At 37.8% G+C, this 144,179-nt stretch overlaps 4 protein-coding genes across 17 annotated transcripts; 2 read left to right on the forward strand and 2 right to left on the reverse strand.

Moving 5' to 3' along the window:
* Positions 1 to 6,318: 6,318 nt before the first annotated feature.
* Positions 6,319 to 42,815, reverse strand: mfsd14bl.L (major facilitator superfamily domain containing 14B like L homeolog). The gene is made up of 12 exons (XM_018259227.2): positions 42,117 to 42,815; positions 29,688 to 29,783; positions 28,598 to 28,660; positions 20,419 to 20,546; positions 18,754 to 18,868; positions 17,781 to 17,999; positions 17,542 to 17,655; positions 16,885 to 16,956; positions 15,873 to 15,985; positions 14,243 to 14,340; positions 11,132 to 11,289; positions 6,319 to 10,421 (listed from the first exon to the last, which is right to left on the reverse strand). Exons 1-12 carry the CDS (start codon positions 42,189 to 42,191, stop codon positions 10,206 to 10,208), a joined length of 1,467 nt encoding a protein of 488 aa, XP_018114716.1. The 5' UTR covers positions 42,192 to 42,815; the 3' UTR covers positions 6,319 to 10,205.
* A 1,880-nt stretch (positions 42,816 to 44,695) lies between these two features.
* LOC108714819 lies at positions 44,696 to 89,984 on the forward strand. Its single transcript, XM_041584676.1, has 20 exons — positions 44,696 to 44,844; positions 47,102 to 47,399; positions 50,461 to 50,537; positions 52,187 to 52,259; positions 53,363 to 53,405; positions 55,675 to 55,753; positions 56,829 to 56,917; positions 59,121 to 59,267; positions 61,928 to 61,979; positions 64,233 to 64,333; positions 65,878 to 65,963; positions 69,543 to 69,624; positions 70,625 to 70,710; positions 71,603 to 71,690; positions 72,534 to 72,582; positions 76,191 to 76,275; positions 81,692 to 81,792; positions 87,515 to 87,599; positions 88,407 to 88,511; positions 89,478 to 89,984. Exons 1-20 carry the CDS (start codon positions 44,696 to 44,698, stop codon positions 89,580 to 89,582), a joined length of 1,980 nt encoding a protein of 659 aa, XP_041440610.1. The 3' UTR covers positions 89,583 to 89,984.
* A 12,665-nt stretch (positions 89,985 to 102,649) lies between these two features.
* On the reverse strand, positions 102,650 to 123,646 carry spin1.L (spindlin 1 L homeolog). 13 transcript variants are annotated; one of them, XM_041582898.1, is made up of 8 exons: positions 123,305 to 123,587; positions 121,904 to 121,954; positions 113,617 to 113,695; positions 112,349 to 112,571; positions 111,323 to 111,371; positions 106,322 to 106,575; positions 104,930 to 105,163; positions 102,650 to 103,854 (listed from the first exon to the last, which is right to left on the reverse strand). In XM_041582898.1, exons 4-8 carry the CDS (start codon positions 112,398 to 112,400, stop codon positions 103,655 to 103,657), a joined length of 789 nt encoding a protein of 262 aa, XP_041438832.1. In that variant the 5' UTR covers positions 112,401 to 112,571; positions 113,617 to 113,695; positions 121,904 to 121,954; positions 123,305 to 123,587; the 3' UTR covers positions 102,650 to 103,654.
* Positions 123,647 to 133,420: 9,774 nt separating this feature from the next.
* Positions 133,421 to 140,189, forward strand: nxnl2.L (nucleoredoxin like 2 L homeolog). Of its 2 annotated transcripts, XM_041579983.1 has the most exons (4): positions 133,421 to 134,458; positions 136,822 to 136,906; positions 137,207 to 137,243; positions 139,470 to 139,555. In XM_041579983.1, the coding sequence occupies exons 1-2, from the start codon at positions 134,160 to 134,162 to the stop codon at positions 136,901 to 136,903; spliced, it is 381 nt and encodes a 126-aa protein (XP_041435917.1). In that variant the 5' UTR covers positions 133,421 to 134,159; the 3' UTR covers positions 136,904 to 136,906; positions 137,207 to 137,243; positions 139,470 to 139,555.
* The last annotated feature ends 3,990 nt before the right edge of the window (positions 140,190 to 144,179 follow it).

Here is a 144,179-nt window from a genome sequence, read left to right on the forward strand (position 1 = left end):
GTAGTACGGGTATTCAAATCGGTTTAATGTGGATTATATTGATTATAGAGCATGCAAGGGGATTCATTTACCTTGATTTATCTTGGCACCTTCTATGCAGCAAGGCAAAAATATGTTTAATTAAATAAAATCACTCTGCTAATGTCATATTATTATTATCACATGATGCAAAGGTTTGTTTTCACTAGATATGTTTGTGCAGAATATCTGGATTAGGGATGTCCAGGTTGACAAATTGTCAACCTGCACCGACCCTAATTATACAAAAAAGTTTGTCCTGTAGTACAAAGTAACTCACCAAATCAAGGAAGAGGCCCAGGTGTATTGCCCTGAGCCTTCAGCAAAGGCAGCGGTTTAAGGGCTCTTACAGACAAGCGTTTTTACCTGCGCTCCCCTGCGTTCCGTTTTTCTGCGTTTAACCGTAGGGGAGCGCAGGAATAGACGCATTACATTTTTTCCAATGGGGCTGTACTCACACAGGCATGTGTAGGGGCCGAACGCAGGAAAAATGCAGCATGTTGCGTCTCAACCTGCGTTCGGCGCCTACACGCGCCTGTGTGAGTACAGCCCCATTGGAAAAAATGTAATGCGTCTATTCCTGCGCTCCCCTGCGGCTGAACGCAGAAAAACGGAACGCAGGGGAGCGCAGGTAAAAACGCTTGTCTGTAAGAGCCCTAAACCAGAATTTTGTAGAGCAGGCACCCAAATAAAGGCAATCTTCCACCAGGCAGTAGATATAGGTAAAATTATTTATATGTCACATGACTTAGTTGGCCAGCTTAAATATATTGCAATAGATGGACAAACAATCCCTGTTTTGTTTAAAGGGTAAGGCATTACAGGTATTGAACCAGTTATCAAGAATGTTTGGAATAATGGATAATGGACCTTTCCGTAATTTGGATCTCTTTTTTTACTAGAAAATAATGTAAACATTAAATAAACCCAATAGGCTGGTTTTGCGACCAATAAGGATGACTTATATTTTTGTTTGGATAAAGTACAAGGTACAGTTTTATTATTACAGAGAAAAGGGAAATTTTTAAAAATATGGATTATTCAGATGGGAGACAGCCTTTCTGTGATTCAGAGCTTTCTGGATAATGGGTTTCTGGATAACAGATCCCATACCTGTAATACGTTGAATGCAGAGAACCGCTTGTATTTGTCTTTATGAATTTTGTGACTGCTTCATTGCAACCCCGCTTAATTGTTTAAAAATTTATGGTGAGCACAACTTTCCCTTGTTTGTTATTGATGAGACCATTGGCCAGGTTGGAAACACAGATTGAATGTCAAACATACCAGTGAGGCTCTGGTCCAATTACTTAACATCCAATCAAAGAATTGGATAATATGGGTGGCCTATATGAATTTTTTATTTCCTTCCTGCCTCCTAGAGGGAAAGCTGTATTAAACCACAGGTCCCCAGTGCTGCCTAGGGACTATTGAAAAAAATAACATAAATAATTATACTCTGTATAGACCACGTGGGTTGTTTCAGAGAAGAACTCCTTGCAGCAGAGGCATATCTACAGAGGAAGCAGACCCAGGAGTGCCTAGAAGTGCAGAGGGCCTAGTAAAGCCATAACCAATGAGCAATTTCAAAATATCATAGTAGAATAAGTCAATTTACCAATGCTTTGGGGCCCTAAATTGAATTTGCTGTGGGGCCCAGTAACACCTAGTTACAGCACTGCCCTGCACATGTTTCCCTAAAAGATGATGGACCCAGAGGTGATCTAAGGAACATCAGCTCACAGCAGCAGCGAAGCAGAAAGGCCAGACAGAATGGTCACTGCAGCACTACAATATATTAGTCAGCAGGTAAGCTAGCAGATAAAGCCACAAGAGTTCGTACAAGGCAGGAGTAGTTTTGAGAGGTACTGTAGGCCAGTTTAAAAAGCTACTGCAGGTGCAGACAATGAGCAGGTCACAAACATCACTTTAACAGGTCCTTTCCCTGGTGCTGACTTTTCTGCACATACTGTACCTGTTGATGTCTCCATCAAATCTTTGATATCAGGGGGGGCTTTTAAACTGTCCAGAAATGTGGAGTCAGGCATGGGTTGGGAAATTCTTGACCTGTGCCTCACTTGTATATAAAGACATTGACAAATTTGTCCTACAGCAAGGACATATAAGTAGTTATATTTGAACCAGAACTGGAGAAGTGTACTATAGGAATCTTCTGCTTTTTAGCATCCCAAAATGTTTTGTATTCACCAGAACAGGGAGCCTGATGACCATTCCCATACTAGGGTTGGCCCCATTTTTATATGGACTATACCAGTCAGGGCAGGTATGCAAGGGGCAAATTGTACCTTAAATTGGTGGAGCCATCAAGGAGGTGGAGTTGTTCTGTCAAGTGTAGAATGGGGCAGATATGGAGAAATCAAACTCCCCATAAACACCAAAGATGGCAGGTGCTGTACTGGAGGACCCACGCCTGCCACAGGTCATAACCATGTATCGAAAAGAATTTGAATTGTAGAATTGGGAAGGCATTGGGGGAGTATGAGAGCCAGAAAGCAGGGAAAAGAACAGATTAGCGGTAGACTGACTAGTTATTACAAATGTACTGTTAAGGACATTGCCATTAAATTTATAATACTGGCCCCGGCTGGTATTGTACTGGCTAGGCTGGTGAAATATCTGCCAGGTAGAAAACCCTAGTCCATACCTATACAGGCTACACATTAAGGGCTCTTACTCACTGGCGTTTTGACCTGCGCTCCCCTGCGTTCCGTTTTTTGGCGTTCAGCCGCAGAGGAGCGCAGGAATAGACGCAAGTCATTATTTCAAATGGGGCTGTACTCACTCAGGCGCGTGTAGGCGCCGAACGCAGGAAAAATGCAGCATGTTGCGTCTGAACCTGCGTTCGGTGCCTACACGCGCCTGAGTGAGTACAGCACCATTTGAAATAATGACTTGCATCTATTCCTGCGCTCCCCTGCGGCTGAACGCCAAAAAACGGAACGCAGGGGAGCGCAGGTCAAAACGGCAGTGAGTAAGAGCCCTAATAGGCAGTGAGTAGAGAGGGAGACAGGTTCCCTTTAAACCTAGGTGCAGGGCTCAGTTACTGCTATTCCAGGAACTATTTTAATCCTTTACGCATGACTTTAATCCACAAACAAGAAACTTAAGACCATTACTGAATAAAAACCTAGGCAACAACAAATAGTTACAATGCGAATTGTGGAAGATTATGCATTGCTAAAGCAGAACAATACGGTCAATATATTTGTATAACCAATAGGAGGAATATGTTTTACATGTCAGAGAGCAGAAAATCCTCAAGCACAGAACAGAAAGAGGGATAGCAGAAAATTCAAGTGGAGTGATTTCTCATTACTAGATTACTATACAGTATATATAGGGAAGCTGGTGGAACAGAAGCCAGATCTTTGTTATTAACACTGTGGTTCCACTGTTTTTAGACACTAGAGGGCAGATCTGTAAAAGTAAACAGGCATTACTGCTATGGAGACTTTGTACTGTATTTCACAGCCACTGTCTGACAGCACTGCAGTTTGTATTGAAATAGTTCACCTATAATTATTGAAAAGAATGTGCTTGCTGGTGTGTATAATGGCCAGGGATAATAAGACCTGTTGTGAAAATGGTCATGTGGTAAATGTGAAGACAAACATTTTAGTGCATTCAGAAACATTAACTTGCAGATTTAATAACAAGCATTAGGTTCTATACAATAAATAGTCATAGCCACCTCTGGACCAGACCGTAGCTTTAGGCTTTCTCTTAGCGCCATGTGCCAATAGGAGCATTGAACTTGCGTCTAAAGAATCAGACAGACGTGGGACTCTTACACAGAACACAGGAAATTACACAAACGAGACCTGGAAAACGTTCAGTGTAATTTCATCTGAAAAATGCTGGCGTCTTTTACATTTTACAGGGTGATAGGCTGCAAAAGATCGTAATTTTTTCTGGGGTAACCGGCTTCCCCCTACATTTCCTAACATATGGCACATAAACTATACACTGGGCTCATGTGTAGGGCAATATAACAACTCTATTTTCTTTTATTAAGGTTTCCCGGGCTTGTGTAATGTAATGTATTTGCTGCAACATATACGTCCATTGAAATTTAACTTCGGTGCCCTGGACGCAACCTCGGATTTTTATGAATTAGCGTTGTCCTGGCGAATCTACGACTGGCGAAGTGTTGCGTTGTCATCGAAGCCGTCGCAATTTCGGAGGTAAGTAAATTTGCCCCCTAATAGGAATCTTTTATGGGATATATAGCGAGCACTTCATTGTTTAGAAAAACTGATGTTCTGGCTGGATCCCTGGCCTTTTCACAAAAAGTGAAAACCATGCATTTGTTAGGAAATTCCCAGAATGTAAGGAAAGTGACATCATAGAATTAAGCTCCGCGCCCAAGAGAGAAAAACAAACATAGGAAAAAGAATAAAGCAGAAACAAATGACAGATCATCCAACACCTAGACTAAGAAATAAAACCTGCAAAGCCTAAGTGCAGAATTCATGCAAAAGATATTTATTTAAGTTTAGTATTACATAAAAAAAAAGATACACCTTTCTGCGTAGTTTACTGCTTATAAACAAAATCTGCTCTGCATGCACAGTGGTTAGACTGTTTCAAGGGTAGGTTCTTGTTTATCCGCAGGCCAAGAATCAGCCTGGTGTGTCATTAGTCTAATGGTTAGGACACTTGTACAGTGTAAAGATCTAGGCAGGTAATGATAGGTAAGAGACATTAATCCCGTTCTATAAATATAAGTAAATAATGTCTGTCTCTACATTATAATGTACAAGTGTATAATTGCATTACATTTGGATACCCTTATATGTTAAGTGTTGTAGTTGTACCCATCAAAAAGTATCACATGGATCCAGTCTATGATTCAAGTCATGTGCTAATGGGTACCCTGCTGACATGACTAATTGATCTACAAATTAGGGCTCTTACTGACGAGTGGTTGAAGCTGCGTTCCGTTTTTCAGCGTTCAGCCGCAGGGGAGCGCAGGAATAGACACATTTAGCTTTTTCCAATGAGGCTGTACTCACACAGGCGCATGTAGGCGCCGAACGCAGGTTGAGACGCAACATGCTGCATTTTTCCTGCGTTCGGCGCCTACACGCGCCTGTGTGAGTACAGCCTCATTGAAAAAAGCTAAATGCGTCTATTCCTGCGCTGCCCTGCGGCTGAACGCTGAAAAATGGAATGCAGGGGAGCGCAGCTTCAACCGCTCGTCAGTAAGAGCCCTTAGACTGCAGCCAGGCATATTTATTTAGACAAAATGTGAGTGCCTACATGAAATCACTGCTATCCATCTGACACAAAGTTATTTCAAGGATTTTGCTGCACCTGCACCGAGCCCAAAACGCTAGTAATCATCCCATTTACTTTGAAGGAGAATCACCTGCAAGCACCAGGTGCAGTCAAGCGAAGGCACTTAATGCTTGAAAAAGTTCCAATATTTTACCTCCGGTGATTCCGGTTTGCTGAAAAATTCCAATAGGAAAGTGCAACGTGTATCGCTGTCCTTACGGGTCAGAGAATTCCAACCACAATGGCGAAATAACATTTTAATAATACCTGAAACTAAGATTTGTGTCACTACAGGAGTTTGAGCCTTTGGAAAATTGAATAAGCAACAAATATAAATAAGCTTAGTAGGGATGCACAGAATTCGGCCCTTTTCAGCAGGATTTGGATGTGGCCGAATCCAAAAAAAATCACGTGACTTTTTGTCAGACAAATACGTTTTTTACTCTCTTTCCACTTTCCCTAATTTATATATGTTCAGATTAAGGTTCGGTATTCTGTCAAATCTTTTACAAAGGATTTGGCCGAATCCTAAACCAGGGGATGCACCGAATCCAGGATTTGGTTTGGGAATCCTTCTGCCTGGCCGAACAAAATCTAAATTTGCATATGCATATTAGGGACGGGACCAAAATCATGTGACTTTGTCACAACAAGGAAGTGAAAAATATTTTCCCCTTCCCACCCCTAATTTGCTTATGCAAATTAGGATTCCGTTTGGTATTCAGCGAATCTCTAGCAAAGGATTCAGCAAAAATCCATAATAGTGGATTTGGTGTATTCCTACCTCACTTTAAACAATATGTAAGTTTAATAAACAATAGACAGAAGAGAAAACTACAGTAATGAGAAGTGGGTATAAAAGTATTTATATTTGGGGTCCTGTTCAGTCACACATCATACAGAATGGCCGTCAGACACACATCTGATCCAAGAATCTCTCAAACAAACGTTCCACGAGTTATTCAGTGTGCCGAGATATGATGAAAAGACACAAATGAGTATAATTTGACCATTTATTATGCTTTATGAAGTCTGTTAACATAAAAACCAGATGCAAATTACAAAATGTATGTTATTTCTGCTGAGGGTATAACATTTTCAAAATATATATATTAAGAAAAAGAAAATCCTTTTCTGTCATAGATAATCCTTTATATAAAAGCAGTATATTTTCAGTCAAGAATCTTGTTACAATTATAAATACAAGATATACACAGCCTTTCTTTGAGGAAAAGTAAGTTTCTTACAAATATCTACATATAAAACATTAAAAGCGGTGCTCAGTTAACAGCTGGCTTTTAATGATTTATGTCTACACCAGAAAAATACATGTATGTCTGGTTTTTTTTTTCTTTTTTCAGAATTTTGCTCAGTGATTAATGGTTTAGAGCGGAAAAATAAAATTGAAAATCATTTAACAAGAATAATATAGCACTGAAAATGGCTAACTTGCACTCCTGGTATTGTTAGGCAGTAACTTGCGGCACTGCTCACCAGCTCTACTTGTCAGAGAGATTCTCTGAGCTGAAGTGGCACAGCAGTTGGAGCACTGAAGTTTGCCTAAACCCCATTCTATCACAATCTGCACAATCCTTAAAAACAACATAATGAAGGAAGAATTTATGATATGTTCGCTATGATTGGTAACAGTATTAAGGCTGGGTTCTACTCAATGGACGTTATTTACAATGTGTTTGCACTGCAAGGAGAAATATGGAACAGAAATAAAGTAACTAAGTCCCTGCACAGTCTTGCACTATGGCTGAATGGGCAGCCAAGTTAATAGAGTTGTCTACATTTGATTTAGCTTGTTCTAGTGGGCATTAAAGGAACAGTAATGCAAAAAATTTAAAGTGTTTTAAAAGAATGACAATATAAATGTACTGTTGCCCTGTACTGGTAATTCTGGTGAGTTTGGTTCAGAAACACAACTATAGTTTATATAATCAAGTTGCTGTGTAGCCATGGGGGCAGCCATTCAAGCACAGGATACACAGTAGACAACAGAATCCCACTGTACACTAGAGAGTTTATCGGTTATCTGCTGTGTATCCTGTGCCTTTTTCAGCTTTGAATGGCTACACAGCAGCTTGTTTGTATAAACTATTGTGTGGTTTTTGAGCAAACACACCAGTTGTACCATAGCAGCATAACAGTATTATATATTTTCATTACTTTAAAGACTAATTTTTTGGTGTTACTGTTCCTTTAAGCAACACTTAGGGGCTTATTTAAGTTTGCCCGAGTAAGGAAATCCCGCACAAGTTAATGAACTCATGCTGGGTTTCAGGCCCAATAACCTCATCAATCTTCATTTTTTTTCCACAAGCAGAAAAGTTTGGCAGCTTAATGCTGCCAAAATTTTTTTTTTCTTTTTTTAAACGCTCGCAGAAAAAAAACGAAGATTGACAAGCCTATCAGGCCCAAGACCCAGAGTGAGTTCATTAACTAATTAATCATTTAATTAATGGGGTTTCCTTAAAGAGTGCTGGCACAATCTTAAAATAGGTCCCTTAAGGTGGCCATTACGATCTTTCTTGGAAAAGATCTTTCCAAGAAAGATTGTTTGTTTCAATACACACGTATAGAGCTGAATCGTCTGGTATACAGGTACAAATAATAGAATTCTACCTGTATCCGACAATGGCCGATGTTTATAAAAACTTTCCACCCAGCTCGATCGATGAGCTGAATGATATCCAAGTTTTCTTCTGATATCGGTCAGCTTTTTCCACCATACACGCACTGAATATCGTACGAAAATTTGTTTAGTACGATATTATCTGTGGTCACCATTAGGCTAGTGGCACATATGGCTGTGCAAGCCAATCCACACCCACAGTCAGCGAGTGCACACATACACACAGCAAATATCGGCACAAAAACATGCATGTTTCTGCTTTCAATCCGAAATCAGCCTTGTGTGCTAACTGGATGATGCGATACCTTTGAGTTCCCTTGTAAGAAGGAGAGGATGGGATCATATCTCCATCTGAATTGCTACACAAGTAGAGAAACAGCCGTGTGCAACAGCTTGGGTCAGGGGTGAGCTACTTAGAACCAACTGCGGACGTCCAAATTGCTTCACCAGTGACAAGCAAGAGCTACTGGGGATACGCTGCAGCATTTATGCCTCAGCTGACAAACTTGATTGGATGTAAGCTGGCCTGCCAAGTATTTTGAACCACTTTCCTAGGACATATAAAGAGAGCACTGTAACCATTTTTTCTACCCTTGTAAAGCACAAGAAGTGCTGTGATCACCCAAGAAAACAATTAAAAAAGATTTAAACTTGTCAAAGCATTTTCAATGTCCACTGATCTGCTTGTTACACCTTTATGCATATTATTTACCAAGATAATATTAAGCCTCTGTATCTATGCCCTGCACATTTATTACAGGTAGGTTGAGCACAAATAACCCTAAGTGAGTTACAGAGAAATGCCCTGGACACAGCAGCCCTTTTTAATGGACATACATGTAACTTTGCATCCGTTCAGTAACCCAAAAAAGTAAACATTCGATTTCATCAGAGCAGTTACAATAATGAACGTAATAATGAACGTAAACATCTAACTTGTTGGGATATGCCACTAAGGCAAATCTGCATTTATGAAATCTAATTAATGAAATATAATATGTTCTTGGAGGTAGTGTAGATTTCTTCAGCTCGATGGGTTGCGTTACTTTACTCGAGCAACAATGAAACTTGCATCAGCAGTTAGAAAAAACATTGCAGGTAAGGAGTGTGTTATGTTGAACTTATTTGGGTCATGTCTGCTTTCTAATACCCATGCAATGCTCTTCCTTTCTCCAGCTCCTCCACTTCCCTGATGACATAACACCATTATTTTATGTGGGAAAATAAACCGGTTTGGGGATGTAGGTAGCGATGGCTGGTAGGTAGATATGCAGGTTGTAAGCCCAATAAATCAAACCATTCTTTACAGCAGCCCTATGCAAGTTAGGTTTTAGTTGTGGCTACACAATCTATACATTTCATCAAGTGTCATTCCCCGTCAATGAAATCCTACATGCTCCCATGTCTGGCAGTCTTGCATGCGCACTGGGTAGTTTCAGAGTCATGCGCTATTCTGCACATATGAAGGGCCATTATCCTAACAAAGGTGGCTTATTAGAAGTGACAGCACGTGGTGGATGGATGGTGTGCAGTGAGGGAAAAAAAGAAAACCGATGTATATGGGATACTCTATAAATATATAATATTTTAGTTACTAAATAGTGGCATCAACATTAATAAAACGGCTGCTTCGATTAGCACAAACTAAAGTGTAAGATAAGCTGGACGTCTGAGGATTTTGGTTTGAAAATTCTTGCAGCTGTATTTTATCACAGGAATGGTTTCTGCGGTTTGCTCCTAAATTGTCTTTAGAACGCAGAAGACATAGTTGCTCAAACTGAGCAGCAAGAAAGACAATACCAAGTCTTTAACCCATCTTTTTCCTAAAAATCTGAATGCAGGCACTGAAAGGTATAGTCAACACCAGCTCATTTTGCATATGGTACCCTTCTGAGACTTATATTCTGTCACTGCAACATCTAGTTTTTTTTTTTCACCAGACAAAATATAATGCAATGACATGGTTTGAGGTAGCAAAATAGACCAAACCAAGATTTTAAAAAAAAAATTCAAATCTCAAACCTTCAGCTGCTTGACCTGCTGGAGATTTTGTTTACCCATGCAAGTCCCTGTGCACCGCATTCGTAGTCCATTTTATACAAGAATGAAGACAAAAATAATAGTCTCCCATCTTAAAATGGAGCCAGTTAAAAAAAAATGTTACTTTAGCATTTTCTGAAACTGAGCCTGGTACATTCTTTTAGTTTTTACTTTATGCAACTTTTGAAAACAAGAAAAAAAATGTTCACACGCTGCTGTCCTGCAACAGGGGTTCTATATCCTCATCACTTCCGTGACCGGGATTATTAGTTTGAGTACTGCTAATCATGCTGCTATGCTTCCCTCCACTATTATTTTTGGATGAATGGCTGCTGTGTTCAGGTATGAATAAGGCAACCAAAAAGGCGAGAAGAACAGCACACGCACCAAACAAGAATGGGGGACCAGGGATAACCGCCGTCTGTAAAATAAGGAGAAAAAAAATGTTTAATATACAATATTCCTTTAAATAATTAGAATCAATTATAGGTTTCAGCTATAGGCCTTAAATGGATTCTGTCATGATTTTTATGGTGTACTATTTATTTCTAAATTAAACTGTTTACATTGCAAATACTATACTACTATATAATTTAATTCCTGAAAAAAAGTATATCTTTTTAGTTGTAATATTGGTGTGTAGGCAGCCATCTCAGGTCATTTTGCCTGGTCATGTGCTTTCAGAAAGAACCAGTGCAGCACTATGGAACTGCTTTCTGGCAGGTTATTGATTCTCCTACTCAATGTAGCAGTGGCACATGGATTTTTACAAATTTTTTTTGATCTACCAGGGAGCTGTTATCTGGTTACCTTCCCTTTGTTCTGCTGATGGGTTTCTGGGGGGGAAGAGAGGGGGTGATATCACTCCAACTTGCAATACAGCAGTATAGAGATGTTTATCAAAACACAAGTCACATGACTGGAGGTACCTGGGAAACTGCCAATATGTCTAGACCCATGTCAGATTTCTAAATTAAATATTACAAAATCTGCTTGCGCTTTTGAAAAACGTATATCAGTGGAGAACTCTGGAGAAGCACTATTAACTAATGCATTTCAAAAAACATGTTTTCCCATGACAGTATCCCTTTAAGCATGAAAATAATTTTTACCATAAAAATTCCTACTTACAGAATCAATTGGATCCTTTGCAGTGGTTTTGCCTGAACTAGGCACTGGTACTATTCCATTAAGCTCAACATGAAAGAGGTAAAAGACAAAACCATACAGCGCCGGACCCAGACCATTGCATAGTCCTCGAATACCGGTTACCATACCTTGAGCAGCACCTGTATGGGGGAGGGAACAAAAAGATGAGGACTACATAATATTGAGTAAGAGGCATCATGTTGTAAGATTGGTCATTTTAATGCCTGGTGAAAAACTTAATGTCCGCTCAAATTCCTTGATTAAAGTAATTGTTATTGGCAATTTATTTAAAAATTTGCAGATAAAAGCATTCAGTGCTTTAGCTTTCTTTACACGAGAATACCAGAAAAGGCTAAGTTTTGGTTATTCTGATTTTGTATTCCTTATCCTTCGATAGTTGCTTATAATCACAGACTATAATAAAGTACAAGTAAAATGCCAAACCAGAGCATGGTAAAACCCGACTCGCACTCCCTCCACCCGCTCCCCCTGAGCCTGACTTCTGGGTTCCTTTCATAGACCTATGCTGCCCGCCGATGATTTCACAAAAGGGGCAAGGGCGAGCAGGTGCACGGCTATAAAGTCGGATCCCGGAAGTCGGCAGTGTAATTATATGATTAAAGGAGAAGGAATAGCATTTTACAATTGGGGTGCCAAAAGTTAGGCACCCCCAAGTGACTATTTTTACTTACCTGAAGCCACGGGCCGGTGCTCCGATCAGCAGAAAACCGCACCGTGCCGGAGTTTAGCTAGCGAGCACCACGGAGAGATCCTCGCCCTGCTTCATCCTGCAGACGCATGCGCATTAGAGCGAAATAGCAGGCTTTCCGCTCTACTGAGCATGCGCAACTGTCAGAAGACCCCGAAGAAGCAGGAAGAATATCTCTCAATGGTGGTCGCTAGAAGAACCCCGGGGCGGTGCGGTTTTCTGCTGATAGGAACACCGGGGTTTCCGGTAAGTAAAAGTAGTCACTTGGGGGTGCCTAACTTTTGGCACCCCCAAGTGTAAAATTATATTCCTTCTCGTTTTAAATGCATGGGATGGCCTTCCCCTAATTTGGAGGTTTCTGGATAACTGTTTTCATGATAACGGATCCCATACCTGTATTAGTAAGGGAGTGTTGAAGTAGTTAATGGCTTGTTATAATAGATTTCAGGAAGATGATTGATGCAACTATCATTAAAAACAAGATTATAGAAGCAGAACCAAGTAACTGATTTATGTGCCACCTCAAAGAAATGGCCTCACATTTTCAATACCTGGAAGGACTTTTATCTTTTACATAAAATTACACAACCCATAAAGCAAGTAGAATGCATTATTGTGTAGCTTTTATGCTTTGGAGGATAAATTGTGCAGGCAGTAAGACTAAAAAGGAGTAAGGCAATCCCTGATGCCGCAAGCTTACAAGGCACAAGCCTCAAAGTACAAAGTATCAGTTATCGTTCAAGATAATTCAGTGCAAGACTGTGACATGCAAGAGCACATCTTTTTTTTTTTTTTATATTAGATATAACAAGCTTGACATTAAAGTGGATGCAAGGCACGTCCCAAATTGTAGAGATTCTACCACAGACTTGGAAAAGAAAACACTTTGCAATTTAGATTACATTATTTTTATGTAATTTTTAAAATAATAATAAAGCATCACATATAGGGGCAGATTCACAAAAGGTCGTTATTCCACAAAAAAATAAAGTTTTTTTAAAGAACGATTCAACTGAATATTTTCGCAAGTACAAATATCGCGTGGTAATTCAACATTACCGCAAAATGGTATTCTAATCGCACTTTGATCCTAACACATAATTCACAAACATAAGCATAAACTAGTGCGATAATTACTGTGAAATTTAACACCTCCCAGGAGTGGTGTTACTAAACGACAGCAGTTCCTGTTTGTCTGTGGTGACAAAATGGGTTTTTGCTTGAATCTGCAGAAGAGAATCAAGTCTGTGATCACCCTAGAGTGATGCATCCTCCAGTTTTCCGGGAAAGATCAACTCTAGATGGATTATCAGAGGAGCAACTGAAGGCCTTTATGAGGAGCTGGAGCCTTACCTACAGCCACTAACACATAGAAGCCATGCTGTCCCTGGCATGGTAAAACTTCTGTGCACTGTGCTCCCTTCGTTTTTTCGCTAAGTGGTTGTTTTCAGAAAGTAGGAGGGATTTATTGTGGAGTGTCGCAGCCCACGTTTTCACAGTGCCTTGGGCAGGTCCTAAATGCACTACGTTATGCGTCTGGGATTTATATCAAGTTTCCCAGGAATAGGAATGACTGGAATATGGATTTAGAATAACTGGTCTTAAAATAATGCACAAAATGCTATAAAATACCGCACACAGCTCAGCAAAAATTTACGCCAGATAAGTGAACTTTTAGGAGGTTATATTACAAAATCCGAATTCTTCTTTTAAATGAAAAAGAAAAAAAAGCTAGAAAACTGCGACTTTTGTATTCACAAAATTTTTCGTATTTGCCGCATAAAAAGACCGAATTTTTCGTGAAATCGTCAGAAAAAAATGAAATTTTAGGATTATCCTATGAAATCTAACGCAGAAAATAGTATCTTCGAACTGCAAATAGGACCTTTGCCATTGATTTCTACATGACCTTGACCGGTTGAAGATGGAGTATTTTCGGATCCTGCCTTTTTACAGCCTCAGGGTATAATAAATCTCGAAAAATAAGAATTTTTCTAGTTTTTAGCATTTGTACTTTAATAAATGAACCGATCGTTTATTATTATCATGTATTTATATAGCACCAGCATATTTCGCAGCGTTGTAAAGTAAATGTGTTTATACAACGAAATTACATTAATTCTTGCTTGCTCAGCTGCTTAAGGGTTAGGGCACACCTGGAGATTCAGGGAGATTTAGTTGCCCGGCGAATAAATCGCCTCTTCTTTAGGGCGACTAATCTCCCCGAACTGCTTCCCCGTGTCTTTCACCGCTTCAATGCAAAAATGCCTGCGCTAATGCACATACAATGCTTTTTATATTATTTTTCAGCATTTGTGTTGACAAATCATTTTGAGATTCTAAAAAGCTTAGCCAGACAAAGCACATTTTACCCTTTAACTAACCTTGTTGATCTGATTCAGCATTACGTGAAATGAGGGCACTCACTGCAGGGAATGTGATACTTGACATTGCTGCAACAGCTCCAGCAGCCCACATCATCCTGCAAAACAAAGAGAAATCTTTACTTACATACCAATGACAATATGACACATGAATAAAAGTGCTAAAATCGATTGCTATACTTACATCTCTGAACCTGACTTTGCTATATTTAAACTCATTATCTGTAATGCAACATACATTTCCCAAAGGCACACAGGTGCATGTCCCCTTTAGAGAAGCACTGTACATATGCCGTCTTTTTATAGGACATTGCTGTCAATGTGCTAAATTAACTATTTACTTATTCATGAAATTCAAGTTAATTGGAAAAAATTTTAGTCTTGTTGGGCACCAGACACTGGAAAAACCGTATGCAAGTATCATCTGCTTCCTAAAATGTAATCTTACACAGTGCAATTAACTTTTTTTTTTAAAGACAGGTTTAAAAAACATGAAATCCCCAAGATAAAATAAGACTAGATGCAGTTTACAAATTATACACATGAAGTACTTAAGCAGACCATTGTGGAGAAATATTTCTGTTTAACAATAAAAACAATAAATCTAAACAACTGAATAAAAATGCTATGCAAGTAGATTTTTAACTAAAGCAAGTGTTAAAATCAGCATAAGTTTGACTCAGTATGTTTAGAGGTGGCCATAGACGCAGCGAACAAAACAAATTCTCATACGATATCTGGTGAGCGTATGGTGGAAGACAAGCCAACCGATATTGGCAGAAGACTTGGATATTGGTCGGCACCAGAACATCGCCCATTGTTAGTGCTGAATCGTCAGATACAGGTAGAATTTTACTGTTTCTACCTGTATATCTGACAATTCAGTTCTACACGTGTGTATTGAAACAAACAATCTTTCCTGAAAAGACCTTTTCCAGGAAAAATCATAAATGTAATGTCTATGGCCACATTAAGTTCCCTTGCCAAAAGTGATCCTAAGTGTAAACCCTGGCACGCTTGGGGCCTGGTGTTTTTTCCACTATTTGGATCTTGATTTTTGGACCTTAAGGCTACTAAAAAATATTTACGCATTATATAAACACAATAGAATTGTTTCGCCACCAATATGTATTCATGCAGCTTGTGCTATACGAGCATAATTAAAACAAACAGCAGTCAATATGTAGAACAAAAGGGGCATTATGGGCTTCTCTGCGGCCTGCTGATTTGTTGTGATTTGTTAATAATGTGACTTTACTTCTAGTTTTAAATTCATCCTTTTTATTAAAAGAAAGAAAAAAAACATACATATTCCTAAATAATGCAGGTGAAAAGTATGCTCAGAACATCCACTATTCATTGAACTTGTTGGTGTTTCAATATATACTACATCTATTTTTGCCACCAGGATTGTAATTAGTGTATGAAGAATGATGCTGCAAAGGCAACTCTATACATATAAAAAAATTGGCATAGGAACTGTTAGAGTAAAGATACTGCAAAGGATAAACACAGGCTGCTCTCTATTAGAAGGGTGCACCTAATGAATCAGCACTTACAACTCATTGTTCTCAATAATTTCCCATTCATAAGCTTGCTTTTATTTCTTAAACAGAGCTGAAGTCCTTACCATGGTTGGGAACCAAATCCATACCAGGCCAACTGGAACATTTGAAAACCTAGGCCAAGGAGTACAGTATTCTTATTTCCAATTGACCGCATTAGTATACTCAGCAATAGAGTCTGTGAAACAAAATGGAAGAGGATAAAATCAATTTTCTTAATTAAGATTCCTCGTAAAATAAGGTTGGCCCTGTTTATAACAGATAACTGACAATGTATTATATTACATAGCAATTACAGCTTAACCTATTGAAAATAAAATCTCTGTATATTTTAAAGAGGAAAAAAAGATAAAACCACTGATCTAGGGGGGTGTCAATTAACTGGCCCGTGCATTTTTTTTTTTTTTTTTTTTTTAACAATTGGAGTAACAATTTTAACCATGTTTCTACCTTACCTTCTCCTTTCATTGTATACATATGAAAGGAAATCTCTAAATGGTTTGTTTCAGCACCGATATTCATAAATTACACAAAACAGCTCAATTACAGACAATAAATTCTCCATACTCTGTCCTCCTAAGATGCTGCAAAGCAGGGTTTGCAGCTGCCATGTTAAGCAGCACTGCTTCCAACATTTTGTTCCACTAACCAGGGTCATGCACACCCCCAAGCCAGGACTAAACCAAATTCCACTGCACATGATTATGTGCAGCAATCAGTGTCAGAAAGCAGAAATGATGGGGTTAAATATAGAAGGCGCTAACTCAGCTGTGCAGCTGGTAACAGCTTTTGGGGAGGGGGGCTTGTGCAGGGTCCAATGGTATGCAATCGGGTTTAGTTCTCCTTTATAATAAAACTAATGAAGTATACAAAAACAAAATGAACACTATAATAACAAAGCAAAGAAGCAAAGAAGGAAAAGCAAAGCAACATAACAGTTAGAAGGACAGGGATGTGCTGTTATCGTAACAGCTCAACAACAAAGAAATCAATATCTTGGCCTTCAGTTACTGGAACAGAATGAGCTACTTAGTAGAAAAGTAAATTAAAAACAGAATACTAAAAAAAAACACATACCTGGGCTACAATGGAGAGAATTCCCACAACTGCAATGAATGCTGCAATACTACCTGAATTGAAGCCTATGATCTGCAAGAAATGTCATTTCAATATTTTAGCCCTGTTTTTATAATAATATTGAACAAAAATCACCATCATCAAGACTATGGTCTCTGTAATATTTATTTTTATTCTCATTGTATTTCATGCCTATTGCAACCTGAAGTAATCATATATCAAATGTCAAATGGGGGGTATATGGGCAAATGCGATTTAGATAAACACACTGTCACAGATTATAAATAACCGATATCATCCTTAATTATGTATATCTTGCCATGTATATCTGTGCTTGCTTCTCTTGAATTAGTATGGATGAGTTTTGAACCTGTGACATCTCTTTAATCATCGATTATGTAATCTGTGCTAATTCCCATGACCAAGTTAGATTTGTGCAGTAATAGGTTGGGTGCCAGTGTGAATAACAGAGGTTTCAATGCAAAATCTATATATATTTCCGGATTATCACAAAAAAAAAATTAGACAAGTTTATGCTTTGTTTCAGTTATGTTTTCCTTCTGCTTCCAGTCTATATTTAAATACCCACATTTGGTCAAAATATTGTGGTGTGTACAATACATAACCTCACGGTACAATTTAATTTAAATCACTCACCTGTCTTAGATAGAGAAAAAAACTGGAATACTGCCCTGCTTCTGGCAAGTAGGACAAAAATACTGTTATACAAATTAGAAGAACTGTAGTGTCTTTTCCAATTTTTTTCAGAGACTGAAAGAGACAAAGAAAAGAACTGCAATAAAGACAATGTACAAAAAGATAGCTGTGTTCAGGGTAACAAAGAAAAGACAAAATTTGATATATATAGCAATGAATTTAGATAATGAGTTTCTTACAGTAAATGGGTCAGCTTGTTCCCACGAGATAGTCGCTCCCCAAGTTGTTGGTCTCATTTTCTCACGTAGAGATTCTGGCACAGCTAACAAGATGAAACAGATATCTAAGAGTGCTACGACAGTGGCTACAAGGACCACAAGGTTGTCACCATAAAATTTCGAGATGCAGGCCCCAATTGCTGGACTGGTCACTAAACTTGCTGCAAAGGTAGCCGATACCTTCAATGGCAAGAAGAAAAAAAAAAAGGAATTTTTAGAAACAATTTGCTTAAAATAAATACATTTGAAAATTTCTGCCTCTGAGAAAAAGGTAACATATATATCTATATCTATATCTCTATATATATCTCTATATATATATATATATATCTCTATATATCTCTATATATATATATATATATCTCTATATATATATATATATATATATATATATATATATCTCTATATATATATATATATATATATATATCTCTATATATATATATATATATATATATATCTCTATATATATATATATATATATATATATATATATATATATATATATATATCTCTATATATATATATATATATATATATATATATATATATCTCTATATATATATATATATATATATATATATATATATATATATATATATCTCTATATATATCTCTATATATATATATATATATATATATATATATATATATATATATATATCTCTATATATATCTCTATATATATATATATATATATATATATATATATATATATATATATATATATATATATATATATATATATATATATATATATATATATATATATATATATATATATATATATATATATATATATATATATATATATATATATATATATATATATATATATATATATATATATATATACAGAATTAGGTTGAGAAGCAGGAGATGAATTATCAATGTTCACAAAGGGGCAAATCAAGTTATTCTCATTATTTCTCACCAGGCCATATGCAGTGCTCCTTTCATGCTCTTGAGTGATGTCTGCAACATAGGCGAAGATTACTGAGAAAGTAACTGAGAATGCACCTGATACAGAGATCATAGCAAAATACCACCTGTAAAGCAATGAAAAAAAAAATGATAAGTAGCAGCTTTAGTTATTTTACACACCCACAAAACAGGTTGAACAACAGGTTAAAAAATGCTGGGAAATGTAGTCCAGCTCCAAATGAAGCTAAGAAAGACAGCATCCCCACCACATGCAGAATACAGAAAATACTCCAAGGCACAGATCAACCTCAGAACGGGGATAACCCCAGCGTTTGCTTGTGGCAATCTAAATGCTTTGACAGGGGTTATCCCCATTCTGCAGTTAACCTGTGAGCTTGAGTGTTTTTGTGTATTCTACATGCAGTCCAGCAACATCAGAGAATCCAGGGCTGAAAGGGAAGATTACCTTTAAATTACATTTTAGGGTGTTACATTTTTCATGTATGATTGAATGATTAGCCTTGTGGGTTGCTGACCCTGGAACAAAAGAACGGACGCTCTTTATAACTAAATTTTTAGACTTGATAAAACATTGCCTTTTCTGAATATTTATATGTACTAAATTAAACACCTTTTACACCATGCAATATATTGGTGTGATCTAGATTTTCTCTATTAGTATTAGGACTGGTCACAGATTGAGAGGGGCATTCTGTCTGTGTTAATCACCTCACTGCCAGGATTCTTACTGTCATTTTTACCTTCAATGACCTACTTTTCTATAGAGGCCATTTCCTATTCTAAACTGTGGCCTGACTTCTATTTAATTGGATCCCTAGCAACCTAAGTACAGAGATTCCAAACTGAACTGGAGAACAAAATATGAAATAACACAACAAATAAATAGACAATCCCATAAAAGTTATGGTAAAACTACTCCTAAAGAAAGCTTTAGATTAGAATCATGAAATGTTAGGAGATCACTATTATAAACGGCATCTGCACAACCAAAACAGCAAGACACCTGCTACTTCATGTGAACTGAGAAAAAATTTAATAATAATGCCCCAAATTCATAAGAATTCTTTTCCAGATAATTTGAATACGTTAATTAATCCTAGCGTTCAAAAAATATTTGGATAGTCCAGTGTAGAATTGTTTGACGGAAAGATACATCAGGGAACCAATTGTGCACATTACAATATGAAAAAGGATACATCATTTCCATCTTTGCCATGGACTGGAAAATCAATACAAAAACGTAAACTCAGGCTGAGCCAAATTCAGCATAACTATTTCAATGTTAAAGAATGGGATAGGATTTGCATCCGAGAATTACTGCATATGTTTGCATGCATCAGTTCATTGTATCTCATTTTTCAGGATTCACTACAATTAGCATTAAGGGTGACACTTATGAAACATGTGGACTTTAAGATACAGGTATTTATCATCAAAGGGCAAAATGTCTTTAAAATTGTATCTAAGTGGTAGAATCTTCCATAGATTTATCTTAAATGACAGTAAAGCATGATGGCATAGATTTTTTGCAGAGAAACTTTGGTCTCTGCCGAATTTAAATTACAAGTTTGCTATTTAAAGAAAATATTTATATTGTTAGAGTTATTTTGCTACACCCACCTTCATGATACAAGAACAGATACTCATCACTTACCAAGGACTTATGCTCATTAAGGGGATTGGGAAGCAAGTAAAGAAAACAGTCACCAGAAGGAAAGACTTTCTTCCATAAACATCTGATAAAGCACCTATTAGCGGAGCACACATAAAAGATAAAAAGCCCTAAACAAAAAAAAAACAAAGATAATATAACGTTAACATCAAACAAAAAAAACATAAACCACTGTATAAAGATGCACTGAACCACATTCAATAAGTTATTTTATTCATTCCATCCCACAATAAAGCAAATTATAAAAATGTTTGTCAGCATATTAATCTTATGTATATCAAAAGCATATAAGGAAAACTATACCCCCCAAACAATATAGGTCTCTATAAAAAGATAATGCATAAATTGTGTAAAACCCTGCTTCATTTAAATAAACCATTTTCATAATAATATACTTTTCTAGTAGTTTGTGCCATTGGGCAATCATAAATAGAAATTTGCCATTTTAAAAAATAAGGGTCGCCCCCTGGGATCGTACATTTCACCGTGCACACAAACATACCAAACAAACTATACTTCTTAGGTCACATGAGCCAATTAACAGACAGAGTTCTGTCTTTGCTTCAACACCTCTTCCTTTTACAGTTAGAGCTGCAGTATTTCTGGTCAGGTGATCTCTGAGGCAGCATCACAAAATGGGGGTTCAAGGCAAGAGATGTAAAAGGGCAATATTTACTTAAATATATATTCCAGTTTGATAAGATTTTTCTGTTGCTTAAGTATTCATGTTGGGGGTATAGTTTTCCTTTAAGTACACAATATTAAATCCTGTCTTTAAAGTCAGTCTGGGGAATACAAACTTCTAAAAACACAAGTGGTGGATCCTTCACTGGTATTTGGGAAAACCCAGTGTTCATCCACCATACTGCACATATTTCAGAATGAAAATCTACACATCAACATGATGGAAGATCCAAGTAAACTGAATGGAAGGAGACAGTACCACGCAGGCACTGGATTACTAAACTGGCAGGCAGAAGCATATTTTTAAAACTGACTATTGGTTTTGCTAAAACACAATGTGAGGGCAATTTTTGGTTTTGCTAAAACACAATATGAGGGTGAAGGTGATTAAGACTGATGGACAAAAGGCAAGTGGAAAAAAAATACACAGTAGGTATTATATAAACACATTGAAAATCAACTGGATTAAATTCATTTGTCATTCCTGAAAAATAATATGTAATTGGAAACGTTTTTGAAACTTGATCCCTAAAAAGGTTGCTTCTGACGTATTTACAGCAAATATTTTCCAGTGTGAAAAGAGCAGCAACATCAAAATATACTGCTATCATGTATAGGTTAAGAAAAGTGTTTGCTGGAGAAGTTCCAGTATACAGTATAGAAGTATATTATTATATAAAATTATTATATATGTATTTTCTTTCATTCTTATTTTTAAGCCAACATGTACCATGAGGGCTTCTGTTCACATTTCAATAGGTCTGTAAGGTCCACATCTAAATGGCTGATAACAGATTACGAGTTTAAAACTTAAATGCCGATTGTTGCTACCAATATTATTATTATTGCATTATTTGCAGATGCTGTACAGTAAAAGGGGTTCAGACTTACGTGCAGAGAAGGGAATTCTTCCCTTTACAAAGCACTTGTGAGGCCCAATATAAAGCATCAAATTTACAGTACTCTGAAGAGACATTGCCGTCTTACAGAGCTTATAGAGAAAGGATGCTTTATATAGAGTAGCTACTTTGTTGACTGCCAAGTCATTTACAAGCTGTAGTAAAAGGCATTTTGGTTGAGTAGCCCCTTTCCACGTTTATGTATAAATAAATAAATCCTGGAATCCTGAAATGCGAGGAGCAAAATTTCTTTTTTTTTCTGCTTTTTTTCTCCAAAGATTACTACTCACGCAGTCCACAGTTTTTTTCTTTGTCTAACCTCTGTAACCTGCACATGGTTGCCACAAGCCCGTAGTCATATTCTCATATAAAAGAACCAACTACATTACTGAAATCTTGATCATAGCTTAGTTGCTGGTCAGGTTTTGCTTGACAAAACAGACATAGAGCTGTGCTTTCAACAGTGCTTCTTTTAGTACAAGCTGTTATGACCAGAATGATGATTATTGGGAGATTCTCTGTATTGTGACTGGATAACCTTTAATCAGTGTACCTGTTAGAAAAAGTGCTCAAGTCTTACCGGCACAAAGTAAATATATGCAGCTGACTAAATCTGTTATTATCTCCCTACTTTAGTGGGTTAAAGAAAATAATTTTACTGGATGACCAAAACGCAAGTCAATACTGCAGTGCTTACTGGTTTCAGTGAATGAGACGAGTTGTTTCTGGGTTTTGTGATATTACTCTCATTGCCCAGCTTCTCTGTAGTGACTGATTAGGTTACTGATTAAGTCATTGATTAAGCTGCCTGCATGTCTGTTAAAACTTATAATAAGACACCTATCAAATAGCTGGCCCATCCTACTATTTGTGTCTGTCAGTTACGCATCCACTTAGGGCTTTAGCACACGGGAAGATTTGGGGAGATTTAGTCGCCTGGTGACTAACCGCCTCTTCTTCAGGGTGACAATCTTCCCCGAACTGCCTTCTCCCTGGCTTCCGCCTTCTAAAATGAAAATTCGACTGTGGCACTTCGATTTCCGAAGTCGCCCGAAGTTTCCTCGCCAGGCAACTAAATCTCCCGAATCTGCCTGTGTGCCAAAGCCCTTAAGCTCTACTGGGTAGAACAAAAACATTTTGTCCTTGAAGGAATTGTTCAGTATAAAAGTAAAAACTGGGTAAACAGACTGTGCAAAATAAAAAATGTTTCTAATATAGTTAGTCAAAAATGTAATGTATAAAGACTGGTGTGACTGGATGTCTAACATAATAACCAGAACACTACTTCCTGCTTTGCAGCTCTCTTGGTGTCCACTGATTGGTTACCAGTCAGTAACCAGTGACTTGAGGGGGGCCACATGGGTCATAACTGTTGCTTTTGAATCTGACCGGCATGCTAAGGATCTGATGCAAACTCACTGAACAGTTATGTCCCATGTGGCCCCCCTTCAAGTCACTGACTAACAGAGTTAGAGAGCTGAAAAGCAGGAAGTAGTGTTCTGTTCGACATCCAGTCACTCCAGCCTTTATACATTACATTTTTGGCTAACTAACTATATTAGAAACATTTTTACACTGAACTGTTCCTTTAATACTATACACAATTACACATTGTTTTTAGGAAAAAAGTAAACTCTATTTTGATGACATCAAAGCAGTTCCTGAAATTATTCGTCAGCATAACCTTTGGTAAATCAGGCGGGTAGAATAATAAATATGGACATTGGGAAATGAAAAGGTTTGGAAATTAAGCACCGTGCCCCACATGTACTATCTAAATATTGTGCCACAAAAAAAAAAAACAATAGAAACAAAGATCCCAGTAATTTGTCCAGACACAGGGGAAAAATTGAATAGTTTATAAAATCATGTCATGGGTAGTTGCATTTCTCATCTGAGGATGTGAAACTATATACTTCTCCCTCCACCTTTCACAGGAACAGACAAAACCCACAGCCAGGAAACGTACAAGTAGACAACAATAGGCTATATTACTTTTTTACTTCTCTATTTTAAAAGGAGAAGTCAAGCAATTCCAACTTTATATGTGCAGTTAGGACACCTCTGCCACTCCCCAGTCTACAGCTTAAAAGTCTAAATATTACTTTGTCTATAAAAAATAAAAATTCCTATTGATTATTATTGGTTAAGCAGAAGAGGGATGTACTTGCCAGATAAGCCATGATGCACATGCTACCTATGTGACCTGTTTGTCATTGCTGAGGCCAAATAGAGTAGTGCTGCAGAGTACATGTCAAGCCTCCCTGTGGAGTACAGCCATGCCAAAGGTGAGAGCGCAAGGACATTCAAAGCTACAGCTGACACAAGCTCAGAGAACAGCTATAGATAATAGGTTGTTACAGATATCTTAAGGTGGCCATAGACGTAGAGATCCGCTCGTTTGGCGATGTCGCTAAACGAGCGGATCTCTCCCCGATCAGCCCACATTGGGCGATATCAGGCTGATCCGATCGTGGGCCCTAGGGCCCAACGATCAGATCAGAACGGAGGACAAACGGGCGGTCGGATCACGGGACGGCATCAACGAAACGATGCGGCCACGATCCACCACGATTTTCTAACCCGCCCGACTTTCGAATAGATATCGATCAGGAATGCCCGTCGGGGGGGGGGGCTGTACACACGGGGCGAAAAGCTGACGACTTGGTCTGTCGGCAGCTTATATCGGCCCGTGTATGGGGGCTTTAAGGCAGGCAAATGACAGATGATAGAGATAGGTCCACTGACAAGGATTTAAATTAGCCTTTACAGTGGCCTTTTACATATGCTGCTACTTGTATTAATACTTGTATTAATAAAGAAAAATAAGAAAAAATAGAGAGCCCATCTGCCAAATGCTGGCTGTCTGGCAGGGATTGCTCAGGAACATCTACTTCCAAGTCTCTGTGCAATCCTTGTACTATCTCCCATGAGCTGCATGCTCGCTATTCATATGAACTGAGAGCAGCTCTCAACTACTCATTGAGCGGAAAACTGTGCTCAAAATGCCACATGTGCCATTAGTCCAAGACAAGTGGTTTCTCAGATGGCTTTTTCATATTGGTAGGAGTACAACAAGCACCACCCAGCACCACAAGCCACGGCCTCCAATAGTATGTGCACGTCACTTCCACACATGGCATGAGGGCAAGGCAGCATTTGACATTTCCCACCAAAAGAACAAATATGGGGGGTTACATAGTTATAGTTACATAGTTAAATTGGTTTGAAAAAAGACAAAGTCCATCAAGTTCAACCCCTCCAAATGAAAACCCAGTTGGTTTACTAATGCTTCCGATTCAGGTACTAAAATCAATCGGGACTTGCTAAACTCACACGTGCTTTCCAGAGCACAAACAAATAGTAAAATAGTAAGTTAGGTCGAAAAAAAAAGACATCCATCAAGTTCAACCTTCCATGTCTATATATAAACTGTGTAACTGATAGTTAATCAGAGGAAGGAAAAAAAAAAACATTTGAAGAGGGGAAAAAATCCCTTGGCTTGCCGCTAATCTTTTTTTTTTTTTTAACCCAAACAAGCTTTTCAAGAAGAATATGAAGTTCAGTACCTAAAACTTGCAGAGTTTTTTATTTTTTTGTCAGGGTAAAATAGATCATCAGCAAGCCAATGTATTCAGATGTTGAACCCATGCGTGAGTTTAGGAAGTCAGTGTGATTTTAGTACAGTACACAGAGGCTGAAGCATTAGAAAATCAGCCCCTATGTCTGACATAACCCCAAATGATTTGTATTTTTTATATTTCTTTTTTTGTTCTTCCCATTTAGTGATCTTATTTCTTTGCATGCCAAAGCTAAAATAGAAAAAGACCTCTCAATGTGGCACTGTTGTAAATGTATACATAGTATTGCAGATAAAGGATATGTGAGATACTAGTTCTGTATATCTAAAATGCTTGCCAAAAGCAAGAAGTAACTGGACATACAATAGAATACCAGAAAATACACTTCCACCACACAAGCGCTAGAAGTACAATTTTTTTTTTTTTAAATAAAGGTGACCATATAATTACCCCTTTCCAGCATGAGCTGACCATCCTAAGGTAGAAAATCTTAAAGGCCAACGGAGAAAGCAGGTATATAGAGAATTTTAAATTCAACTTAAGAGGAGCTGCTAATGATGAAGAACTTTAGACTTAAAGACGTAGACTTTAAACCAAGCCAGAATATGAACTAGAATGTTCTTAAAGTAATAGCATATGGGGAAATTGGTTCCTTTGTGCTACCGCGGGAGAGAATATTTTTCCACCGGCAATAAAGTAAATCGCAGATGAGAAAACATACGCATAAGTCATCTAAAGTTGCCTTGCATGGAAAGTAAGCATTTTCAGGAGATTTCGAGCGCATATTGGTGCATATTTAATTGCAGATAACAAATTACGGGCTGCGGAGTCAGTACATAAACTCTTCAACTCTGACTCTTCATTTTATGGTACCGCCAACTACGACACCTCTGTTTTTAAAGGAACAGCAACACCAAGAACTGAAAGTGTATCAAATTAATTAAAATATAATGTATTGTTGCTCTACACTGGTAAATCTGGTGTGTTTGCTTCAGAGACTACTATAATTTATATAAAAAAGCTGCTGTGTAGCCATGGTGGCAGCCATTCAAGCTGCATGAAAAAAGGAGAAAAGCCACAGGTTACATAGCACAAACCAGATAAGCCATAGCTCAAAAATATAAACCACATGATTTGGTAATTCTAAACCAATCAAAGTTAAACAACATAAAGCAAAAACAATTGGAAAACCTAAAACAACGTGTATATTAATTGAACCTGGCATATAAACGTAGAATGGCTATTAAATACAATCCAAAATTAACTAAAGTATTGTTCTTTTAGAAACATAATTGCTTCTGCCATAGTCTCCTTCATAGAAGCTCTTAAATCTGATTTGATTATTTTCAGTATTTCCATTTAAAGTTACTTAAAGTTGGTACAGTTTTACTTCGGACTCCGACTCTACACCTCTTAACAAATTGCCCTGTCTGCAATCACCCTTAGGCAATCAAATTTCTTAAGCACACTTCCCCTTAGATATTACAGGGGTGAGATCAGTAAACACATTTTTTTCTCCTGTTTAGTCATACAAATTAGGAAACCAAGTCATACTGATAGGAAGGGCAGTTAAACAAATTTTACAGGCTGGATTAACATTTTCACGTTCCAAGACATTTCCAGTCACATTATATTTTGAGCAAACCCCACCCTTCAGAGCATTCATTCTGTTTCCTTTCTGTGATTTTTACTGGAGAAATACCAAATAAATTAAACAAATGTCTTAAATAATGAAATAACTTTCAACACTGCACAAAGGGGAAGTATTCCCCTTGTTTAACATAAGTTCAATGAGCAATGCTTGTGCTTAACATTACTTTTAGCTTTGTTAACATTGAAAATGGTTTTGGTTTTCTTGAGCTAAACAGGGGAACTGAACCTACTCTCCATGTGTTTGTTGCCAGGTAAATAACTGCACAGATAATCGCCCTGCACACTGGACCTCTAGTTCTAAAGGTGCAGAATATGCATTTTATTCGCCTGTGTATTGATCGTTTCCAATTGGAATATTTGTATGATAGCAACAAAACTGGCAATATGCTATACCATTAATTTTTTTGATAATATTTGCTTTTGTTGACACGGCAGGGGAAAGAAAAGTTAACCATATTTAATAGTTAGTTTTGTTTAATGTTGCAGCACAGATATTCACTAGATATAACAGTTTATTAAAATCAGTAAATAGCAGTTAAACTATTTCACAAAGCCAAAAGTTTCTTATTAACTGCACCAGATGTTCTTCATTTATTGTGATGGGACTTTCCAACATATGTATTATCTTAAAAGTGTACAGTTGAAACAAAAGTCACCATTAAATCTAATGTTTTCCCAAACTAGAGGAATTACCTGAATAGCGGCTGTGTTTGTATTGTACTTATGTGTTAGGGGTGGAGTAGGAGAAAGAAGGCTGGCATACACAAGCAAGTAGTGATTGCTGACCATCTCATACACATGAAGTTCAATTTTATTCTTTAAATGAACTTCTATTGCAGTTTTTATACGAATATGGAATCAATTATTTATTATAAAAACTATGCACAGTAAATTTTTGTTTCATGGACCAACTGCACAACCTATGTCCATTCCTTTTAGCTTTAAAATTGTCAAATAATTATGGCATTAAAAATAGCATTAAAGCATTAACTGTCCATAAAAGAGAGGGTTTAGAAAAAGACAAACAAAAGAAAGAACAAAAAAGGTTCCTCGTAATTAATGTTTTTAGTCACGGTAATCTTACCCTACCTCTAGGTTTCTTATCAAAGTTCTGTTTTACCCTTTATCTGCCATGAATTTGTAGCCAAAATAAAGGATTCTCCCACACGTGCTTCCTCCCAATAATATATAAATGCACCACCAGTCTTTTACATGTCCATGCTAATTTATGACTTTCTTCATAAGTGTTCTTGCAAACATGAACATTTCCGGCATACTTTTAAGTCAACATTTAAGATCAGCAACAATGCAACATTATCACAGTTCCATAACTATTTCACATACCTTTACTCCTTGAATTAGTCCATTCATTAAAAACGTATGCTGAGGAAAAGTTTCATGTAACACCTAGAAAGGACAATATCCAATTAGAACAGTAAAAATTATCACTATGCTTTATTTATAGAAATTCTGTAGTCATTTACACATTATTCACATCAATCCTTGTGGATCTCACAAAACAATTTACAGTTATATATATGTGGTTATATATGTCATATAGAATTCCTGTAGGTTTTTGCAGTGTAGAAGGAAACTGGAGTACTCAGAAAAAGATAAAATAGCAATGATGGTCTTACAATATGTAAAAAAAATTAAAATAGAAGCTTATGAAAATTTACCTTTTAAACTTATAATTTATTTGAACAGTTTTTTTGGATTAGGTATCTAATACCCATACATACATACATACATACATACAAGTAATACATAGATTTTTTTGGAATTTATAGTTGACTAATGTTGTTTTGAATATTCATATCAAAAGGTGCCAACTGTCAAACCTGTTATATCTGACATATACTGCTAAATGGTAATCATCCTAATATGACTCACCAGTATAGCTGCCTCTGCAACTGTTATTTGTATCTAGGTAGACATATTTTTATTAATATAGTGCTACTACTTGTATTTGCAGAGCTGTTCATTCACATTTTCCTTGTAGTGTTTTTTTGTCTATCAGTTGAATCAGTTATAATCAGAGTCTATTGCTCAACTGTACTGTACATGGAAGAAATATGTCAAGCACATAGGCATACCACATGCAACAGGAGTTTACTTAGTAACATTGTATCTATTATTTTAGTGTTGAACATAATGAGTGTATCGCTATGAATTAGACTGTATACATAGAGGGGGTTGACATATTAAGTTGGGGGGTGGGCAGATGGGTGGGGTTGGGTATTTAAAAGTGCTGTCATGGTCATTTAAAATATGTTGCTTAATAAAGGAGAGTGGGGCTCCTAAAGATGGCATATGAATTTTGGACGCAATTTTGCCAATAAATATTTCATGGTATACAAAGCATTTTTGCATTTCTATATAAAAACAGTTAAAAGCCTTTTAATAACCACAATGAAAGGGTTTCAATACTTACAACTAACATGGGTGTTGTCAACAAGCCCCAGGCAAAGAACTCCAAGAAGATAACTACCACAGCATGATATACACTTGGTTTTCCAATGCCTTGGTGCTGATTGGGAGACAAAAACGTAAAAGCAAAATTACAAACATTTAAGAAGACAGTTTTTAAACAAATAATTCTATCCATTAAAGGAGTTATAACATTTTTAAAATGGCAACTAGAGCCATATCCAACATTGCTTATGAACTTAGTCTTATAGCAAAGAGCAGCTGTGCTACAAACCAACATTTTCCGCAGTGCTTTACAGAGATTATAAATTGCAAGGGTGCAATAACAAATATCATATATTTTAAATTAACAAATCCGCTCATAAAAAGTTCATTTACATGTTATTACTGTACTTCTACACAGACTTGCCTTTTGACACAAAGGAATATAAATCTGAATGTAAGTTTAAACAGTTAGTAAGTAACATTATTTCTTTCTTGGAACTGTAGAAGAGTATTGTATCCACAACAGACAATCAACAAAGGAGAGTAAGCACAATAAAGTTCCACATCTCTCTCTCTCCACCGGAAGTTTCATTATGACTACACTGAGCACAATTGCTTGGTCAGCTATGGGGTTTGCAGTGAAGCTTGCTTTAAATTTGTTAAATTTCGCTAAACAAATTTCCATTCAGACATGAAATATTAACTACAGATTTGTGTTCCTTTTATTTTGAAATTGCCAGCAAACCACCTGCTGTTAGAAGCAAGCTGGAGCGGTTTCTGTTAGAGGGGTGAATAGATATGTAAGGCCGCCAGGGCATTTTGGCACAGTAATGCTGTGGCCAGACGAGCAATGTGCAAGGTTCCGCTGACCATCTGCTTAAGATGTGCCGAGCCAGCAAACTGTAGGGAAATATGTGGGTCACAGGATTTCCAAACTTGACAAGTAGTGAGTGAAATTCAGTCAGGCACATGGTGAATAATTTCTCCAAAAGTTAATGGCACATAAGACAAATGCACTTGTAAATGAGTCTTATCGACTTATAAATATGAGATACTAAATACTTTTATTCTTTGATTTTCAGAAGTACTCTCAGATTTACTATTTTTCTTAGCCAACTATCAATGCTTTGTTAAATCACAATCAAGACAACAGGCCTGTACTTTTTCCACCATACACTATTTGATTAAGGAACAGCTTCCAAGCATCAGCAGCTGTGATGTGGTTAGTTGCCAAGCAGCAGTTAATGACCTACAAAACGGTGGCTCTATTAAATCCTCAGCACTGTGCCAGTATTTTTTTGAATACAAAAAAAAAAGTAAAGCTTCTGGGCAATAACAATTCTTGCTGGACTGACACAAAACGATCATTCTTTGTAGTGGTTTTTCTGCATCTAGTAGCTGTGGTTTTAAGACCTGTAAGATCCATGCACCTTTCATAAGCTGCATAGACTGGGGCCTACGAAAGTTGCAAGATTCTGCATCATCCAACAGTCCCTACCATGCTCCACAAATTCCAATGTTCCTTAGTCCAATATATTGAACTGAATATACTTCTAATAAGACCAGAATTTAAGGCATAAAACCACATTCTTCAACCCTTATATTTGCATGTAATTAGAATTAGGGTGTAAACCTAAGTTTTCATCTAAAACATATCCAATCCCTTAGAGGCAGAGTTAGCAAAAATGAAGATTGAGGGGTTTTTGCTATTCGAGAAAAAACAGTGGAACAGAGAGAATGTGATTATTAAAGAAATAATGTGACCATGAAAAAATCATCACATAAAAGCTGCCAAATTTCAGTTAATGGGAAGTGTCTCTAAAGATTTCTAAGAAACTTTATTTGTATATAACACAAAACCAGGACTATTAGGTCACATAATTTTTCCAAGAATTAAAAAAATAAAAAAAAGTGTTGCATGTTCCCCCCCCCAACAATCCTTTTCTTTCCTAACATTCAAAAATGTATAAATCTGCCCCTTAATGTAATGTAAATAAAACTCAACTGAACACAACAATTTCTGTTCACAGATTATAAAAATTATTTTCACTAATATAAACAAATTCCAATTTTGATTACCGTAGTTTCAGTTATTGCCAGAACCTTTTGTTGAGGTTTCTGCTGAACCAAGAAGTATTCATCAAACTTCTATAACTATTCTACGTTTTAGGGGGTTATATATTAAAGGTTGAGTTTGTGAGGTTTTTTAAAACTCGAATGAACTCAGTTTAAACAAATTTGAATATTTGCTTATTTATGAAAAAAAATCCAAATATAAAAATGCAATCGGAAAAAAATAAGACTACCTCAAATTTATTGAGTTTATAGGTTTTAACCTTGAATACCTCAAATTTATCGGTATCAATCCCAAACAAGTATCAAACACCCCAAAACACCCAAAAATTGTGAAGGCAAAAATCATCTACAAATGGTTCAAGGGACCTCTGCCATTGACTTTTACATTAATTTAACAAGTTTTAGTGGGAGTATTTTCAGATTCTGACTTTTAGCAGCTTCGAGGCATAAGTATCAAAAAATTCAAGTCCCCCCCCCTGAAAAATGTGGGAATAAAAAACCTGTCATTTTTTGAGAAAACACAACTCAATAAATAACCCCCTTAAAGTTAAGAGTCCTAATGAACCATTTAAAAAGTTATTTCGCTTACAATACTTTTGTGAGTTTCATTTAATGTTTCTTGTCCTAACTAAGTAGAGGCACAGGTTTCGCTATCAAAAAAGCTCCAAAATATGGGAATTATATTTCCTACAGAGTCCAATTTAAACAAGCAAATCTAGTTTAATGTTTTATTATTTAATAATGAAGCTGTGCCTTGTATATTATAGTAGATAAAATACCATAATCCATGTTGCTAGCAAAAAATATTTTTAAATATTATTGGGAGATTTTTTCATGTTTAACTGTGTTAAGTAGATCTTTAAAGCCCTAAGCTTTGCAGGGTATAGATCCTGTACTGCATTCTTCAGTGGGAGCAGTGTTTAAGCCTTTACACAGGAATTATATTTTTGACTCACACTCAGCATACATAGTTTGTATTTCAGGAAACACATGCTTCAACAGGATTAGACAAATGTTTAGGGAAGACTATTTTTGATCATTTTCCCCCACCTCACACCAAGAGATAAAAATAACCGTCTTGCTGCTATTTTGGAAATTTGAGACCATGCAAGTCGATTTTCAATGTTCTAGTAAAACCAATTTCTTAAAAAAACTATGGGTATCTATCTAGACAAGCTAGAAATGTATTTTATTATCATATGTTGTTAGATCACAAAGAGCACAATCCACGAATACAACTGCTCTATGAATCAGAAAAAAAGCAAATCAATCCGATTTTAGAGAAGGACCTCATAAACTAAACTTTGTGGCTACATAAGCTTCCATAATTTTGCCCATTGATAGTATGCCATCAGGAGAGTTTCAGGGGATGTTGCCCCCTTTACCCACCCAGCGCTTACCTCTTTCGTGACAGAGCAGATCTTTGGGGGGGGGGGCTGTATGGCTAGTGTAGAAAGCAAATTTCAATTTAAAAAAACATAAAATTGGTTCTTAAAGGTACTAGAGTCAGCTTTCTGACATCCCTATTAACCTGACACACGGTCACCTGAGGCAAATTTCTCCCCTTGCCTCATGACAGGAGCGGCCCTGTGTGCCTTTCATAAACCACGAAGGAGATCCTGTGGAGACAAAGCACAGCACAAGCCCTGTACTTACTGACTATATAGGGCATGTGTTATTTACAGAAACTCGTTGCACAGGAACAAATAGTGCTCCACATAGAGAGCAAACACATGGGATTTGTTAACTATGTGCCCGCTTGAGCCATAAACCTTTGAGTACAACAGCTCTACATCCTAAGACATACTAAAAAGGGAAAATGTTACTCTGGGTTTTCCCTGTACAGGTATAGGACCTGTTATCAAGAATTCCGAGAAATAATTCCAAATTCTTATCTATTGTGTTTGTAAAGCAAAATTATTTCTTTCTTACATTATATAAATTATTTAAATATTTGTTGCCATCTGCCTTGGAATTCACAACCACAACAAGCAGTCATCAGCCATTTTGTGGACACTGTTATTAAGATAAGCTTTGTAACACCTGTAAAATCTTGTTTATGTGCCAGTGGGAGACTTGATGCCCATGCCTACTAGCTACAAAATTATAGACTATGAGCAGGGAGGGGGAATGTGAGGAGGGCATTGACATGTAGGAAATGCAAAATGGAAAGTGAAAGTAATAGCTTGCCCCGCCTCTTTGCCTAAGGAATAGAGGAGGGACGGGCAATATATGATTGACAGCTGAAATCTTTAAATGTGTTTAAAACAGGTAGGGATGTTTTAATGAAAAAAAATTTGGGTTTCAAGTTTAATTTAAAAAGGATTTTTATTATACAGCTTTCTATGTCTGGGTGACAGGTTCCCTTTAAGTCTACTTGATTAATATGAGAGATTAAAATGAGTCTATGGGAGACAGCCATTCTGTAATTTGGAGCTTTCTGGATAACTGGTTTCAGGATAATGGATCCCATAACTGTACTTTGAAAATTAGTAAAACAGAAAGGATACCTGTAATGAGACATATGTGGCAGGAACCAGAATTGAAAAAGTTTCTTTAAATCATAAAAAGGGGTTGTTGAACTTGAAAACAGGTTACGCATGAATTTGACCAAAAAAAACTCCCCTAAAAACCACTATTCAGTAAGTTTCATGGGGTGAAAATGCCCATCCATTGCAGTCCTTTACCCTTTGCGTTTTCAAGCAGCCAACAGAACACCCTGTATACCATTGCTCTAAAAAAGGCAGGTTTGGGACACTACAACCACTTTCTTGCTCACATCTGTTATGCCATATTATTAAAAAATGTACTGATATTTCCTCAGCAAATACAAACACAGTAAGAAACAGAATAGAGTCTAGTGAAGAGCCAAAAAAAGCCAGCAACAAATTTAGAAATAATTTAGCATATTGCTTTAATGTTGGGTACACATTTACGACTATGGCAGATAAAAGAATGTAAAGAAAATCATGTTTTGAAATATATTGTTCAGTCAGCCTCCCTTGCACAGCCCATCGGCTAACAGGGTCCACATTAATACAGTATGAATCTGCTCATATTCAGCAATCTAATCTCTTCACCTCTGAGAAAAGATGCATTAGTAAGGATTAACTAGGTTTAACCTGAGCTTATGAAACGACTTCCAGTTCTATTTTTATATCAGGATAAAAAAAACGAATTAAATGTAAAACGAAGGAGGTTCGAAAATAGGTTTCTTAAATATAAATTAAAGGACTTTTATCCGGAAACAAAATTAAAAATCTTGCATTTCAGAATTCTTTATTTTTTTTAACTGCAAGATTGAAGGTGAAAAGTAGCTTGACGAACGGAACGCAACCACACTGTTAAATGAAAAGAGGATGAGAAATATGTCACTTTGATGAAAATTCTAACACTGACTACAGTTTTGGCACATATTCAAGAGAAATCTGCCTAAGCAAGTTGCTGAAAACAATGCTAGTCATAGTAAATTACTTATTTTCTGAGCGACATTTACAAATCCTTCATCAAAACAGCATGGTAGGTTTTCTGGGTAGCCAAGCCCATGGAGTCAGAAAGACAACACATTCCAGCAAAATATATTTTTGAAAAACCCATCCAGGGCCAGATTTACATATCGGGCGCCCCTAGGCCCACTGCCGTTCGTCACCCCGTGCCCCCCCTTTTTTTCATGCAAATTTTCATAATCGGGACCGGAGCAATGTGGATTGGGCATGGGAAATTTACAAAATTATTGTATCTTCTGCGCATCTCCAATGTTTTTGAACCAATGTGGGTGTGGTTGGACAGCATGCCGCCCCCTAAAATCCTGCCGCCCTAGGCCCGGTCCTAGGTGGCCTTTCCACAAATCCGGGCCTGAACCCAACCGAATTTTGCTTAATTGCTGCTTACACTGCAGCACAATATCCTTAATGTCACATTCACATTAGTGACTCACAGTAATTGATACACTGGATAATGTACTGGAATGACCTGGCACAACCAATCGACAAACACTGGTGAATATTGCCTTTAGAGGAGAGTCAGAAACAAAGCAAAAATAAGAGGAACGCCACCTTTAAAACAGAAGGTTTGCGATTGTTCCTGAAAACAAAGTCTAGCATTAACTCAAGTGGAGTCATTTTGGAAACATTTGATACTGTATTCACATTGTCTTTTTTTATGTTAGCTTTCATCATCCCCTTTTTGTTACAAAAGCCTGGAAGATATGCAAACAAACAAAAATGTACTTCCATACACCTAAGTGTGAACTACATTTAACAACACTCCTAAAATTAAAAATTTCCCTCATGTGGGTTTTATTCCTGAAGGAGAATAGTAAAAAAAAATATGTTATAATGTACTCAGTAATCTCATAATCGTATAGTTAGCACATCATGCACTGCTTATAAGGTTACCAGAGTTTAAAAAGCCACACTGATTGTATTTATCTTTGGAAGTAATGAGGCCACCTGCTAATATCACCCCGAACATCACCCCATAAACAGAGCTATGACCTACATATCATGGACTTATTATGTTCCAGAAATAGCAGAACTAACTTTATCATCAGTTCAGGCACAGTACAGAGCCCACTACGAACCACAATTTCCTTGCAAGGCAACTTCGGTCGACTTTGGAAAAAAACTTAGCGCTGTATATGTTTTCCCACCAGTGATTTACATTATTGTAGGTGGGAAAGCATTTGCAGTCGCCCACGGAGAGCTAAGATTTATCATGGGCAACTAATCTGCTGATGTGCCTTTGTCCTTATTTCCTTACAGCAAAAAACAACCTAAAGTTCAGTTTAATAAATGAATCCTACACAATGCAAATACAAGGTACTGCATGGATGGAACAAATGAAAGTTGGTTGTTTATTAGTTCATGCCTTTGTTAAAAGGTTGTAGAAGGAACACACCGGCACGCAAAGCTTGTAAATGCAGGGCAAACCCTTGCCATTTTTTAATGTGGAAGTGCAACATTTCGGGACTGTTCGGCCTGCATTTACAAGCTTTGTGTGCCAGTGTATTCCTTCTACATATGTATTGAGAGGTTGCCTTACCCCCCATCACTGAGCACCAAGCAACATATAATAATGGTGTGCGGTAGTGATGTGAGGGGCCGACCTGATACCCGCGGGTCGGAAGGGTTCGGGTCAACCTCGCACTGCTCCTCGCGCCACCTTCAAATGCTGGCTTCCGGTTTTATAGTCTTGCGTCTGTTCACCACGCCCCTTTTGTGATGTCATTGTGACATCATCGGTGGGGCAGGGCTATAAAAGGACCCCTGAAGCGCGGGTGCAGGCTGGAGCAGGGCGGTTTAGGGTCGGTTGCGGGTCAGGAAACCCCTGACCCGCACATCACTAGTGTGCGGGTGCCCACCTGCAACGAGTAATCTGTTAAGACTTTGGCCTCTTCTCTAGCATTAACTGGTAAGATTAAGAAAATATTTTTCAAACAACACTAATATCATATGGTTTCTGAATCAGTGAGTTGGGGCAATACTGCTTCAGACTCACAGGAATAGGGGCAACCGAGCCTTGCAGGTCCCTCAAAATGGCTCATTAACCTAGACAAACCACATAATATTTACCTAGTTTTTATTTGTATGCTGAACAATTCCTTTAAAGTATGCACTCATTTATAAATGGATTGTGCAAAACACAGTCCCAAATGAAAAGCATTGATTTACAAATTAACAATTTCTGAGGAGTCAGAGCTCCAGAACCTTGAAAATTATAAAACAAACAGTCTGAACTATGGTTCCACTATTGTACTGAGCATGTTCAGTGTTATATACATACAGACCACACAGTAATAATCATGTTTTATACCTGCACCACTCTTGCGCTACATTGCTCTACCATGGCAATTAATCAGAGCAGGTTACAATCATATTGGCACTAGCCAAAAGTTCCTTGGAACATGTACTTAAAAGAACAGCATGACCAAAAAAAATGGTGTTTTAAATAATGAAAATATCATGTACTGTTGCCCTGCACTGTGAAAACTGATCTGTTTGCTTCAGAAACACTATTATAGTTCATATAAACAAGCTGCTGTGTAGCAATGGTGGAAATTGAAAAAAGGCTATATGGCAGAGATTAATTTGTGGATAACAGATAACACCATTATGTTCTACAGAGCTTATCTGCTGTGTAACCTGAGCCTTTTCTCCTTTGAATGGCTGCCCCCATTGCTACACAGCAGCTTATTTATATAAACAATAGTAGTGTTTCTTAAGCAAACACTGCAGTTTTACTAGTGCAGGGCAACACTGCATTCTATTTTTAATACTTTAAAACACTCATTTTTTAATGTTATGTTTCCGTCAAGTAACTTGCAACAGTGCATTGATAAATGAGCCCTCCAGCCAATTAAGCAGTTCTAGAAGTCAGAATTGGAAATGTAGGCAATACATAAGAACATACATGCCATCACATACAACAGCAATTTAAAATCTTTACATTATGTAAAGAACAGGTGTCCTTGGATATCTCCTTTAATCAGCACATATCGATATTTAACAATGATTAAATTTACCATTTTCCTCATTTCTCCACTTTATCTAAAATGCAGTGAATTTATGGTTATTGTGTTTAATAAAAAAAACAGAGAACCATATCTTTTTCTCTTCCCTTTAACCTGCATTCTTTAAAATGAATATTTTAGAAAATGTGCTGTTTCTTTTCTCTCCAATGGCACCAGGGCCATTTTTACGGAGGACTGTGTTTTTAAAGGGGTGGTTCACCTTGAAGTTCACTTTTAGTATGTTCTAGAATCGCAAGTTCTAAGCAACTTTTCAATCTATCTTCCGAATTTGTTTTTTTTTTTTTTTATATATAGTTTTTTGAAAATTATATACCTTCTTCTTCTTCTGACTCTTTCCAGCTTTCAAATGGGGGTCACTGACCCCATGTAAAAACAAATGCTCTGTAAGGCTACAAATGTATTGTTATTGCTACTTTTTATTACTCATCTTTTTATTCACACCCTTTCCTACTCATATTCCAGTCTCTCATTAAAATCAATGCATGGTTGCTGGGGTAATTTGGACCCTAGCAACCAGATTGGCAAACTGCCGAATAACTCAAAAGCCACAAATGATAAAAAAATGAAAACCAAATGCTAATTGTCTCAGAATATCACTCTCTACAGCACAGTGAAAACTTAACTCATAGGTGAACAACCCTTTAAGCAGATTAAACATGCATAAAAATGTGAAGTTGCTTTGCTTTGTACTTAAACTTTGGGCATGAATATGTATTATCTAAGGCCAGGGCTAGACATTCCTACAATGCCACAAGAGATTACAGAAGGTTCTGCAGAAGGTCCTGACCTGTTGCCTGCCAGCAGTCACATGAGAAGCAGCTGAGCCACTGTACAGGGAGTACTCCAGCAATAATGAAGGGATTTAAAATAATAAAAAAAAAAAAAAGACAAAGTTCCACTTGTAGAAATGTTCTACTTGTAGAAAACTTTCAAAAAAACTACTACCTGGGGTCATGAGGAAAATACCAAATGCATTGATGCAGTAAAAGATGCGTGAAATGCACAGGGAAAATGTATTACATATTTGAAAGTCATTACATTACCACAATCGCCTCATTCAGTGTAGATTCTTAAAGAGATAGTTCATCTTAAACTTTTAGTATGTCATAGAATGTGCTATTTTAAGCAACTTTTCAACTGGTATTAAAGGTTTTCTTCTCCATGTTTTTGATTATTTGCTTTCTTCTTTTGACTTTCTCCAGCTTTTAAATGGCGGTCACTAACCCCGGCATCCAAAACACTACTGTTCTGGGAGGCTACTTCTTATCTCCTGTCTATTTTTTGGGCCAAAAACTTTAATTTTTTGTGGGGAAAAAAAATAGAATTTTTTGAGATCTATTATACTTCTAATTATATTTATTATGCTGCAAAAAGCCAGAATCCAAAAACCCGCCATCTCAGACCAGTCGAGGTCATGTATAAGTCAATGGGAGATGTACTTATTCCAATTTGAAGTTATAGTGGTTTGAACTGGGTTTAACTGAATCGATTTTATCAGTTTTTTCCCCGTTTTATTAGAGTTATTTTTATTAATAAAAAAGGCAAAATCGGGCGTGGGAGTTTGGTCGAGCTTTTTTATTTTAATTATGAGATAAATTTGGATTTTAGTAAATAACTCCCTGAGTATGATGTAGGGAGTGATGTTCTGAAAAAAATTTTTTTTGAGTTATTTATCTTTTTATTCAGCAGCTCTCCCATTTGCAATTTCAGCAATATTTTTGCATGGATCCAAATCACCCTAACAACATGCATTCATTTGAATAAGGGGCTGGAATATGAATAGGCAGGTGCCTGAATAGAAAGGTGTGTAACAGAAATAAGCAATAACAATAAATGTGTTGTAATGTGTTTTTAGATGGGGTTTAGTGACTTTCATTTGAAGGCTGGAAAGAGTCAGAAGAGGGCAAATCATTTAAAAACAAATATCAGACAATTGAATAGTTGCTTAGAATTATCCATTCTATAACATACTAAAAGTTAACTTAAAGGTAAACCACCCCTTTAATACTGGTCATCAACAAAGGCCGAAAAAATCTTACTTGAGAAAGACTGCCTGTCACTGTCGTTCTGAACCCATGAGAGAACAATGCCAATAAAAACATTTCAGGTGCAGCATGACTCAAATCACTTGCCACTGATGTCAACGGTAAGCAATGTGTAGCAAATTGCAAGCCATGTGATGTCAAAGGTAAGTAATGTGCAGTACATTGCAAGCCATGTGATCAAAAATCCCCACATTCCATTACATAGCCCTAATGGAAAATAAACCTTCCTTATTCTTTTCATATATAAAGTAAAGTTTGAGACCCACAAAGAGATTATGTACCAAACTGCTAGCCCAGTCTGGGTGTACAGAATTACTCGACTGTGAAGATCCATGGCATTTTCACCCCCAGATTGTGACGTAACATGACTAGACACACACACACACACAGGGATTTATTAACCCAACCAATCAGCAATTACTTTTGATCAAAGCGTAAGTCAGAAATATAAGCAAAGATTTGCTTAGATGCTGCGGTTAAAGTTAATTTAAAGGCAAACAACCCCTTTAAGTTTTTTTTTGTGGTTTTTTAGTTATTCTGCAGCCCACCAGTCTGCAATTTCAGCAATCTGGTTGCTATGGTCCAAATTACCCTAGCAATCATGCACTTATTTGAATAAGAGACTTGTATATGAATAGGGTAAATGAATAGGGTCTTAATAAAAAAGAAGAGTAATAAAAAGAAGCAATAACAAAGCATTTTTTTTTAGATGAGGTCGCTGACTCCCATTTGAAAGCTGGAAACTGTCAGAAGAAGATAATAAATAATACAAAAACTACAAATGAAGACCATTTGAAAATGTGCTTAGAATTAGCCATTAGTGTAACATACTAATAGTTAGCATCAAGGCGAACCAGCCCTGTAAAGGTGGCCATAGACGCAAAGATCTGCTCGTTTGGCAACATCGCCAAACGAGCGGATCTTTCCCCGATATGCCATTAACAGGCATGGCTATATCGGGGGTAATCTGATTGTTCGGCCGTATGATCCGATTACGATGTGCAATGGGCTCCGGCGGGATCGGTCTGGTCGAAATCAAACCTGACCGATCGACCAAACGACCGATCTCCGCCGGATGAAAGATATCGGCAAATGCCACACATGATCCGAAAATCGTATGAATCCTCGATTTGTACGATAGGATCTGTGTGTCTATGGCCACCTTTAGACAGATGGTGAGTGGCAGCAGTTTGACTACTTTCAGTGGGACATTTTTGTTGTTATGAACGGAGCCAGATTAACTAGATTAAATGGCAGGTGTGTCAACTCTTACTATTTTTTTAGGAATCACCGATTTGTCTGCATTTCACCCAGTCACTAAAAGTAACATTCCAGTCACATCCCGGTCAGAATTTGCACCCAAATTTTACTGCCATTTTAAAAAGCATTTAAATGTGACCAAAATCCAACAGGCAGAGCATGGAGTGTGGTTGGGACAATGGACTGGGCTTTTTTTTTTTCTAAAAGTGACTTGAGAGACTTCTAAGTGCAGTGATATAATGTATGAGCTATCTGTTAGGCTACTGGAAGTGACCTCAGAGCTCCCTAGCCTAATAGATCTGGCTGGCAGCCTCAGGCCTTCAATTGTCATAGAATTCCTAGGTCTTCGCTAACATTCTTGGAGCATACAGTGGAAGGAAGTTCGGTGACTCTAGCAATACATTGATGACTACACTAAGCCAGATGTCAGAGTGGTAGAGGTGTATTTAGTTCTGTACACAAATCACCTGTTGGCAGACAAGGACTAAATACAATTTGTCAGTAATTTAGGAAAGAGTGCAGGATTAGCACTTACCGTGCCCCCATCTTTCATGAAGATCCTTTTGACCAGCATGATCCGGCTGGGCTTCTTTTTCTTCTCCTGGCTCATCTTGTTCTCATCATCTCGGCCAATGGGAGCTGAGGCCACCGAGGCTCGGGTGACAACCAGGGGGCCCCCAGCTCCAGCCTCCTGAGAGTCCAGGGTTGTGCGGCCGAGGACAGGCTGAGTCGCTGCTACACCTTGAGAAGAGGCCGGGTATTCGGATTGCTCTGCACTGCCTCTTGTACATATGTGCCCGGGCAACGTATATAGGGGGACCGGGTACAGGTGGATGCCCTCGACTGCCTTGGGAGTAAGTGCAAGCTCTTGGGCCACCAGTGAGACAGGATCTAAGAGTATCGGGGAGAACGCACTATGGGCAAGAATAGGTGGATGGGCTCCCTCCGCCCAATGTTTGGCTGCGTCTGTGGGCTCGGTGGGGAAGCAGCCAATGGGTATGGTTACCAGATGTCCTGCTGCTTCGTCTCTCGTTGCTTCTTTACCTGCCAAAGCTTCCCGGTCACTTTCATACAAGGGTTTGCCGCTGCCTAAACACACAGATGGACCGCCAGGCTGACAGGCAAGTCCGGAGGGAGGCTCGGGCAGCTGCTCTCCGGTGCCCTCTCCCGGCTGCCGCTCCACCTTAAACGAATCCAGAATCCAATCCCGGCCAGGCCGGACCCACTCGTACACACACACTCACACTCACTCACACACTCACTGACACCGGCACACACGGCCTTCCGCCCCCAACCTGGCAGCAGCTGCGCACATACAAACCGGAAGCGCGTCACTGACCTACCCAGGCGGCTTGGCTTCGCCGCTCGGCTTTGACTGCAGCAAAGTCAGTAGGGGGCGCTAACGATACCGCAGTGTGATTGATCCGCCGCTGATGCGACGTCTGTCATTAGCAACACGTATAGCAGGAGCAAGAACATTACCCAACTTGTGGGTGTTGCTAAGGGATAGCGCGTGTGTAAGCAATACAATACCTAGACTCCTGACGTCACACAAGAAATACCATAAGGTGTTCCTTCCAGCTGTTCCTGAGCGCCTACCATTCCAGTACAGCAAATGTATTTATTGTATAGTTCGGCAACACCTACAATACATCCTAGGCGAGCTATAATACAGTGCGTGCCATTACCCACATATCCACACAGTATGGGGAATACTTATTGACAGGCGAGTTAAAGGGGCGGTTCACTTGTAAATTAACTTTTAGTATGTTAATCTAATCATCTTTGCAATTGGCCTTCTTCTTTTCTTATTTATAGTGTTTGACTTATTTGCTTTCTTCCTCCAGCTTTTGGGGGGGGGGTCACTGACCCCATCTAAAAACACTCTGTAAGGCTACAAATGTATTGTTATTGCTACTTTTTATTCTTCATCTTTCTATTCAGACCTCTTCTATTCATATTCCAGTCTCTTATTCCAATCAATGTATTGTTAGAAGGGGCATATTTATATTAAGGTATCCGAGGACCTGTGCCTAGGTCAGAAGGTTTTGGGGGGCGGCTCTCGCGTGAAGTGCCGGACTGGCCCAGCGCGACACCAGGAAAAAACCCGGTGTGCCCCAACGCTCATGGGCCCCTGTGGGGCCAGATCCCCTCCCCCAATGCTAGTTTTTTTTTAGATTTTTGGCGATGCGCAGTGTGTGTATGCGCACCAATGGGGCACCGTGTACGCATGCACACAGAGGGGGGCGCCGTATGCAGATGCGCACTGAGGCTGCGACATGCGACGCGTCACAGTAGGGGGACAGGGGGCCTGTATTGGAGTCCCGGTGGGCCCCGGGCCCCCTAGTCCTAGTCCGACCCTGCTCAGGTGCCTATAAATATATTTTTTAAATAAAAAAAAGATCACCCGGGCTGACATCACAAGCAATGCGTAGGGGGCGTATTAGGTCCGATGCCTAGTGCAGCATTGAACCTAAATACAGCCCTGATGGTTAGGGTAATTTAGAACATAGCAACCAGATTGCTGATGTTGCAAACTGGAGAGCTGCTGAATAAAAAGCTAAATAACTCTAAAACCATAAACATATTGCAAATTGTCTGAGAATATCACTCTCTACATCAGTGATTCCCAACCAATGGCTCGTGAGCACCATGTTGCTCTCCAGCCCCTTGGATGTTGCTCCCAGTGGCCTCAAACCAAGAGCTTATTTTTGAATTACTGACTTGGAGGCAAGTTTATGTTGCATAAAAATCACAGATTCTGCCAAACAGAGCCTCTTGTAGGTTGACAATCCACGTAGTGGCTACCATATGGCCAATCACAGCACTTATTTGGCACCCCAAGAACATTTTTCATGCTAGCGTCGCTTCCCAACTCATTTAACATCTGATTGTTGCTCATGGGTTTAAAGGATTGGGGATCCCTGCTCTACATCATACTAAACGTTAAGCGAACAACCTCTTTAATTAGTTTTCCCCATGGTATTTCAGCCAATTACTGCTCGGTGGGGAGGAGTTGTACGAAAACAGCTAGTTATTTATATAGCGTCAACACTTTGTTCACCAGTCCTTGCCCTAGCAGAGTTTATAATCTAAGATCCCTATCTATTCATGATGGGCCAGTTCATCAGGACACCATTAACCTGCCTGGGTGGTTTTGAAGTGTGGGAGGGAAGTTGGGAACAGGAGTACTCAAAGAAAACCACACAAACTCCATCTTTACATGTAGTGCCCGGGCAAGCATCATGCTCAGGAGAATCCAAGTAGGTGGGTGAAGAAACCAATCAGCGCAGGTGTACTGCTGCAAGGTGCTTTTATTGAATACACGACATGTTTCGAGCTTAAAAGCTCTTTATCAAGTGTGAAAAATTGCTCTGTGGTACGCCATTAAATACAAATACAAAACTCCACCCCACACATCAAATTGGATAACCAGCTACTGCTGGGAGGATTTTACAGCCTAGCCAGTCAAAAAACTCCAGTCCATGTTTTTGTTAACACATCAAAGTCCATATCAAAGTGTAATGGAATCCATCCACATTATACACCCAGGTGTACTGTGCAAAGTCTTTTTCCTTTAAAATCAAGTAACAAAAATTAAAAACAGTTAAAAACATTAAACACATGAACCTCAGCATTACCATGAAATGGTCTGCTCAAGAGTTAGTTGCCCGAAAACTATGTATCTACTTTCTTTCCCTAGAGAGAAACATTACTGTCTACTTTAAATTGCTACATTTATTTCAAACCAACTGCTACAGTACTTTATAACAAAATATCTTGCTGTCAAAGCATCTTACCAAACTGTAGGTATTCAGTTCATATTCTGGTAGCACTATCTGTCAAGAAAAGAACATTAATTAAATTCACCCTACTATAGGAAACAGGCTATGCTCCATTTGTCATTCAGACCTAAAGGATCCAGCGCACACAGTTTCTTTATCCATAGTGCTTCCCTTTGTAAAAGTAATTTCTTGATGTTTTGGCCAATACTCCTTAATGATAAAAATTTGGGTAAAAAATGTTCGCAACCACCATTGTTTAGTTATAGAAGAGGGTCTACTATAAAAGATATACTATGCCCCGCAGAACCAAAGGAGGTAAAAAGAATGGGTAGGATCTTTAAGAGCTCCCTAAATATAGGAACTTTCCCTTGTCTAAATTGTATTTGCTGCCATTCGATTATTAAAGGGGGAGTGGTACAACATCCAACTAAAGGCTTTAATATCAAGTTACAACACTATGCGACGTGTAACACAGAGGGTGTAGTGTATATGCTGAAATGCCCATGTGGAAAAGTCTACGTAGGGCAGACATACAGAGCAATTAAAGAGAGAATAAAAGAACATAGAGGGAATATTAAAAACTTTAAGGTAAATACATACACAGATACCCCAGTGTCTCGACACTTTAATCAAAATAGACACAGCATGTCACAATTGAAATGGTTGGTGTTAGAGGTGATTCAGAGACCACGGAGGGGAGGAGACATCAAGAAATTACTTTTACAAAGGGAAGCACTATGGATAAAGAAACTGTGTGCGCTGGATCCTTTAGGTCTGAATGACAAATGGAGCATAGCCTGTTTCCTATAGTAGGGTGAATTTAATTAATGTTCTTTTCTTGACAGATAGTGCTACCAGAATATGAACTAAATACCTACAGTTTGGTAAGATGCTTTGACAGCAAGATATTTTGTTATAAAGTACTGTAGCAGTTGGTTTGAAATAAATGTAGCAATTTAAAGTAGACAGTAATGTTTCTCTCTAGGGAAAGAAAGTAGATACATAGTTTTCGGGCAACTAACTCTTGAGCAGACCATTTCATGGTAATGCTGAGGTTCATGTGTTTAATGTTTTTAACTGTTTTTAATTTTTGTTACTTGATTTTAAAGGAAAAAGACTTTTCACAGTACACCTGGGTGTATAATGTGGATGGATTCCATTACACTTTGATATGGACTTTGATGTGTTAACGAAAACATGGACTGGAGTTTTTTGACTGGCTAGGCTGTAAAATCCTCCCAGCAGTAGCTGGTTATCCAATTTGATGTGTGGGGTGGAGTTTCGTATTTGTATTTAATGGCGTACCACAGAGCAATTTTTCACACTTGATAAAGAGCTTTTAAGCTCGAAACATGTCGTGTATTCAATAAAAGCACCTTGCAGCAGTACACCTGCGCTGATTGGTTTCTTCACCCACCTACTTGGATTGACTGATTACTTTGTTTTGGATGGAAACAAGGGTTTGGAGACCAGAAATCTTTAAGAAGGGTAAATATACCAGTTTATGTTGACTTTTGAATCATGCTCAGGAGATCAGCTCTGAAAGCAGGCTTGCAACCCACTGAGCCACTGTTCATCTTATTGATAGCTAGGCTTTTCCCTATCTATGTGAAAAGAAGTAGATAGAATGACTTTTGAGCTTGGTGAAAAGAGCCATGCCATTCATAGTAAATACTAAGGGGCTAATTCATCAAAAGTTTTTATACTCAAGAATATTCCTTGGAAACTCAAATAGGATTTATTATAGAATTTCAATTCAACTTAAGGAGGCACTCTATAAAATAGAGGACGCCGACAACAGGCCTAAACGCAATAATGTGAGGATATGTGGCCTGCCTGAGAGCATTACAGATGATGAAGATCCACCTAGAGACATTATTCTGCGCCAGAATTTTCACCAGTGTGCACAGGAGGTTCTTCAGAAGCTGGGACTCGCTGACTCATCCTCACAAACAAATTTGCAAAACAAGCTAACCCCCTTATGGAAGGAAGCTAAGGCTGGGTCACCTAAACCAGGGTTAACACCTTATACGGTGCTGCCGCCAGCCTAGCCTTGACATAATTTACTTGGATTATTTCTCTGTAGCTGATGTCTCCTCCTATATTACACTTGTTCCCTATTCATTGGTTACATAATGCTTTATGAGGCTCCTTCACCCAGATAGGATGAATCCGGAGCTATTTCATATGTACTTCAAATAACCCTACACGATATCTTGATTAACCACCTCTGTACTCAAGGTTTTGCATTTTTGTTAATGTTGTGTGTTTTTTCACTATGCTAAACAATCCCAAACCAAATCAATGCTCCTTAAATTCTATATTAGGAAGGCCTTTTATTCCCTCTCGTGAGACTACCTTTACTATACCCTAGGGGTATGGGGATTCAGTCTAAATCTCTTGAACTGGGTCAAAGCCTTGTACCAGTCCCCTACCACTATGGTGGCTATGATAGGCTTCAACTCCTCCACATTTCCTATCTGTCGAAGTACCAGACAGGGTTGCCCCCTTTCCCCAGTCCTTTTTGATCTCGCTATAGAACCTTTGGTGTTAAGCCATTAGATCTGATACCAATATCTCTGGACTAGAGACTGGGGGTATACACCATAAAATCAATATTTTTGCCAATGATCTGACCCTGATACTATCTAAGCCTCTCATGATATTGCCTAATCTGTATCATCTATTCATTAACCATAATAAAACCAATATTAATCTGATTTACAATGTAGTCAAATTGCTTTAGTTAATTTCAAATTCCAATGGCATCCCCATTATATATTACTATTAGGCATAAACTGATACTTTATATAAATACAATTACCCATCAATGTTTAAATCTCTTAATGTATTACTGGAGAAGTGGAGCTTGTACAACATTTTATAAATAGGTCGCATTAATTCAGTCAAATTGACACTTTTACTGAAGCTGTTATACCTTTTCTGGACACTACCCGTGCCTATTCCAACAAGAGCCTTACGCAAATTTGAGTCCCACATTATACGCTTTGTTCGGGGTGGTAACTTTTCCAGAGTTAATTTTCCTCCCCTTACTCCCCAGCAGCACTGGTATGGTGCTTACCCTCCAGAAGACCCTCTTGGGCTAGCTTGTGCCTTCAACTAACTTTAAAGGTATGGAACTAAATCTCTAGCATTGCACTTGGCCTCGATATTGGGCATTCCTCTTTTTTCCTCCAGGGATAAGCCCTGGAACCTTTACTGGTGGACACAAAATAATATGTTACAGTTCCCTTGTCTGCCCAGAACTTCTCCCTTGGTCAGCATCCGAGTAGAGGAGTGCTCCTCCTGAAGCGAAAGGTGGTTGTTAGGCAGAAGTGTGAGCCGAGACCTTGAGTTTTGTTCTGGGTTTTGGGATACCATACGTTACAGTACCATGTTTTATGTCTGGTGGTCCTGTCCTAATGTTCAGAGATTTTGGTTCAGGATTTACACTATGGTTCATTCTATATTCGGCATCTCTGTCCTCAAGCTTCCTACCTCTGCTCTATTATGTAAGAAACCGGATGAGCTCACTCTCACAATTTCAGTTGTTTATGGTGATTATGACAGCTGCAAAAATGAACAATCGCCAAGGCTTGGAAGACTAAACAGATTCCGATTGAACCTCTCAAAAACAGAATTGACTGGACAATGGCCCTGGAAAAGATTAAAAGTATTTTTTTTTTTTTTATAACTTGTTTTTATTATACGATAAAGTATAATCACATGAAGTAACTGCACATATTTCTATGAAGCAGGCATTATAGTGATCATGATATACAGTTCAAAACATTTAAAAAAAACTTTTCAAACAGTCAGCTCAATTAAGGTGAATAGCATGGGGGGTGGGGTCCAACGAAGATTAGTTTGAATAAGAGGTTAGCAATCTGTTAGTCTGATGACCTCTGGGAGGCGCAATGTCAGGCTGTAATTGTTCCTGTTGTAGCGTTGCTAGATATTGGGATGATTCCATGACCAAAGGGAGGTCCTTCAAGGCTTCCATGTCGTACCATGAGGTGTGCCTAAAGGTGTAGACTGTGAGGCATTTGATTCGTTGTGGGAGGTGTGTTATGTAAGTTGACCAGGTATTAAAGAATTTAGATGTATTATGTTCTTTTTTAGTAGAGGTTTCCAGCCAGTCCATATGGAAAATGTAGTGTAGTTTCTGTTTAACCAACAGTAGTGGTGGAGGTGTGATTAAAAGTATTTTAATGGACACTCATAAGAAATTTCTTACAGTTTGGCAGCCATGGATTCATTATAGATATGGGAGGGATTACACTCCTTTCGTTGTGACAGAGCCCTCTCTTAGCATGGCCATACATTTAGCATGAAATGCTTGCACAGCAACAAGCATTTCACTGCATGTCGTACTATGTATGTTTGTGTATGTGACAAATAAAATTTAAATTTGATTTGAATTTGAATATGGTAAAAAACCTGTAAACGACTCTCAATAGACTACTGAGCCTTTGCTGTTCTATTATGGTCTGATATATTTAAGTGACGGTAGGATTCCCTATTATTATGTCAGTTACTTTGCAGTAACATAATCTCACAATTTATTTTACCTAATAAACTTTTTTTGTTTAGAAATGTTTATGGGTCAAATAGGTTCCTGCATTTAGAGAAGATTATATGTACTTGCTTTTCAAGTACATATAATCCACAATGATCGGCTGACCCAGCAGGATCAGATATCCCTTTAACTTGACTTGTATGCCATTTTCAACTGGGAACAGTATATGCAGATTTTATACTTTACTGGGCGGCTTTGTGTACACTGTCATAGCAACATCAGGCAAGTAAAATAAACCACAGATAAAAGCTCCTGGTAACTGTGTTTAATATTAATAAGGCCTCGCTTTATACTCTAGATGTGTTCTACTTCCTAGGAGATAGCAAGGGCTGTAAAGGTGTTTAAGGTTATCTCTTTTGTCAGGTAGGTAGCACAAAAAAGACAAACAGGAAAACACAGGATGCCTTCCTTTTGGAAACTTCAAATAGGATTAATGAACTGAGGCAATACATGTTTTTTAGATCGTAAAATATGAAGAAGTAATAATGTTGATTGTTTTCATTTATTTAATTTAGTTTAGTTGCAAGAAGATGGCTCTGGCAAGTGGTCACTGGGTACAAAAAGATGTTTTAGGAGACCCTCCAACTCCAAGGTAAGTTATATTTCTTTAACTATTGTACTTATGTTATGTGCAGTAGCTAGATATATCAGTCCTAAAGTTGCAGTGTAAATGTATATGTGTATATATATCTTGCTGGCCATAATAACTGAAGGAGGTTTTTCCCACAGATTTAGAATATAGTGCTATAGACATGTTACAATCTGCCAGAAGTTGCCACTTCCGGTGCTTCTGAACTCCAAGTGTACCAGGCATGGTGTCTGTGCACTAGGATTGTGACTGATGCTCAGGTTCAGCTTGGTAAAATACATGTTGAAAGGAATATAATTACGTCTGCAGATTTCAGTATAATGTAATAGACAACATTTAACTTACAGAGAAAGATAACTTATTCTATAACTTTCAAAGCCGCTCTAAAATCTGAACACTGTCCATGAACAACCAAAAAATGAAAAGGCATCATATACATTATAATATACACTTTTAAAGGCTGTTTTGCTTGTTTTATATAAGCTCCTTTGTATCTATGCAGGCTCCCTTATAGGGTTCCTAGGGAGCCACTGGACCCAATTTGCATAGTTATATCCAAATAAGCAATTTAATATACAACAGTTTTTGTGTTTAGTTGTGATAAATCGGGTTCAGAGCCGACACATAACTTTATACCATCTTATATTTTATGACTTTTTCCTTTACAAAATAGAACTGTTCCTGCAAGAATTATTTTCTTGCTGATTCTGGGCAATCATATAATCTATATCAGTTACACAACTCTTTATGCTCCGTCTGCTGCAGTTCCATGTTAAGGGTGCCCCTTTAAGCCTTTGTCTGCTTCATACATGGTGCATGGTGTGCTTATGTATAATTGTATGCATGCACCAATTTGAATAATTTGCATTGTCATCTTTAATTAAAGCTCAAAACAATGCTTTATGCAGTAATTGTTTAGACAACCTATAATGCTGCAGAAATGTAAGGCTATGGACACACACGTAAACTTTCGCAGACTTTAGCGTAATTTGCCATTGCCTAAGATTGCGTATTTATGCAGCGGTCAGCTTTTTTTAAAAAAAACCACCATGGACCGTGCCAAAAACGCAGCAAAAATCTGCATGAGTGTCCATATCCTGAAGATGGGCAGATTTAAGATGCTGATTCGGATCCTTTAGATCAATTCAGCAGCTTATCTGACCATGTATGGGGCGTTCCGGCCGGGCACCCCGACCAATATCTGGGCGAAAATCAGCCAGATATCAGTCAGGGAGGTTTGATTTTTCCCTGTGATCAAGGACCGCAAGGACCTGTGTTTTGACCCTTGCCTGTCGACTAGTGTATTTGTGTGTGTGTATAGGCTTAACTGCGTTGTTCACAATTTAGTATGATGTAGAACATTTATTTTAAGATGGGGTCAGTGACCCCCATTTGAAAGATGGAAACAGGCAAATCATTCAAAAACTATAAAGAGAAAAAATGAAGGCCAGTTGAAAAGTTACTTAGAATTAACCTTTGTATAACATACTGAAAGTTAATTTAAAAGTGAACCACCCCTTAAATATTTACTATAGACTGTATTTGCAAATGCTTGTTTCACAACTAAAGCAAATAAATACAAAAATAATTTAAAATGTAGTATTCCTTTAATTCCGTATAAACGATCTATTTTTTTTCTTCAATCAACTTAGGCATGGACATGCACTAGCAGTTGCTGGAAATATTGCTTTCATATTTGGAGGTTGTGCCACGAGTAGATCACTGGTAAGTAAATTCAAAATCACTGGGCCTAATTTATCAATCCTTGTTAATCCCAGTACCAATTTTATTTAACAGTAAATAATGTGTCAATTATTAACACTTTCCAAACAGTCCAGAAAATAGGGAAAATTAGAGTGAGAATACTTCTGAATCCCCTGTATTATATTTAATACATCTTCCCTAGTACTTTACATAAAGTTAAATACATCCTGACCAAACAATGCTTTGTCCCTGCTGAGGGTATAGATACAGGTGACTCCCTAAAATTATGTTGACAAGTCTGTAAAGGGGAACTGAAATAATAAAAAGACATTTCATAATTCTGTATATTGTAAATTTATAATTTTATGTAAATGTTATTGCAAGCAGAGAACAGCAAGGGAATCATAGATATTCCAGTTTCAATTTGAAAAACTAAATTTTTTTTCAAGGTTTTATTTTAAGTTTAAAACCCTTTAAAATTGGATTTTGAGTTACTAAACCCAACTTTTTTTTCCTGTTGCAAACAACTTATCCATGTCATGAGTCACTGATATGGTTTAACAAGCTAATTGCATAATGAGTCACAGATTTGGGATGCCTGACAGCAAAACAGCGTGGTTAAGTCTGCAAAGGCAAAAAAATGTGGGTTAAGGGGGCACAATAAAAATCAATTTATATCTCACAACTATATGAAAAAAAATTAAACCTATTTAATACAAAGTTAAGGGGGCACAATAATAATCAATTTATATCTTATAACTATATGGAAAAAAAATTAAACACTTTTATTACAAATTCCCTGACTGGGGGATATTTAGAGCTATAACAGTTATGACAGGGATATATTTATAAAACTGTTGTAAAGGCTGGTGTACAATACATATACCAATAGCTGCCTTGCATAAGGAATGAACACTTTGCATTGAGCATGCAGAATGAATCCATTACAAACAGCTAATCTGCATATTTATACAGTTATTTATTTTCTTAAATACCAGAATAAAACTGTAAATGATGCCGTTAACCCAAAAACTACTGTTATATATCACAGAACGTGCCCAAGGCATGTATATATAAACCATATGAGTTTGGTCACAAATGACATCAATTTTTTGTTTTACTAGGATGAAGAGCCAATGTATCTCAATGATTTCTACATGTTGTCAAGTAAGCTTTTGCTTGGATATGAATATATCTGGAGTTATTTCCAAGGAGTTAAAGTAGTTACTGTCACTGACCCATGGAAATATGTTCTTTGTAAGCTGCAATCTATACGACAGTCCCCTAAGAACATAGGAAAATGACTGACTACACAAATACACGTGAGCTGGAACAGTATGGGAGCAAACATTACCAATCTGTTTGTGGTCTATATGCTTTAGATAACATACATTTAACAAGTCTTTAACCATGACATTTCCTTCTTGAAATAATAGTAGTTTCATGAAGGTACATACCTTTGGTTTTAATCAGTAGCTCTGCTAAGGGAAGTTACTATAAGTGAGAATCAACTCGTTCACAAAAATAGCATTTATAACTATATTCTTTTTTGGGCTTTCATTTTACTTTAATTCCCGGTTTAATTTTTATGCATCTTTATCACATACTGGTACCTTTATGACAAGTATTTTTCAATGTGAAAGTCCCATTCAGAACAGGCATAAACAGCATCACACCCTTAGGGGCCGATTCACTAACTTCGAGTGAAGGATTCGAAGTTTAAAAACTAAGAATTTCGAAGTTTTTTTTGGGCTACTTCGACCATCGAATGGGCTACTTCGACCTTCGACTACGACTATCGAAGGATTCGAAGTAAAAATCGTTCGACTATTCGATAGCCGAAGTACTGTCTCTTTAAAAAAAACTTCGACCCCCCTAGTTCGCCTTCTAAAAGCTACCGAAGTCAATGTCCCCATAGGCTTGGCTAACTTTTTTTGATCGAAGGATATTCCTTCGATCATTGGATTTAAATCCTTCTAATCGTTCGATCGAACTATCTGCGCTAAATCCTTCGACTTGGATATTCGAAGTCAAAGGATTTTAGTTCCTAGTCGAATATCGAGGGTTAATTAACCCTCGATATTCGACCATTAGTGAATCGGCCCCTTAATGTATATTTGTGTGATGAACAGTTTTACAATACAGAAAAATTCACACAGAGAAAACAAGCACTGTATTAAATTATAGTAAGTAAATAGGTATAAATAGGTATAAATATACAGGATTAAGTTTCACGTGATAAAATACACTGTAGGATGGAAGTCCCTACCCTGTAGAGCTTACAGTCTAAATTAGTAGATAACATAGAAGCACATATAGGAGGGCAAAGTTGAATTTGGAATATGAATTTGTTTTTGAATGGGTTCAGAGAAATTCAGGGATGGAAATCCAGAGGTAAGGAGCAGCAAGAAAAGTTTTAAGATGAGACTTGACAGTTGGTGTAGATAGTGTAATAAGATGGTGGCTTTGAGATGAGCAGAGGAGATGGGCAAGAACTCAAGTCAAGTGAACAATTGTAGTGAGGAATAGAGGAGTGAGCTTTGAATGTTAGCAGAAGGATTTTGTATGCTATCCTTGGGTTGTTCACCTTCCAACACTTTTTACAGTTTAGTTGGTTTCAGATAGTTCCCCAGAAATAAAGACCCCTCTGGGAGGGGGGGGGGGTCGACGACTTTTTAAACTGTTCTTAATTGATACATTTAGTTGATACATTTCTTATCTTTAGCCCTGCTGAGCAGAATCCCTGAGTTTCATTAAAGCCAGCTGTTAGAATTGATACAATGGGTACTAATACTACAGAGAAGCTCCTGAGTCTGCACCTGAATTACTGAGCTGCCGACTGAAACACCAGAGACAGGAACACTCACCTTTTAATTTAGAATTTGGAAAAAACGGTAATTGGAAATTGATTAAAAAAAAGGCTTTATTTCTGGAGAACAATCTGAAAACAACTCAACGGAAAAAGTGTTTTTGGTTTGGGAAGAAATGTCATGAGCTCCATTTTAGTTAGGTTCAGTTTGAGGTAGAGTTTGATCTAATGATGAGGATCCCGGTCAAACAATCCGACTATGTCAGAGGCTTATGCTGGCCCTTAGGGGGAGGACTGCATCTACGTGTTAGATTAGTCCTTGCCTGATAGAAATGTGGCTACATTTTACCCATATTTCTGTCTACACCTTAAATCTGGCAATGTAACCTTTAACCTTTCAAGTCAACTAGTAATGGGTGCACAAAACAGTGTTTCTGCTGACACAAGATTGTATCAGTCATAGGTGACTAGCTTTGAAACTGGGTACCTCCAGGTTTCTACTGTATGTAACAAATTAAAAATATATGCCAGGGGTTCTTCTATTATTACAGTAAATAATTTACTCAAAGTGTTTCATGGCTCCACCCACTGTAACTGTGAGTGACTCCACTGTGTATCTCTTTACAGTTTCTCAGAGTGATTTAACATGGGAAGTTATCCCACAGAATGGTCATATCCCTTCTCCAAGAGAAGGACATTCCATGTGGTAAGTACTGGATGAAATCTGTCTAAAATAATACCAGTATATATTCCAATTCTTGTTTATAATTTCTCAGCAATATACAAAGTTTTGTCTGAAGTAGAAGATACAAATGTTTATATTAAGGACCTAAACAAAATGTAACTTTGCACCAGAAATCCCATAAGTGTCATATTTATTGCTACTGGCTCCAATTCATTGATAAATTGGTATGTAGCAAATTTGTTTATATTTGTAATATATACGTACAAAGTCAAGAATAAAGCATGTTTTTCATAGTTTTTACAAATTCTATTCGAAAATTAAAACAGCTTGAATGTTGAAAAAAAAACTGCCCCTCGATTATAGTAACAGTCGCTACCGAATGTTTAGGATTTTCAAAATTTTTATGATTTTTATGATTGCTTAAAGTTCAAAGTTTGAGTTCAGAAAACTTTAATTTTTGACCACTTTTCACTGCGATTTTCTGGAGTCACAGAAAAAGCGTAATCTTGCATTTTAATAAATAGGCCCCACTTATGATGAAAATAGTAGGAAAATGCTATACAGATATGGAACCTGTTATCCAGAATGCTCCTGACCTGGGGTTTACGGATAATGGATCTTTCCACAATTTGGATCTTCATACCTTAAGTCTACTAGAAAATCATGTAAACATGAAATAACCCCAATAGGCTGGTTTTGCTTCCAATAAGGATCAATTATATCTTAGTTGGGATCAAGTACAAGATACTGTTTTATTATTACAGAGAAAAAAAATGTGGATTATTTGGATAAAGTGAAGTCTATGGGAGACAGCCTTTCTGTAATTCAAAGCTTTCCGGATAATGGGTTTCTGGATAACGGATCACATACCTGTACATTATTGTTAGGGAAAGAGCGGATGCATTTCCGCTTATTCCTCTCCATTGCAAAGAATCAACTACCGAAGTAGCAGATATCAGATACATCTGTTTATATATATATATATATATATATATATATATATATATATATATATATATATATATATATATATGTAGCAAAACTTCTTTCATGGATCTTTCTGATTTCTTAACATGTATATATCTAATATTCACAGTGTTGTAAAAAGAAAAATCTATTTATTTGGAGGCCGGTCTGAACAAAATGCAAATGAAAGCCTATCAGGAATGTATGCATTTGATTTGGGTAAGAAGGAATTTGCGTGACAAAATGTTACCAATGTTATAGCCAAATAATTTATAATTTAATGTTTTTCAGATGATTCAAGCAGTAAAATTGATATGATTATTTGATCCCTTCAAAAAAATATGAAAGTAATATTTATAACAAATACTTGATTATATGTAGGGATGGGCACATTTTTTCGCCAAAAAAATGACGCCCATAGACTTGTATGGCGGCGTGTGTCAAAAAAAGAAAAGACACGCGTCAAAACAATTTCGCCGCACGACAAAATTTTTTTGACGCCCATAGACTTTAATGGGCATCTGCGACATTTCGCCAGCGGCGAATTTTTGGCGAAACGAAACGGGTCAAATTCGCCCATCCCTAATTATATGTGGTTTCATTGTTCTATTGTCGTAGTCTCTTCCATAAACCTATTTTACTGCAGAACCTGTTCCAATGTTCCTTATAATTTTGTAGCCTGTATAAAACCTGTTTGCCCACCCCAGTGGCTTTCAATTATGTGTGTATAGAAACATTTCTATGTCCTCCACATTTGTGTGACAAAAATGTGTGTGCACATATTAGAAGGAACATTAACCTATGTTTACAGTTGTCCCTTTCTGAAAAAGCCCTGTGTGCAAAGATGGAAATATGAAAAGGTTTTGAGAGGCATCAGCTCCTTATACTCTCTTATTTTTGAAAACTGTGCATAACCAGTGTCATATATTGATACACAGATACAGATATAGCACTATGTACTCAAGTTGTAGGCTGTGAATAAACACTATTATACCAATAAGAGAACTGAGTAATCATGAACTTCGTCCAACACTATGACTGATCTGTCATTCTATGCCAAATATGGGGGCTAGAAAAGCAAAATGAAAACACTACATTTATAAGTTATTCACTACAAATGCAAAGTATAATTATATAGTACCCCTCTTGTAAATTATAAGGATATTATAAGTTACTGAGGAGTTTCATGACCATAAACAGGTCATGGAACTCCGAGGTTACTTCTTTTATCCTCATATTTTGCAACAGGGGGTACTTTATTTATTATAATACACAAGTTTCAGTGAGTCATGTGACATAAATGACATCAGAACTCACCGTTTATAACTGATGACATCAGTACTCACCGTTTATAAGGATATCATTTACAAGATATTCATGGCTTTTGTGTATTATATATATACTGTATATAATGGCTCAAAAGAAGCTAGCACACACATGACTTACGGAAAAAAAACTAACGTTTCGGTTAGGGACCTAGCTGAAACATTAGTTTTATTCTGTTAAAATAAAAACCTTTTTTTCTCCATAAATTCTGTGGGTGCTAGCTTCTTTAGAACCATTGTAAATACTAATACATACTGTAGCTCTGCACCCAGGCACCTTATACCAGTATACGTGCTGTGCCGGCATTTCCAGTTATATTTATATATATATATATATACAGTATATATATATATATATATATATATATATATATATATATATATATATATATATATATATATATATATATATATATATATATATAATAATCAAAAAGAAAACCGCACCAAACAGGTCTATATATGAAAAAAACAAAAGGGGTTTTATTTGATCAACGTTTCAGCTCAACAGCTGGAGCCGTCTTCAGGAACTAAAAATATATATAAAACAGATATAAATCACAGGTATTGGATCTGTTATCCAGAATGCTCGGGACCTGGGGGGTTCTTTCTGTAATTTGGATCTCCATGCCTTACGTCTGCTAAAAATCATTTAAAACATTGAACAAACCCAATAGGATGGTTTTGCCATCAATATGGGTGTATGCAGCTTACTTACCATCAAGTAGAAGGTTCTGTTTTATTATTACAGAGAAAAAGGAAATAGTTATACAACAATTAGAGTTATTTGCTATAAATAGATTCCAATCCATAATTCGGAGCTTTCTGGATAATTGGCTTCCAGATAAGAGATATGTACGATAAGAATCAGTGAAGAAACGTGATGCCAAGAGCACTCTGAGCCATAGTCCACACTGATTATTTTCATGTCAATTTTTTAGTACTGATATCCTGTAAATGCAAAAAATAGAATTTTCATGAATAGCTAAATAAAGGAACTAAAGTATCTTTACTTGAAGTTACACTTTATTCGGCAAAAAATAAATCAGAGCAATGTTACATTTGGTGCTTCATTTGTATACTTTTCTATATTATAGGAACTTTAGAATGGAAGAAATTAATAGCAAATGGAAAAGCGCCTGCTACCCTGTGGCACAGTGTTGCTGCTGTTGATGAAAACATATTTGTTTTTGGTGGATTGTGTCATGGTAAAATAATGGATGATTTGTCCATATTCAACACAGGTAAATTCATATACAACTTGAAGTGCCGTTATTCAGCATTCCTTTGTTTTCTCTCTTTACCTCTGTTCTTCTAATTAGGCTGTTAGTTGTGCTGAAAATGATGTCACTGTTACTTTTAAGGGGCAGATTTATCAAATGTCTTGTGTTTTCCTGAAAAATGTTCAAGTTTTTCTAAGGTAGTTTCAGTAAAAACTCGAATTTTTTGGGTTAGCTTGAAATCGAAAATACTCCAGCTGAAACCTGTCGAGGTCATGTAGAAGTCAATTGCAGAGGTCCCTTGAACCAATTGAAGATGTTTGTAGCCTTCATGATGTTTGAGTTTTTCTCTCTGTTTTTCGCTCGAAAACTCGATCAATTAAAGGTGTTTCAGGGTTTTTTTCACCGATAACTTGAGCTATACAAATATTCCAGTTTTCACTGATTCGAGTTTTTTACATTTGAGTATTTTCATAAATAAGCAAACATTCGAGTTATGAGTTCATTCGAGGTATAAAAAACCTCACAAACTCGACCTTTGATAAATAACCCCCTAAATGTTTTTAAAATGTAGTTTGTAAAATCATATCCTCACAGTGTTTAAAGAGATGAGACTTTCAGATTTATTACAGCTTGAGTTTCTTTCCTGTACAAATAAAAATATAAATGTTTTCAGTAAGTACAAATATTTCTTCCAATCCACGAAAAGTAAGGTAATGTGAGAATATTTTTTTTTCATTGAGTTATACAGTTTTTTTTACAAAAATGTATGCTTTCTTGCTATTTAATATGTATTTTTTAAAACTTTTTTTATTGTTACTGCTAATTGAGTGAAAAAGTTACCAAGAATGTTTCCATGCTCCATACTCAATATACTGTATTTGCATGTATTCATGCTCATGTAAAGGGAATTAAATCGAATATAAAGCCAACTTATACAATTAATATGGGATATTTGTATTTTTAATTGAATTTTTTTTCTCTTGGTATTTTTGGTTCATCCAGGTCATGGTATATCTGTAGAAATAAGTCAAATCAACTCAAGTCCAGTTGATTTGACTTATTTCTACAGATAAGTACACTAAGGGTCAGATTTATCAAAGGTTGAGGGGAATTTTCGAATTCAATAATTAAAAAAATTCAAATTTCAAGCAATTTTTTATGTACCTCAACTAGGGAATAGTCCAAATTTGATTATAATTTGAAAAAAATCTGAATATCGAAATTTATCATGTATTGTCTCTTTAAAAATTCGACTTGCTGTTTTAGTCTATGGGGGACCTCCTAGAACCAATTTGGAGTCAATTGTTAGACTTTGGAGGGAAAACTTTGAATGCGCTATTACTTAGATTCGTACGATTGGTACGATCGAAATCGGACCTATTCGGACAAAAAAAAAACTTTGACTTTATTTCAGTTGGTCTTATTGAATTTGAATTTCAAATTCGACTCTTGATAACTATGCCCCTAATACTTTTAAATGCTGATAATTGCAATTGTTTCCAGCTATTCAATATTAACACTGTAGGGCTCATTTACTATGGGTACGGTTCTGGGGAACTATGCAAATTTATAGTAGTTTTTATTGATATGAGAGGATTGCTTATTTGGTAGTCTGCTTGCAGAGATTCTGCTGGATAATTTTTGTTTAGTAAGCAATTCCTGCACATTTAAAACCATTACCATAAAAGGTTTTTAGTTTGACAGGTTGCTAGAAGGCATAATGGAGAATCTAAAAATTAAAAAAAAGGGAAGACAAAATAAAAAGTTCATTAGAATACATCCATCTATAACCTTCTAAAAATAATGTAGATGCGAGAAAGGGGTGCTAACTAGTTAAAGGCAATTGTGTGTGAAACCAAATAATGCACATAAAAACAAAGTTCAAGTACTCCATAGGTCAAAATCAAATGTTTGATGATCCAAGGGTTAAATGCAAATTATCCAAAAAACTCCAACAAATGTTCCAAGTGGGGTGCTGCCTCCTTAATCTGCTGGTCCCAAGTAGGCAAAATCTACAAATAAACATAAAAGAAGGGGCGTGTTTCCATTGCTGCTTAAATTTAACCTAAGGATATATGGGTTGGTAGCACTATAGTAGACCGGTGCCCTATTGAAATAAATGCTGAAGAGGCTAAAGATGAAGCAGGAACTGGAGCAAAGACAGAACAGGTATTGGGAAACAGACTTACACTTTATTTAGACACAGAGAGTTTACACTACATAGGCAAGGCACATGGAAAGAGGCAGGCAAAAGTGACAGACAGACAAGCCTTGACACCACTGCACTGATGAGGGCACAATGAGATCACATGCTAGGAGCACCGACATAGATGCAGCCTTACACCTGTACTGTATTCTTTCACATGTATTTGCTCACCTTGCTCAGCTCTAAGGATATTATAAATACCTACCACTGCTCTGCACTGGGTGGATCACTTCAAGTTTTAGGTTTAATCCCAGGGATTTCTGAATTTGACAAATAATTTAGGTGAAACAGAGCAAAGATGAATTCAATACTTTGTTTCAAATTCATTATGCCTAAATTAATTGGATTTTGTTTTGTTTGATCAAAATCTAAATCTCTTGTATCAATTATTAACCAAGCATTTGATGCTTGCTAGAATTTTTTTTCTTAAATGTAATCTGTATATTTTGACTCTGGGTTTGGTTTTATTTTATAGTATCAGAGAGCTGGGTGCCCATAAAGACAACAGGCTCCATACCTGATGCTAGGTAAGTAACAGAGTTTTGCCCAGAAATTACAATTAATAGAGGAAATTCAATACAATGATTAAAGACACTCTAAATATTCCTTTAATTTGTGACTCTTCTGTAAATCCTATGGGGCAAATTCACTAAGATTTGTAGTTGCGCCAGCGTCCGCTTCCCACACTTCGCCAGGCGTATTTCCGCCAGCGCTACGCAAATTCACTAAAATCCGAAGTTGCGCTCAGGGGAAGCGTAAGGTTGCGAAGTTGCGCTAGCGTTAATTCGCCAAGCAAAGCGAAGTTACGCTAGCGATGCTTAATTTGCATACGTCACCAAATTGAAGTTACAATGGAGGTATATGTAGCAGCACTACACAAGCCTGGGAAACCTTCAAAACATCCAAAAAAAAATTTATTTTGCCCTACACATGTGCCCACTGTATAGTTAAGGTGCCATGAGTTAGGAAATGTAGGGGGGAAGAAGGGGAGCCCCAAAAATTTTTTCATCTTTTTCAGCCTAGCACCCATAAAAAAGAAAAAATGCCAGCGTTTTTTGGGACGTAGAAATTTTTTTAACTTTTTTTGAAGCAATCCCTATCTACTCTATTGCACTTCGCCTGGTCTGAGGTGGCGAAGGAAGTCTGGCGTAAAAGGTAGCGTTCAGAAAAATTTTCGCGTCAGAGATTTTGCGTAGTTACGACCGTTGCGCAAATTTGCCAGGCGTAAGGGTGCGAAGTAACACTAGCGAATTTACACTAGCGTCCGTTAGTGAATCGGCGGATTAACGAAAATGCGATACGATAGCGAATTAACGCTAGCGTTAGGCGCTTCGTTCTTTAGTGAATTTGCCCCTATATTTCTTGTCACTGCTGCTGGCTCCACCCTGTAACTTGTTCAAGGACAGATAACAAAGCTGCAAATACTTGGCATTGAGAGCCTTTGCTTTCTGTTTCACAAGTTAACCGTAGATAAGCCCTAAAGATATCTACACTGTTAGCCCTAGCCAAAGGAACATACTGTTTACACTACTGTTGCTCTGTATTTCTGTTTGGTGAGGCAAGGTGGATCACAATAGAAGTAAAAACAAACTGGGGAATGTAATAAAATTCGGTAACGGAAAAACTATTCGCAATGCGAAAAAAGTTATGCCTTTGCTCGAACAAATTTTGCTGTATAGTTGCCTGTACATGGCCTGCACATGGGTTTTCTATTGTCTTCAGACTTCTACTTCATTTTATCCAGTGTTCTCCATAAATCATAGGTATGAGCAGCCATAAGTAGGGCTTTTTCCACAAAGCATTCCCCTTCACAGTTGCAGATGTTGCTTTTTCGTGTTATGGCAGACCAAATATTGACCAGCTGGGTCAATCCTAAGCATGATAACAAAGAAACTGTTTACAACAGCTTAATAAGTACCACTACCTACAATAACTTGTTAGTGTACGTTTAGTCAGTCAGTCAGCAGTCATTTATGCTGTCCAGACAAAGATTAGTACTCGTCCTTTTTTTAAGCAGATTGACGCTTTTTAACTGGTAAAGCCCTGCCACATAATAAATACTTGCTGTAAATAATAAAAATACATGTAAGCTAAGACATGACAAGGTATTCCTAGTATTTTTGATGAGGTGAAAAAATGACTGATAGCCTATGACACCTCACACTCTATAAACCAGCTCTAAGTCCTAGGTTCAGACTACATAGTGTGCCAAAATGGTCAACAAACCCTTGAATTTCATTATGCCATAAAATGCACAGACACCCAGAGAACAGCAGGATATCCTTAATATAAAAATAATTAACATTAATAACCTGAGACTATGATTATAAAATATAAAACAAGAAAAAACAAGGGGGCTCAACTTCTTTGGAACACAAAGAACACAGTGATGGCAAATAAACTCTGATGGTGTTGGTACAGAAGGCATTTTAATTGTTCTCAATTTATCAGGGTTTCAGATTCCTAAATTTTCTGCAATCTTATTCCCTTTAAAATTAACTTGATTCTGGGCATTGACAATGTCACATGGGACATGGCAAATGTCACCACACCCACTTCTAGTTGCTTTTATGTGGCAAGATAGCAAGATTCTTGTACGTGTTGTTTCAGGGTCTTTATCTTAGAATATCAACATGACTGGTCTGTTATTTATTTAAATAAAGCAGTCGCTACTTCCTTATATTAAATCCAAAGTCCTCCACTGATGTCCTTGGCTATCTGTATTATATTACACTTTAGATTTAAACTGTTTATATGTTTCTTTTTATCTTTATGCTTAGGATGGGGCATGCATTTGCTACAGTTGGACAACAAATATACATGTTTGGAGGCTGCTCCAGTGCATTTGATTACAACACGGATGTATATGTGCTTGATACAGGTAATTTAATTTCTCAGCAAAGATCATCCATGTTTTTTTATTGGCTCAACCCTACAAAGCATTGAACAGATGATATCACTGACATATTGGACAAATGAAAATCTGCAAGAAACAATGAAAGTTAATCTTCTAGAGTCTGCCATGGATACTCTGTTCCTTCATACAGGGCCGGATTTACATAGCAGCCGCCTGTAGGCCCACTGTCGTTCATCACCGCCCCCCTCATTTTGATTCAATCGAATTGTCATCATTGGGACCAGAGCAATGGGGATTGGTGTACAGGAATGTTTAAAAACTATCATATCTCCTGCGCCTCCCCAGTGTTTCTTAACCAATGTGGGTGTGGTTGGGCAGCATGCCGCCCCTTAAAATGCTGCCACCCTAGGCCCGGGCCTTGGTGGCCTCTCCATAAATCCAGGCCTGCCTTCATAATTACATAGTATATTTTACCCCACACGCATATAAAGCAAATTACAGCACACATACTCATCCTCACAGCTACATAAACAAGACCAGCAAAATAGTTGCATCAGATCAATAAAAACACAAGAGATAAATAATGAAAACATATACTGTAAGGGAATCGGCTGCAAATCCAAAAATGTATATATGGAAAACAGGACAAAACGTGAAAGCAAACAGGAAAGGACAGAAAAGAAAAACAGTCAAAAGTTATAGTACATGGAGAAAAAGAGAGAAGAAAAGAAGTGCATAAACAGATCTATACTATAAACAAAGGTCAATAAGAAAATGCACATGAGAAAGCAAAACAAAGGTTAACGGAAAGTGAAAATAGAGAAGAAAAGATGAAGAATCAGGAGAAGACAAGGGATAAAAAATTTGAAAATGAAAGACTGTGAAGCCAAAACACAATTAAAGTGCAAATAAATCTGCAGAATTGATGCAGACCTCTGTGCACCTTTCAGAGCCCAGATACCCTTGACTATTCCCCTTGAATAGAGTGCTATCTGTGTTGTGCAGTACTCTATTCAAGAGGGGCAGGCAGTGGTGACACTTAGACATCCTCACTTCACCCCCTACCCATCCCCCTAATCAGGTGCTGCCCTGTACCCCCTGATGCTGTTCACAAAAAATCCAGCATCAGGCGCACAGTGCAGCCATTCCCTTTGGCACAAGTGTTGCACAAGGAACCCAGGGAAATTGTAAATTGTCACCCCCTCGGTAGAAAAAATGGTCAGTTTTTCTGCTACTGTGATCTGTAAAACAAGTTGTTAGCTCTGCCCTTCCATACAGCAGTTTTAGCACTTCAACCAAGGACTCTTTTAAAGTGTCAGATCTCTTTTTAATGACACTTCCAGTTGAAATAGAATCTCACTTTATCTCACCACCTCTGTGAAAACGTGTGAGCATTTAACCCACTACCTCATCCCCTCTATAAAAGGGACACTCTGCTCTTTTCCCAGTGACTCATCCTTCCTGTGTGTTTCTTCATTGCCACTGTTTTTGGAAGTGTGTTAATGTAGAAAAATATATTATCAAAAAGTTGTTTTTATGGTTTGTTTATTTCTTATTGTTCACTTTAGCTACATTGATATGGAAATTGTGTGACGTGAAAGGAGAAAAACCAAGTGGACGAAAAAACCATACATTTACAGCACACCACGACAAGGTAAAGCATTGTTTACTCTGTTTTAGTTTTACTGTGTACATTTAGCATATTCTCCCTATCCCTAGTCACAAAATAACATTGAGCAAGTGACAACTTGCAAACCATCTGTATAAAGAATTTTATTTTCATGAATATCATGTTATGCTGTAGCCTTAACTATATATATATATATATACACATAAATATATATCATTTTCTGTTGCCCTGCACTGATAAAGCTGTTCTGTTTGCTTCAGAAACACTACTATTGTGTGTATAAATAAACTGCTGTGTAGCAATGGAGGCAATTGAAATAGGGCTAAATGGCACAGGTAAAATAGCAGATAGTAGATAAACTCTGTAGAACACCAGTATATTCTACAGAATTTATCTGCTATGTAATGTGAGCCTTTAGGGCGAAGTGGCTAACGCTGGCGAAAATTCACCAGTGTGACGTCATTTCGACACTTCGCCGATTTACTAACAATGGTTGGCGTAATTTCGCTAGCGAAGGAGATAGACTCTGGCGCAACTATGCATTCTAGCGCCAGCGAATTTTCGCTCTGCCGAAAGAGCGTTACTATGCAAATTCACTAAGATGCGGATTATACTGACTATTACCTCTATTGCCAGACTTGCCTTTGCCACCTCAGACCAGGCGAAGTGCAATGGAGTAAATAAGATTTACTTGAAATTTTGTTGAAAATTCTTCTAATCCCAAAAAATGCTGGCGCTGTGCGTAAATTTTTTTTAGGGTACCCGGCTTCCCCCCTACATTTCCTTACATATGGCACATAAACTATACAGTGTGCACATGTGTAGGGCAATATCACTTCTATTTTATTTTATTAAAGGAAAACTATACCCCCAAAATGAACACTTAACCAACAGATAGTTCATATCATATTAAGTGGCATATTAAAGAATCTTACCAAACTGGAATATATATTTACATAAATATTGCCCTTTTACATCTCTTGCCTTGAACCACCATTTCGTGACTCTATCTGTGCTGCCTCAGAGATCACCTGACCAGAAATACTAAAACACTAAGGGGCAGATTTACAAAGCTCGAGTGAAGGATTCGAATTAAAAAAACTTCGAATTTCGAAGTGTTTTTTGTCAATTAAAGTCTTTGATCCACGGAGCACCACGCCAGGTAGAAGATTAATAAATTTTCATTTTATTGATGATTAAGTATTATACATGATAGTAAAACACCAACAGTGCATCAAACGCAGTCCATGCTTAACGCGTTTCGTAGCTTCAACGCTACTTCATCAGATGCTTCTGATGAAGTAGCGTTGAAGCTACGAAACGCGTTAAGCATGGACTGCGTTTGATGCACTGTTGGTGTTTTACTATCATGTATAATACTTAATCCTCAATAAAATGAAAATTTATTAATCTTCGACCTGGCTTGTTGCTCCGTGGATCAAAGACTTTCATTGATACAAATTGTTACGCTCTATCCGGAGGCGTGTCGGCGTTGTTAGCACAGCCTAATCTGGTGGTCGGAGCCTGTTCTCTGGAGTTCGGGTGAGTGCTCTCCTTACGTGCTACTTTTCGAAGTGTTTTTTGGGCTACTTCGACCATCGAATGGGCTACTTCGACCTTCGACTACTACTTCGACTTCGAATCGAACGATTCGAACTAAAAATCGTTCGACTATTCGACCATTCGATAGTCGAAGTACTGTCTCTTTAAGAAAAACTTCGACCCCCTACTTCGGCAGCTAAAAGCTACCGAAGTCAATGTTAGCCTATGGGGTAGGTCCCCATAGGCTTGCCTGTGATTTTTTGATCGAAGGATATTCCTTCGATCGTTGTATTAAAATCCTTCGAATCGTTCGATTCGAAGGATTTAATCGTTCGATCGAACGAATAATCCTTCGATCGTTCGATCTCAGGATTTGCGCTAAATCGTTCGACTTCGATATTCGAAGTCGAACGATTTTAGTTCCTGGTAATGCTGGCGTAATTTCGGGCTGCTGATCATATTATCGCTAGCACAACTTCGCAAGCGTTCGGTATCCTGTGTGTTACTTCGGATCTTCATGAATTAGTGTTGTCCAGACGAATTTACGCCTGGTGTAGTGTTGCGTTGTGTGCGAAGCCAACGCTAGCGGATTTTCGGAGATAAGTAAATTTGCCCATATGTGTCTGTGAAGGTCAGATGACAAGGAAATGTCAAGGAAAAAGAAAATACAGCAAGTCCAGTTGATCTGACTTATTACTATAGACTGAGCCTAAAGGGGCAGATTTACTAAATGGCAAAGTGGCTAACGATAGTGACTTTTCAGCAGAAATCACATCCGCAGGGACATCGCCAATTCACTAACAGGTGCAGGCGTCAATTCGGTAGCAAAAGGGACTGTTGCTAACATTCATTTGCGCTCTGTCGCCAGGCGACTTTTCACTCTGGTGAATGGTTGTTACTCTCAAATTCAGTAAAGTGCGGATTTTACTGAACGTTACCTCGTTTTGACTCATTTGACTTCGCCACCTCAGACCAGGTGAAGTGCTAAAAAGAAGCTAGATCTTCCTTAATCTTCTGTCACTTACATCATATCCTGTGTGCCGAAAATGCATTAAAGTTCAAAAAACGCTGGCGACTTTTCCTTTTTTTAAGCGGGATTGCCTGCAAAAGTCCTAACAAACTTTTTTGGGTAACCGGTTTTCTCCAGTTTTCTCCAGACATTTTCTAACAAATGGAACATTAATTTTACAGTGGGCCCATGTGTAGGACAATATATAAATTCTCTTGACTTTATTAAGGTTCCCTGGACATCTGTAATAAAAGTGGTAACTTCAAGCATTTGCAGCAACATTTATAATAAAGACCTCCATACAATTTTTCGCTAGGCACAAACGAACACTAGTGCATCTTCGCTATGAAATGCTCATACTGCCGAAGTAACACTAGCGAAAAGTCGCCAGTGTTCGGCGCCCGGGGGCGTAAATTAGTAAATTATCGTAGTGGTATCGAATTTGCGCCTGGAGAAGTGGTGCGATGTGTCGCTGGCGACAATTCGACCCTTTCTAAAGCAATTAAGCCAGTTTTACAACACTACATTATATTTGAACTACTTTAAAACACTTTCATTCTTTGATGTTACTGTTGCTTGCTTTAAGATTTGTTTTAATGGAACCAGGGCGCATATATATATATATATATATATATATATATATATATATATATATATATATATATATATATATATATATATATCTGAAAGATAGAGTCTATTGCACACTTATTAACTTATTCAGAACCGGGTGCTGACAGTGTCGCATACTCAGAGATCCATAATTGTAAGCAGCGCACACCGGATTTTAAAAAAAATCACTTATTTATTTTCAAAAAGTTAATTTTGTGTGGATCGACATGTCGATCCTGGTCTAAGACCGTTATCAAGGATATATATATATATATATATATATATATATATATATATATATATATATATATATATATATATATATATATATATATATATATATATATATATATATATATATAGATACAGTAAAATTATCTAGCAATGACAGTAGAAGGGACATTCATTTTAAGTTGAAGTTACATTTATCACACTGACAGGATATTTACTTGTTTGGAGGATTTCAAGAGTCGGAACATGGTACCAAAATGCTGAAATACGACGTAATGAAACTAAGTCTTGGTAAGCATAACGTTAAATAAACCTTATACTGAAAAAAATTCTGTGAGCCATATAAATAATGTAAGCTAAGTCACTTATGGTTTTCAGTAAAAAGAAAAAGCGTAAATTAACTTGGAAACATTTGCTGTCAGATTTTGAATGGATATTGATATAAAGAACTGAACCATAGAGAAAAAAAGAAGACTTTTTAAAAATCTGACTACATAAAGGATGCCATTTGTATTTGTCTAACAGGAATGTTAAGATTCATGTAGTGAAGAAATATTTTGCAGATCTTAGCCTATCCAATCCATGCGACATTTTTCCTCTTAAAGTAAATCTGCATGGAGTGTGGACTACCTTCCATGTGATGCATAGGAATGGAAATAACAGAGATCAGGATTAATAAAGCAGGCCATGCACATCCACCAGATTTGGTTCAGCAATTATCCTTCACCTGAATCCCATTCGGTGCAAAGGGATCAAACTATGCGCAGTAACTGTACCTACCCCTCACAAATGCTTGTCAATACAAGTCCCAAAGTATTGATCACTGAGCAAACAGAAAAGTGTGAGGCAAATTTCAAAACCGATGTGGTTCAAGTGACTACCACAAGAGCATAGAGCATCCCAAAGATTTTTGGCCAGAAATATGCAAGGGAGTGTCACCCTTATAATTACTGTTGGATGCACATGCTCTTACACACTTCCAGAGGGATAGGGAGAAATAAATAAGAACAATTGAGCAGCAATAACCTTACAGGTACACTATCATCTTGCATGTTATATATATACAGAGCAGGAAAGAAGGGATGCCAGGCAACCCACTGAACCATTCCCCTATTAATTATTAAAGAAACATTCTGGCTTCACATCACAAGGAGCCAAAGGCAAAGGGCTTTAAGGCATAAACAGAGGCACAATGAGTGACAAATACTACACACACACACAAATGTATTTAAAAGAGAAATAACAAAGCAGAAGATTTAAATTATGCTCTCTAATTTGACTAATTTTATAGCAAAAATGAAATGGAAGAGGCCACTTTATTTTGGAATCCCTCCAGCATGCAGATATGGCCATACAGCTTTTGTTTTACACAGCCATGTAAGTTAACTGTTGTGTGCTTGTACGAAGAAGTGATTGCATTCCAAAATTACATTTTTGGATTAGGTCTATATTTTATAGACCTTGTATTTTTGTATTTTAACTAGTAAAAATGAAAAGTGCAAATATGTGAAAATCTGATTATTTCTTTCTTTTAAACTGCAGCTTAGTGATCAAAATGGCCAAATGGCCTGCTTAGCATTTTAAAATTGCCATTGGATTGAGTTGGATTGAGTAACTGCTACTATGCAATTGCCTTGTATGTGCATGTCTGAGGTTTTCCTTTTTGTAATATATTATTAATGTGAATGAATATAAAATAGATGAAACATGCACACTAGGGGGCAGATTTACTTAGGGTCAAATATCGAGAGTTAATTAACCCTCGATATTCAACCCTCGAAGTAAAATCCTTCGACTTCGAATATCGAAGTCGAAGGATTTACCGCAAATACTTTGATTGAACGATCAAAGGAAAAATCTTTCGATCAAACAATTAAATCCTTTGAATCAAATGATTCGAAGGATTTTAATCCAATGATCTAAGGATTTTCCTTCAATCAAAAAAAGCTTAGAAAGCTTATGGGGAAGGTAGCTTTAAAGTGCCGAAGTAGGTAGTCAATTTTTTTTTTAAAGAGACAGTACTTCGACTATCAAATGGTCGAATAGTCAAACGATTTTCAGTTTGAATCGAAGTTGAAGTCGTAGTCGAAGGTCGAAGTAGCCAATTCGATGGTCGAAGTACCCAGAAAAAAACTTCGAAATTCAACGTTTTTTTTACTTCGAATCCTTCACTCAAGCTTAGTAAATGTGCCCCCAGGTAACTGTTTTTCAAAAACACAAGAATGCATGTTTAGAATAATATATATATTTGTTTTATCAAATCCAAAAGCTCTTTGTTTTTGGAGGAAAAAATGAAGATGGTGACTTCAATGATGTCATGGGGATGAAGCTTATAAACCCATCAGACAGACAACCTAGTAAGTCTGCATTTTTCAATACATTTACTATATTTGGTTTTAATAAATCTTGAAATGTTTATTTGGAAAATGGTGGTAAACACTGAAGCAAAAAAAGAACAAACAAGCAGAAACTTTGCTTTAGTTCTTGTGGCACACAGAAATCAATATTTCTGACGTGCTGTCATATGATTAGCTCCTACTGGTTACTTGATCTGGAGAACAGTTTGCACCTGTTATTAGATTATTCCCCATAGTATCAGGATAATGGCACACTGGGCTTTGTCTCAGCCTTTCTATGCCAGTGTTTTCTCTGCAGATGGAGCTACACCTCTTCACTTCCATCTGCTTTTCCTTATCTCTGCACAGCGCCGGCCTGTGGGCAGACACACAAATCAGATATGGTGTATATACATTTTCTTAATATTTATTTTTATTATTTCCCAAAGAATAATTTGAAAGGGTGCATATTGTGCTATGCACTCTTCCCCGGCATAGGTAAATTAGCCCTCTTATCACTGGTTATATGACTTGTCCAGTGAAAGGATATCATTCTACATTGCCATAGTACGAACTGTGATCATCAAGCTAGTTTTCATGCTTGTTATATGTTCATCATGTGACTCAAAGCCATATCCCACTGGTTAAAACGAGCAGTTTGCATGTAAAATACACAGCCAACCTACCTCTAGTTCACTTTGCCTTTACATGAGTTGCTATAAGGTATGAAAACTGTATCAGAAAGCAGAACTTTCATTTCAGCTACTCTATATATTTTGTATAGTCTACTTGACAATGACTAAGGCATTTTTTTCTCAACTCAGTACTTAAAATTTAAATGACCTAACATTATTGTTTTTTTAGTTATGAAGGACATTTTAATTGAATGTGGCATCCAGGGAATAAGCAATGGGTAAGTATTTCATATTTGTGTTTTAATCATTTTGTGTACATTGAGACATTGAAAGAGGCTCATTTACTGATGGTACAGGTACAAGTACTGAGATCTCAGAGTTGCTTTTGCCTCTGTTTCTCCACTTTACAAAGAAAAGAACCACTTTTGTGGCATCTTATATTTTCACAATTGCGTTCTGCTCCTGAGACTTAAGCTGGCCATAGACACAAAGATATGATCGTACGAATCATTGGACTTTCCCATCTCCCGACCTGCCACTAACCATTCAGATCAAAGTCTTACCATTCCGATCAAATAAAGTAATAAAAGAACAGATCAGCCAATGTTCTGCCCCTGACAGCAATCGTATGAAAGTTATGTCCAACAAAAGCTGGTGACAGTCTCCCAATGAAAATCGTACGATCTGCAATACACGCAGAGATATTACCTGCAACTGACAGGAATCTTTTAACCTGTCCGATCGAGAAAATGACCAATCTCCACCGGGCGAAAAATGACGGGACTCTCCACACACGATCTGAAAATCGTACGAATCATCGATTCATACGATCAGATCTTTGTGTCTATGGCCAGCTTAAGAGAGGAAAAAGTAGCAATAAGCCTATTTGTCTTGCCAAGCTTTCCTTGGCAGACTTATCAGGTGCAGGGATAGAAATAAAACACACACACACACACACTGATCAATATTAAATGATAATCATATATTGTAAGAAAATTAATACATCACTGATTGAACACAACGCAATGTCTAGCCAAGATTTTGAGAGGAACATCAGCTGGGGGACCACAGGCCAAATACAGTGAACTCTCAAAGCCAGATCAATCGGACAAGGTTCTACACAACACGTCTGCTTGTAAATGAAGTCCCAAAGCCCCCTAATTGAGCTCTCTTTTTATACTAGTGTAACAATAAAACAATTAATCATAACAGAATTTGTTCTTAATCCTAATTGTGGACATATACCAAAATAATGGCCATATGCCCGGAAATTTGACCATTGGCTTTCTTCTTGATAAACATGTTTATAAGTTTATCCGTTAATTACCTCAATTCCTGCTGTTCCCTTGTCTCCAACTATTGTTAATATATCCATATTAATTACCTCAACTCCGTTTGTTCCGTTGACTCCATTTAATGTCAGTACATCCACTAAGGAGCCATATTAAGTGATCTGATTAATATTTTAGAGCAACTAATCTCCTGCAAATGCTTTCCCGCCGCAAATAATCTGAATGGCCAGAGGGAAAACATATGTAGTGCTTCGTTTTTCTGAATTTGCCCCAAGTTTCTTCGTGAGGCAACTTTGGAAAAACGAATAGAGCCGCATGTGTTTTGCCATTTGGAGTTTTGTTGTCTGAACCTGGTCATATACAGATACCCAGTGGCGGACTGGCCAGACGGGACACCGGGTACAAACCCGGCTCCTTGACGCAGGTGCATGTGCACTCAGCGCGTCACAGTAGGGAGGTGGGGGGGTCGGAGGGGGGCCCTGGACAGTAGTCCCGGTGGGCCCCCGGGCCCCCCAGTCCGAGCCTGCAGATACCTAGACAGTTGACTCATAAGGCTCACAGTATCTCACCATGTCCTATTACCATAATCCAGTTTTACTCCTTGAAATAAATGCTGTAACATGTCCTGATGTGTTGCACCGTGTGCTCTATGTAAGCTTTTATCGATGCAGAAATACAGGAATTTCTGAATTTTTTCATGTGGCACTTAAGCACAAAACGAAAATCACAAGTTTCGTAATTGCAACCGATTTGCAATGGAATGTACAAGCAAACTTATACATTGCTTACTCGTGGACATGAATGAGCTCTAAGTTCTATATATTATGTTCTTTTTTTAGCAAAGGTGTTTTTAAGTGTAAACTGTCCCTTTAAAGGTTTCTGCATACAAAAATGTGCCTTACACTTCTGCATAGTTGAGCTCTTCTATGCTGTGGCATCCCACTTTCTGATGCAAATTGTGCACCCTGGAGCTACTACCACCTCAAGACTGCTATTATACTGGATGATGTCCAAAACCACTGCACTGTGAATAAAAAACATGACAGCTAGCACTTGGAACTATACTTTGTACAATTGCTTTTGTAAATGAGCCTTATTGTGATTAGGGATGTAGCGAACGTCGGAAAAAATGTTCGCGGACATGTTCGTGAACGTCCGGACAAAAATGCGAACGGTTCGCGAACGTTGCGAACCCCATAGACTTCAATGGGAAGGCGAATTTTAAAAGCTAGAAAAGACATTTCTGGCCAGAAAAATGATTTTAAAGTTGTTTAAAGGGTGCAACGACCTGGACAGTGGCATGCCAGAGGGGGATCAAGGGCAAATATGTTTCTAAAAAATCCATTGTTGACACAGCGCTGCGTTTTGTGCTGTAAAGGGCAGAAATCACACTACGTCACTCAGGTGGTGTTTCTGGAGACGGTATTATTATTGATATTTAGACAGAATGTGAAAAAGCTCACACAGCTAGGTGGCAGTGGTTTGAAGAACAGATGCAGATGAGAGATCACTAGCAGGACAGACAGCTGCCCACAGCAGCTACATACAGAGCACTGCAGTAGAAGGTAGATTACTAGCCAGCAAAGCTACCTAACCTAAAATGTCCCTCAAATCCCTGCAGAGTTCTGTCCCTACAATACAGAGCAGTATCAAGTAGATTACTAGCCAGCAAAGTTACTATCAACTGTCCCTCAAATCACTAACAGCTCTCTCCCTACACTAGCTCTTCCAAGCACACACAGGCAGAATGAAAAAACGCTGCAGGGCTTCAGTTTATATATGGAAGGGGAGTGGTCCAGGGGGTGTGGGGGTGGTCCAGGAGGGAGAGCTTCCTGATTGGCTGCCATGTATCTGCTGGTCTGGGGGAGAAATGGCAAAAAAAGCGCCAGCTAAGGCGAACCCAAATTGGCGAACGTTGCGTTACGTTCGCGAACATTCGGCAGACGCGAACGGTCGATGTTCGCGCGAACAAGTTCGCCGGCGAACAGTCCGCGACATCCCTAATTGTGATCAAACTATTCTCCAGACTGATATTATCAAGATGTTGACATAGATTGTGCTGTCTAACATAACTGCTAAAAACAAGTGGAAACAGTAATTATAAAACCATGGACTGAATTCACACATTAAGAAGTAACTAACATTAAAGGATAAGGAAAGTTACTAACCCCCAAATGATCACATTATTTACTTACCTGTCACCCGGGCCGGTGCTCCTATCAAGAGAAAACTGCACCAGCCCGGGATTCTTCCAGCGAGCCCCACTGAGCAGTTGTTTTCCTGCTTTTTCTCTCATGCATGCACAGTAGAATGAAATAGCCAGCTTTTTCATTAAAGTTCGGCTTTTCGCTATACTGTGAATTCACAGCCGAGAGCTGAAGGAAGAACCAGGAAGAGCATCACTCTGTGGTACTCGCAGAAAGAACCAGTTTTCCGGTGATAGGAGCACTGGCCCGGGGTGTCAGGTAAGTAAATTCAATCACTTGGGGGTGCCTACACCCCCAGGTATAAAAGGACTTTCCTTCTCCTTTAAGTCTGCTTTGTTCTTGTTCATAATTAGCAACTGCAAAGGAACCGTTTCTTTTCTCTTGTAGATTTACTCCAACAAAAATCCCCAAAGTGAAATATGAACTAAGTGAGCCAGAACCACCAAGAAACATCTCTCCAGCACTTTTTACAGTAAGACATTGTGCACTGTACACTTTCTATTGCAGTGGTTTACATAAACAATTACATTTTTGCTGGTAGGTATAATTCTGTCTTAAATATAACATTAAACAGGAATTTTATGGTAAATGGGATAACTGCATAAATGTGATTATCCATACATGGCAAAAAATGCAATGGCAGAAGATTTGGATCAAGTGTTAGCAATGGATTTCTGCTCTTTGTGAACTGTAAAAAAAACAACCTTATCTCCTGGCTACCTAGCATCTCTAATATACACACAAAGATAACTCTCTTAATAGCTGTGAAGCAATTAGATTCATTTTGAGGAAAAAAAACAAATAAATCAAATATGTTTTTATAAGTAAAATGTTTGATTTAAACGTACCACACCCAACATTACAATTTAACAAGCAAAAATACAGGGGGTCATTTACAATCGGAGCCCCAAACTGGGGCCTCACTAAAATGGATGCAGTTGTCGTATTTAACAGTGCTGTTTGTTTAAATACAATCCTCAACCTTCCATATAGTTGCACTAAGTGCTTTGCACTAATGATGTGCAGGCCAGCTACTGCAAAAAATCTCTGGGTAGCGGGTGGGTTCCACACTGCCTGCTTCCGTTCCCGGAATTTATAGACTCACGCCTACCCTGCCCTGCCCCTTTTGTGACATCACTGTGGAGTGGGTGGGCGTGGGTCTACAAGTACAGGGGACAGAGCGGACCAGGTTAGGGTCGGGTGCGGATTGAGGGAACCTCGACCCACACATCACTACTTTGCACCATCTAGTCAAGTCTGACAAAACGCATACAAGTGCTCCTAATGGAACAGGGAACACAGGAGAGACCACCACTGAAAATGTGGCAGTAATTCCACATAAACATGCCATATCCCATATTCAACAAATTAATTCCTGGTGGCTTCTTAAGTGTGGACTAGTATGTTTATGCTCTTGTTCTTGACCCCCTCCCTTGTCATATGATGGGTGAAATGGGGTGCATAAGAAATAAGATGGGAGCTATAGTAGCCCACAGACCATATCCTTTACCCTAGTTCAGTGGTTCCCAACTGTGGGGCTAGCATCTCTTGGTGGAGAGGGCAGAAGAAGTATTGACAAGGAGTCTTAGCCTGAAGGTAGAGTCCTGCAGTGGGTCAGTACTCACAGGATTACCCACAAATAGGTGAGTAACCTGCGGGTTGAAGGTAGGACTTTTGGATGCAAGAATGGATGCAAGTTGGTGGATATGCGGGTTGGGTATATGGGTCTATAGACATTTTTAAAACTTTTTTCTGCCCCATCCATTTCTAATGACATAACTTCCAGTTTGCTACAACGGCACTACCTGTTTAATAGTGGTCAGCTGGTCATGGAGAGGATTTCAAGTTCAGGTCAGTTTCGGGTTTCAAAATTGATTCTGCATAGGACTCTACCTGAAGGCAAGTGATGTCCAGCATAAAGAGCAATTATTATAAAAAGATTTGGGGGAAAATTGTATTGCTACAAACAGTTCTCATTCCATTGGAATATTAATGGAATTATAAAAATGCATTAAAGTGCAGTTTTTACCCCCCCCAGTATCAACAGGGTATATGTGCATGAACAAAATTGTATGTGCTCCTTAGGTAATAGTCTTAAAAAGGAAATCTATTTAGATCATAATATATACACATAAACCCCCCCCCCGTCGACTGTAGCCTTACATGTTGCACACCTAAGCAGCACTTCTTCATAGGCAATAAGGAACCCAAGGCACAAAGAGGGTTTAAACACCAATGTTTTCCTATATCTGTCACCTTATGAGCCAAGTTTTGACTTCTAAGAGGGGTCTTGAACCAGATAAATCCGGCAACCGCTGCCACCATGGTTTTTGATAACCATATTACTTTAACCTTCACACGTGTGAGAAGGTGATTTTGTAAATGGCTGGGGTGTGGCCTATATTATCTTTCACTATAACAGTGAGCTGAAAGGTATTTAACTCACTGAAATTTGAAACCCATCATTGGACATCTCTGAGATTATCTTCTAAACCCTCTCTAAAACCACCTCAAAACATTTTCGCTAAGACAAAGTACCAGGGCTGGGTTAGAGGAAACAGATTTAGTTCTTTACTTTTCCCATCTGCTATTAGTGATAAGAGTCAGGCCCACAGCAAGTAGGAACGAGGAAGCCTGGTTTGTATTAATAGTAGTTGCACCTAGACACAGAACAACAGAAAATGAAAGCAGATTTATGATTAGCTCTATCAGCTCTGGTTTTCTCCAGCTTCTGTTTCTTACCGTACTGTTAGAAAGATTTATATTCAATACTTTTGTCATTTACACTTTACCACATAGTTCAATATAAGATTTTAATAATATTTTTTAATTGGAAAAAGACATTTTTCGCAGAAAATGTGCACTTTATCCATGGAATAATTTGTCGTTTTTAGACACGGAGGGAAATTCATAGGAAAATGTAAGCAAAATTTTCATTTCATGGATGCTCTACCAGGAAACTACCAAGTTAATTGCTTGCTTATCTTTGTTTTTGATCACAGGTTACCTGAGACTTGAGGATGTTAAAGCAGCAATTTAACAAAAAGATTGAAAATTGCATTCAGTAACAGTCTGTGTAAAATCTTTACAAAGTACTGTTTGGCTGAATAGAATTAACTGTGATTGTTTTGAAAGAAATGAAACACAAACCATTTTAAAACACTCCCTGCGTTATTGATGGCCACTGTTCAGATCAGTAAGAAGAAAATCAGCTTTTCTATGAAAACAACTGAAAACTTCTCATTAACGTATATTGCAGACAGGCTTATTTTTTAAATGATGAAAACAAATGTAAACTTTAAATACCCCTTTAAAGTGCAGATTTTAAATACATGCATTTATTTACACTTTCTTGAAGCTACTTTTTGCATTTATTTGTGAACCCTAATGAGCAGGGCCGTTTTTACCTGCAGAATATTTTAGTGCTTTATAAATATGTGTTTAAAAGTGCTGGATCTGGGGTGGGATACCATCCCTCCACTCCTCTTTTCTAATTGCATTCCTTTGTGCACAGAAAGCACACCTTAGAGCAGGGGTCCCCAACCTTTTCTATCCGTGAGCCACATTTAAATGTAAGATAAGTTGGAGAGCAACATATTCATGCAAGAAGTTCCTACAGGTGCAACATATGGATTGTTATTGGTAATTGGTAGTCCCTATGTGGACTTGCAACACAAGGCTCTGTTGGGCAGTACATTTGGTTTTTGGGCCACTAAAGCTTGCCTTCAAGCCAAGAATTCAAAAATAAGAACCTGCTTTAAAGTCACTGGGATCAACATCAAAGAGGTCAAAGAGCAACATGTTGCTCACGAACCACAGGTTGGGGATCACTGCCTTAGAGGAATGTTACATTCCGGTCTACTAAATTCTACCACTTAGGGTAGGACTACACGGCCGAATTGGATGCGACTTTTGTATTAATTACCTTGTTTCCCGTCGCATCTGACTTGATGCAGGCGTTTTGTTGCCCAGCGTCGGATCCGACGGAAACGCATCCAAGTCGGCCGTGAAGTCCTACCCTAAAGCTCCCCATAGACGCGACGATTCTTCTTGCCGAACGACCGATTTTAGGGAAGCCCGACCAATTATCGTGCGGTTAGTGGTATTCAAACGATCGTACATCTTACAATTTTTCGGCCGACATCTGTCGGGAAATTTATCGGCCAGGTCAAAAAATCTTTGTCGGCCCCAGTGCAATCTGTCTATGTTTGCAGGGCCAAGCAGGCAGCTCCCCTTTGTTTTCCTGGCAAATTGGTCTTTTTAGTTGATGGTAAATTCGTACGATCGTACAATCGTTCTGAGAAGATCGTGGTCTCACGATCAGGATCTGATCTTTTAAAAATCTCAACATCTATGGCCAGCTTAAGTATGTTGATTGCTGGGCACATGCCAATGCTTTCACTGACTGGGTGCGGCCGCTGTAATTATAGATCCACTCTCGACTGCCTGTTTTTGATGTCACACAAGGGGGCGAGGCAGGCTTTATAAATATGAAAATGGTTGGGGTCGGGAGAATGGAAGAAGAGCTCAACCCAAGCCCTGCGGGTCCTGCGTGTGTCGGCCCATCCCACACCACTATTTCTCTCCCCCTTCACTCATTCTGGTTCCCATTGGAGGGTTGTTATTATAAAGGGTTAGGGTTAAAAGTTTGACATTTGAACAGTTTGCCCCACCTCTGCCAGTTACAACTCTATGGGAGTTTCAGCCAAAGGTTTTATCAATAGAGAAGACACTTTCAAAAAAACGTGTTAATAACTGTGTTATGGTATAACTACATTCCAGCACCTATAGTAAAAGTAAGCAATGCAAATGTTAATTCTGCTGGCTGCTGCATTCTACAGGAAAAAAGGTGAATAGCAGCTTTGCTCGGTTAACCCTACTCGTTCTGTGGGCATTATTATTAAAGTATTATTAACACATATTTATAAAACGCCAGCATATTTTGCACTGTTGTACAGTAAATAGGCGTATACATTAAAAGATACAAAATCAGTAACCAATACAAGAGGTAAAGAGGGCCCTGCTTACGAGATATTAGCAATACATTTATAAATATTCCATGGGCATCTGACATGATATTGACACTCCAGTTATACTGCTGCATATGCAATGGACTTGTGAGTAGCTCCCTGGGGTCCTATTTTACGGTGTAGCCCATGTATGTTAAATAATTGTAAGACCGCTATTCATTATGAACTAATGTAAAGTGTGCGGATTTTGCTTTAAAGTGGGCGAAACCAGGATTTATTGGTGGGCGAGGCTTATTACAAATGTGGGTGTAGCATATAATTGTGTCTGGGTCTATTTTTTCACACAACTTCCCTCTAGTTTTTTTCGCCCTAATTTTTGGACTAAAAGTGCATTGAGTAAAGTGCAATTTTAAGTGCAATTTTAAGTGCAATCGGCATGCTTTTTTCCCACAAAAAACTGCTCTTACAGCCAAGCAGGTGGCTTTGCCCTCAAGGCCAGGGTACTAGTTACCAAGGATATCTTGTGAACATAATCTGCCTCAGGAGGGCTCACGGGGGAATCTGCATTGAATTGAATTCTCTCTCTCATGCTACAAAGACAGTATTTAAATAATTTTTTAAAATTAAGATTTTTTATTTCCATCAACATGGAATTATGCTATCTTTGTTACCATCAAGTAAAAAGAACTGTCTCATTAATACAGAGAATAACAGGACTCTGTGGTTAATGCAGTTGTTATAATTTGAAGCTTTTTGGATTGTCTTTGGATATTGACCTCTGAATAATAAATCTATTGTACTACCGCTAGGAATAGGGGGTTCAGAAGTGTCCTATATAAAAGACAAACACCCTGTTTGTTAAATATTATGAAATATTATGTAACACTTTTATGTCTTTGTTTTTTTTTTGTACCACAGGAAATAAAAGCTTGCAACTACATATCTGCTCGCAATGAAGCAATGGGCAAAATCACTATGGCTTTTGATTTGCTAGACACAGAGTTTAAAAAACTTGACCTGTAAGTATTGTTCTCATAGCATTTAGAATCTTCAACAGACTATTTTTATCCGTCATTCAAAATCAGGGCTGCCGGGGGGGGGAGGCAGTTGTCCAGGGCTCGGATGGTTTTGGGTCTTAAGTGGGGTCCGGCAGTACTGCACTTACTTCATCGGCCGTGCCCCCCTGCTGTGAGTGAGCTTTTTTTGGGTTTTTAACAAACAGGCTCTGGTGGGCCATGATCATTTAGTTGTACGAGGCCCCAGGATATCTGATGGCAGCCCCATATTCAAAATATACATGTCATTATTATATGCTCATTTAGTCTGGTCAGCTCTAAAGGGTTAAGCCTATCATTTTTATTGTGATTCAAAAAATCAAAAAAGGTGGACATACACGGGGAGATTGAAGCTGCCTATAGATTCGGCAGCTTATATGCCAATGTGTGGGGGCTCCCAACAGGTCCTCCCGATCGATATCAGGCCAAAACCGGGCAGATATTGATCGGTCAAGTTTGATTTTTTTTGTACGATCCAGGACCACATTGGCTAGTTGATGCGGTCCGGTGACCTGCTGGATCCCATTCGTAGTATTGTAGTCCGATCGTTCGGCCCCAGGCGCGGAACGTTCTGATTCATCCGATATTGGGTTAAGATCCGCTCATTTGGCGACCTTGCAAAACAAGCGGATCTTATAGTGTATGGCCACCTTAAGGTTGAAGACAAACAGAGCTACTAGCAGCAGCTCATTGTCACGGCTACAAAATAGGCAATAGCGATAATTGGCTTTGCTAAGACACTATGGGGCCCAATTACTAACAATTGGAATTTGTGGTTTTCCTATTTGTTTTTAAAAGCTCTAAACATTTGAGATCTATTTAGTGTTAAAACCATGAAAACCAATAATACAAAACGTTGCCAGGTAAAAGTTGTTTTAAATGGAAATTTCTGAAAAACTGTATTTTTTAGCGCATAGTTCAGTGAAATTTTCCAGTTGGTACTTTTTATTCAGAACTTTTAATAAATATCATGGCACTCATAGTTTTACAGTTTGTGAGTTTAATTGCCGTTTCGCCTTTAAAACCACTAAAATCCAACCTTTGATAAATAGGCTCCACGTGTGTTTTAGCAGAGGCAGTATTATCTATGGCACGGTATTTTGTAGCTGCTATTTGTAGTTCCAGAACTACTAGAATTGTGGCTACAAAATGCCAAAAATACCCTGCCATAGTCAATACTGAGAATTGAGATAATTGGTAATTGGTTGCTGGCTGAGATAATTAGCTGCTTGCTTTACATTGTATCAACAGTCTGAGCCATCAGGGCAGAGAATAGAAAAGATAGTCATGCTGGGATTTGACCAAGTCCTGAAGTGGTTTTGGATTTGATGCCTTTAAAACATTAAACCTTATATAACCATACACTTTATAACAAATTGTAAACCCGTAATCATAATCATTTACGTGTTCTACAGTTATTGTTATTTATATAACACCATTGTGTAAAGGGATACAGACATACACAGACACACATTTCACCACAATAGAAGCACTGGGCCTCTTTTGCTTGTTAATAATAGACTTGAAATGCTCTTTATAGACCTGTATAGGCACATGGGCTCAGGTAGAGACCAAATAATTGTAGTCACAGGGCTGATTTCTAACAAAAGTGCACTTGGCAAAACAGCCATCCCTGCAAAACATGAACAATAAAGAACTGTATTTACAGAACATGAAAAATGTAGAATATGTAGCACACCCCCAATCTACCCTACATGCCACCTATTTATGAGTAAGCCCTTTTTGGTACTCACAGTAAGGGCCGTAGCTATTACAGGGACAATTTACAGTTTTGTTTTCTTTCTGCAATTATCTTTGCTAAACTGAAGGAGCTTCTATTGACAGGAGAGTGCATAAAGAAAAAAGCTCAATGGGAGCAGAGACACTACAAATCATTCTGACATTTTGCAAACATTACAGTGTTCTCTTCTCTTTTGGCAGCGCCTGCGTTATAATATTTATGATTTAAACAGGAAAAGGAGGAGTAAAGAAGTAAATTTTGTTTCCTACATGTTTCCTAAAAGAACATAAACACTCACTGAAATTAAAGCAAGTTCTCTTGTAAGCATCTTGCACCTTTCTTTTTTTCCCCCTCTTATGTACTAGATTACTGTGACAAACACTGCTGCTCTCAGGGGTTTCTATAGTCTCAGGTATGGGATCTATTATCCAGAATGCTTGGGACCTGGGGTTTTCCGGATAAGGCAGGAGTGCCCATACTTTACTAATACTAGGTCTACTTTTAGTGATGATGTCCCATTATGGGGGTATATTTATCAAAGAGTGAAGTTAATAGTGAAGTTCCGCCACTAGAGTGAAATTCCGCTACTCTCCATTCATTTCTATGGGATTTTTATAGGCGTATTTATCAAAGGGTGAACTTTCACTTTCACCCATTGATAAATACGCCTTTCAAAAACCCATAGAAATGAATTGAGAGCTGCGGAACTTCACTCTTTGATAAATTTACCCCATGATGTTCATCTTTTAGCATTCTGTTTCATGGAAAATATTACTTAAATATATTGATTTATGAAAGAATGTATAATTCTATTTTTAACAACTATTTTGTATGTAACCTTAGCATTAAAATATATGAATGAAAAGAATTAAACAGGAGGGTAATTTAGTTGAGCTGTTTGTTGACAGTGTTTTGAGATTGACTGATCACCAGCTAAAGGTCTACTAGTAGATCCCGTTCTACCTTTTGGGCACCCCTGGGATAAGGGATATTTCCGTAATTTGGATCTTCATGTCTTAAGTCATCAAGAAAATCATTAAAACATTAAATAAAGGCTGTTTTTGCTTCCAATAAGGATTAATTATATCTTAGTTAGGAGAAAAAGGAAATAGTTTTTAAACATTTGGATTATTTGGATTAAATGGAGTCTATGGGAGATGGCCTTTCCGTAATTCGGATCTTTCTGGATAACGAGTTTCCGGATAACAGATCCGATACCTGTACTGGCAGACTAGGACAGAATTGACGTTACAGTAGCTTCAGTCATGTGTCTCTGGACATAGATTTGGGGGTAACTTAGTAAGATGCAAAGTGTGCTCCAGTTCTAGATACCCTTTCAAACATCAGGTTCATCATTTCTGTCCATTGATTGATTGCTGCTGTGGGTTATTAGAAGAGGATCGTATTTACCATATTGGCACTCGAGGGCCTGAGCCTAGGGGCAGCTTTAAAGGAGAAGGAAAGGCTAACATTTTTCAAATAGTCCTTTTTTAATCGTATCGATGACAACCGGAAAGCATAAATCTCATTGGCGCCATGAGTAAATGCAGACGGGGGCAGAGTGGTAAGCCATGACGTTTGGGTAGACCACATGACCCAAAGGTCATCGCTTCACAAGGAAAAAAGAAGAATGCTGTGCACTTGCACATGACACCTCTGAGGCTAAGTGCACATGCGTGCGCCCTGAATACACAGATTTCTGGACTGCAGCAAGGATACATACCTCCCAAAAACAGGATGCGGGGGGGGGGGGGAAATGAGGCACGTGTAGAGTAGCAACATTTTTGACCATGCCCATTTTATGGCCACAAACCCTAATTACCATGTCCATTTTACAAAATGTTGCAGGTTATGAATGTCTGAACACATTTCTGGGAGTAGACAGACCTGGAGGGATAGGGAGTGTGAGGTCACTTCTGCTATGTCATTTGCACATGCGTCTATCCCTTATTTACCGTGCTATTAAGTGATGAAACAGCCTTACTTTCTCTCTGTATCAAACCCTGTCAGAGACATTCACTCAGTACCCCTGCTATAAAGTTATATAACCACTCTTTTATGAAGGATTCCCTTGAAATCTGGGTAAGGAAGAGGGGGAAAATGTGGGACCTAACGCCTTTAAGGGTTCAGACTCTGTTCACTCAGGCACTTGAATCAAATTCTGTGCATCCCTAACTGGTAATGACATATAAAAAGAAGTATGGTGTAAATGTTATGATGTTTTAAGCAATCATATTTTTAAAGGAATTGTTCAGTATAAAAATAAAAACTGGATAAATAGATAGCCTGTCCAAAATAAAAAAAAATCGAATATAGTTATAAGCAAAAATGTAATGCGGGGGGTCCCCAACCTTTTTTTAACCGTGAGCCACATTCAAATGTAAAAAGGTTTGAGGAGCAACAGAACCATGAAAAAGTCCCTTGGGTGCCAAATAAGGGCTGCAATTGGCTATTTGATAGCCCCTATATGGACAGGCAGCCTACAGGAGGCTCTCTTTGGCAGTACATCTGGTTTTTACGCAACCAAAGCTTGCCTCCAAGCCTGGAATGTAAAAATAATCACTTGCTTTGGACAGTGAGCGCAACATCCAATTGGTTAGAGAGCAACATGTTGCTCACGAGCTACTGGTTGGGGATCACTGATTTAATGTATAAAGGCTGGAATGACTGGATGTCTAACACAATAGCCAGAACACTACCTGCTTTCAATGCATGGGCTGTTATTGGATATGTTCCTTTCCAGGAATGACTACATTTGCCAAACAAATCTTGTTCTTATAAAGATACCTAATAATAGAAATGGGGCTTCTCCTCAGCATTGGACTTGAATGAATCATTTCAGTTTAATGACAGATATGTAAAGTATACAAAGTAGGCCGTTGCTCATTTTAAAGCAAGTGCCTCTTCTACCCCCTTTCTATATTAGTTCCCTATTTAGTAGCTATGGAACACACAGTAATTTGATTGACCTCTCCTCTCCCTTGATTACTTGCCATTCACTCGACCAGCACCCACGTTTAGCACTCGAAAATATGGGTGCCACAGTGCTAACAAATCATTCAGAGCTATTTTCAATTATCCAGCATGAAGCACTTTGTTTTCATCAGGATATTGAGCCTTTAACAGGATTAATTACCAGAGAGACTGAAATAAAAAAAAAAATCTTAGCAAGGCCAAGGAAGCAACTTCACAGCTGTGTGTGTCATTTTATTCTGTAACCGAAATCTACTCAGTACTGATCAAATGCACTTTGGGAAAGGGACCTTTAAGGAATAATAAAAAGGTAAACATTTAAGATTTGTAAAACAAGGCTTGTCACAATTGAATAAACACCTATCGGGGTTACTGCTTACTTAAGTGTTACATAATGTTAATAGACAGAAAATCAAAGCTTGACCCCACCATGGCATTTAGACATTCCCTGAATATAGCTCTTATCACTAGCAAGTAGTAATAGGTGAATAAATTCGCTAGGTGCCAATTTCCGAGTTTTGCTTCCACGGAATAAATTCGTGAAACTGCAGTGAAAATTCGTCAGCTGCAAAAAAATTTGGACAGGCGTCGGAATAGTAGGTTGTGGCAAAACTGACGCAAATTGACGCAGTTGTCAAAATTCGCCCATCACTGCTAGCAAGAGAATATAATCTAGATTTCTCTGTTTAGAAGGGTTTACCCTGTATAATGTTAATAGTTGAGGGCAGTACCATATGATTTTGCTTTCTTTTATGTTGCATATGTATTAAATATGTACTACAACTATAATTTGCAAATGGTGACTTAATAATGGCAAAGAATTTCCACCTCCTAGCAGAAGTATTTCCCTGCAATCTGTAGAGCCAGGCATTTTCATCATATTTCTCTCCCTGAAAAAGGAAAACAATAGTAACAAATATGCTGAAAATACATTACCAGTCATAATTTATTCTTGATTTATTGCACTTTTAGAGAACGAACAAGGTTTGCCCAATCACAAGCTGCTTTCCAGCAAGAAAAACAGGCATTCAACAAGCAATATCAAATTCAGCAACAGGTTTGATTTCTTCTTGGTATTTTTGATAATTAATTTTCATAACAAGATATTATCCTGCCTTAAAAACTATGGAATGGAATATAGCAATTATTTGGCAAGGTGGGTTAAAGGGGTGTCTCACCTTTACGTTAACTTTTAGTACGTTATGTTCTAAGCAACTTTTCAATTGGTCTTCATTTGTTATTTTTTATAGTTTTTAAATGATTTGCCTTCTTCTTCTGACACTTTTCCAGCTTTCAATTGGGGGTCACTGACCCCATTTAAAAAAACAAATGCTCTGTTAGGCTTAAATTGTATAGTTATTGCTACTTTTTATTGCTCATATTTCTATTCTGATCACATCCTATTCATATTCCAGTCTCTTATTCAAATCAATTCATGGCTGCCAGTGCAATTTGGACCCTAACAACCAGATTTCCGAAACAGCAAACTGGAGAGCTACTGAGTGAAAAATGAAAACCAATTGCAAATTTTCTCAGAATGTAATTCTACATCATACTAAAAAGTAACTCAAAGGTGAACTACCACTTTTAGGCAGAAATACTAGCACATTCTCAGCACAGTACCTACAAGACTTACCACTTCATAGACTGCGGCCCCAAAAAACATGACTTTTAATGGATGTGATTCTGAGCTGGCATAATGCAATTAGGAGTTATTTTGATCCAGCAAAAAAACTTTTCTTTTGCAGTAAGGAAGGAATAATTTCCCCCTCTTCGTTAAACCCTTATTCTTCAAAACATTATACTATAGCAGACAACTTTGAAGGACCACGCTTTATAATAATAGACACTTGTCTTTTTGCAGGAAGTCCAAGAGATGCTAGAAAAACATAAGCTGCAAAATGAAGCATGGCTCAAAGCACGGGCAGAGGAAAATGACAAGGAAAGAATGGAGATCAGTAAGCTAAGAGTAAGTCTACCATATAGATAAGCCTGACAGAGTTTAAGTGCAGGGCTTCCTTGCACCACACAACACCTTGTGCCAGATTTTTATTCTGCATAGACATAAGGTGCAGAGCACACGCTGCACCCCCAGGGACTTTCTTCATGCGTGTGTTTTATTTCTTTTTTTTAAATATGAATGTGTTTCAGGTAAAAAGAATTGGGGACCCCTGCCTTAAGCTATCACTTTGATGAGCTGTACTGTGACCATAAATTTACTGTATGTTTTATTTCTACACCAATTCTTATTACTGGATTAGCTGTCCCTCTAACATACACTGCCACGGACTGGAATTTCTAACAAATAAACCATATAGTTGGGTTGACAAATGATATATTCCCTGATTTTAAATGTAAGCCATGTGGTGATTGAACTGATTTGTTTTGGAGTGCACACACTCAACAATCATACATACCCACCATAAGACTCATTTATGCATCAAATCTTGTCCCACCCATAGGACATAATAAAGTGTCACAACCAAAAGGGGGAAGAACGGAATGGGAAAAAGTTGAAAGAAAATCCATGGTATCCCTGACATATGATGGTGTATTTGTTACACAAGACCACAACATGTTGTTCACAAAAATGTCAGAGCTCATTGATAAAGAGACTTTTCCCTGGAATGCCAAGGCACTCGTTTTTTGCAAATCTTTAAAATTCTGTATTTATTGGGATTGTGTGTGGAATAAATCAGAGGGGCACCTTCACAATTTTCTAATACATTTGTTTTAAATGTTTCATTTCATATTTGGGAGGTATTAGCACAGATATTGCTTATATACAGTGCTGCTGTGCCATTTGTAATATATGTCAGGATTAATACTAGGGTTTAATGGTATGGCCAGTTCTGTTAACCAGTCATGCAGTGCCAAGCACACAGGCCCTCTGATGTCAGGAAGAATACATATTTGCGCCTTCTTTTTATTTTAGGAAGAAATTCTTCTGGAACAGAAAAAAATAAAAGAAGAGCAGCAAGCCATCGAAAAACGCAATCAGCAACTTATGTCGATCATGCAACAATTTAAAGGAATGTGATTACTTATTATCTGCTCCCTTCAGATGAATCAGATTTCCTTTGGAAATGACATTTTAAATTGTGTTTCATCTACCAGACACTATGCTATTACAAAAACCATATATATCTTAGGGCAGAGACACACACACACTGCTATTTCTGGAGATTAGTCGCCCGTCGACAAATCGCTTCTTCTTCTAGAATGTAAATCATTGGCAGGATGGCACTTCGGGCGACTTCGGAAAACGAATCGTTCTGAGTGACATTGCGCCCCGCAGTTCGGGGGGAGATTAGTCGCCCGAAGAAGAATCGATTTGTTGCTAGTCGACTAATCTCGACTAACTTTTTTGTATGTTATAGAATAGCTAATTCTAAGCAACTTTTCAATTGGCCTTCATTATTTATTTTTATATTTATTTTGTCGTTTTTGATTGATTTTCCTTCTTCTTCCGACTCTTTCCAGCTTTTAAATGGGGGTCACCCCATCTAAAAACAAATGCTCTGTAAGGCGACACATTTATTGTTATTGTTACTTTTTATTATTCATCTTTCTATTCAGGCCTTCCCCATTCATATTCCAGGCTTTTAGTATTATCAGTGAATGATTGCTAGGGTAATTTGGACCCTAGCAACCAGATGGCTGAAATTGCAAACTGGAGAGCTGATGAATAAAAAGGTAAATAACTTGAACAACACAAATGATAAAAAATGAAAACCAAATGCAAATTATCTCAGAATATCACTTTCTACCTCATATTAAAAGTTAAATTAAAGGGGAACAACCTATTTAAGATGCATGAGGTCTTATTTACTAACGTCAGGGCGCAAAGTGCCATTTTTTTACATTCTGTCCCAATACACAGCTCCTTGCACTCCCAAATTGGAGCACTAGGATGCGTGTCTTCCTACCAACATAGCACTGCCTGCTTTAAGACCTGTATTCCCCTTTCATTGAGGGAAAGGTACAGCAGATCCCTGTGCCACACGCTCCCCTATAACCTATATCTTGTTGCTGTTAGGTTATATACAGCCCTGTACTTACTGCTTGCCTTGCACCTAACAGCACTGAACTCTGCACCTTGTATCAGGATGAAAATCATGCAGGGTGCAGCATGGGTGCAATGTGTTCCATGCATGGAGAATGTGACCTAAGGGGGAGACACTTGTGCCCAGGGTTGGTCTGGCCCACCAGAATACCGGGAAATATCCTGGTGAACCCTGGTCCCTGTCATCCATCCAGTGCCCTTCTGAGCCACTGTAGAATGCCACTTTGGAATGAATATTCTGCAGGAGATTCCACTATGTGAGGAAAGCAGCATGGGAGTGCTCAGTGCTGGGAGACCAGGAAAGTTGGTGGTATTCTGCTTGTGGAAATGCGGGTGAGATTTCTCAATCTGTCCATTTTCTCCATTGCTCTTATTGGCATGTCTCGGGTTAATTCAAATGGTTAGGGGAGAACAAGGTGCTCCAGAATTATTTGTAAAGTAACTCACCAAACCGTGAAAGTGGTCCGGGTGCACCAGCCCCAGACCCCCCAGCTTTAGGGAGTGGTACAGCAGAAGATAAGGAAGCAGAGCTGACCGGCACTCAAACGGATCCACAAGACCATAGATGTTCAGTTAAAAAATACATTTATTTGTAGAAAAGTTAAAATATAGCTACATCTCCATTCACCCTACGCTTAGTCATGGGAGCCCATGACTAAGCACCCTGAGGGGTGTGAAACGCGTAGGGTGGATGGAGATGTAGCTATATTTTTAACTTTTCTACCAATAAATTTATTTTTTAACTGAACATCTATGGTCTTGTGGATCCGTTTGAGTGCCGGTCAGCTCTGCTTCCTTATCTTATGTCTGGGGTTAACATGCCCTAGTGGGAAGTGAACTCAGGACCCCAACGCTGCAAAGCAGCAATGCTAACAACTTTGCCACCTTAGTGTAGTCCTATTGACATGAGGCTGCAGATCCAGTGCTTCTTTACTATATGTATATAGGTGTGGGATCAATTATTCAGAATGCTTGGGACATGCGGTTTTCAAGATAAGGGATATTTCTGTAATCTAGATCTCCATATCTTACGTCTACTTAAAAAAAGCAAAATATGAATTTATTTAACATTAATTTGTTTAAAATAGACTATTGCAGGTGGCATGCTCCTGTAATTTGGAGCTTTCTGGATAACAGGTTTCCAAATTTGGGTTCCCATACCTATGTAAAAAGTTTTACAGCTAAATATATACTGTGTTTTATGTAACAAGTATGTACTAATGATGACAGAAGACCAAACACCAAATGTAAAGCTATTTGTGGTTCCTGTTAATTAAAAGGTAATTCGATGTTACAGGTGTGAAAGGCAACGATAAGGAGCTACACAGCACCTTCCAAACGCTTTCCTGCTGGAACAGTTAAAGCCACATGGCATTACATTAATACTTTGTCCACCATCAGTCAAACCTGTAACCTGTAACAATTTACCACAAAATCTACAAAAAAATCATCTGCAAACTTCTTTTGTATAAGCTTTTAGGTATATTTCTTAGAGAAGCTAATGTTTTCCCTTTGAAAATTAAGCCTCATTGTGTCCCTGATAGAAGCTGAGTTGGGATTATAAATCAACATGACTGTTATAGCCGTGTCTCAGGCTAACACTTACATTTCAGTCACTGTGTGTGTTGTGTTTGCAGTGTTTCTTCTACTAATACCTGAAGGACAGGCCACTGCTCCAGTTCAGATATTAAATCCCAATAGTTTTGCACTTGTTCATCTGGGTTCCACTTTGTGCATTTATTTTAAGAGTACTTTTTTGGAGTAGAGTTCTATACAATGATAGTGGTAGGAGATAAGAGGAAATATGCAGTTACATGTACCTACCACAAGAGGGAGCTTGTGATGTAGAACATACAGTACTTCATTTGCTTTCCTTAGTTGAATTAACGGGATGCCATAATGCCAACATTGTTGTTGTTGTTTTACATATATTGTACAAACAAGTTCCAGAGTGCGGTGCATAACTCTACTAAACAACAGACATAAAGACAAGACACTTCTGAATGATCAAGTTATTCTATTTTACATTTATTGAACTGCATCCTATGTGTAGTGTGAGCATCCTTCGCAAATCCCTGAGTTACATTGAAAGGGGTTGTTCACCTTTGAATTCACTTTTAGTAGCATTTAGACATTGATAATCTAAAATATGCAATTGGTTTTTTAGTTATTTAGCAGCGCTTCAGTTTGGTATTTCAGCAGCTATCTGGTTGCTAGGGTCTATAGCCGAGCCTAGACGGAATAGGAATATAAAGTGTAAGAAGTAACAATAGCATCACAGAGCAATCGTTTTCACTGCTGGGGTCAATGACCACCACTTGAAACCTTGAAAAAAGGCAAAACATTCAAAAACTATAAAAAGAAAAAGTAAAACCAATTGCAGAGTTGTTAGGAATGGGTCTTTCTATAGCTTTAGCTGCTATGATGTAACTCTATTCACATTGGGTTTAATTGCATTTACCAAAGCAGTGGCAGGCTTAAAGGAGCCAAAAAGCCTTCCTAATCGGTAGTGGGGAATTTACAAATTTACTAGCACTTACATTGTAATAATAATTTTTAATAACAGCCCGGCCTTAGCTGGTGATTCACCAACTAGGTTTTGCCCCAAACCATGCTCCCTGCTCCATTGCTTTGCACCATTATAGGAGGACTTCAGGTGATGATTCTATACATTTTATTGGAGCAGGCAAGGTAGGTTTCAGATGCACATTATTGATCGCATGTAATGGGTGGATGCCTGTGGGTAACTAGGTGAGGGGGTGTGGACTTAAATCAGGACAATTTCTAAAAAAATCAATAAATAAATAACCTGACTAATGAGTCTATTAGATGCTGCTTGTGAAAGAAGGGGAACTATGGGGTTCCTATGAATAAATGTATACACATAAATTGAATCAATTATCCAGAAAGTTACTAATTACATGAAGGCCATCTCCCATAGACTCAATTTTATCCAAATAATCAAAATTCTTAATACTGATTTCCTTTTTCTCTGTAATAATAAAATAGTACCTTTGCCTTAATCCCTACTAGGCTATTATTAACCCTACTGGAGGCAAACCCAGCCTATTGGGTTTATTTAAAGTTTACATGATTTTCTAGTAGGGTCTTTAAATGCCAAATAGTTGGATAATTAAATATGTGCATTTGCAATTGAATTCTTGAAAAGATAATTCTTACTTATATTAATGAGTGATTTGTTTTTTTTATCACAGAGCATGGGGCTCTAATATCAGTGGATTCTTTTCAGAACTTTTGTAGAAATGGGGAATGTAATGGAACCAAATATTTTCTGGGGATACACCAAATACTAAATTTTTATATTCAGTAACCACTAAAGATATTGTTACATAAAATAAATCAGAAAGCTAATTTTATTATGAATTTATCACATTTTCTGAAATAAACTCTGACCAAATCCGCATGTGTTATTTCCCCTTATTTATCAATACATTTTCCAGAAAAATTCCATAAGTTTTTTTCTGATTGTAGCCTGATAAACCATATCATCTTTGGATTTTTGCACGAATTCCAGCGCAGATCAGGATATCTTCAGGACTTCTCCCATTGACTTATATACAACCTCGGCAGGTTTGAGATGCTGGATTTTGGGATTCTTGGGGTATAATAAATCACAAAAAAATTGGTTTTTCCCCCCTAAAAATTAGTATTTAATAGTAAAAAAAACCCTAACTTTTTAGAGTTTTTGGCATTCTGACTTTAATACATAACTCCCTCAGAATCAGATGACTGATTAGATTTAGTCAGGGAATCAGCGTTCACCTAATCTTGCTGGGATTCATCCAAATTCAACCCTGACTCCATAAAATTCTTCAAAACCTGTTGCTTGTAAAAGATGTGTGGTTTTATTGCGTTATCTTCCTATTTGGGGTTTGGCTTGCAGGGGCTCAAATGACACTAGTGAATATTGGATTGCACAGTTTACACGCTGAGGCTTTTATATTTAAGAATTTGTACCCAAGGATGCTACTCTATATAAGACATTTGTCTTCATATATTGATTTTGCTGTTAAAGACATGGATTTCTTTCAAATAAGTTACTGCATTGTTCTGAATTCGATAGTATGTCTTATTTTACAAAATGTAAGATATGGGGACATATTTCTGAGTGTTGGCCTTGCATTGTGCTTCTTTTGCATTTCTCTGGGTTCCCCATTTATAAAATCTCCATAAAAAATATACATATTTATTGTTGCCATGCTCAGAGACTATGAGGCTTTCTAAAGCAACTGTGCTTTCCTACATATTGAGGAATATGAAAAATCTTTTACACGTCAATGTATGCATATATATTTGTTTAGGTCTTCCAGAAAATAGCCCCTTAATACAAAAAGCTGAAAGTGTGCTGGGTTTCCAAAGTGGTTAAGCGATTTGTCAAATCAGTGCTATTTTTGTGTGCTAGCTAATTAATAATAAAAGTCCCAGTGTGTGTAATTTATAAAGATGGCCATACAGATAAATGGAAAGGATTGTCCTTTCAGACTTACACATTGCATACTTATTTCAGACTGAATATTACATAAGGCAATTCTTACCTTGTTGCCATTAGGACATGCGGCTCAAAGTTTCTCCTTTAATATTCATGTTATATGTGAGCAAGCCTGGCAGTTTCCACTATATCTTTCCATATCACGTATAGGGGTGGTTTCATTTTCCACATCTCTGATATTAATACTTGAATGCAGAACCAAGGCCCACTTTTCATACTGTAAGGCACCCATTCCTCTATGCTGCAGTACAGGGGGTTGTTCAGCCAATTTCCTTTAAGAGCATTGATAAAGAGTTGTGTTAAGTTAACATCTTACCAATCTTTTGCAATACCAAAAAAAAAAATCTTTTCAGCTAACATTCTGCATCAGAATCAGACTACTTTCACTTCATTTCTAAACCTTATCTAGCACAACATTCTTTATGGTTGCCTTCCATTTCCCTACTTAAGCAACTTCAGCAACATTTCATGTTCTCAGGGGGAAAAAAACGATTAGGAAATCCTCCAATTTACCATAAAGGATGGATCACCATTAGCTGTCAAAACTTTAGAAGGGCTTAGCCAGAGGTTACTTATTCCTCATCTATTATTGGCCAAAGGACATGCTCATTGAACCATAGGCGAGCTCACTACTTATCGTATAGATTTATGGCATATTCTGAATTATAAATCTTTGATTTTCTACAGGCTAAGCAGCCAGGCTGATTCATATATAATACACAGTAATGTTAGATATACTGTATTTAATAGTCTAACTATATAGGGATATGGAGAGATCACAAAAATCATATTTACTATATAGGGATATCAGACCAAAAGCACCAAGTAGTAGTTCTTCAGCTCAGTTCATTAATTTCATCGCATACTGGGACCCACTCAGTCATTTTTGTGAGATGCTGCAAAGCTTGGCAAGAAGAGAGATGCTCAAATGGAGTATAAAAGAAAAACATATACGCGTATATATTGGAATGTAGCCATTTTGCATGTTCTTACAGATGTACAAAATCACTTTATACAGCATTCATGTATACAAGGGACGTACTAGCCTCAAGTGAACCATTTACCCAACACTTCACAGAAGGCAAAAGAGCTCAAGTAGCAGAAATTGCTCATTGTAAATAAGCTGCTGGTCTTACCCAAATGTTAAAATGAGTTTGGTCCGTCCAGCAAGGGCCAAAGGGATGGAAACAAAAGGCTTGAGATAGGAAAATGTTTTAACCAGGCCCAGACTATTCCTTAAAGGAGAACTAAACCCCCATAAAGAGAAACAGACCATTTTACTTCATTCTAAATTTTAAAACATTTCATTTTCTCTTTAAAGAGATACTGACATCAGCAAATAATTTTTTTTATTATCTATCATAATTGTCTTTGAATGCTATTTATCATTTTGCCATAAAAGTATTTGCCTGATGCTTTTACATTACCTTTATTACTACCCTGTTCCTCTATGAGGGGGCTGCTATATTTGTGCAACAGTAGTCCATTAGTATTAGAATCTAACTGACAGGTTAAGAAGGGACAGTCAGGTTGGCAAAACAATCAGGTTTAGGAACTTCAAGTGACACTTACAAAAGCAGAACTATCAGCGATAAACTATCAACATGACCTACCGGTAACTTTTGAAAAGAACATTTTTAGTATCAGTATATCTTTAATAAAAAAACTGTTGGGTCTATTTAATGATTCAATTGTTTTTAGTAGGACTTAAGCTCCCAGACATTCTGGATAATCGGTCCCATACCTGTACAGAGAGATGTGGTAGTGCATATTTGTGCAAAAACTCACCTATTTATACAATTTCTCCATTAATTGTTTCATTGTGTAGAGATGAACCATTGTTCTGTGCTACATTGTACAGTTATTCAAGATGTTGCTCAGTGATAACATTTACCAACAAAAAAGTACAGAAGGTTACAGTTTAACGACAAGAAGGTTTTAAGACTTTAGTTGCACATAAAGGATTTTTATTTATTTGTTTTAGGGATAGAGTAACATCATAATTATAAAATTTACTTACAGAATTAACATATTGAACATTTTACTCCTAAATGCAAAGAACAGGGAACGGTTTACATAAAAAAAAAAAAAAAAAAAAAAAAAAGCTCTGAGAATGGTAGATACCTACTTTTTTTTAGTATACACAAAAAACCCTTGGACTGTACACATACCAAGACCCAACCAAACCGCACTAATGAGGCAAATACTTACTGTACAGCATTCAAAAGGAACCACAAATTGTTTTACCACACTACTATTTATCCTTCTTGTAGAATGTGCTTCCCCGCATCCACCTTCCCTCTTAAAGGGATACTGTCATGGGAAATCAAAACGCATCAGTTAATAGTGCTGCTCCAGCAGAATTCTGCACTGAAATCCATTTCTCAAAAGAGCAAACAGATTTTTTTTTATATTCCATTTTGAATTCTGACATGGGGCTAGACATTTTGTCAATTTCCCAGCTGCCCCAAGGCAAGTGACTTGTGCTCTGATAACTTCAATCACTCTTTACTGCTGTACTGCAAGTTGGAGTGATATCACCCCCCTCCCTTTTTCCCCCAGCCAAACAAAAGAACAATGGGAAGGTAATCAAATAACAGCTCCCTAACACAAGATAACAGCTGCCTGGTAGATCTAAGAACAACACTCAGTAATAAAAACCCATGTCCCACTGAGACACATTCAGTTACATTGAGAAGGAAAAACAGCAGCCTGCCAGAAAGCATTTCTCTTCTTAAGTGCAGGCACAAGTCACATGACCAGGGGCAGCTGGGAAATTGACAATATGTCTAGCCCCATGTCAGATTTTAAAATTGAATATAAAAAAAAAAATCTTTGCTCTTTTGAGAAATGGATTTCAGTGCAGAATTCTGCTGGAGTAGCACTATTAACTGATGCGTTTTGAAAAAAACATGTTTTCCGATGACAGGATCCCTTTAACACTTTCCCTGCCGGCAAAACAGACGCTGTGTAGGTGCTATGTTGCTGGAATACAAAGGGTTAAAGCCTTTGTTCTAATAAAAGAATTACAACCATACTAATGGAGATACAAACTTATGATACACCAGTGCTATCCAATAGCATTGCAGTAAGACAGTTTCTCTCGATACTGCATGTTCAGGGGCACATTCAATAAACTCAGTGGAGCTTATGAGCAATGTGGGGCCATAGATCTCTGCTGTTGGGCAGCCTTGGTATATACCATAAATATTTTCAATAGCAAAGCATTTGGAGCAATGTTTACAGCAATTGTTTAAAGCAAATACTAGGCAGGTACTTAGCCTTGCCACACATACTGTTACTGAGATAGCAAAATCATTTTGCATCCAACTTAATGCTGTTTTGCAGGAGTACGCAGCAAACCAGTAAATGAAATAGATTTCAGTGGCAGCACGATGGTCATGCTTGTTACCTACTGTCATTGCCGAGTGTCGATATTTTCCTAAATAATTAACCCTTTGACTGTGGCAGCTGCTCTGGGCATAGCATGTGGACATTTCTCTCCTGTAACTCTAAAGCAGACCTTCAGATTTTTTTTTTCCTTGTACGACGAACATTCGGATATCGTTCGTTCTAATGCATAGATCTAAAACTAGACATTCAGAATTAAATTGTAGGATAAAAGTACATAAAATAATTTAGACGTTGTTTTGGCCATTAATTGACAGACAGCAAACTTATGAAAGTTATGTGACAGTCATCAATGGATATCCACACACAGATATCTATGGCAGCTCAAGAATCTTTTCGTTGAAGCAAGAGTTCTCGTTTTTATCAGCTCTGCTGTCTTCACCCACACAAGTGTAATGTGTCAAGTGTAGCCCTAGATCTCCAAAGCCCTACCAGATAGATCTTTTTCTAAAAGAAATGTTGCCATTTTTTAGTGCAGGCTAAGTGAACATTACCAGGAAATGTAAGTCAAATTAAAACCTTTTGTACTGGCCATTCCAATCAAGACTTCAGAGTTGTGCCTTTATTTCTGGGTCAAAATCTCATGATGTCCCCCCAACAGTATCCGTTCCATACAATCAAAAAAAAAAAAATTCTCATTACCTGAACAGAAGGACCGGAGGAGAAAAAAAAAATGCATTTATTTCTAGTGGAATATTTTTTGTCTAAATTACATATTCTTCATTTTGGATGAAATATTACATACAACTGTCTGAAGGCGAAGAAATGCTATAGCCACACTAACATAAATGGGGCCCAGATGCAACATACGGACATTTTGCAACTCTGTTAGTTGAAAATGAACAATGAAAACAAATAAAAACAGAACAGAGTTGATATTTACAGCACATACAGTTATGTATGTGGTTCCTTCAAATGCTGTTGAACACATACATGGAACATTACCTCCGGTTGGCACAATTGTTTTGCTTCACCAGTGCATTTCAACCTGCATACACCCAAGCAACACACATTAAGCAAATTTACAGAAAGCAACACAGGAGAAAGAAACTCCTCCCCCCTCCGTCAGGGTAAAAGTAGAAAAAAAAATCCTACATGGAAAGAAAAAAAACAGAAATTGTTTAACATGCAACTTTATTTTGTTACATTAAACATAGTAACTAAGCATGCAAAAAGAATGGACTGTGTTAAGTTTTGTTTCTTTATATTTAGGGTAGTACATAGCAGCCTGTCATCACACATACATGGGTTACAATTCTACAGCAGGTAAATGAAAGGCCAATTTACAAAGCCCTGTGATTTTTTGTTTTCCTTCATTGGAGGAAAAAAAAAAAGTCAATAAGCCTCAACCTGCTCCAATGTAGAATTCAAAAGGAGTTAGCGCATGCAGATCTAAAATGCAAGCCTCTCATAGAAGTATAACAGATATGGGTTGGGAGAGATTTCAACCAAACACCCAAGTAGTGCATTAAGGTTTATTAATAGGGGGGGGGGGAAGCTGGGGGTGGGAGAAGTTATCAATATAAGAATGAAAAAAATATATATATACACATTAAAAAAAGATAAGATGTTTGTTAATGTATACCTAATAAAACAGGCTTCTAACAGTGACAAAATATAAAAGCACAATCACCCCAATTATGCCTACTGCAGCGCAGGTGTGTATGTTCTGCACGTGTGCATGTGTAACTGCGACTGAGGCTCACGGAGCCAGGCTCTGCTTTCAGATTTACATGCAGGACTCTTCAGAGTCAATATAATGTACTTTATAGATCCGCAGGATAGAAACACTGTTGCATATCTGCTCACTTTTGCTCAGCAACACGAAAAACGATTGTGACTTAATTACAAACAAAAAATCTAACTGACCTATGCCAGCTATGGAACACCATACTGCTAGAAGAGCAATGTACAAACACTACAATTACATTTTTGTTGTGAAAACTAGCAAAATTCACAAAATGAGGCACAGTGTTTTAAAGTAATATAAATTTCATGTAGTGTTTTCCTGCACTGGTAAAACTGATGTGTTTGCTTCAGAAACACTACTATTGTTTATATAAACAAGCTGCTGTGGAGCAATGGTGGAAATTGAAAAACGGCTATATGGCACAGGCTAAATAGTGGATAACAGATAACTCCATTAGACAGACAGAGCTTATCTGCTATCTGCTGTGTAACCTGAGCCTTTTCTCCTTTGAATGGCTGCCCCCATTGCTGCACAGCAGCTTATTTATATAAACAATAGTAGTGTTTCTTAAGCAAACACAGCAGTTTTACCAGTGCAGGGCAACACTGCATTATATTTTCATTACTTTAAAACACTTATTTTTTGACATTACTGTTCCTTTAAGCCACAAAGGTTGGGTTTAGAGAAAGATATTGAGAATTAGTACAGCTGTATCCTAGAGAGGGATAGAAGTGCAGTCAGGCAAAACAGTCCAGCTAAATACCTTGATGGAGGCCACACAGAACATCACATATTTTTTACTTGCTTAGAAAGGTTAAGTACCAATTACTTAGATCTAGTGCAAATTGGTGCTATAAACGGAGCGCACAGCAGTTTTTCAAAATATCCAGTAATCTCTGGTACAGGTATGGGATTCCTTATCTTGATACCTGTTATCCAGAAAGCTCAGAATTACTGGAAGGCCAGATCCCATAAACTCCATTTTATACAATTCAGGATTTCCTTTTTTCTTTGTAATAATAAAACAGTACTTGATCCAAACAAAGGTATAATGAATCCTTAGTAGAGGCAAAACAATCCTATTCAGTTTATTTAGTGTTTAAATGAATTTTATGTAGATTTATCCTCAGGTTCTGAGCATTCTGTAAAACAGGTCCCATACCTGTACCAATGTTCTAACAAACCTGTTCTTTGTAAATGCAGTTATTTCAGTCTCAACTCTGATGTTAGTGGAGTTGTCTCGAGCGGAAAATAATGCATGTTATGTACAGGCAAAACTCCCAGTATGTTAGTATAAGCTGAACCAAAGTCTTGTTATAGTTGCCCAAACCTTGAATAAAAAAGGAAAACCTCATGTAATGGTATATGGGATTATGCAAAAATTCCATCAATATCAAAAAGCTGCTGCATAAATACTGTACCTTCTAATAGCATTCAAAATACAGCTCATCTATACAGCACAGAATGCACACCCAAAGCACAGTGAGGGGTTTGCTATTGTGAATAACATTTACACATAACATGGAGTTAAGCAATGAGCATTGTGGTACATGAATATGGTGGTTTTGGTGTAACTCTCAGAAGTTCAAAAACCCATAAAGGATGTCTCGGTACTTTAGGACTACACATAGCAAGGTTTAGCAGCCATAAACAAGATCTTACTCGGCAACCAAGACTGCTCTTAAACAAATCTTCAGCCTGCAGATCTTTGTGTACTGCCGATAGGGTTGCCACCTTTTCTGAAAAATTTTACTGGCCGGTGGGGGCGGGAACAAAAGGGGGCGGCCCGTGACGCAAAAAAGGCGAAGCCACGCACCGTGGTGCAAAAGGGGCGGAGCATCATCGCTCGATGGCCAGAAGGCTGAAAAAAAAAAAAAGGTAAATTCTGAGCAAATCGGTGGCGGCCAAGGGCTTTTTTTAAGGGTATTACAAGTTACCGGCAACTGCATTGCCGGTAAATTTGTAGTATCGGCCCCGGCAGGTGTTTTACCGGCCAAGGGGGAAAAAAAAAACACCCTGCATCCTCCAAAAAGATGCTGTGAAAGGCTCAAGGTCACTGCTCTGTTACCTGACAAAGTCAATTACTTAGTATCTACCAAATAATTTGTTGAACAGATATGACTAAAGTTGGGCAGAGCAAAATTATTTGCTGAGGTTAGACAATTAAGACTACTTTCCCTATGCACACAAAGAAGGGATAGACGGAAAAACTCGCACAGAAGCAAAGAACAATGCTTTCAATGTAATGTGTAGATTATTAAAAAAAACTGGAGCTTTGAAGAGCAAATGATAAAGCAATAATGTTGTTAGAAAGAATTCTGTGGACTGATGGGGCAAGCTGAATCCCATGAAAGGCCACATCCAGCCTCTCTCCAGTTGGACAGGTCTGATTTAGAGGAATCCCAATGCATGACAAAATAAAAAGCTGACTGCACCCAACTTACATCTTTATTTTTTTTTTCCTTTAACAGTCATACTTTACGAGAATAGGATTCAAAGGCATAACTAGTTGTACACCATTTAAAAGTTCCAACATCTTTTATCATAGAGAGACAGACACCCAAAGTAGGAACAAAAAAAAAAAAAGTTGCAATATGATGGAAAACGTCAAAGTGAATGAAAAAGAACCCATGTCAACAGGCCGAGGATAAACCACTGCACCACAATGTTGGATTTTTAACACTGGAAATCAAATAAATACTTTTAAGACCGCTCTTTTCATGAACAAGTTTGCCCTTAACCAAATGGCAGGAGGAAGGCCGACATAAGACACGCTGTTAGCGTTACATTCACACGTTCTGTAGAGGCAAAACATTGAAATCTGAAAACCACAAACTTAACCGGGACAGCAGACCTTCTGGTTTGGATTTTGTTGTGCTTGATATTTCTCATATGTTGGAAAAACCTCTCCAGCAATTCACAGTGCAATATCTTGCTGTCCACCCGACATGAATGGATTGCAGATTATTAAATAAGGGTGCTGAAAGGCTGAGAAGGAAACGGTTAGGTACAACACAGATATGCCCAATTGTACTTGCATGAGTGAAATGAGCAAGAAGGAATGCAGGGGAACAAAAACATTTTAAATTGCAATTTCTTTTAACAATTTTCAGGATTTACAAAAGCTGGTCTCTTGCAGCCACTCTTCATTTACTTTAAATGACCTTCTGCTGTTCTCAATCAGGCTTCCTGTTGAAGAACGTATCCTCGAATGCAAAAAAACACATGGCAGTCTCCAGAAGTGGTATGTTCCTTTTCGCATAGGAGGGCGAGAACATGTGACTGTCGTTCTCAATAAATTGTCTTCATACTTTCCAGGAAGGGATTGTGAGTTCGCAGGAATATCAAAGCTTTCGTATCGGAAAGCAGTGAAACTTGTCTACAAATTTTACATTGAATAGATCCATATGTTTGGCAACAAGTCAAGGATAACATCTAGGATGTCTTCACCAAGTCATAGACATAAATATGAAAATCGTCATCAAACTTTATGAAATAAACAGATGGCTTGGCTTCAACTTGATGAATAACCATGCCAGTCCTTTTGGAGCCATCTTCTTTGGCATATTCCACTTGCTTCCCTACAAGGCTGTCCACAACTTCTCCTGGCTCCCTTTCTGCTGGAGGGGAATCATCTGGTTCATAGATAAAAAAAAAAAATACATAAGGCACATTGCAAAAAAAGTAGTGCAGATTTTTTTTTGTTATTATGCTACACATTTTCCAAACTTCAGTAGAAATGGTTTGCTGCACAAGTGTCTAGAGAGAATGCAGCTATAGTTGTAGTGCAGCAATACTCTCAATGCTTACAATGGTGTACCCCAGTATACACTGTAGCAGCACTGAACTACATGACGTTCAGGGTCCTGATCCAAGGTCTTAAAAGATAATGTTAGCTTTAGAAACTGCTACTAATAAAGCCAAAACCACAAAACTCGTGTCCACAATAACAGTGCATATCAAGTAATTAAACGGACCAGGGGAGATGATTTTCAATAGCTTTATATTTTGATTATTGGAATGTAAGGAGCAAAAGTGCTGCTGTGCCAATAGAGGCTTCACCGCATGAACGCCCGCGAACAGGTTGTATTTTAGAACATGGGCAGAATTCGAGCACTCTCCACACGTGGATGGTAAAGGGTACAAGTATAAATTACAGGCTTCTATACATATTAACAGCGTATTTCACAGGAGACTGTATGTGAAGAATATTTATGCCTTTTGTGTGTGACTGGATTGTAACTGAACAGAGTCAATGTCACCACATATTTTTAAGCTTTTAATGTATTAAATCTGTTTTGCCATAATCAGAAAACAGTAAAGGGAACAGGGCACACTAGTATAAAAATAGCAATTATTTTATAACATAATGCTTAAATACAGGTGGAAACCCCTCAATGCATTACAACTACGTAAATGGAGTCTTAGTCAGGGGCAGCATCAGCCGTGCCTGCAATGCATTGATACCATGTCCAATATATTAGAGAACAGCCTCATCTAATATAGTAATTGTCCATTTAGGAAGAAGAAATCTCCACTTCATTTTACAATGTACATAGAAAAATTGGACTTCTGTATAGGAATGTCAGAGTGGACATTACATTTCTTCCAAAATACCGGTTAGTCTGTAGTACAGTTTTCATGTGGTATACAAAATATTGATGTAATAAAAAAACAGTGGAGCAATATGGAGAACTGGGGCTGACTTACTAGAGTCAGGCATGATGCGAAGGTCTCCTTCCTTATAATCGTCAAGTAGTTGGTACATATATAAGACAGGATCTTTTTCATAAGTTATGTAAAACCAGGTGCTCATAATGGGCGCTCTTGCCAAGACCATCCCTCGCCACTCATCCTTGGAACCATCCTCTGTTTCAAACATATGTTCCACTGCTTTACCAATCATTGTATCTGCTAGGTGAGCATCGCTAATTCGAGATGAAGCTAAAATAAAGAATTTTTAACATTATACATTCGCACTGGTATTCAACAGTAATTTAACAGTACACACAACACAAAAGACACAGCGGCATCAATTTTACCCAAAAGTCTACATTTTGATACAACTACTAGACTTATCTAGACCAAGCAGAGGTGGAGACTACAGTACAGAAATTGACCGGCAAGGGCAATGTAACCCCACAGGGCACCATTTGTGTTCTCCATCTGTGTTTTTCAGCTGGTTCAGACAAGTGAATGATGTGTTTTTCTCTACTACCCATGTACCTATGGGCAAAACTCAGTGCAAAAATATAAATTGTGTGCCTTTGGGCCCAAAATCTGCTCTTCGTGGACACTGATAGGAGGATGGCATTGGATTGGCATTTCCTGCACCACAGAGAATCCAGCACGACTACTAGCCTTACAATAAGGTAAGTCAGAAGAACTGAAGATTGATCTGGGCCTTTAAGTTAACTAGCAAAGTGATAATGGCTGTGAAAGTTGGCAGTGCAACCCTAGAACATTTTGTTCTAACAGATTGAAAAATATAACGAATTCTATTAACACACAAAGTAAAAGTGAGCAGAAATAGCAAGGATTTATTTAAAAAGATAAAATCATGTATTTACGTCAAATACAAATTCCAGTATACAAGTCCAGCAGAATATCCTTGTTTACAATGAACATCCAAGCTGCTCTGATCATTTGCAGTGCCAGTATATATAACTGGGTCTCATATGCCCAACAGGTAAAACAGGTAAAATTATGCAACAGTATCACAACTGCACATTGTCAAAAATAGGGATGCACCGAATCCACTATTTTGGATTCGGCCGAACCCCTGAATCCTTCTCGAAAGATTCGTTGAATACCGAACCAAATCCTAATTTGCATATGCAAATTATGGGTGGGAAGAGAAATTTTGTTTTTTTTTACTTCCTTGCTTTGTGACAAAAAGTCACACAATCTCCCTCCTCGTCCCTAATTTACATATGCAAATTAGGATTCGGTTCGGCTGGACATAAGGATTCCCCCGAATCCTGCTGAAAACGGCCAAAACCTGAACCGAATCATGGATTCAGTGCATCCCTAGTATAAAAAAAAAAAAAATCAAGTTAAATGTTATATCCTGTAGCAAGTTAATTTAAATGACAAACTTACCAACTCTGTCTGGAAGAACTTCAAGAGCCGACACCCTTTCATCCTTGTGAAGTTCAAGTCCATATACACAGTCAAATCCATCATATTTTATAAGATATAAGGAAGGATTGACTGGAACTTGATCCAAAACAGTTCCTTTCCACTGAGTTATTGGGCCACTGCCCTCCTTCCATCCATGCTGTATTCTACACCCTACAATATTTCTTCTAGGTTGGGAAATTGGCTTACTCGGCCCCATACTATTTTTGTGTTTTCTGAAACATTTAAAATAAAATGAAATTAAAAAGTTACACGATCAAATCAGAATAGGAATTGTATAAAAAGATATATACAGTATATATTGTTTTAGATCATCTCTCCACCAATCGAATCCACTGGCAGAAAGACATTTTGTAGTTGAATACAGCAACTGAGAATTCAGTTGCAAACAACACAATATTAGGAGACGGATATGTGGGTTCACAATTTTTTTTTAATTGCGGCATCAAACTGAACCTGCTGATGATCAACCCAAATCCAGTCTGTACCAACATGCTTTTTATACATACGCCCGACTATGTCTGACATCACCAAAGAGGACAGAGCATGAGCAGGTTTATAAAAGAAAACACAGTAATGTCAGACAAAGCAGACTACAGAGAGGTGTACACTGACGGACTTGACCCTTCACGTTCCTATAACCTATAATAAATTGGTTTGCCTGAATTACTATTGCATACATCTGATATAATGTCAAAACTCAATTTATTTTAGTCAACAACCTTTTTAATAGTCTGCTAAAATGTCTAGAAACTACCATAGGTGCTTGAAAGAGGGCTGTGTTATAAAACTCACTGCACTATAATAGTACAAGTCCAAGCCAATATGTTTTAACTAGAACAATTACTAATTACTAATTACTCTGAATTACATTCAGAGAGCATGTCTGTACTTGATATCCATTCATGTTTTGACTCAGTATTGTAGTTAAGATTGGTTTTACCCAGTGTTCAATATGGGGCAGCTTTCTCAAAATGTGAGATTAGAGTTCACCATAGAAAAACTCAAAAACACTTTCTATTTATTCCTATGGGATTTTGTTGAAGCATATATTTCTATAAATCCCACAGGAATTAATAGTGAGTGAATTTTTCTGTGGTAAACTCCAATTTAATGGTTTGATAAATATGACCCTGTATGCGGCAGTTCTATACCTACATCACTGTAGACAAAATAGCTGGTATGTAAAAAATACCACTACTTTATAATGTTGTGACACACACATCACAGGATGTTGTCACTCTCTTTGGCAATAACACACCTGCTGATTAAAGGGTGATATAGGGAGCAGAAAGGGCTAAATACAAACAAATAAAGCATGAACTAAACAATACAGGAGAGGAACATTTAGAAAAACTATTTAGAAGGTATGTATAATGTTCTATAACATAAAGCATGGTACATTAAATTATATTACATAGAATAACGTAAATTATAATATACAAGTATTTCATATAAACTACAGAATGCTGTAAAAAATAAAAAGTACAGGGATTAATACTGAAATGAACAGTGAATATATTATATACACACACACAATGCAGAATAACTGCACTCAAGATTTGCTTTATTAGTTTTATTGTTTCTATCGCCCAAAGGGACCAAATCAAACTGTATATTTAATACTCTGTGCCCAAAATAAAATACAAGTAAAAGTAATAAGTAAAATACAGAAATCGCAAGAGGAACAGGGCATTCAAGGCTTGGTTGCCTTTTTTCCCATAAGTAGAATACATGAATGCTAGGGGCATACTGCTCAAGCACCATATCAAAGACACTGACTAAAAAAATTATGGAAGAACAGTATTTCTTCTCTGCATATAAGGAAGTTAAGTCAACTATTCCCAACATTGGTTTTGTTTGCTAGCAAATAAGTGCCATTGAAAACCCTCTAAATGAATAAACACAATGTACAGATGCTCAACTCAAAAGCAAGTGCAATTAGGGCAGTGGGACTCTAAGACCCTAGCAACTGCACAACATATTTAGTTTCCAGGTTGGAGAGAGGTACAACAGAAAGGTAAATCATTAAAATAAACGATAAAGACCAAAATTTGCTTATACAACAAAAGAACTTACCAAACAGGCAGATTTTACACAATTCCTAATTAATTCTGAAAATCCATGATATTATTACCATTTCTATTAATCAACTTATTTTTAAATAATCTTGTAAATGAATTTTATATAACTTTAGACAGTTTTTAACTGCAAGCGAGTTTTCACCTATACGGGTATGGGATCCATTATCCGAAAACCCATTATTTAAAAAGTGCCGATTACAGGAATACCACAGACTTTTTTAAATCAAATTCAGAATTCTCACTGTAGTAATAAAACAGCGCCTTCTGATCCAAACTAAGGTATTACCGTATTGATCCTTTTTGCAGGCAAAACAATCCTACTGGTCTTATTTAATGTATTTTTTAGTAGACAAAGGAGAAGGAAAGCTACAGAGGCATTTTATTGCCAATAGATTAGCTGCAATAGTGCAAACAAGAATGCTATATTTATTCTGTAGAATGTTTTACTATACCTGAGTTAAAAGCTCTAGAAGCTCTCTGTTTGTTTAGGATAGCAGCTGCAGTATTAGCTTGGTGTGGCATCACTTCCTGCCCGAGATTCTCCCTGCTCACCTATGGCTCTGGGTTTAGATTACAGCAGAGAAGGGGGGAGGGGAAGAGGTGTAAATTGAGAATGCTCACGCCCGGGGCAAGGAGGTTTAATCTGAAGTCCATGTGTACACAATTGAAGGAAAGAAATGCAGTGTTTCTTTTGACAGAGGACTCAGAGAAGCATTACTTTGAGGGTTTACTGGAATATTTAGGTGGACCTTTCTGATAAGGCTTACTTTCCTTCTCCTGTAAGGTATCTCCATACGTTATCTGGAAGACCCCAGGTCCCGAGCATTCTAGATAGCGGGTCCCATACCTGTAACTGATTTTAAACGAATTTAATTATCTCTATATAGCTCCATAGTTGCTCCATTACATTAAATCATCTGAAGGAGACTGCTATAGGACATATTCAACATCTTACGTGTTATCTAGACAGAATATTTAGAACTAGGGAGAGAATGAAGCAATCACTTACATAGTAAACATTTAGTTTAATGCCATGTGCATGTTGTGGGTAGGCAGTTAAATGAGTTGGAAAGTTGGGGAATCAAAGAAGAATATATTTGTAGTGTGGAGAAACTCCCACAAAGACACTGAATTGATAAGAGTATTTTTTAGATAATTTAACTAATGCCATTTTCCCCCTTAATTAATTATTTTTAAATAAACGTTAATTCTTCATTTTTGTTTGGTGCACCTTTATACTTTTGGTTCTAATTTATCTTGAAAATAGTGTATGCTTTTGCCTGAAAACAATGTGCAAGTTTGAAATGCTTGCCTGCCGTAGATAAAATATGTAAAGACGTCTCTTTGATCAATCCAGCAAACTATTTAGTCTGGCAACATGTTCTATTAAGCAGCTTGTTACTGGTTCAGACTAAACAGCCAGGCAAATACAAATCCATGTGAATTATATTTAATACCTTTAAAACAATTGAAGATGTGGGCAATTTTACCTGCTATTGAAGAAGAGCCCAGAGAGTAGATGTCTTTCAGTGCTTTATCATGCACCTGCAGATGGGCTCCCATCATCAGCTAAGCTGACTGGTTACAAAGAGCAAAGAACTAAAGCAAGCAGAATATCTTATAGGCATATTTGTCATTGACCACTCCCACAATTCACATACTTTACTTATCTTCGTTCTTGCTGCATCTTGTGCCAAGCTGCTTTATTTCTGTAAACTCCTTCCCAAGGACTTTCTTCTGAAACTCCTACATTTTTCTCATGTCCTTCTTGCCAGATGGTTTAGTGGAAGTCCATGACTACAAATTAACCCTATGTTGTAAGTACACTTCCTAGTACACATGGGTCCAATATTTTCCAGCCCTAACTCAAGTTCAAATGCATTCGCAAAAATGTGTACAAGAGTCACTTGTCCTTTGTTCAGTTAAATCTCGAAAAACTATGTACATTCCAATTTCGATTAATATTCTACATACCTGCCAAACAGGCAGCTTTGTATCCAATCTGGCCACGTGGAAGCTGGGCCAAATTGGCACATTTAGCCTCATGGCCAATGATCATATCATCAAACCAAAGACCAGAGAAGACCTGCTGGAAGAGGACTGCATCAACAGGTCTTTGTTATCCTTCCTCAACTGGGTTTTCAAAACTGCCTTTTTTTTATGGCAGATTATCCAATGATGCAGACCTTCTCTTTGCCCCACACGTAGTTCAAAATTATATTGTTTATTAATTAAATTTTATAGCGGTTGAAACTATAGAAGAGTTTCCAATATTCAGCTCCAAATCTAAATTTAAAGGGGAACTGAATCCTACAGTAAACATGGTTGAGAGGTTCAGCAGTCCTACAACACTAATGAGCCCCACTTCAAATGTGTCCACAGCAGCTCTACATTTTGCAAGTCCATCTTCCAACAGTACTGGACATGCTAAGCTTAGGGGCTCAGCAGAAATTAAAATTTGCAATAGAAGCTGATAGTACAGTTACGCTAATTAATCTTCATGCAGAATGCATTGGTTTCTATGGGGTTATGTAATGTAAATCTGAATTATTTAAATTAAAAGTCAGTCCTTAAACTCTGTTAATTGAAAGCTGAGCCGAGAATCAGCAGAAAGAATATTTTGGTGGACATGGGCTGCTAAAGGGGCCCAAAACATTAGAAGTAGCCTAGTTTCTTTAAGGTTTAGTTTTACCTTCCAGATGAAAGATGGGTCATGCATTGCAATACACATTCACAACAGAGTATAAGAGAACCCAGAAAAATTGAATCCATGTCACCTGGCATTCTGACTTTAGTGTCAGGGATTAGATACTTTGTGGCAGGTAAAGGGTGGTTCATGTAGTACATTTTTGTTTTCAGTTTGCATAGATTATCTTACTTGTGGGATGTTCTCTTTTTCATCATATTTGCCGATACTCCTGCATGAGCTGTAAAAAAATAAAAGCAAAGAAAAATAAATTTTAAATTGTATACTGCATAGACTACAAAAGGCTGAAGTCATAGTGACAAAATGGGCTTAAAGGGGAAGGAAGCCGACTAGGTTTCCTTCCCCTTTAAAATAACAATAGATTTTGGTCAAACTAACAAAATGTTCCAAAAGTTTATGGGTATCCAAAGCACTAATATAAAGTCACATGACTGACTGAAACTTGTGCATTATAATAAATCAAGTAGCCCCTGTTGCAAAATATAAGGCTATTAGAAGTCACCTTGGAATTCCATGACCTGTATAAAAACGTGAGGCAGAAGTGGTCATGGAACTCCTCTGTAACTTAGAATATCCTTATACTTTACAGGAGGGGCACACACTGTATCTACAATGTAGCATTGTTGTTGCTTTTAGACAAGTGATGCACACCTGGTTTAGGGGGGGCACTGAAAAACCGAGGCCAAGAACTTGTTGTGCAATTAAAGGAACTAGGCCACAAAGAATGGCCAAAAATGTTAATAGCTCTGTTAATGCTATTCTGAGGAAATTGCAACATTAAAAAAAACATGTCCTCACTCAAAATACTCAGCACAGGAATTAAACTATAGCTCAATGGTGCTAAAAGTAAAACAGATGGCAACTATAGACTATACAGAATACCTCCTCTGCAAATAAAGTAACATTTAAACTACAGTCACTCTATTTTGCCTAGTGTTTCTACGAGGAGAGAACTGTAGATGAATACGAAAATTTAACAGTAACAAAATAAATATATAGGGAATAAAGTAAAATGGTAAAAGTTCTGGATTTGCCTATGCTGAAACAAAGGGATTTTTATTTCTGCCACAAATACTGCCAAAGCCATTCATAATGAATGGCAGGCCGTGTGCTCATTAAATGCCAAACATCAAAATATAGCAAGATTAGCACTGTCAGTCAAAATAGAAGCAATGTGACCAGTTTCTCAGAACTTACCTGCATCAGCTCTGGATCTCTGAGCTGCTGCCTTTCCAAATGGGGTCTTCATTCATCTGTGGATAAGTGGGCAGCGAAGCTGCCAATCTACAGTGAAAATCTTATCCTCTCCAATGTTGCTTTTTCTTACTTCCAACAACACAAATAAACGGTCCTCTGTCCATCCACCATCCAAGCAAGTAAATGCAGTCAGTCACTTTAAAACAGAGTGTTTAAGCGCTATCTGAAAAACAAAACACACTAATCTAAGTAACGTTTCCTACAAACTACTAAATTAAGGTCTAACAAAGACAACACTTGAGTGCAATCAGGTGCCTAGTTCCCTAGTTACTAAAACAAACCCCATCATCGTAAAAAGAGAAAAAAATATTCGACCATGTCTGAAAACACAGTATGATTTAATGATGCTGCACATGTTTTGGAGCGAATGCAGCGTCGGACTGGGGGGCCCAGGGCCCCCCAGCCGCAAAGTAATCTGCCAGTAAACCTTTGCCGCACGTGCGCGCATACATTTGGCTGGCGCGACCGGGGTCCAGGAAGTAAGGCGGAAGTGCAGGGAGCGAGCCTGTGCCGGCCAGTGGGCGCAGCATGTGCGCCCATCAATACCTTCTGCCGGCACATCCAGGATGTAAGGAGATAGTGTAGGGCGCGGGTCTGGGCCAGCGGGGCCCAAAAGAGCCGGAGCCAACCGTGTTTTTTCCCGGTGTCCCGCCGGCCCAGTCCGACTCTGAGTGAATTTGGGAAAGGGGTAATGCCTGGACCTGTAATGATGACAAACTTACAAAGGAAAAAAAAAACTTACAAAGTAGGAAAAATTGGAAATGTTAGGACAGTCTCAACTACTGTCAGTTAAAGGGGTAGTTAACTTTTAGTATGTTATAGAATGACTAAGCAATTTTTCAATCGGCCTTCATTTTTTCTTTTTTTAGCTTTGTTATTTAATTACCTTCTGTTTCCAGCTTATAAATGGGGGTCACTGATCCCATCTACAAAAACAAATGCTCTTTATAGCTACAAATGTTTCATTGCTCTATATTACTCATCATTCTACTTAGAACATAGCCTATTCATAGTCCAGTCTCTCATTCAAATCAATGCATTGTTGCTAGGGTAATTTCAAACGGATTCCTGGACTTGGCAACTGGAGGGATGCTGAATAAAAAGTTTAACTCAAAAACCACAAATACAAAAAAGAAACTAATTGCAAATTGTCTCAGAATATCACTCCGCATTATAGTAAAAGTTATTTAAAGGTGAAAAAAAACTACCTTGGTGGACATGAGGAAGGCTATAGTCCAGAGACTGGACGGGAACTTCAGGAGAGAGTAAATCCTATGGCAGAAGGGGCTAAAAAAAACCAAATTAAGGTAACATTACCCTGTGAACAACGACTAGATATAGCAAAAGATAAAGTATATTTTCAGATGCTCTAGGAGCACAACATAGCGAGCAGCCTTACAGGTCATATATAGCCATCCCATTAAGGTTCAGGATAAAATTACTGTGATATTTACTTTGCTGGATAAAACAAAAGTAAGTAGAGAAATATTATTACACATTAGAGCTGCTGTCCAAACAGTTTACTAAAGACTGCTGTACAATAGCTTTTCTCTGCTTGAACAAAAGGGCTGGATGCCATCTATACACTACATGGTACACAAACTGTACAGCTTTGAAGTGAAGCTCTGCCCCCTTTTACTTTTGCAGCAATCCTTTTCCTTTTCTCTCCTTAGTTATGAAGACCTCAAAGAGGTGCCTACTGGGCATGCTCACTACCTCTGCTCCATTGGAAATCAATCAGGTATAAGCAGTAGGAACCACAGGTATGGGACCTGCAATTCAGAATGGTCAGAGTGAACAGGAGAAGCTGGCCATAGACGCAAAGATCCGATCGTACGAATCGTGGATTCGTACGATTTTCGGACCGTGTGTGGAGAGTCCCGACATTTTTCGTCCGTCGGAGATCGGTCGTTTGGTCGATCGGACAGGTTAGAAAATTTCTGTCGCCTGCCGATAATATCTCTGCGTGTATTGCCGATCGTACGATTTTCAGAGGGAGACTGTCACTAGTGTTGTCAGACATAAGTATCGTACGATTGCTGTCAGGGGCAGAACATTGGGTGATCTGTTCTTATTTGATCGGAATGGTAAAGACTTTGATCTGAATGGTTAGTGGAGGGTCGGGAGATGGGAAAGTCCGATCGTACGTTGATTCGTATGATCGGATATTTGCGTCTATGGCCAGCTTAAGGGAGAGGGAGCTTCTTGCTCGACAAGGTAGTACAGGTATGGGACCTGTTATCCAGAATGCCTGGGCCTGGGGTAACCAGAATAAAGGGCCAACATATATTGAATTTATTTTGTCTAAAAAAGAAAAATCATAAAATTCCAGGTCTGTATAGCTTCTTCGGTTTAACCAAGCAGTGGGGAATCCCCTGGCATTAAAATCCTTAAGTGTAATACAATCACCTTAATGAATGGAACTTTTTCAGGCAGGCATTAACTAAAACTCATTCAGGTGGGACTATTAACCAGATCACCCTGATCCAATTGCAATAAATTTCGTAGTACGAAAGGCATATGTCAATTGCTTGGGTTACATGACCTGAGGTGCAAATTTATGTTTAACTGCTAGCGTTAAGATGTAGAAAAGGGCATTGCATATGGTTGACAGGTGGTGTGCAAGTCAACCCCCTGTGTTTAGGAAGAGTTGTCCGAGATTTAAATAACCGCCCCCCATTGAAGTTAAACAAACGGTACTAAAAAGAGTGCATCTTGTCCTTTATTTGTAGGTAAACTACACAGTAATGCATGGGGAGCATATCATTCTATTCTATTTGCTTATTTACATTCTCTAATGTAAAGACCAGTTTACTCTTCCCTTCACTATATCCCATATTGTACAATCCAAAGACACCACCACTGTCTTATCAATCTCAAAAATGTTATTGGCAAAATCCGCCAAATATGATGCACTTAACAACTAATGGGGCAAAGATGTTAGTTGAGTAAAAATGATGCAAGTCAACAAGTTAAGGTGGTAATAAAAAGCTTGATCGATACAATGTATCCTTCTCACTCTGTTCCAACCAGTCTACAATGTTTCACTTGGAACTTCTAGTGAGATTCCTCTTCAGTGATACATTTATATCAGAATCACAGAGTAGGGCACCGGGCACTATGTATTTATCCTCTGGCAGGATGGTGATGCTTAGCTCCTCGCGAAGTCGAAGTCAGAGCCCAACTTTCTTGTGATAAGTTGGAAGAACTTCTTCACACCAATTGCCACACCACCTGTCAGCTACATACAATGCTGCTTTAACATTGTTCACTCAACAGTTTGTATACAACGCTCAATTTCTCCTCCCTGCCTTCTATAGGAGATAGCCAGGGAGGAGAAATTGAGTGCCGGACGATGGATCGCTGCACTGTCGCCTTTTCTGAAGAGGAGCGCAAGCGGAGTTTCGGTAAGTTATATCATAATAAAGACTTTGCAATTTTAAAACTTAAATATGTCTTGGTGTTTTTTTTTCTGTTATATACAAACAAATTTTTTAAAAAATTTTTTGATGTTACTGGTCCTTTAAACAAACAATTAAAATGTTTTAAAAAATTATTTTTCTCCGTATTAATTCCTTGTATGCGATTATAAAGCGGAATTAATTAATGTACATATTTTTTAGTAGACTTATGCTGATCCAAATTGGTGGGGTAAAAAAAAAAAACAGGTTCCAGTTTTTCTGGAGGAGGGGGGGGGGAGCAAGAGAGAATGTGTGTTCCTACTTTCCTAGTTTCTCCTCCAGAGCACAAAATGTTAGGGGGGAAAAAAGGTTGATATTTTACTAGAAAAGCTTTGTAAAAGTCACCTGGCAGCAGCAGGTTAATTAAACAACACTTCATATAGATTACAAATAGCATCTCCAATTTCATTCAATTGAGGACTTCAGTAATCTATGATTATAGTCTACCATTTAGTCCCATAAGGATTAGAAACACAATTATTTCTAAACATCACCTGCGTTTTTTTTTCTGCAGCTGTTAAGCATTTAAAAAAACATTAATGTCCAACAAATTTCCTGAACCCTTTTAATTTTGTATTTCTCTCTTGAGTTGCCAATGGATGCTTAAGCAAAATACCTGCTCTTGCAGGTCAATCTTTCAACAACAAAATAAATGTACATATTTAAAACGGCAATGCAGAGTTTGCTCAAGTTAAATAAAGCCATGAACCAACAAGGGGCAGATATTTCAAAAAATGCAAACAAGAAAAAAACAAAAAAAGGTTGTAGCCAAACATTTGGAGTAGGGTTAGCATGAACAGAGCAATGCCCATTTTTTAGTCATAGGCCCAGCATATCAGTAATGTCTGTTTAATCCTAATTAATCAAAAAGAGAATATCTGAGGCACCCAACAAACAGCTGCAAGGGCTGAAATTCTTACTACGAAGAAAGACCCAAATGACAAGTAAAGCTGGCCATAGATGTTGAGATTTTTAAAAGATCAGATCCTGATCATGAGACCACGATCTTCTCAGAACGATCGTACGAATTTACCATCAACTAAAAAGACCAATTTACCAGGAAAACAAAGGGGAGCTGCCTGCTTGGCCCTGCAAACATAGAGAGATTGCACTGGGACCGACAAAGATTTTTTGACCTGGCCGATCAATTTCCCGACAGATGTCGGCCGAAAAATCGTAAGATGTACAATCGTTCGAATACCACTAACCACACGATAATTGGTCGGGCTTCCCTAAAATCGGTCGTTCGGCAAGAAGAATCGTCGCGTCTATGGGGAGCTTAAGGATAACGATGAATATCTGTAGATAATTAAAGAGCTACATCAGGGGTGCCCAAAAGGTAGATTGGGATCTACCAGTAGACATTTAGCTGGTGATCAGTAGATCTCAAGACACTGTCAAAAAACAGCTTGTCTAAATCATCCTTCTGTTTCATTCTTTTCATTCAGATACTTATGGTTTTCAGATACTTAAGGTTACATAAGAAATTGTTGTTTGTTAAATATAGCAATATACATTTTCTCATAAATCAATATAATATTTAAGTAATATTTTTCCTGGAACAGAATGTAAGTGCTTTTATGGATGTAGATCCTAATGGGACAACATTACTAAAAGTAGACTTCGCATTAGTAAAGTATGGACACTCCTGATCTAAGTGATCAATAAAAAGGTAACTTATTGTTGAAGTTGAGTTAACTAGACTGAAGGAAAAGTTAATGCTTTATGTGATCTATGGAAAATGCATTTAAAGGTAAAGAGAAGGATTTCAGATGGCAAGAACCTAGACAACAAGATGAGTCATTGTGATGTGATATTCTCAATCTGATTGCAGGCCATAGATTTTGAGATTTTTAAAAGATCAGATCCTCATCGTGAGACCACGATCTTCTCAGAACGATCGTACGAATTTACCATCAACTAAAAAGACCAATTCGCCAGGAAAACAAAGGGGAGCTGCCTGCTTGGCCCTGCAAACATAGATAGATTGCACTGGGACAGACAAAGATTTTTTGATCTGGCCGATCAATTTCCCGACAGATGTCGGACGAAAAATCGTAAGATGTACGATCGTTCGAATACCACTAACCGCACGATAATTTCGAAGGATTGGTCGGGCTTCCCTAAAATCGGTCGTTCGGCAAGAAGAATCGTCGCGTCTAGCTTTAGGGCAGTGGCCAACGGGGAAATTTGTCACCTGCAATTATCTATGCACGACTGTGAGCAACAAAGCTCCCAAATAGCGTCTCCATTGGAAATAACTGAAATCGCAAGCAGTAAAACCAACATATATCAAAGTCGCCCACAGTTGCCTCTGGAGGAAACTTTGGGTGATTTTGCTCTATGTTGGTTTTACTGCCAGCAATTTCAGTTATTTCCTATGGAGACACAAGAAGGATAAATATATGAGTGATGCCACTGTTATATGACAGCAGTTATACGTAACTCTTCCTAGCATGTCTACATTTGTCTTCATTATCATGTCTAGATTTTTTTTGTTTTTAAGAATCAGGTCTCCAGATGAGTTGAATTTAACGTGTTCATTCAGCTAAACAAATGGCTGATTCAAAAATTCATGCATTATACAAATGACCAGTAGAAAAAGGTGGATTAGAACCCAACAAGCTTAAAGGGAAACGATCACTAAAACAAAAATGTAATATTAGCGTCATCATACTGAAATAAACTTCCTAAACACAATCAATTAAAAATTCTGTACCATTTCTGAAATAATAAAGTTTATCTTCACTATTCCTATCTCAGCATCTGTTTGTCCTCATTCTGTCTTCATTCATGAGTTGGGTGTCAGATGAATGATCCAATATATCTTATAGGGGGGCTCATTTGCCTAGATGTATTAGAGCTCACTATTAAAATCACCAGACATCCTGCCTCTCTACATGGAGAATTTGTACAAAAGGCAGTTATTTTGTTAGATTTTGTTTGTACTGGAATCAGTTATTTGAGTGAGCTCTAATACATCTGCTATGAAAGGGAGCCCCCCCCCCCTTTGACATATATTGGATCATTCATGACACCCAACTGCTGCATGAAGACAGAATGAAGAGAAACAGATGATGCGAGAGAGATAGTGAATATAAACTTGATTATTTCAGAAACAATGCAGAATTTTTAATTGATTGTATTTAGAAAGTTTCTTACTTGAGTATGAGGAAGCTTATAATAATTGTTCATTTTCGCAATAGTTCCCCTTTAACAAACAAAAACTATGCTCAACCTTAAATTTGTCAAAAGTATATTGTATGACACCAATGGAACTAACAAGGCCACTAAGAATACCAATCAGCAAAAATTATCTATTTGCTTCAAGGTAAAGGCCAATGGCTTTCTTAACAGTCTACCATATTTAGTAGTTACAATAAACCTGGCCACACCGCATGGCCGCTTGTTTTGGAAGGTTGCTACGTGAGCCAATCTCTGCCGGATGGGTTGATAAGATTGTTAATGATCATACAGTGGACCTACAAAGACCAGTGAGATTAAAGACTGCATCAATGCACAGATGAAGTCCTACTCGACCAGTTGGATTTTGAAACCTGCAGTTAGATATCTGGCCGGATATTGGTCCGGCAGGTTCTACGAAGGGCCTTTTACATGGGCTGGTGAGCTGCACAGCATTTATAAAGTTTCATCTTCCATTAATGTAACGAAGGTGTCTAGATTTTCACTGTTCAGTCACTGTGTTGAGATATGCCATTTAGTTAGTAGCCCCCTTCACTATTAACGCAGTTAAAGCTTTAAGTAAAACACTGCTATAACAGCAATAGCTCCAAAAATACTTAGCGCTAGTGATGGGTGAATAAATTCGCCAGGCATGGATTCATGGCGAATTTCCACGTTTTCGCCGCAGGCTAATAAATTCGAGAAACTGCAGCAAAAATGCTCCAGCGAAAAACCCTTTATTGACTTCAATGCACTTCGCAAATGTTTTGCCGTTTCACAAAAACGCCACCGATTCGCCCATCACTACTTAGCACAACAAAGCATTCACCCCTTTATTTTACTCTAATCAACTCAAACTGGGCTTTTGGGAGTATGTAGATCACAAAAACATTATGCTGAGGATGTAAGTAGCCCCATCCATACACAAATAGGTATGTTGCCATCTTTACTATATGTAGCACTAATTTTCTCGACTTGTCCCATTCCTTAATTCTACTTAAACAATTTATATTAAGAGATGTATGAATTCTCGAATAGATTTCTACAGCAAAGAAAATGCCTTTATACCCTTTCAGTACTGTTTCATACATACATTACAGAGGAGAGAGAAAAACAACTATAACCAGCTCCCGCCAGGGATGTTCCCATGTGTAAATTAATAAGCAACTAGTTCTTATATTGAAGAGTAATTTTTAACAGTCTGCACCTTTGCCAGGTTACCTGCCCGCACAGCCAGGGAATCAGGGACTTTTTGCCCAAAACACGAACACTTTGTGGGTATTCCACGGGTTCCTGACATGGTGCAGGACTCTAACTTAGGGTGCTACAACAGTGCATGTAAGGCACTGAGGGAACGGCTCTGAAAGCAGTTGCAATGGCAGAACATCTTTCATCACTTTCAGTTATACGCTATTAGGTCTGATAAAAATGTACAGTTTAGTCCCTGGAAAATTACAATGCTGTAGATTATATAAATAAAAGCAGTGACAAATCTTCAACACGGTACATATTGTAGCAAGGGCAATCGCAGCCTAACTGTGAACCAGCTCCGCAGGCAGATAAAACACCTGGAAACCACAGCTCAATGGTTTTAATAACAATTGATGACCCATCCAGACAACTTCCACTGAAATCCAGGAGCAATTCTGGATGTTTCATGCCCAACTAAGATATTGAAATCTTTGGTGGTAAAACACCCTGAATTACACCATGTGATATTGCCAAAAGTGATGGAAACATTCCAGTTGCAATCCATATACCAGCCAGAGTAATTTCTACAGTTCCTGTGAAACAGTGAGTGTACCACTTCTAGAAGCAACAAGTGCAACATGTGAATGTGGTTCACCACAGCACATCTAGATCCAGCCATTTGTCATGGTCATCACAATTTAACCACTCTGCAGGAACATTTCAAATACAAGGGCTGAACCTTTCCTCAAGCAAGTTTTTGCAGGCTAGCAAATGCAAGATGATGAGCAGAACTGTACAGAAGTTCTGCTAATAGTGTGTTTTGGATTAAAAACAACAAACAGGCCACACACAGGCTGCCATTAGCTGCCTAATTGGACACCACAGGCAGCATGTATAAAACACACTGCAACATAATGTGCATCTGAATAGTTTACAAAACACTCCTGAACCATATTTATTTTTATAGATGATAGGTTTAAAGGATGACATGCCAGCTGTAAGGCCTTGCAAGGAATGCCATCACATGAAAAACTCGATTCATATTAAAACGTAATGCTGCAGTAATCATATTATGAATGCCATGTGGATTACACGTGTCTTTATTTAATGATGGATACCCACGACTGTTTGCATCTGTCTACAGGTGCTACTGCAGCATGATGCACCGATATGCGCTCATCTGGTGTGTGCAGCATTAAATCCCTGGTCTCATTGAGCTTTATGGCTCTGTAGTCCTGGAGATGAAGTCAGATATAGAAAATATTGATCCTGATGGGTTTTATTCCAGTGCTTAAAGAGCCATCAGGCTGCACCTCCAAGTAAAGGCTGCCTATGTGTTTTTTTTCTCATTAAATACATTACAGGTTCATATAATAGCATGTCAGTCACTCTGCAACTGGTCTACATTTGAACATTTTTCGGCGAGGTATATAGATCTCCAGTTTTACAGTAGGAATACTTAGAAATGTCAAACTGGAAAATAGAGAACATGAAAACAATCTAGCTAGTTTTAAACATTATGCCCATGCAATGTGCTGTGGGAATAACATTCAGTGCATCATGCTACAAAAGAAAAGAAACCCCCACTGACTGCCAATGCAGACTTGGATTTAAAGAATGGCTTCAGACAGGTAACAACATCTATAGGCAGACATGTTACCTGGCAGCAATCCTTCCAACACTAACACACTGGACTGCTTTACAATCCTGCCTGAAACACAATAAAAGACAAGTTAATCGGATGAATCCTCGTTATGCAGAAAAACGTTTGTTTTGTCGGTGTTTCGTGAAAGGTGCCTCAGGCCAGAACTGTGGATACTGTTGCACCAAGATGCCAGGGCATGTAGAGATGGGGGGGGGGGGGAGACTATAAATTGGCCCAACTCTGACAGCAAGTGAATATATTTATATATCTCATGAACTGAAAAAGTAGGAAACTTGGCCAACTATTTTGGTGCATTATTCCCCTCCCCAGAATAACAAAACAATTTAAGCCAAGACATGTGTATACGTTGAAAGTGTCTGCTAGGAAATTCCTTTGGACTATAGCTGCTGTGTGTGTGAATGAATAATATATGCACATCTCAATGAAGTCAGGCTGTGGCCCTCCATCTACTACTGAGCAACAAGATAGTGTGTGTGCAACCTACTGGAAGTTGTAAGTCAGCAGGAGCAGGAGGGCCATGCATTGAAAGGGAAAGGCGTGGGGTGTCTTACCCTTGTTAGAGTGCCAGCCTGTAGGTAACAATAAGCCGCAGCTCCCGGAGGGGCCCTCAGCCCGTGCTTTATAGAGTGTGGCGGGACTAGGCTCCAGTAAATCCTCCTGAGGCCCAAGAAAAACGAGAAACCGCTAGCTGCAGCCTGCAGGCAGGGCGCCTGTCAGCCATATTGTGTGTGTGTGTGGAGTCGTGTATTTACAAACCTGCAGCAGAGATTCGGTCTCACAGAAAGAGACGAGGGGGAGGGGAGGGAAAGCAGCAGACAAAGGAAACTACAGCTTGAGACGCAGACAAGACACACGGCGAAACGCTACCGCTCCCCTGAGTACAGGGAGTTGAATACACCGCCCGTTCCCCCGTTATTAATTAAGCCAACACTGAAGCCCTGCGCCGCCGCCGCCAATGTACAAAACGGTAACAGCGCGCGTGTGTTGCGTATGACACATAAACGGCAGGTAATGAGCCGCTGCAGGGACACAACCAATGCTAGCCATTGAGGCGCACATTCAAGTGGAACAATAGAAACGTTTGGGTTTTGTTTTGTTTTTTTACGGCACACACTGGAAAAACACAGTGACGTCAAGACAGCCCTGAGAGGGAAAGGGGCGAACGGCAGGGGGCGCCAAAGCTCATCTGGAGGAGGGGGGACGCTTCCCAATGTTAGCTCAGGGCTGGAGTGTAGTGCGCGCGCGGGTTAATAACAGTAGCACAGCGTGAACACTAATCTGCATTCACACAAACAGGGGAAGGTGATGCGGCATGCTGTGGCTCCTCGGGATATGTGCCCAGTGCAGCGTCATGGCACATCAGCTGATAAACTGAATGAAACAGGGGCGCCTTACCTGAGGGAGTAATGTATGGGGCGCACCCCCCTTTTCCCTCTTCCTGACTAGGGTTCCCCCTTTATCTTCGGGCGGATTGGCTGCGGCGTAGAGCTCTTAGCATACAGCGTTTTGTGCCTTCCTTCTTTCACCACTCATTTTAATCTGCACAGCCGCTCCCGCCTCAAACGTTTTCTCTCGCTTTCTCCTGAACTTCCAAATCCGACCGCTCTACACTCACTCCCCTATTCGTTTCCTTACTCTCCTTTCCACCCCTCCCACTCCATTCTCTGCCACATTTGGAGCTCACTTGTAGTTGAAGGCCCAGTCCTACTCTAGCTGCCAAGCGGAGGCCTCGCCTTCCTGCCAAATAGTGATCCCACATTCGTCTCGGCCCCTCCTTTCTTCTGCTAGTGCAGAAGAAAGCGATGCGCATGCGTACAAAGATCTTTCTAGCGACCGCGGTGTGACCTCACTGCGCAGGCGCTTACTTACTCAATGTCAACTTTAGTGTAGTTTGTGGAATATATTCTTCATGGAATGCAACTTTGGATGTTTTCAGCGTGGCATTCCATTGCTTGGCCCATGCTTCTTATCCATTATATCCATGTGTATAAAATATATAACTACCCATTTATAATTACAGCTGACCTTTATTTTCTCTACTTTGCATTTTTAATTGTTTAACTTTTTTCCTGCAGGTATCCATTTCTTGGATTTTAAGTGGCATCTGGTTGCTAGGGCACTACTTACGCTAGCAACCAAGCAGCCATTTGAATGCAGCCTAACAGATAAATAGGACAGAGTTTAAAAGATAAAAAGCTGCATTAAAAGGGTTGTTCAGCTTTGAGATAACATTTAGGGGCAGATTTATCAAGGGTCGAAGTGAATTCGAGGGAATTTTCAATGTAATTTTTTGGATACTTCGAATAGGATACTAGGACTTCGAATTTCAAATCGAAGTAAAATCGCTCGTATATTCGACCATTCGATAATTGAAGTACTGTCTCTTTAAAAAAAACTTTCGACTTCAATACTTTGGCAAATTAAACCTGCCGAAGTGCTATGTTAGCCAATGGGGACCTTCTAGACCATTTTTCTAAGTCTTCACACATCGAAGTAAAATAGTTCGATCGTACGCTCAAATCGTTCAATTCGAACAATTTAATCGTTTGATCAAACGGTTTTACTTTGATCGTTTGATGGCTGAATTCGGTGAAAAATACTTCCACTTCGATATTCAAAGTCAAAATATTTCAATTCGAGGGTCTGATTTCGAAGTATTTATCACTTCGAAATTCAACCTTTGATAAATCTGCACCTTAGTATGATGTAGAGTGATATTCTGATAATTTGCAATTTTGTTGTGATTTTTTATTATTGGAGGTTTTTGAGTTATTTAGCTTTTTATTCAGCAACTCTTCCATTGCAATCTTGTAACTAGGACCCAAAATACCCTAGCAACCATGCACTGATTTGAAAATGAGACTGGAATATGAACAGTAGAGAGTCTGAATAGAAGGATCAGTAATAAAAAGTACAATAACAATACATTTGTAGCCTAAGGGTTTAAGCACATGGGCAGATTCGAGGAGATTTAGTCGCCTGGTGACTAATCACCTCTTCTGCGGGGCGACAATCTCCCGGAACTGCCTTCCCCCTGCCAGCTGCCTGCTTTCCGAAGTCGCCCAAAGTTTCCGAAGTTGCCAGGCGACTAAATCTCCCTGAATCTGCCTGTGTGCTAGCTCCCTTACAGAGCATTTGTTTTTTTTAGAAGGGGACAGCGACGCCCATTTGAAAGCTGCAAAGAATCAGAAGAAAAAGACAAATAACTATAAAACTATAAAAAATAAATAATGAAAACCAATTGAAAAGTTGCTTAGAATTGGTTTAAGATCAGTGGCCCCCTGTAAACAGACTATTACGTTTTGGAAAGGTGGAACAGAATGACAAACTGTTAAAAATGAAAATGAATACTAATTGTAAATCTCCAAAGGATATCACTAGGGATAATTTATCATGTGCAGTACAGGGCAGGGTTCATAATTAAAAACCTCTGGCATGCATGCTTTTTGCACATTAAGTTGCACGTGTGGGGGATGCCCAGAATTTTTTTTTGTATGGGGCCCCGTGATTTCTAATGGCGGCCCTGTGTCTCAGTCATAAAGGCAACACTGCATATCATTTTCAGTGTGGTCCAATTAAATCATTTTTGAGACCTCACCACATAGTAGTATCATCTAATGCAGTGCTGTCCAACTTCTATGGTACCGAGGGCCAGAATTTTTCCAATCTACATGGTGGAGGGCCGATAACGGAAGCCAGTGTTAGCCACTCCCTGTTTTTAGACCACACCCACTTTAAACCACACCCATGTTACCACAAGACCATGTCCACATTAATAGCACACCAAAAAACCAAATGGTTGGTGCTCACTGCAGGGACAGGGCCGGAACTAGGGGTAGACAGAGTAGGCGGCTGTCTAGGACACCATCATTGAGGGGCGCACTTTTCAAGCATATTTTTAATAATTTGTTTCAGTAATCATGGTCACCCAGTTGGGTGGAATCCATCTCCTTCCCCTTCTCCCTCTTGCCGGCAAGTAATAGCTCCTTCAATGCCGTGCACCGCAACGTGCGTACATGCGTCAATGACATCACTGATGTGTTGGATGGCAGAGAGAGACAGAGAGCTGGCGGCCTGCTTGGTGTGGCTCTCGCTGCTCTCAGCCTTGCACAGTTGCACTGAACTGAAGACATTCTTTCTATTACTGTAAGTGTGAAGCTTCCTGCTGGCACAGCCAGGTACAGATTTGGGGGCCATATGTTTGCTGTTGCTGCTGGACTGAGCGCTGGCACAGGTATATAAATACTTGGGGGCAATATGATGTGATCAGATTTATTTTTGGCTCCTGCTGACACAGGTAAAGATTAGGGGCAATATGATGGCTGTAGGAGGGCTGTATGATGGATGGCTGCTGAGCTTGCTTGCACAGGTACAGGGGGCAGTAATATAAATGAAAAAGTGTTGTACACTTTCTTGCTCTCTTTATTTAAAAACCATCATGGTAAGGAGGGAATGGTAATGCAGGACAGGGGGGCACTGAGTGAAGCTCTTGCCTAGGGTGCCGGACTAATTTGTGCCTGCCCTGGCAAGGATGTCACTCATATGTGAAAACAGTTAAGTCATATTAAGACATACACTTAAATCCAAATGCCTCCTCCTCCACTTTGTATAATACAGTACCCCAGCATATGATTAAACACCTTAGTGGCCACTAACAATAATTTTCAAATGCTAACAAACCCCCAGAACAAATACCAAAGTATGACACACACAGGGAGGGAAGACAGAACAGAGCAGGAGACAGGAATCAGGACCAGTCTAATATGTACGACATACAGTGACTGGTGCCCATTAGCATTATGTATAGCATTATGTATAAAGTGTGAACAGGAGAACAATGTGGGCAGTTTCAGTCTGGGTCTCAGGTAGAACAGTACAGGCCTTTAGGGGAGTGAACAATAGAGGTGTCACAAGTGTGAACAATACAGGGGGATCACAGGTGTGAACAATGCAGGGGATTAGACTGAATTTGAGGTTTAGACAATGCAGGGCCAGTTAATCTCTGTAGTGATACCTTTTAAAGTTTATATATAGTAAGAAGACACAGTAGGCAGACTTTGATGTGGAGGGCCACATGAGGGGGGGTCGCGGGCCGCCAGTTGGACAGCCCTGATCTAATGCATAAACTAAAATTCATGAAATAAATCTTATACCGCCAGATTTAAATTGAAGAGAAAACTTTATCTATCATTGAAATCTATAGGAACATTGGGAATTGAATTAGGAAATACGCTTTTATCATCAGATTAATATATCTGGCCCATAGTGTGTATTATTAACTGCTTATGTAAAAGAAAGAGGGGCATAAAATATATTTGGTTAAAAAAACAGGTTATATTTTAAAGGGGTTGTTCACCTTCCAAACACTTTTCTCAGTTCAGTTGTTTTCAGATTGTTCCCCAGAAATAAAGAGTTTTTTTCAATTACTTTCCATTATTAATTTTTTACTGTTTTTCCAAAAATCTAAGTTTAAAGTTGAATGTTCCTGTCTCTGGTGTTTCAGTCTGGCAGCTCATTAATTCAGGTACAGACTCTGAACTGTTACAATTTTGCAACACTTAGATGATGCATTTCTCAGCAGCATTTCTGGAGTATTGGCAACTATTGTATCAATTCTAACAGCTGTCTGTAATGAAACACAAAGATTCCACTCAGCAGCGACAAAGATAAATGCTTTAACGAAATGTATCCATTTAGAACAGTTTAGACGAGTCAGGCCCCCCGAGCTGCTTTAGAAGGTATAAAATGACACTTTACACGTCAATATTAGAAAAACTCTGACATATAAAATAGAAAAAAATTGGAAAAATCGTTATTTCTGGTGATCTATCTGAAAACAACTAGTTTGAAAGTGAACAACCCCTTTAAATTACTTTTAGGGACAGATTTATCAAAGGTCGAGGTGAATTTTCGAATGAAAAAAAATCTAATTTCTAGCTATTTTTGTGTTCTTCGACTAGTGAATAGTCCAAATTCGATTTGAATTTGAAAAAAATTTGTGTGTACTGTCTCTTTAAAAATGCGACTTCAACCATTCACCATCTAAAACCTGCCGAATTGCTGTTTTAGCCTATGGGGGACCTCCTTGAACCTATTTGGAGTCAATTGGTGGACTTTGGGAAAAAAAACAAAAAAACTTCAAATAGAATTCAATCTAATGTGCTATTACTTTGGTTCATACGATTCGAATTCGGCCAAATATGGAACTATTTGATCAAAAACTGACCTGTTCGACCAAAAAAAACCTTAGAATTTCGAAGATATTAACAGTGCAAATATCCCACTCTACATCATACTAAGGGGCATATTTATCAAGGGTTGAATTTCAAATTGAAAAAACTTCGAAATTCAAAGTTTTTTCAATTCGAAATTGGACCCTTGTTAAATATGCCCCATAGTATGATGTAGAGTGTGATATTCTGAGACCATTTGCAATTGGTTTTCATTTTTTACTTTTTTTCAGTTATTTCGCTTATTATTCTGCAGTTCTCTAGTTTGTAGTTTCCGCGATCTGGTGGCTAGGTTCCAACTTTCCCTAGCAATTGTGCATTGAATTGAGTTATAGACTGAAATATGAATAGCAGAGGCCTGAATAGAAAAAGGAGTAATAAAAAGTAGCAATAACAATACATTTTACAGAGCTATTGTTCTTAGATAAGGTTAGTTCGAGAAGAAGGTCAGTTAGAAAAAGAAGGCACATCATTCAAAAACTAGAAAAAAAATGAAGGTCATTTGAAAAGTTGCTTAGAATTAGACATTCTATAACATACTGAAACATAACTTAGAGGTGAACCACTCCTTTAACAGTGCAAATAACACCTGGAATCATTTGTGCTGCCTCACATGGACTTTAATAGAAACCGCCATTTTACTGCAGTCGGTCTGAGAACAATATAATTTACAATGTGTATGGCAGGATACAAAACCAGGAACATACTGGCATGTTTTTGGTCCTATGCTGCCCTGAACTTTCATAGACCTAGGTCTTTGTGCTCCAACTTGCACCTCTTCGAGTGCTGCCTGTGTTCAGCAGCTCTGCATTTATGAGTAGTGATGGGCGAATTTGTCACGAAAAATTAGCGAAACGCATTGAAGTCAATGGGTGTCAAAATAATTTTGACGTGCATCAATTTCGAAGTCTGTGACAATTTTTATTTTGTCCAAATGCATTAAAGTCAATGGGTGTCCGAATTATTCTAACACGCAACAATTTTTACGTCTGGCATGCGGCAAAATTTCTTTGACGCAGCAGACTTTCCACTAGTGAATGTTCGCTGCAGTTTATTTATTCGCTGGCGGAGAAAACGCGGATAATCACCACAAATTTGCATCTGGCGAATTTATTCACCCATCACTACCCTGTAACTTGTGCATCATTCAGACAAGCAAGGTAGGGAGCACCAGCAGGTGCAGGATGGAGCAGTCCTGATTTTGACAGATCAGCCCAAGGTCCGGTTTCTTACTGAAATGTCCTGCGTTTCTCTTTGATATCCTGCACTGACGCCAGAAAAAATACAAAGTTTATAAAGTTTAACACGACTTTTTGTCACTCTTTCTTTTCAAATGTTGGGAGATATGCTTACTGCGTGTGTTAAGAACAGAGCTGCGTTGCAGTGAAAGGCACATGCTGCAAATCCTCTGCCAGCTCTCTGTAAATGAACATTAAGGGCACACATTTGTTTTCCTAAGCGCTCTAGTTGGGGAATTAATAAGTAATTTACTTATTTTCAAGATAATTTACTTATTTTTAAGGTTTATCTCTGCTTTAATAGTATTTGAATGTGAACAGTTTAAGTCTCTGAAATTGGCCACATGTCAGCAGTGTTAACGGTGGTTAATGTGCAGATGTGACCTTCATCTTTAATCTTTAGTTTGTGATTTGAAGGCAACCAAATAATATTGTTTTGAATCATACAGACATTTGTACTCTTTTTTTCCACAAGGTCTGTTGAATGTTGTTGAATGTTTAAAATGTATACTGTAAAATTATAAATTGAGGAATGGTATAGGAAGGCTTAGCAAAGCAAAAGAAAAAACAACTCCACGGTGATTTTAAAAAATATGTAATTTTTTCAAAATAGAGTATATTTAAAAGTATATTATAGATGCAACAATTCTAAGCACATTTGCTTTGCTCTTAGGGATTTTGAACTATTAATTTCCCATTTCTGCTCCATACCAGCCTAAAACTAAAATACATTGTGGTGTTTGGAGTAACAGACCCCGGGAATCAGATAACAGATGATGACTAATAGTGGTGCAATTTTGGCAGGGACAAAACAAAGTGCAGACACAAAATCACTGGAATTTCGTGGAAAATTCTGCATTGCAAGTAAAAAACAAAACAAAAATGTAACACAGTGTGTCTGGAAGGGCATTTCACATCTCTCTCTTAGTATACTTGTATAGGATTTTAAAAGCTTATTAAATAGCCTATTTTTAAACAATGTTCTATGGTAAATATACCGTTATATCTGATGTAAGTATGTGGTAAAAATGCATCCTTACAACTAGAGGGCTAGAAACCTTTGCAGCTTTTCATATTTTCACCTGAAGGTTATAGACAGTGTCATGTGTCTCCACTAGTATATATAATCCCCCATCAAAGAAGTGCCAACCTGAGTCTGAAGGTAACAAAGTGCACCTTAGCCATGTCTTCCCTACCCCAACTCTGCCCAAGCCTGCCACTGCCGAGCTCCCTGGTCCATTGCTTTGAACTCATATTGGAGGACTTTGGATGACAATTCTATGCATTTTAACGGAGTCGGTGAGTTCGGTTTTGGGTGCAATTTACTGAAAACAGGCGACAAGACTGTTACTGTGGATGATTGAGTTAGTGGTTCTCATACCAAGGTGATTCCCCAAAAATACAGATGACTTGAGATGTTTGTAAGATGAGTGTGAACCTAAGAAGAATTTATGTTGGTGAGGAGACACTGTGATTGAGGTAAGGTGTGAGTCTTATATTCTACTACTGCTGAGTGCAGTAAGTCCAGTTGTTTATTTTTGAATTACTTGTATTTGAGTACGATTTATGTTTCCATATAAGATTAGGATCAGATTTGAGAAACTACAGAGTTGCAAAATGAATAATGTATAGTTAACTAAGAGGCATATTGCAAAGTTGTCAGAAGGGTCACAGTTTTTCACAAGGAGTCTGGTGAAAGAGCCTTAGGTTATTTTATGTGACATTAGAACCTCTATGAATTCTGGTGTTGGATTTGCCACCCTGCAACACTGTGCATAAATCAGAATTAAAGTGGATACTTTTTACATCTAAATGGCTCATCAAATACAATGAAACAAAGACCAATTGTATGTCTACCTAATCCCTAAAGTAAGGTAATCCTTAACCATAAATTACACATAGTGCAAACAAACAAAAGTAGGTCCAGAGTTCAAACTGCTTTGTACATTTTATTCCCTCTTTTTGCAATTCCCAAATTGTGTAAACTATGTTTGGAAAATAGAAACTTTTTAAACTTAACTACAGTACTATTTAAAAAATAAAACATTGTGGCCGGTCCAATGGCAAGTGGAAGAACAGGAGCAACACTGCCTATTAGAGTCCACATGGGGTGGATTCCCGTTGAAAAATACTGTGTGTATTTTCAACAGTTTCGGTGAGAAGTGGTATTTTGCTGTCAGTGTCGAAAAATGCCACGTGACATCAGCTTAACTATAACATACTTTTATCAATTTGGTAGCTTCACTATACGCCAGATAGTTCCTGATTCTTTAGGTACAACTTTGTTGCATTACTTGACACAAGACCCTGGGGAAACCCTGGAGCCACCTCCAGTTCAGAGGTCGTATTAGTTCCATGGTTCCCCTGTGTCAGTAGGTACACTTGTGCAAAATTTGTAACAGGAGGGATGAAGAACAAGAGGCCTTTTCAAGTTGTAAATAGCTCACACGTTTATATAGCAAATAAACTTTGTAAAGTGCAATAGTTTTAGTATTCAAACAGGTAGATAAATGGGTCAAATGCCGTTCATGGGTCTTTACAGAACTATTGAATGAAAAACTTTCTCCTATAAAATAATACATTTGTAGCCACAAAATAGTTAATTTGTTGATGCTGGTTGGACAAACACAAATTTGAAAATAATTTTTTTCTGGTTCTTTAAGGCAGTGTAAAGGTCATTGCCTAGCAGATTGTCAGATTGTTCCAGTAGGTGGTAGCAGTAAGTCATACTAGAATATTTATTTTAGTGATTTGTAGTTTATGTTGAAGGAGGAGCCCTTGAATACACAGTGCTTAGCACAAGCAATAGCAAGTAGAAAGAAACAGGTAAGAAGAGAGACCTTTCAGACAGTTTCTGTAAGTATGATCAAATATGCAGACTTCCTGGCACTATACAGTTGTTTTAATAATTGTATTGACTTCTTTACCTCAATCATTTTTTGTTTAGGTATTTGGTTCCCAAAGTGCAGTTTTCTCATTTTTACTTTGTAAAAAGAAATTGCTAGATTGTTATGTGTGGCTGGCGGGATTCATAATTCAACCTTATTAACTGGTGAAAAAATATACTAATTATTCCTGTTCATCTTTCAACTGCAGACATATCAGATTAATTCAGCATTGCCTCAATAAATATCCCTAAATGAAGGGAACTCTTCATCAAACTGTGCTCTGATATATCAAGTGATTATACAGAAACAGCTTGACAGTGCAATTACAGATGCATGTAGATAGGCAATCATTTAAAGACAAGGACTACTAAATTATAATTAATCAGTCAGGACTGTGAATTATAACATTAACCACAATTCTGTAAGCACTGTAGCCAATGAATATATATTTTCCCAGAAAGGTAAATACATTGCATTGGATGGGAGGTAGAACCAGAATGAGTCATTTATACAGGGGTTCCAAATTTAAAGTTCAAGGTGATTTAAATGGAACTAAATATTGTAGAATTCACCAATATATTAATGAAAACATTCTCATTCTCTGACTGACTCAAAAATATTGTTCTCACCCCATGACGCCATCACCCCATGATTCCAGTTTTTAATTATTTATTTTAACAAAATATATATTTATTTATAATATATATGGCTCAGGGATGCTCAAGGATTTGGCTGAAACAGCTTTTTGTAGGATTTGGATTCAGCTCATTCTATAATATTGAAGATTTGGTTTGTTATTTGTCTGAATACAAAAATGAGGGATTTGGAGATCCTTCAATGGCAAGTCAACCCCAAACAAAAATGTGACTAATAAAAGAAAACATAATTCTAACAACTTTCCAATATGAATATATTAAACATTTTCAGTGCTTTTAAAGTTACTTGTAAAAACAATTGATATTCAAAGCCCCAGTTGTTACTTTTTAAACAATGTTGCAACATTTGTCTTGGTTCCCCAGCAAATACAGGTCTGTTAATCAGCTGCTTGTCTTACATTGTATCAATAATCTGACTCTAAGCCATTAGGGCAGAGAATAGAAATGGACAAATACTGTTTCAATAGCAATACATATACAAATAACTTAAAAACCATATACAATTTGTAATTACTGTGTTTTGCAATTGTTTTTTTTACTGGGCAAAAAATATTTTTTGGGTTGACATTCCCTTTATATATGTGGCTGTTCAGTGTGGGTCTGCTCTGGGGACTGTATGACAATAACTCTTTAAAGTTAAATGTACATTACCTGATCCTCTTATTTCTCAAGGCTACTTAACAACGGAATCTGGTCCACCATTGGGCTAATCCACTCAATGGTCCGGGGCTACCGATTAGATTATGTAGAGGGGCCTATAGGCCTGTTGTATGAGGAATGCATCAATAGGCTGAATTGGTCCTAATCAGATAAGAAAATCAAATCTGCCAGATTGATATGTGGACAATTTTTGGCCAAATATCAGTTGGGCAGGCCCATTGGTTGGCCCCATACACTATGGAAGGACAGAGTTGCAGCCCATGTATTGCAACATCCATCTTCTTTTCTCTGTGTTTGGTAATGTAAATGCGATATTGCTATCTATTGTAAAAGTTGTTTAAATAGTTAGCTATTGTTAGTTAATGTTTTTTATTTATTTTTTTAAATGTACTTTCCAGTGCGGTGTTTTTATATGCTGTTGTTGAGCAGATGGTGACAGGTGGAGCAGAAAGCTACCAGTAAATTGGATTAAAAAGAATTAGAAGAAATGAGTGTTTAGCAATTGCCAGTTCATTGTCAGCTTCGGAATGATAAACCAGCAGCTCGTGTTATCCTCATGAATTTTGTTTCTTTACACAATGGATATTTTTAGTGGGCACATTCTACTCAACAAGTATGGCGAGAGAGTTGATCCGGAAGAGGCCTTGCAGAATAAAATCGTTGGGTTATATTTCTCAGCTAGTTGGTGCTCACCATGCAGAGATTTTACTCCAATCCTTTGTGACTTTTACACAGAGTTGGTGGAGGAATCTGAACCACCTGCTCAGTTTGAAATAGTATTTATTTCCTCAGATAAAAGTCCAGAAGAAATGGTGGATTACATGCATGATATGCAAGGAGATTGGCTGGCTTTGCCATTTCATGACCCATACAAACAGTAAGTTCGTTGATATAGGATACATTGTATTGTTCTGTATGAAGCATCCATTATGTGTTTTAAAAGGAACACTACTTTACAAATCCTATTAGTTGTAGCATTTGCATGTTTATATGTACAGCATTTTTCATAGAAGAGATTATTGAAATTATGGTATACATAAGCATTATTTTTGTCTGTGGGTACTCAGTTCCATGCACCATGAATTATTTTATGTTCTGAATTCAAGTTCTGAAATGGAAAAAGGTATACTCAGAGTGCATTTAATATCTTGTAATAACCTGTCCCTCTGCCGTGGGCTGAGAATTTCCAAAAATGTGTAATAACTGTACTGTAGTGTACGTAGTTGCTTGGATTTTACCTCTGTTTTACTTTGAAATATTCTGTGAATGATAAGATATATTGTGCAATTGAACTGCCAGGTTGAAACACATTTCCTTAGGGCAGTACAGCTTGTAAGAGCATATACGTGTATTATGTAAGCATGATTCAGCTATATAGATCTGTGTGGGAGGTCACATTGCATAGGGAGGGAACCTCTCTTTCATGGTTGGCATTCATCAGTCTGGGACTTGACTATAAATTGAACCCCTTGTTAAAGCATACAAGCATTCAAGATTTGCTTTCAGAGCATAAAACCGTTTTTGCAGAGATAAGGATAACATATGTAGGCACATTTATTAAAGGTTGAATTTCGAATTAATGTGAGTTTTTTTAAAATTGAATATACTCGAAATTCGACTGTGGGATTTTTTTTTAAAGAAAATTCGGACAAATTTTGCTGTCTCAAAAACTCTAATCTAATTCGACTAAACTCGATTCGAGTTTCTTTCTCTGAAAAAAACTCGAATGTTAGGAAGGCTACTAAGATGTTCAAATTGGTCACTGGACCTCTCCCATTGACTTATATATGAACTTATACTCAAATTTGAGTTCTTAAAGGGCCAGAGTATGATAAATCTTGAAATTCAAATTCGAATTAAAACTCAAACCGAGTTTGGATAATTCACAATTTGAATTTGAGAGTTTTAACAAAAAAAAACTTTGAAAATTAGAATTTTCAATTCGACCCTTTATAAATCTACCCCTTAAAGGTGACCGTTACCTGAAAAAATTATTAAATATCCTATTTTATCACATTAGTCAAGCAAAATGAACTTTAATTACACAATATAAATTATTTGAATCTTGTTTCCTTCAGTCTGGGAATTCATAATTATAACAAGCAGGCAGGAGCCATTTTGTGGACACTGTTATTAAGACAACAGTGCATGAACAGGGAAAAGAGCTGTGTTAAGAGATGGCTAAGTGGAGTAAAAAAGGAGGTGAAAAAAAGAAATAGGAGCATGGCCATTCAGTTCATATGGAGGTCCCTTCAAGTCACAGACCCGGTGGGCCGACATCCAGGTCCGACCTGTATTCCCTCTCCAAGGTGACTGTTTGTGCACAGACACTTTTGAGACCAGTGCACACATCAGATTGTGCTGAACACATTGAACTTTTGTATTTATTTAGACCTGCCCACATTTCTGTGCACATAGAATTTTGAAACTCCTCACAAAATGTTGTCATCGTCAGAGGACAGATTGGAAATCAGTCAGCATGAGTTGAGAAGGCATGCAGACTAAGCAGAAACAGTGGAAGGAATGGAGAATAATGTTGAAGGACAAGAAAAAAAAGAAGTGAATGCAATTTGAGATTCAGGTGTCAAGTTATTTGGTATGCCCCTGACTCACACTTCTCTGTGACTGCTTAAAAAGATACTGACACCAGCAATGAAACCTTTTTTTTTTACATCTATTATAACATTGGCTTTAATTGCTATTTATAATTTTGCCATAAGTATTTGCTTGATGCTTTTACATTACCTATCTGATCCTTCATGTTTCTCTGTGAAGAGGGTGCCATATTTGTGCAGCAGTAGTCCGTTAGCTTTAGAAACTCTAAGGGGCAGATTTATCAAGGGTTGAATTTCGAAGTGATAAATACTTCGAAATTCGACTTCGAATATCGAAGTCAACGTTTTTTTCACCGAATTTGACCATATTATGGTCGACGTAAAATCGAATGATGAAATCCATCAATTGAACGATTTTTCTTCGACTTCAAAAAACATAGAAAACTGCTCTAGAAGGTCCCCATAGGCTACCATAGCACTTTGGCAGGTTTAATTTGGCGAAGTATTGAAGTCTAAATTTTTTTGAAAGAGACAGTACTTCGATTATCGAATGGTCGAATAGTCGAACGATTTTAATCAAAGTCGAAGTCGTAGTATCCTAAAAATTACTTTGAATTTCGAATATTTTTTACTTTGACTTTGACTTTTCTCCCCGAATTGCCTGATTTTTTGGTTTTTTTTCCAGATTTTGGCCTAAACTCAGCACAAACCAAGATATCTTCAAATTGAGATTGGTGCCTCTCCCATTGACTTATACAGGACCTTGACAGGTCTGAGATGGTGTATTTTTGGATTCTGGCTCTTTGCAGCATTGGAGTAAATTAAATGTCAATAAATTTGAGTTTTCTTTTCTACGAAAAATCCCAGTATTTGTCCCAAAAAGCCCAACCAGATAAATTTTAGGTTTGGTAATAACCATTTTTTAGTGTTAGTACCGCTTTAATGTATACACAATGCAAGGTGAGCACCTCACTGATCACTAAAGTCAGACTCACAACATCTTCCTTATATGTGAAAACATATCCTTCAGCATAGCATTGCTCAAGTTCTAACATGTTTTGTTTCCACAGGTGATAAAAGAATGTTGTAAACAATTTGTCAAAACAGGTACAGTTCTCAGTACTTATATAGCAACTATATGAGAGTACCACCGAGGGGAGACATTTATTAGACAGAAACTCTCATCCTACAAGCAAAGCATCTTTCTTGTAGCCTGTGTTTGGTGCATTAATGTGTCCTCTCCCATGTTATGCATTTGCGGTTAATGTCATTTAAGCTCTTTGCACCATATTAACAAAAGCTAAAGGACTGTGTACAACTACACAAAGTGCATTACTAACATGGCCATTACAGCTGATGCCTGCAGTGTACAAATAATTGGATTTATATGAGACGTTGCATCATTTGGATATATTGTGCTGTGCCACCTTAACAGCGGAGACATAGACAACATTTACCTAACCCCTTTTTTCTTTAATTATGTGTTATTTATGTCTTTCATCTTATATCTGGCTTTTTATCCTGTTGTTGGTTCGCTTTCTTTTCAGTTTCTCAGGTTTGACAAGTTTAAAAAATGTTTTTTTTCACCTCATGTGCCCCTCTTTATAAAGACTAAATATAAAAGCTTAACCCTTTACTAAAACATAAAACAAGCTATGTGTCAGTGGAAAAGCAGAGGAAGCCACCTACACCTTCAATGAACTATTGTGTAGCAGAAATATATTGAGTTGCTTGAGGAATAAATAACAATTGAGTCGCTGTTCTTTTATCTGAAACAGAAAAGATCAACAAAGTATTATTCATTTTTCCCAGTATTTTTTCAAATGTATATATAAAATGTGAATGGATGTTAGGGATAAAAATAACTGTCTTCTGATCAAGGTCAGAAAACAAAGCGTTTAAGGGAAATAGACAGAAAAATGGATCAAATCACACATACAGTACAAAGCCTTTGGATTACACGCTATAAGCTTTTTACATTCACTTGGTTAGCAGCATTGTTGCTATTGAAATACTGTACATATACAGTATGTAATTCTTAATCAATTGTATATGTAGTGCCACCTTATAAATTGTAAGAAATTTTGCCCTGACAGTAGAAAATTATACTGCACTCATCAAAGTATTACATATTTTTATTGAAGAAAAGCAAATTTAAATTGAAAGGTTTATCTAATGTTGGAGACATTCAAGGCTGAACAGACCTTTGTCACAAGAGAACTCCACCACTCTATTAACTTTTGTAGAATTTTTAAGGCTATGGCACACAGGGAGATTTTGCCCTTGGGACAAATCTCCCCATGTGATGATCCACAGTAAAAGCATGCCTACAGTAATGCAACATAATCCTTTTAGTAAATTGCCATGGGGAATATGCACCAAATTTAGACTTCACCCTTTAGTAAATATGTAAGTGTACTATTGAAAAGACTATATGTATTTTTTTTTATTAATACCTTTTGTCAATCTGTTATGCTTTCTGACAAAAGTTGGGAATATTAGTTATCTAAAGTTTCTTTAGACCAGATTTGCTATACCTGAAAATATGCACATACATACAGTAGGGGGCACATTTACTTTTACATTTACTCGAATGAAGGAATAGTAGAAAAAAAACTTCGAATTTCGAATGTTTTTTTGGCCACTTCGACCATCGAATTGGCTACTTCGGCCTTCGACTACAACCTCGAATCGAACGATTTGAACTAAAAATCATTAGACTATTCGACCATTCGATAGTTGAATTACTGTCTCTTTAAAAAAAACTTCGACCCCCTACTTCGCCAACTAAAACCTACTGAGGTACAATGTTAGCCTATGGGGAAGGTCCCCATAGGCTTTCTTGCAATTTTCTGATCGAAGGAATTTGGTTCGATCGATGGATTAAAATCCTTAGAATCGTTCAATTCGAAGGATTTAATCGTTTGAACGATCATTCCTTTGATCGTTCGATCCAACGAATAGCGGTAAATCGGTCGACTTAGATATTCGAAGTCGAAGGATTTAACTTCGATAGTCGAATATCGAGGGTTAATTAACCCTCGATATTCGACCATTAGTAAATGTGCCCCTAGGTCTTTTTATGTTGGATGCTGAAAGTTGTTGTTCAGCAACAGCTGGGAGGCCACATGTTGAAGATCATTATTATAAAGTAAAAAATCATTATCACAAAGAGAAGCAATAGGAAAATCTCTTTGTTTTTATATTTATTTCTGGCTTGGCTGTCCAGCTGAGGGTTTGCTGGGGTTTGTTTTACATCTGTTATCTATAGCCTTTTCTTCCATCTTCATCATGGTCAGCCGCATTAATCATTCTCTTTGTTTCTCTTTTTAGTGAACTAAAGAACAAGTACAAGATAACCGCCATACCTAAACTGGTCATAGTGAAGCAAAATGGAGATGTCATTACCGACAAAGGTCGAAAGCAGATCAGAGAACGAGGTCTAAGCTGCTTCCGTACATGGCTTGAAGTTGGCGATGTTTTTCAGAACTTCACTGGCAAATAGAATTAAAAATAATATCAAATGTAGTTGTAAAAAAAAACTTGGAGAGAATTTATCTATGCATAGATTCTCTATATATATAGATATATATATCTATATATATATAATTTTTTTTGTATAAAAAAGTGAGCTAATAATAATGAGCTACTTTGAAAAATAGTTTTGGTAATACTTCTAACTACAATTTGTGCTAAATGCTATTTATAATATTTTGTGACACTGACAGAAAATCCAGCTAGCATTTCATTTGAATGCAGTCAGTGCAGCTATTCTAAATGCACATATTAGAAGTGTCCCTGATTTTTCAGTAGATCTGGTAAGTTCATATGCAGACCCAGTTGGAGATTTCTACAAAGTAAAATATATACTGAGGAACTAGCACACCATTTATAAAAATAGACAGTAAAACAATAGTTTCTGATAACTACACGTATCAGTGATAATAATAGGATAGTGCAGAACTGATCAAAACACATATTTTTAACATATGTGATCTATCTCAATTGTGTATGTTTTTTAATATTATAAATATACATGATATATTTGCTTTATTCACAACTGGCTGAGACATATGATCTTAATGGTAGGCACTGGTAGCTGGCATTCACACATAGTTCTATGAGAAAGTGTATTGAGCTACCAAAGGGGAATCACTATTGTGCTGTGCCACCTTAACAGCGGACAGATATACAGCATTTACCTAGCCCCCTTTTTCTTTAATTATGTGTTATTTATGTCTTTCATTTTATATCTGGCTTTTTATCCTGTTGTTGGTTTGCTTTCTTTTCAGTTTCTCAGGTTTGGCAATTTGTAAAGGGATTTCATAAAAAATTTATTTTTACCTCATGTGCCCCTCTTAGATATAAAAACTTAACCCTTCACTAAAACATATCACACCTGCCCGGTAAAAATTAAGCTTGATCCCAATGTTTTTAATAGGGTAAATTCATAGAAAAATTAGGAAGGCCGGTGTTTTTTTTCAAGAAAAGGTAGCAGCCTTATTCATGGTATGAAAGTGAATCACAATTTCTGTATTTGTATCTGTCCTAATTTGTGATAATAATAATTGTACCCGTAAGGGCTACATAATGGAAACTTTTGTAGCAACTTTTTGCACAACTTAAAGGAAAACTGTACCCCCCAACAATGTAGTTCTCTATAGAAAGATATCGCATAAAACAGCTCATATGTAAAACCCTGCTTCATGTAAATAAACCATTTTCATAATAATATACTTTTCTAGTAGCATGTGCCATTGGATAATCATAAATAGAAAATTGCCATTTTAAAAAATAAGGGCCACCGCCGGGGACCGTACAATTCACTGTGCACACAAACAAACCAAACAAACTATACTTCTTAGGTCACATGAGCCAATTAACAGACAGAGTTCTGGCTTTTGCTTCCTCCTGTTACACTTCTTCCTGTTACAGTTAGAGTTGTAGTATTTCTGGTCAGGTGATCTCTGAGACAGCACAGAGACCATCACAAAATGGGGGTTCAAGCCAAGAGATGTAAAATGACAATATTTACTAAAATATATATTCCAGTTTGGTAAGATTTTTGAATATGCCACTTAATATGATATAAACTATCTGTTGCTTAAGTATTTATTTTGGGGGTATAGTTTTCCTTAAACTGCAGCGATTGATGGAGGTCAGGACTGAGGGAAACCTGGAACAACCACCAGGAAGGCAAAAAGGACTGAGCAGCTCTGAGAGCAATTATATAGAAGTGCAAGGAGTGAATTTTAATGCAAGTACCTTTAATGAAAGTCATGTTACATGCAACTGGCTGTGGAGAAAGTGTTGAGATGTGCAACTGACGGTGGGGTAAGTGTTGGGACTGCAATTGCATTTGTGGACGAACATGATCCCTATTGTCTGTTTTTGTGCCCATCACCCAAAGCAATCAATCATCAATTAGCTTTAATCAGTCTAGTATAGGTAGTATATTAAAAGTAATCCTTTGAGTTGGTTGTTATGGACTACTGTACTTTATTCCACTGTTAATAAATACAGTATATAATAGAAGGGGCTCCATTCTTGTCCTATCTTTTTAATTAAAGCCACCTGAATTATGTTAAATTCCATTGTTCATGGTCTGTTCTGAAATGTTTTTTAATAAGATCACATTATCTTGGTATAAGGGCTTAAAGGCAGGCGTCACGTCTGATGCGACAGAAATAAGGTAAGTAATCTAAATGTCGGATGAAGTCGCATTGTTGATCCGTCGCCACACGACTGTCGGATGCAGACGCAGCGTGCAGCGGCTGCATCCGATAGTCGTGTCGCTTCGGATAAACGCTGCCACACCATGCGACAATGCTATTACTTACCTTATTTTTGTTGCATCCGATGTAACGCCTGCATTTTATCCCAGTGCGCTGGATTGCATGGAAATCGTCCATGTAATCCTACCCCTAAGGTTTTTTAATCAGGCCTTTCCCTTGTCCTGATAATACCCTGTGGAAATAAAGCTGTCATGCAGTTATCCTTTATCGTAAAATACTAAAGCTTGTCTTGCCCTCACAGATAGAACAATTATTCTATCACTGTATGATTTGTAAATGTTGTTTACTGTTGTGTAAATAATCAACTTCAGACTTCCAACTTTGCACCTATACGTATGGGAGCAATGATATAGCCATGCAGCCTTATCATGTGTGGCTACAGGAGCTAATAACCTTGACAGTGCAGTAATTGTCTCCCCTGAGATGTGCCAGCTGATGGCAATTAAACTATTTTCATTTATATTTACAAAAGCAAAATAAGTGTGTGAGCAGCAGGTTTCCAAACGCGCAGGATAATGAGTTAGATAAACTGTTGATTTTGTTTCAAGTCTTTGCTAAACAAAATTATAGTACATATAACACTTTTCTGGGTGAAGCTTTGGCTAAAGGCAAATTTAAAAGCAGTGAGAGTAATATAAACTTGTTTAAAACATCAGTTAAACCTGAGGAAAAAAACGTATGATATAAAACTGAAATAACTTTCTACATGAAAATTCCTACTCCTATGCAAAAATCCAACAACAAACAGGGACAAAAATAGCAAGGGGCACAAGTATATATATGTCTATTGATATTTATTGCTTGTTTTTTCCCTTGAATGTATAGTGTGTGACTCACTAGTTAATATTAACCAATTAAATCCCCTGGGCAACTATAAAATATCACCTGCTTCACAATATCCGCAGGTTTCTAGGCAACAACATTGCCAGGCTCATCAAGGGTATGGAGGTCTGCAACCATTCCCATAGATCCCATGGGTAGAACATATGTTTAAAGAGTATGGGAGGAAAGAACTATTCCCATTAAAAAAATGGCAAAATTAACAGGAAACATAAAAGCAGTCTGTTGGAGAGTAAAGAACAAAAGGTACAGGTACTGACAGATGTTTGGTGATCTACACCAGCAAGTGATCAAAACGTTAGTTGTTGACAATAGCAGAGGTTGGGACAAAATATGAGTCTATATAGGGCAGTACAATAGTAAACTGATTAGAACTACTACCTTGCATCATTGGAATTCAATGCAAAAACATACTGTATATGTAGGTTCATCATTATCTTATGTGGCCTTGAAAGTAAAATTAACTGCTCCAATGGGCCATCAAACACTCTGTTGAATGTTGTTTCTGTATAAATGCAGGATATTAGCCCTTCTATGGGTTGGAAAATAAGGAGAAAGGAGAACATATATTTAATATGTAAATACTGTATACTTATACACAGATGGGCAGAGTTACTGTAATTAAACACCTGACATACATAACCTGAGCAAATGTTTTGCATCACATCCTGATTACCAGGTGTATCGTCAAAGGTTTACTTACACCTGTGTCAGAAAACACAGCATAGGTTAGTCTTCTAATGGCCACTTGTTCAAGGGAACGTTTATTGTTTAATAATAATGGAGAAGGACCATGAAACAGGATTCAACAGCATGTATATCGTAGAGACCATCCCACATATGGACAGGAAACAGGGGATGCTGTTCTATAAAAGGGACTGCAAAGGAACTAGTACTTACTATAGTCATAGTACTTTTACTTTGATCATTTCTGTTATAGAGCTGCTGAACCCTTCTGTTGGTTAGTAAGCTCTGTATAAAAAATACTGCATTTCTAGGCATGGCAAATGGGGTATGGCAAATGGAGCACTTTCATTGCTACTATAAAGCAGTGACTGCAATACCAATTGCTGCAAGCAGTCCTGCACTGTCCAATTTTCAGTTAGCATTTATTAGACAAAGGATGCTTCCCATTGGCATTAACACGACGCAACACACACAATCCCCACTATTTATGCAATAGTCCTTATTGGCTCTTAAGAATAATGGAATGGATAAAGATTTTACATGAAGGTAAATTTAATACAATACAGAATGACCAAATGAAACAGCAAATGAAGGGCACACAGTGCTGTATAAAACAAGAGTAAATATAGTTTCACAGCAGCTGCATATATATATATCTTAAATTACTAGAAACCATCCACAACTGGCCACTATAGCACCAGTGGTTGTAATGTTCTAGATC

This window comes from Xenopus laevis, chromosome 1L (assembly GCF_017654675.1).
Source record: "Xenopus laevis strain J_2021 chromosome 1L, Xenopus_laevis_v10.1, whole genome shotgun sequence".
In the NCBI taxonomy this organism is placed as follows: domain Eukaryota; kingdom Metazoa; phylum Chordata; class Amphibia; order Anura; family Pipidae; genus Xenopus; species Xenopus laevis.

What these genes read in the sequence shown, in the direction of transcription:
- spin1.L (XM_018250110.2), bottom strand. Translation starts at nt 112,400, where the DNA reads ATGAAGACCCCATTTGGAAAGGCAGCAGCTCAGAGATCCAGAGCTGAT. An exon ending in GAGATCCAGAGCTGATGCAG is followed by an intron (nt 111,372 to 112,348) that starts GTAAGTTCTGAG and finishes ATTTTTTTACAG; the next exon opens with CTCATGCAGGAGTATCGGCA. An exon ending in TCGCATCATGCCTGACTCTA is followed by an intron (nt 103,855 to 104,929) that starts GTAAGTCAGCCC and finishes TCTATGAACCAG; the next exon opens with ATGATTCCCCTCCAGCAGAA.
- mfsd14bl.L (XM_018259227.2), bottom strand. Translation starts at nt 42,191, where the DNA reads ATGAGCCAGGAGAAGAAAAAGAAGCCCAGCCGGATCATGCTGGTCAAA. An exon ending in TGACAACACCCATGTTAGTT is followed by an intron (nt 28,661 to 29,687) that starts GTAAGTATTGAA and finishes TGTCCTTTCTAG; the next exon opens with GTGTTACATGAAACTTTTCC. An exon ending in TTTTTCTCTATCTAAGACAG is followed by an intron (nt 16,957 to 17,541) that starts GTGAGTGATTTA and finishes CATTTCTTGCAG; the next exon opens with ATCATAGGCTTCAATTCAGG.
- nxnl2.L (XM_041579983.1), top strand. Translation starts at nt 134,160, where the DNA reads ATGGATATTTTTAGTGGGCACATTCTACTCAACAAGTATGGCGAGAGA. An exon ending in TTTCATGACCCATACAAACA is followed by an intron (nt 134,459 to 136,821) that starts GTAAGTTCGTTG and finishes TTTTTTTTCCAG; the next exon opens with ATTTTGGCCTAAACTCAGCA.
- LOC108714819 (XM_041584676.1), top strand. Translation starts at nt 44,696, where the DNA reads ATGGGCCAGTTCATCAGGACACCATTAACCTGCCTGGGTGGTTTTGAA. An exon ending in TGATTTCTACATGTTGTCAA is followed by an intron (nt 53,406 to 55,674) that starts GTAAGCTTTTGC and finishes ATCTCTTTACAG; the next exon opens with TTTCTCAGAGTGATTTAACA. An exon ending in AGAGAAGGACATTCCATGTG is followed by an intron (nt 55,754 to 56,828) that starts GTAAGTACTGGA and finishes TAATATTCACAG; the next exon opens with TGTTGTAAAAAGAAAAATCT.